We start from the raw sequence: 104,706 nt of genomic DNA, 5'->3' as shown, positions 1-104,706 counted from the left end.
TCGCCGAAGGTTTTGCCCATAGGATGATCGACAGCCATCTGGGACGTGTGGCGCGGCACAAGCGGCTCGGGCTGAGCTCCGCTGCGCATAGAGGGGAGGGAACTTTGAGCACCTCCTGTAGACGAACAAGTGTCACAGCTGACTTTCGCATATGAAATGTCAAATGTCCAAGATTTATCATTCTAACGGTGTGCTTTTTGTGTATTAAAATACATGTTATGTGCCTGTCGTGGGTGCTAACTTAATGTCATTCTTTATTGATCACCCTGTAATCCCGTATTACCAATTTATGATGAATTATTCTAATTTACATAATTCCTAGGTAAAATCAGGACACTAAAGACTAACGAGAGGCTTTCAGCAGTGCCACTTTTTCTTTTAGTTAAGTACTAAGTAGGTACTGCAAAGTTGCAGTGGTGACTTTGCACATTCTGTTATCCGTGATTGATAGACATTCATTTTGGAATAATTTATATAAAAATAAAAATACAAAGTATCCGATACCCGGATCTCGCTCGTCATGCCCATCACCTTTCTGTCCTGCACCGGTCACCTTCCACCAGCCATTGGGGTCTCTATCGCACCGGGGACAGCTCGGCTAGACAGCTACGCGACCCGGCCCGGCGGCGGTGGCCGGCAGCCGCGGCGCGGTAAAGCACGCCCTCCCGGCAGTGCGCTGGCCCCGCCCCCGGCCGCCAGCAGCCAATGAGCGGGCGTTATGCCGGGCGCCGGCAGCACCACGAAGTGTGATTTGATCCCGGCTTGGGGCGCCCGGCGGGCGGATTAGCCACGGTGCCGGTGGGGGTGTGAGGTGCGACCCAGCCGCCACTGTGAGCCGTCATGGGCGACTGGAGCGGTCTGAGCCCGCGCGCCAGGGCGTTTTCCGTGGCGGGACTGCTGCAGCTCTCGGAAGCTGCAGGTCATGCGGGTCGAGCGTCTCGGCGATCGGAGACGACTGAAAACGATGGCAGTTCAGGTGAGCTAGTGATCATAGAGTTCAGTGTCCTATTTGATTAGCTGTTTTTTTTTTAAAGCTGACAAATGATGTCAACCGACTGATGGCAGCTAAAAACAAAACGTCTGGTGTTTATTTGAGGAAGATAGAAATGACAGCTGACCGTTCAAAAGTGCCAAACATGATATCTATAAAACGAATGTGACCAAGGAACATGTCTTGTTCGAACGCAAGTGAACTTGTATATTTGTATATTTTGAATGTAATTTGGAATGCAAGTACCTAAAAGGTGTAGATGCACAAACGAACGGTTAACATTCGCCGGAAATATCAATTTTGCCGGTTTTATGCATCCTGCCGTCCTCTAGAACGCTTACTTTGAGATCACTACACATGTGCCGGTTTTTGCCTTTGACCTTGACCTCTGACCTCAAAAATTGACCTGAGTTCAAACATTTTAGATGCTTTATTCCCCGCCCCGGTATGCCTCAGTGAACCGGGATGCAAAATTAAAAAAATGGATGCTTTAGAATCGTCTTGTAAAGGTCTTTCGTTTGGTACCGCTTTTGTTTTCGTAGCTCCCTTGTTTACCGAGTTAGACGGGGGGGGGGGCGAAAAACGAAAAACCACTGCAGCCCCCCGGGCTGCAGCCTGCAGTGGTTGGGATTACCCCCGGGCCCGGTCGGGTTAAGGTGTTGACTTCGGGTCAAGATCAGGTCAGAGCCACTCATGTGACGAAACTGGCTTAAGGGGGTCATAACGCATATCATCCGATTTTGCAGGATTCTCGAGTCCATTAGTGGTTTTTCCGACTTGCCAGCTGTATTTGATCGGGAGTTATTGACCAAAAACTTGGCGACTGAAAATGATGGCAGTTCAGGTGAGCTAGTGATCATAGAGTGTCCTATTTGATTAGCTGCTGTTGTTTAAAGCTGACAAATGATGTGAACCGAACTTTGTGACGTCATAAACGATGTCATGCAAGGTCAGCGATGCAAAAGTGAAGCATCGGACCTTGTAATGACTGTTCATGAAATCATGATGCCATGTGCTTTAGTTGGTTTTACATATTTCCCAATGCAAAAATACAGTTTCCATATTTTCTGCATTGACTTATATTGGTGAGGTTACGTGACCAGCCTGACCTCGTGACCAGCCTGGTGAGCTTCTGGAAAAATCCGAGATAATTAAGTTGTGAGACCTCTGAAGGATGTTAAGTCCTATAAGCTTTATCTCCCCATAAAGGATTCCCTGACATTGCAATTGACGGCGTCGCGAACTTGCGACATTTTAGGGCCTTGCAGACTGCAGAGGTTCATTTATGACGTCATAAGCCAGTGACCTGACCTGAACTGAACATGCAGTTAATGTCGTAAGTTCCAACTTGAACCAAGAGTCAGGTATGTAAATTTTCAGCTCTCTGTTCCCAGCATTTTCCAAGCAAGTGCGAAAAAAAACGTATGGGGGCAGCACCCCTTCGCTTCGACCGGCGAGGGGAGGGCCACAACTACAAACGTTAGTGGAATAGCAAATTTTGATGGGCTTTCTCATTCCTAGCTGAATTATTCACGCCTATCCCGAGTCACTGGTTGGAAGTTAGAATATGGAGTTACCAGTGCAGTAGCGAGAGCCTGGGAGTGGGTTTGAGTCGCTAATGAACCCCTACGGCTGGAACAGGCTTTCGGCTGTCATGAAATGGCTATTCCAGTTTCCAATATATTATAATTTGCTTGCATCAAACGCGTCCACCTCACTGCGTGCAACGTTTTTTTTTCGCCTTCATTCATATAAAGGGGCCGTGCCAAGGACCGTGCGCGCCATTGTAATTCACCCTCACGTATTGAAAACGGACCAAATAATTGCACCCGAACTTTATATGAATCCAGAACGCAACTAGCACATCGACAAGATGTCAATTGAGCAATTTAAGAGTAACATCAAATATCCCCATTCTGAGTCTGGTTCTCGAACACGACGAGACCGACTGCTTTCAAATGTTTCTTTTAAAGTGGCATCCCACCTTTACTTTGAGTTGAAATTGCCAGCTTGAGGTCCCTGGCTCGCAATTACCGGTTTGGGCACGGGCAATTTCGATAAGTGCCTTAATTCGGTAATATCTAATATCAGAGTCTGTAGCACTCGAATACTAAGGGGTTAGCACGTTTGAATGGCCTCTTAGACTTTAGGACGGAATCGCAGAATTAACGTTTTGCAAGCCTTTTACTAAAAAACTTTGGCCAAAAAGATGCACAATATAGCTTTACTGTATGCCTGGTCTATTCAAATACATTAGCCTGAGGGGTGTGGTAATAACTGGTGTAAGCAAAGTGACCACGGTCAAAAATGCATTACCAAGTCAACATTTTGGGATGGCCTCGTTCAAAAAACGGCTAAGAGCTTCGGTCTAGACAATTATTTTATCGTTGGCATACAGTAAAATACATACCAAACTCGGCCGGTGATAAATTTTCAAGACCTCAGTCCTTACTGATTTTTGAACTCGGCCTTCGGCCTCGTTCAAAAATTCAGTAAGGACCTCGGTCTTGAAAATTTATTTACACCGGCCTCGTTCAGTATTATATACTACATGGCTATACGATAAAAGCATTTGCAGCACACGCGCAATATCCTTCGCACTTTACGGGATTCCAAACTATTGCTTTTAAGTTCAAGTTTGCGCAATGGAAAGCATTTATGACGTCATATGAACTTTATAAATAATACAGAACAGACCGAAAATAATAAAGCCTTATGTCATCAAGGCGTCTTCGAGCTTACTTAATTATACTCGATAACAGTTTTTAAGTTTTAATGGGAAAGCTTTGCTTTTTTACGTTTCTCATGAACAGCTAAGCGTTTTATCTGCTGTTTTGTTTTTGTGAATGGAATAGCCATTTGTGATAAGCGAATAACTAAATGGCCACCGGAGTGGCTCATTTTAACAACCGCAAAAATAGCTATGGCACGCGCAGTTGAACGGGGTGCAGGGGCGAATTTCGCCAACTTCTCCTGTTTTTGGCAAATAAACCATGCCGTAATATTCTATTGACGTTAAATTTTCAGTACCTGCCTGAAATTAAACTGCATATTTTGCCGTGAAAGCGATAACAATCGGTCCACAACTTTTCTACTAACACGGGTGTACCGTGTAAAGTCAAACATCTTGCCAGAGCGGCGGCGCAGAAGCGCGGCGGCCGGCACCGGCCGCTACTCGCCGCCTGATAGACTGTACCGGTGCCGGACGGTTTCGTCCTGCCAGTACCGCTGCTAGTGATCGCTTCGCGTCAAAATATCTGTGAAGGCTTAGAAATGTGGTGTAAAGGCAATCTTATGGTCACATAAATACGAAAATCAGCCGGTAAAATTTTGGGTTACGACTTACGAGAATGATAAACATAAAAATGTGACTGAACGGCTTCCCGCGTCGGCTGATCGCCGCCTCAACCGGAAGACATCTTACTCTTAGCAGAGTGATTGGATTGACTAGAAATTCGTAATGTATTTTGAAAAATTATGTGCTGTCGTTTAGTGAAATAAATAAGAAAATCGGCCGGTAATTTTTTGAGTTATGGGAGTCTAAACATAAAATAGTTAGTCCCTCATATGGCAAACTTAACCCCATTTGTCCTCATTTGACATTGACGATTTTGATCTAATGTCATGAAATTAACGCACAGTCGAGTTCCCCACCACCCCCACCAACCCTTTAAATTTCGTCTTTTAGCTTCCAGAGGAGTTAAGATCTTAGGGGAAGGGCGACATTCGCCCCCCCCCCTTTCCGCTGGGAGAAGTTCTCGGAACCCTTCCACTGCGCGTGATAATTTACAATCATTAATCTGGGATGACAACCGTCTACAGGACTCTGGTGTGTCCCATATCGACCAAGATATTTATGTATTTTGCAATCACTCACTGTGCCGATATTCAAAAAGGAGACAAAAAGTCGGCCGAAAACTACAGAAGTGTTAGCTTGCTGCCTCTCTTCGCAAAGATTTTAGAAAAAGTGGTTTATGACCAGCTTTACCGGCACGTGGCACCGGCACTCTGCAACGAGCAGCACGGTTTTGTGCCGGGCAGATCATGCACCAGCAACTTGGCCGTCTTTCTGACCTCGGCGTGGGAGGCCATATCGGAGGGATACCAGACAAACACGATATAATTATACACCGACTTCACAGCGGCCTTTCAAAGTGTAAATCATGGTTACTTGATCCACAAACTAAAAAATTCGTTCCACGTCCACGGCTCAGCTCTCATGTGGTTTGTCTCGTACCTCTCCGATAGGCGCCAAAGAGTCACACTGAACGGCAAAACGTCGGAATGGACTAGTGTCATTTCGGGAAATCCAGAGGGGTCATTGATTGCTCCAATCCTATTTTCTATTTTTATCAATGACCTCCCTTCCGATCTAGACTCAGAATGTTTACTCTACGCAGACGATGCCAAAATCTTCAGGAAAATCACGACGCGCCAGGATGCTGCCACTCTGCAGACGGACATCGACCGGCTGAGCTCCTGGTCGGCCACATGGGGTCTGTCTCTAAACCCAGCCAAATGTAAAGCATTCAGTGTGACTCTGCGGCGCGCTCCCGTTCGGACCACCTACCGTATTGGCAGCGCTGTTCTGGAGAGCGTAGACGAGATCAAAGATCTTGGCGTCACAATTGACAGCAAGCTGTCATTTTCGGCGCACGTGTCCCGGATTGTATGCCATGCAAACAGGGCCCTAGGCCTGATGATCAGAACCTTTCAGGCCGGGACTAAGAGATCGAAATTTAACAAACATACGTTACTCGTTACTTACTATGCCAATGTTCGTTCAATTTTGGAATACGGTTGCGTGGTCTGGGCGGGAGCGGCCAAATCCCACACAGAGCGGGTTGATCGTGTGCAGCACAAATTCTTGTTGTGGTTGAATAGCCACACATCCTCGCCATGTTCCTCTCTGTCCTATCCTTCTCTTCTGCATCATTTTGGTATTACATCACTGTCTGTCCGTAGAAACCAACACGACCTGCTCTTCCTGAGGAATATCCTGGCCGGTAAAATCCGTTCTTCTAACCTCCTTGGTAGATTTCCGCTCCATGTGCCGCCGCGATCAACCCGCTCACAGCGGCTCTTCGCCGAGCTTCCCTGGCGCGTACGGACCGTCGGGGATGGTTTTCTGCGCCGACTACCGAAGGCCATGAACGTGTTTTTAACTAGAAGTCCCGCTGATGTTTTTAGCGATAGTTTCTACACTTTTAGAGGACACGTTTTAAACTATGTGAAAGGGCTGGAAGCAGCGTGATCGCATCCGCTGTGCTTTTAGTGTTTCTTGTTTACTAGGCTTTTTAGGCTATTATTTATTTATTTACATCTCCTGTGTTTATAACCCTACGTGTTTTTATCTTCAGTGTGTGTGTGTGTATGTAGGTGTGTGTGTGTTGTGTGTGTGGGTGTGTGCTGTTTTACTGTCTCTTTGACTTCGCCTTTTAAGTGGACTTATTGTCTGTTGGCGATTTTAAATATACAAATACAAATACAAATACAAATACTCCTTTATGAACAGTGCCGTTTTTTAACTGCCTTTTTATTTCTTTGGTTGTTTTCATATGTTATGCCCATATTTTGATCGACCGAGGCCATTGCAGGGCCTACAGGATATTAAGGGTTAGGGTAGGGGACTTTGGTCTGGGTGACTACCATCATGCATCACAATGGTTTAGCCCATTCCGTGAAACAGGCCACACAGCCGTATAAACGGTCGTCCCACCGCACAGGAGCCTGCTCCGATCACGATGGGGTTACCCGAGGTCCAGAGAAGGATGTACGAGATCTAGAATCGGCACCCTCCACGTGCGCATGTGCAAACTGGAACCAAAGTGACTTTTTTACGGCATCTCACCAACCGGTCCCTAAACGCTTACCAAATTTGAGCGCAATCGGCCCAGCCGTTCTCGAGATCTGGAGACGCCCCCTGCACGTGCGCACATGCAGTAGCACCCTAACCGTAAACACGGGAATGCACTGCATGGCGCAATGCAAATGCTATACCTACATGCCCAAGTTTTAGCGAAATCGCCCCAGTAATTCCCGAGTTATTATAATGGGAACAAACTTGGCATCTCTTCCTTCTGCAGTTTCCACGTGCAGTGAGGGTGACCCACATGCATTAGAGTACCTGATGTTTGACAGAAAGGATGCAACTTCCCTACAAAAATTACCGTAAGTCAATTACCCCAGCGTTTGCCGAGATATAGGCCTCTCAAAATCGCTACTTCAGCAGAACAACTTAACTTAGCTCTTCACGTGGCACGTGCCACGACGGTCACCTAGATGCATCAAAAATAGTCAATTACGGGGTAGAAGGGTTGGGGCTACCCCAACAAAAAAGACTGCAGGTCAATCGGTCCATCGGTTGCTGAGTTATAAGCATAGCTCTCAGGCGTTACCGGCCGGGTCGGGCCGGGCCGGGCCGCTCGCGTATTTACAAATTACAACCGAGCTCCGCCGTGGGGTAAGGTGGGCAGGGGTTTTTGCACTACGGCTGCAGTTGAACTACCGTCTGTGGTAGAAACTTCAGGATGATGGCGCGTTTCATACGAAATCTGGCGCAATGTTTGTTTGCTTCAACTTACTTGTATTGTTATTGTTATTGCTGTGAGCTCTCGAAGTGGGAGTGTTTCAGCAACAGTTTGTGGATTATTTGAGTTTCTTGATATAAAAATCGAATAATAGTATGAATCATTGTGTGGAAACTGCAAATACTGATATAATCATTTGCTTAGTTTGGGAATTGATACACATTTTTTAGAGGTTTGTCTGGCAAATGGTGTAACAAACTGAAACTTCAAGCCTATCATGATCTGAAGCTGTTGTAACAAATCAAAATTGCTTTGATGTTCCATAGTACCTTGTTGGAAAGACTGGAGCATGGTTCAAGATGATGTGTAAAAATTCAAGATTTGTGCAAAAGCTTATGACTGAAGAGCGAAAACAGTTCTATATGATGGCTCAATCAAACGTGGAAATGGACGATAAAAGTAGAGTTTCAACATTCGAGCATGTGAGGATAACTTCAGAACTTCATAGTTCTTGTAGTATTGCATTCTTCTTATGTACAGTTCTAGGTTTTGTTAGGATATTCAATTTCAATGTGTCAGTTGAGATATAGGTGGATTGCGGACAAAATTTAGAATCATTGCATGGTAGATAGGTACTTGTTCGGTAAAAAGGTATGTGATGAATGCCACGAGAAGGTTCTTTTATGATTTAATATATGGTCATTGTTGTACCTACAAAAATACAAGCTTACTACTTACTAGCACCTAATTAGTAATTATGGAATCAAATCGAAAGTATTTGCTATGAATGTAAATATGTACCTGCAAAATATGTCAATAAATTTGTGTGATCATGACCAGAGAGCTGTATCAGCTGGGCATTTATGTTGCTTCTTACATTAGTGTTAAGCATAGTAATTATGGATGAACTTTGTGCCAATATCTTCAATGCACAGTGTATGTAGCATGTCTACAACCCTCACTGAACCTACTGTAGCTATAGGCATTTGGCACCAGCAAGACCAAGGGCATGAACTTCACAGTTGGACAACCCTTTGTCATGTACCACCAGTCACTTTTTTCCCTTAACCCGCGCCCCACTGGGGGGGGGGCTATTTATAGCCCCCCCTCCCGTTTTTTCTGCAATAACTTCCAAACCGCTTGACGAATCGACGCCAAACTTTCAGTACCTTCGGCTGCATCAATTTGACACCTTGTGTCAAAATTTGAACTTCGTAGCTACCATAGGTCGGCCGGAAATGACGTCAGAGTGACGTCATGTTCGTCCGATTTCAACGCAAAACATTGAACCACGGCAATCGCTCCCAAGAGCTCAGTTTTTAAGCTAGATCCAATTTCTTTGCATGAAAGGACTCAGAATTGACCGCGCTATCAAACTGCTATCTCGGATTTTCAAAATTTTGAAAATTTCGAAAATTTTATATAATAATAATCAAAATTTATATTTTTATATTTTTTTCAAAAAGTTTTTGACTTTTCGAAAAAACCGGAATATATGTGACAGAACGCATGATTATGACTAACTCTAGCAAGTTTTAGCTAAATATCTTCAAAAATGGCCAAGTTATCCGCATTATTGCAAAAAATTCACAATTATTAATTTTTAAAATCAATTTTTCAGTACGTATTTGGCATCGTACACCAATATAAATGGCACCATCGTGTTCCTGAGCTCAAACTGCATCCAATAGACACCTTTTTTGTTGAAAAATTTCAACTTCAAAATTTGACCTTTTTTTACCTGAAAGTGACCTGACCTAAGCTAATTTCGACTCAAAATGACCTTGAATGACACACACGACATCAAATTCGAAATCTATGGCCTAAATGGACCATAAAACATGTGTCACGTGACCGACGCATGATATAATATTTTCGTGACCTGTGATGACCTGACCCTGACCTGAAAATCAAAGTACAAGTTTGGTACCCTCAAGGTATCTAGAGCATCTGTTCACGAGTGTGGAAACCAAAAATGAGCCTGATCTGACTTGTAAGACGGCGGCCAGAGCCCAAAATGTGAACAAGCCAAAGTGCTAATAATTTTTACTTTGACCTGACCTGTGACGTCATCGGTGACCTCGAGGTCAATGAAATTAGGTTTCGCTCGACAGTTTTTCCGGGGCTATCAGACGCCGTTTGAATTTTGACGATCGGCCCAGTAGTTTCGGAGTTAGGAGGGGGGGCTATGAATAGCCCCCCCCCCCCCCCCAGTAGGGCGTGTTATACACAGACCCCAGTGGGGCGCGGGTTAAGGTGCACATGGCAGTGTACACAATACCTAATGCGCAGAGGGCCTACACAAAAACAACATGATACGTGTGCACTATGATGCACAGCATTGTACCCTGATTATTTGAATGTTCTGATCACTCAACATTCAGGACTCAGGAGACCATTTTTGAATGTCACATTTATTATACATCACTTGTCAAACAAGAGCATGATGACACATATTTTGACAAGCAATCATGGTAATATTCCAATAAGTTGGACACCTCCCTGGGCGTCATTTTCCAGGAAGGTACCTCTGCAGGTGTTGTGGTAGCTTAGGTTGAATTGGGTTAAGCTACGTCGTCCACTCCAGAAGTTTTGAGACTGCCCTCGTAAAAGCCCTATTAACAGTGCTAGATTCTTGTCGCTTTCATATGTCCTTACCACAGTTGTCATAAACGTACTTGCATAATATTGTTTTTCTACGTTGGAAGAGACGGCTAGGGCATCACCCTGAACACGGCAAGTCACACGCGGCTTGTCACAGTGACCAATGTACAGCATGGTCAGGCTGTTAGTGTCCTCACATGTGAGGACGACTTTGAGGGTCGCAATGCAATACAATTTTGTGATTAGCTTGATAAAAATACCCCAGAAACATTTAGAATTGACTCTTCAGTGACTTGAGACGAAACCTGGGTGTATTTTTACCGATCCAGACACTAAGAGACAAAGTGTTCAATGGAAGCACACTGACTCCCACAGACCCAAGAAAGCCAGAAAGAGCAGGTCCACTGGGAAGCTCATAATAATCCCGTATTTTGACAAAAAGGCATTATATTCATTAGCTGGGTCCCGTGCTCGGCCAGATGATTAACAAGGAATGGTTCCTGAAAGTTCTGCGGGAGTTGAGCAAGGGAATTCGCCACAAAAGACCGGAACTCTTCAAATTTGGCCAGGGGCACCTGCACCAGGACAACGCACCCACCCACAAGTCCATCATGGTGACGAGCTAACTAACACAGATGGGCATCAAAACTGTCCCTCATCCTCCCCACAGTCCAGATCTGGCCATCTGTGGCTTCTGGATGTTCCCCAGACCGACAGAGAAGCCCAGGGGACGCCGGTTGGAGGATGTGGAGGAGACGAATGAGGCTGTGACAAAGGCCCTGGGCACCTTCACTTTGAAGGACTAGCAGCGGGCCTTCAGGAAGTGACCGGAGCGCTACAACAAGTGTATTAAACTCGGGAGGTCTCATTTCGAGAGTCAATGAAGTTTCAAGCTTTTCTGAAACAACTAACTGTCTCTACTGAAAAAGTCTCAAAACTTCTGGAGTGCACCTCGGGTGAAGTAAGGCGGTTAGGACCAGGTCAGACCGTAAGGCCTGGTCAGGTTGATTTTAACCTCTCATTCTAATTTGACATAGATACCTATTACCTATGTTTTTGCTCTAGACTGAACTTCATTAGGTAATGAGTTCATTTTGTTTTGTTTTTTATCTGTCTTGTTTTGTGTTTTTGTCCCTTATGTTTTGCCCCATATGCAAGGGTGGAGCTTTTCCAAGGAAGGTGGTGGGGCAAAAAGCCGTCAAACCTGCAATGCTCGGTTGTTAAGTTAGATTATGATTTATGTGCAACATTGCATCAGTTCTTTTAATTACAGAACTAACATTTTGAACTATACAGACATTTCATAGCTCCTCAACGCGAACAACATAGTGGTTTGCTAAGCAACGAAGTTCTACAAATCAGCAAAAGTTGGAGGGGCAGAACGCTATTTTTTTCTCTGACAGCTTCGTAACATGTTACGAAGGCACCAAAACTACTTCAGTACAGGGTGTAACGAAATTATCCGGGCATCTATTTTTTCGCCATATCTGTTTGCACAGTTTCCTAATCCTTTCTGATGTTAGAAGTGGGAATATTGGATGAATACGTGACTCTGCTATCGGTTTTTCAACTCAGCAGTGACCTGACCTTGTCATGTGACTGTTGCTCTGAGTAGGAGTCGATTCACAGACGGGTTCACATGGTAGTTTTCGTCCAAGGCAGTTGCGAGAAAGGGATACAATGTCTCCTTTCGTGGTAAAATTGCATGGTGGCATCCACGGCGTCATGAGCCAGAAGCTGGTCTGCCAGCAGCTGGACATCAGCAGCAGCCAATTGCACATCTGCCTGAGGCGTAATAAGCTGGGACTTCGGTGGCAGACTCAGCCCGGTCGCGACCACAAAAGCCGCCCTTTGTCAAGTGGTGAGGAGAGTCATCAAGATAGCGGCAAGAAAACGGCACCAATCAATCCGCAAATTGACTCGAATTCTTACCAACTCAGATAATAAGAGATCCCATATCATGGTTTACCGCTACCCGCCCTTTTGAACTTGGTTCTATTGCCCTTCAAACTGAAAAAGACAACGAAACTGACGGGAAAATAACCAGTTCACCACCTTTCGCCTCACGCCAGATCGCGTCCACTGGTTGAAGAAAGATAAGGGTGAGGTGGTCTGGTTGGATGGGTAGCCGTTCGAGCTGTATTATCCTTTGAACCGTCAAATCGGCCATGTATGGGCGGCCAGCCGCTCGAACTTGCTGGCCTTCGCCGCCGTCAAACATCCGGACAATATCCAGAACTGGAGCATGTTCAGCTGCTTAGCGATCCTCCAATAGGACATAGTGTCATAAAATACCGCGATCAGCGTCAAGTATTACCGGAGCAACATACTGGCCAATGAATGCAGTTGGAGGCGCTCAACCAGACGGTATAGGAGGGCTCGGTTTCTGAACGCGCACTGGTGCCTGATTCAAGCCACGCTGTCTTCATGCGGGGCGGCGCGCTACTTAAAAGTCCCTAAAAGAACGGGAAGTGATGCCGATAGAACCTTCAATCATTCTGGGCTAACGCTTATGACTTGGAAAGAAGTCGCGATCCCAATTCAATCGAAAACCTGTGGGCTCTTGTTCAGTAGGTGACTGAAGAGACGCCCGCCACAAGCACCGCCCAACCGCAGGCACAGGTTTAGAGGGCGTTGGTCCGCATCAAAGCCAGTGTGCTGGAGAATCCAGTGGCTGAAATGCTCCAGAACGTTCGCCACTGTGTTTTTATGAAAGGTGGCTTCATGCTCAGTTAAAAGAAAAAGTACCAGAATGTTTTGCTTTTTAATTACAGCGGGAAGAAAGGTGTCCGGATAATTTCATTACACCCCTGTAATGTTCAAATGGTTGCTAAATTCGAAATCAGCTCGAAAAACTAGCCTAGAAACATGTAAAACTCGAAAGAGTGAACCGAGGTCATCAAAGGTCATTGAGCTGACCTGACCTTCAGGTGACCTTGACACCCAACCTAATGCATGGGACCAGCATCATATCACATGTTTCAACGCTTGAAACCACGTAAAGACTGCAAACGCGCGGCTAATGCGAGCCGACATACGCCGAATCGCGATTCGGGCCAAACATGGTCTCGAGAAATAGGTCACAGGTCAAAGGTCATTTGGGTCAGGGTCATGAAATTTTCAGGGTAGGTGTAAAATTGATAAAACCGGGGGTATTGAAAGTTTCGTCGCGATCGGACGGTTTTACGCGAGTTACTCAGGAAAAACCGATGGGGTCCGTTCAACGCCTCCCCCTATACGAGCGAGGGAAAAGCGCCACCAAAAAGCAAAAGTATGCACATGCGATAACCTATACTGCGAAAAAAGGTGCATCATTTTTTAACGGCGCCGACAAATTGTAATTACCCCAAGCTCAGGCAGATGTATGGTAGAAAGAAGGTAGAAAATACCCCAAGTGAAATACACTACGGCGGAAATAAAATACCTACGGCGGAGCTCGGTTGCAATTTGTAAATACGCGGGCCGCTCATACTGAGATTTTCCCGTTATATTGAAAAGACTCGCTTCACGTATCGCGCTCGCTCGTAAACATCGATTCTTAATTATGTGCATTCATCCATTTCAGATGAAAACTACGTTCTTCAAAATCCCACCGATGGCCTTGCAGAAGCTGGCGGTATTTTCAACCATGCAATGTATGCCCCATTTGGAGGTCAGCCAGCATTATCAGCTAGAGCGACACGGAGTCCGGCGGACGGGAGAAGCAGTTGGTCTCCAAGTACCATCGCAACACGAGGCATCGGGTCAAATGAAGTCAACCAGCTGCCAGCACGGTTCAACAGATCACCCTCTGACTGGAGCGAATTCGGTGCGCCGTCAGACCAGCTCGGAAGAAAGGCCAGTACACAAAACATTCTACGGAAGGATGGCCGCTTCTCCAACACTACAGCAAATCAAGGATTGATATTCTGCGAAAGTCCGAACGTTTTGCAGCCAAGTGATCACAGCTCGGGTATCCCAGTCTCGAGCCACTCTACTGCCCCGGGTGATGATGGTGGCCAGAACGACCGGGTGCCTCCCAGGCACGCTGCCTCTGCCACCTTTACCACCGATTCATACCCAGCCGCGGACCCTGCCATGGACCTTGCCGTTGATTCCTCCAGGCACCTGCAATCGAATCCGGGATCATGTTCCTTCGTCCGATCACCAAGCTCTCCAGGCGCCCGCCGAAGGGTGAGTCCAAGTCCAGCACGAGGTACCGAAGAGGGTGCATCCGACTCCGGAACGGGAAGCGGTGACGATGATGAGCATGAGGATCTCAGTGCCTTCGCAGCCCCGAGATCAGGTGGAATGTCGAGGCATCCAGTGCCGTCCGGGCACCCTCCCCAGCAGAGCACGTCTAGTCAATTGTCTGAGCAGAAAAGGACGACTTCAACATCTTCAGCGGAGCAGGCACGACTCCCGCCGTCGTCGCCAGTTGCTGATATGTCGCCAAAGACAGAGCCTGAGCCGGACCGAGTGACGCCTACTGAGCCGACCCCGGTAGCGGGGCGAGACGTGGCCCCAGTAAAGCCAGAGCTATCCCCGACGACATCACGAGACCAGGTTCCCCGGTTTCCTGGCGGGTTGGGAGCGGCGCATGAGGAGCCCAAGGACCCCAGTCTGGCGGCGCTGGGTATCACAGCGGAACTATGCTCCAGAGATCTGTGGCTGGAGTTCCACGAACACGGCACTGAGATGATCATCACCAAAATGGGCAGGTGAGTTGATGAGGTCCGAGGGGGACGGCAGAGTAAGCTTCTTTGGGGCTTCAATAAATCACTTAGGCTAATAGTTAATTGAACACCCGTTGAACTTCACAACGAAAAGGCAGAAACTATTCGGCGAGGCTTAAACAAATAAAGAAGTTGTACTTAATTCGTTATCACTTATCTACCTACATTGTCTATATTTGTGTACGTTATCTTAATCCGACCTTTTTAACAAAGTTATTTGTTCAAAATTTGAAACCAACCATTGCGCTAGTACCCGGACGCCAGAGGTCGTCCGTTGAACTCAGGACAAAGCAATTGGTATTTTTGCTTTTCGTGGCGGTCAGCATGGCCTGTTTTTCGGCTAACATGTTGTTATCGGTAGGTCGTTGAAAAAAGCCTGCAACTACTTGCATATTCAATGTTTTTCTTTTAAAAGCAAGTCATGGAAGCAAACCTAACTGCTGGTGCGATTTGTAAAAAGTTAAGTTGACTGCAGTGGCGTATCTGCAGGATCTTAAAAGGGGAGGCCAAACCTGCTCAAGATGCCCCATCCTTGCCTTAGGGGTCCCAGTAGTAGCATACATAACCCACGCCCGAGTGCGGTTCTTTGCCAACTTCCCCATGGCAAGTTGGCAATATTCAAACTTCAAACTTGGCATTCTTTTTTAGAATACCGAGTTTTTAGGCACCGCCAAAGCGGCCCCTGGGGGGCCCACGCTAGCCTTTGGGGGCTCGACCTCGGCCTCTGAGGGCCCTCAAATGGCAAATTAAGATAGTTTGAACGCGGTTTGACTAATATATGCTTGGGACAGTACTTCGGATCAGGCCCTGCAAGATCGTTTCTCCTGGAGCACTCAAGTGGCCCAGAGCGCCCACTTGCTTGTCTGAAGTCAAAGGGGGAGGCCATGGTCTCCTGGCCTCCCCCTGGATACGCCACTGGTTGACTGACACATGAATCGCTTGGACAACTGAACTTTTACTGTTTGGTCATCATTTTTGGACATATTGCTTAGACAGTAGACACAGTGCCGTTTCCCTTTCGTTCAATTTTCTCTGCTAACGCCTATATTCGCAAATGCAAACGCTACTAAGTTTCAGGAAAATGTTGCGTTCAACGCTAGCAGCTCATGAATGAAATGCCAGATGTCGACTGCCCAACCTGTCAAAAGGTTCGATTAAATTGATCTCCAATGTTATTTTAACACACTGTGAGTACATGACAGACCCGGCGGTTCAAACAACTCCAGCCGTGGCCTCTGGGATGCGCTCGAAGATTGACGAGAAGTCTTCTCGGGCAGTTGGGGACTGCAATCCTACCAGCCCGAGCTGTATAGCGCCGGCACCACCGGGCGACGCTGGGCCCGCCCCGACCTGCCGCTCCCCACTCGGACCGCGCCACAGCCGCCCCGCTGCGCCGCCCATCGTCTCAGCGCGTTATTCACGCCGCGCCACGCCGGTAGATCGCGCCGCTCCTCGGCCGACCGGCGGCCATCAGCATAACTCGCCGATCGGCCACGTCGGCCGCGGGGGGCTCAATTAGGTTTTTAGTGGCGGTGCTGGGCCAGGTGTGGTGTCGGCCGGCGCGGGGGTCGGAAACAAACCGGACCGAACCACCGCATGCGGCTTCATATCAGTTTCATGAATGGAAGCGTAGGGTCTGTGGAGTGAGCGTGAGACACGGTTTGGAATGTTTTGGGCTGACGGCACGTCGTCATTGGCAAAACATCGTAGATTCATGCCGTTCAATGGCTCATATCGTTAGTTGTTAGGTGTTGTTTTTTCGTTATCGTTAGTTACTTTTTGATTTGTAGAAAAACCACTACCGCAAAGCCCATTGGCAGCATATAACGAGTGGTGCAACATTTCGAATGGGGCTCCCACGGCCGGTTGGCTGGACAAGATAGCGGACCCCAACGAGGTTAGAGTGGGAGGGGGAAACCACCACTGATACTATGGCGTCACGCCATAGTATCATTTCTTTTCGTACGCCAGGTACAGTGCTTAAAAATAGGTATCGTCTTAGGAGCTGGGACCTACTCCCCCCCCCCCCCCCCTGGGCTGCCAGTAGCAAGATCATTAGGTACTGATTCAGACGAAGCGCACCGATACTGTTGTTGCTGTTTTACATGTCAGTACAGCACAGAGCACATGCTTGGCTTGGAGAACAGTTTTTACCAAGCACTGCTTCCCGGGGTCGTTTCAGACGCATGTTCCCAACTGTGAAGGTGCGTCTGCACGGCCTGAAGCCGTCTGACTCGTACATCGTCTACATGGACATTGTGCCAGTGGACGACAAGCGCTACCGCTACATCTACCACAGGTGGGAGAGCCAGACTATGTGTTTGCACGGCCCGGAGCTCAACAGTGCATAATCCAAACACGTTGTTAGCTGCTGGTACCAACTGTTATGACTTATGCTATTGGAAAGAATTCACCACATGCCAGAAACCGTGCAAATTTCAGGTGATTTGAAACATGTTGCGATATCGATTTTCAAGAATCGAGAATACTAATAATCGAATCGTATACAGAGTAAAATGTAAATGTCGTCTCTGTTGATACTCGTAAGTAATTCAATAACGGTGGATCCTAATTAACACTTGCGAATTACTGTAAAGTTGCGCAATGTTTCAATTCCCATTTGCAGTTGATCATGGTTGTGACGATGGCGAAATGGTGACAAGCTGCTATCTATCTGCACTCTGAAGTGACAGACCCTCGGCCTGACGCTAAGGTCAGAAATGTGAGCCACTGACCTTTGAGTTCGTCCTCTGAACGGATCTGTCATATTCCGCAAGTCATCCCGACCCATGATGCAGAATGGGCGCAATAGGCGTCAAATTGCTGAGCGGTGACCTTCCTTTGACATAAACTGCTGGTGCAGTTTTGAGAATTTAACCGTTGCATGATTATTCGCATTTCATTCGTTGCTATCAATTATCATCCCCGATTATGGATACGTCGCTAAGGTTCTCCACTATTATGAAAACTGATTGCTATCTACGTAAAACAGATATTGTGCGACTTCGAGGCAATATATAAACTAAACAGCACATGGGCGCAGTGCACAATGTCACATACGAAATTATCCAATACTCTAACGATTATGCGTATCTACCTAAATGGAAAAGTTTAGCAAGGGCCCGTTACACAAAATACATCTTTGGTTAGACGAATAAAATGTTATGTAACAGAGAAGGTTTTCTTTAGGTTCTTTTTATATTTTTGCCAAGCCCGTCAACTACTAACCAGTTCTGCTACAATGTGTGACTCGCTTCCCAAATATCGCTTCGTCATCCATGCATCCGTTCCGTTCGAACAAGTATTTTCACTTCAGAAGTTGGCTTGATTTTGGTGTTTGGCTTAGTTTTAGTTGATATTTGGTTTGGTACCGGCTTTCTAATTATGTATAACTAACTGACTGGGCGGTGGCCGGTTGAGAGGACTCTCTTGCTGACCTGTATCTGTCCTATTGTATTTTACATTCATGAGCGATCCACATTATTAAATTGCGTGGCGATTGACTAATGACTACCCACTCGGATGATCCCAGCTCGGAGTGGGCAGTGGCCGGTCCTGGCGACTCAGTCATCGGCCCCAGTCGGTACGTCCATCCCGACTCTCCGGCCCTGGGTCGACTCTGGACGTCACAGGGCATCGTCGCGTTCGACAAACTGAAACTGACCAATAGGAGGGTCGCATGCAGCCCAGCACAGGTGAGAGTGTATCCAGCTCAGCGAGAGGGTGCACCGGGCACTGACTGGTGAGAATCCACCCAGTACAGTGATACTAGCCGTTTTTACGACGGGCTATCCGGCGGTGCACCTAATTTGACCAAATGTGCACCTAATCTCTCTTACAGTAAATATCTTTATTCTATGAATTCATTTAAGTATTTTAATCGATGATCCTCTCTGATAATATGACAAAGCAGGCATATAAGCAATTAGTGCAACCCTAGCTGATTGCTACTAAGAGACACACTGAACCTAATTTGACCAAATCTGCACCTAATCTGCACCAGATATGCACCAAATGTGTACCAGATGGCCGTCGTGAAAACGGCTGCTGTGCACTCGACACATTCCAAAGGGTGCACCCGGTGCAGGGGCAGACTGCACCCGACACTAGTGTAAGGCTCTTCTGCAACCACCATGATGCTTAGCGACAGTACCGACAGGCATTCATAATGATAAAAATTGTAATAAAGCTTGAAATGCCATTTACCAGAGGGAGGGCTCAGCACGTGCACGACATAGGATCATGGGGACGGTTGACCATGACTAAGCGAACTCGGATAAGCCAAAGATATGGGTTGAATTTGAACCATTGTTTGAAGATTAAATGTAAGCGAATTTATTGACTTTAGAGAATATGGCATTGGATAAGTTTTTATCCTTCTAGCGCATTACCATTCTCTTTCAGATTTCTCTGCATTCCATGCAGAAGTACCGGCCTCGTGTTCACGTGCAGTGGACAAACGACCTGGTGACCCCCGTTGAAGAGCAGATTGACCTGCGCAGGTCACTGACCTTCTCCTTCCGGGAGACAGAGTTCATCACGGTTACAGCCTATCAAAACCAAGAGGTAAATGTTTGTCGCTGATCTGATACTGTAATAGATGTCTGGTTTCCATGGATTTGTGTGTGAATCGTATGCTGTATTTGCATGAGCTAAGCTAGCGACAATCGCACAGTTTTGTGTACGCACAGCCGTGAGCCGACGAATGTATGGGAATACCAAAACTGACCAAAACATATATTGTGTATGCTACGTTGCATGTTCAACGTGTTGTGTTGCTCGTGATGGATTTTCTGTAGGTTATAGCCGAAATTTATATATCATTCGCAGATAACACGTCTGAAAATCGCCAGCAACCCGTTCGCCAAGGGTTTCCGAGACATCCCCGCCAGCAAACGGTCAGTTCTTGGGGGAAGGAGGGAGGGGGCGCTCAGCGATTGGATAATAGATATGTGAATATTGCGGGCTAGATCATGCGTTAATTCATTCGCTACTTCTCTACTTAAAACCGGCGACCCTTTGGGTTTTACCCAAGTTACTCAAACTCTGAATATTATTTTAAGCCATTGAGGTCGTCAGCTACTGTTTATTCAAACTTTTTAGTAACGCTTATCAGTTATATAAGTGCATGACTTCCAAGTGCATGATGAATTCTGCATTGCCTACACATCAAATGCATCTGTGGTGAAGATGAGGTGTCAGTTTCGCTATCGGCTTGCCGCTACTGACCAGTCGGCGATAGTTGTCCCCTCTCGACGCGTCATTCTCGTTCAACATCCTCACAGGAAAGATCTATGAGTCATCAAAGGCTCGTTGTGCTCTGTTGTAACGTGTGAAGGCCGCTGTTGGCCTTTCCACCGAGTACCGGTTGAAGAAAGCGCCCGTTGTGAGCGCCGGCTGCCGGTATCCCGATGTTTTCTGACACCTTTGACAGCTCAGTTCTCGGTAATGACACATTCATCGGGTTCGGTGCAGGGGTCGGCGGTGCCGGCGCGCCGGTGGCGTATCTGGCGCTGCCGGTGCGGCGCGATGGCCGCCTGTTGACCGAGCGCGGCGATAGCGGCGCGGCCGACTGACAGTACTGTTGGCACGGCCGGCGGCGCCGCTGACCGCCAGATAGCCGCACACTCCAGCCGGCCGGCCGACAAATGAATTAAGCTCTCGTGGCAATCAGTGTTTGAGCGCGGCGCGGCCGGCTGCCGCTGCGCCAGAGAACAAAGGCGGCGACGAGTGGCGCCCCGCGCCGCGCCGCCGCCGACAATTCTATCGCTGATAGCCGTCGGCCGGACAAAAACAGCACCTTGGCCGGCCGCGTCATGAGAGTGTGGAACGGCTGCTCGGCAGATATAGCTCCCGGCAGCTCGGCCGTCACCGCACCGGTAGTGCTGTCAAGTGCGGCACAGATTTGGGCAGCGGGACAAATATGATCATGTTGAATGATCATTGGATCCCATTGCTCTGTCGCCTACTGCTACTTACACAAATGACCGATCTGAAACGATAGTTGAAGGAAGGAGCTGAGAAAAAGCAATTATCAGTGACGTGGCACTTTTGCCACCTCATGCTGCTTCCGGCTACCGGCACTAGCAGAGGGTGGCAACTGTTGTAGATCAGCAAACAAATACCGATAAAAAGGTCCACAAGATATATTGTTTTATATGAAAAAAAAATTGTGTGTAAATAAGAAGTGGTTAGGATTAGTACGATTTCTGCATCAGTTCTCTGCCGATTATGACTGATAATTTCGCCTAGCTCTCGCCGAACTTATCTTTTTTTCATTTACATCTGTATTTCCGGTTTTCAAAATTCTGCAACTATTTATGCATAATTTTGACCAAAGATATTCTCCTTTCTGTGCAAAAATTTGGATTGCAGACACTGTAAAGCTGCCATTTGTCGCAAAATCGAGCCCTTCTATCAAAATTTCTGCAAAATCGCGTCCCTCCATCTCCGGTCCCGTTTCCGACTTCCCCGCTCCGAACTCACGACAATAATCGAATATCAGTTAATGTCACACTCACAATCATGTTCACGTTCGTTCATCCGCTATAGTTCTCCACTTAAAGCCCTTTGGATACCCGGGCTATACCCAAGCTCTGCCCGTCGTAAGACGGGGCATTTTAACTCATTTTGTCTCCAATCCAACCGGGTCACTTTTCACAATATAAATTAAATTTGATACCCTTGTGCCTTAATATCAAATTTTATTCAAGATAAAAATGAGTTACTCCATTGTCTCTGCCAACGTCACAGGTCAGGTCAAAGTATTTTTTTTATTATTGGCCATTCGTACATGATAAATGCATACATATTACATACACGTGCTGGCAGTGATTAAAATGCATATTCCCGATGGCTGTGTTCTTTCTCTGAAGCCATATGTCTTCATAACTATAAGCCTGAAATGGCATAGGTAACTCCACGCCACTCTTAACCCTCGCCGGACCTATAGGTTTTATACATACGCGCCGGCCGAGGGGGGCGGGCCCGACCCCCCTCGCCTTTTCGCTCCTGGTGGAGCTAGCGCATCGCGGAATAAACGAGCGTGTGCGCCGTTACGAGACGCAGAGATTAGTACCCGATTTTAAGGTCCTAGGTCAACCGGTGACCTCTGAGGTCAGGTCAAGTGCCCCAAGGTACGGTTCAGTTTTTGGTGAATAACCCGCACCCCACTGGGGGGGGCTATTTATAGCCCCCCCTCCCGTTTTTCTTGAATAACTTCCAAACCGCTTGACGGATCGACGCCAAACTTTCAGTACCTTTGGCTGCATCAATTTGACACCTTGTGTCAAAATTTGAACTTCGTAGCTGCCATAGGTCGGCCGGAAATGACGTCAAAGTGACGTCATGTTCGTCCGATTTCGACGCAAAACATTGAACCACGGCAATCGCTCCCAAGAGCTCAGTTTTTAAGCTAGATCCAATTTCTTTGCATGAAAGGACTCAGAATTGACCGCGCTATCAAACTGCTATCTCGGATTTTCAAAATTTTGAATATTTTGAAAATTGTTTATAATAATATTCAAAATTTATATTTTTATATTTTTTTCAAAAAGTTTTTGACTTTTCGGAAAAACCGGAATATATGTGACAAAACGCATGATTATGACTAACTCTAGCAAGTTTTAGCTAAATATCTTCAAAAATGGCCAAGTTATACGCATTATTGCAAAAAAAAATTCACAATTATTAAATTTTCAAATCAATTTTTCAGTACGTATTTGGCATCGTACACCAATATAAATGGCACCATCGTGTTCCTGAGCTCAAACTGCATCCATTAGACACCTTTTTTATTGAAAATTCTCAACTTCAAAATTTGACCTTTTTTGACCTGAAAGTGGCCTGACCTAAGCTAAATTCGACTCAAAATGACCTCGAATGACACAGACGACATCAAATTCGAAATCTATGGCCTAAATGGACCATAAAACATGTGTCACGTGACCGACGCATGATATAATATTTTCGTGACCTGTGATGACCTGACCCTGACCTGAAAATCAAAGTACAAGTTTGGTACCCTCAAGGTATCTAGAGCATCTGCTCACGAGTGTGGAAACCAAAAATGAGCCTGATCTGACTTGTAAGACGGCGGCCAGAGCCCAAAATGTGAACAAGCCAAAGTGCTAATAATTTTTACTTTGACCTGACCTGTGACGTCATCGGTGACCTCGAGGTCAATGAAATTAGGTTTCGCTCGACAGTTTTTCCGGGGCTATCAGACGCCGTTTGAATTTTGACGATCGGCCCAGTAGTTTCGGAGTTAGGAGGGGGGCTATGAATAGCCCCCCCCCCCCCCCAGTAGGGCGTGTTATACACAGACCCCAGTGGGGCGCGGGATAACTTCGCAAAAAACGGCCGCAGAGCTGCGATTTTGGCAGCATCGTGTTCGCCTCGCTCAGGCGCGTCGAATGATATACTTTTTGTCCGGGTCAGGTCAACTTGGGGTGTTGACCTCAGGTCAAGGTCAGGTCAGCACCCGCAGGTCACGAAGTTGGTCGAAAGAGGTCATGTCGCATATCATTCGATTCGGCAGATCTTCCTGAGTCCATTGAAGGCTTCCCCGACTCGCTAGCTTAATTTGATCAAGAGTTATTGACGAAAAACTAATATGACCTTGATGACGTCATAAATGACGTCACGCAAGGTCAACATTGCAAAAGTGACGCATCTTACCTTGCAAGGAGTGCATCAAATCACGATTCTGTGTGCTTGAGATAGTTGGAGATCGTTCCCGGCGCCACAATAGCAGTTTTCATTTTTCCCCATTGACTTACCTATAATGGTGAGGTCACGAAAATGACCTGACCTCATATGACCTTTAGGAAAAATCCGAGATAAACAAGTTGTGAGACTCATATAGGATACTAGATCCTGCAAGTTTCATTTCCCTGTGACATCTCCTCTGGCAGTGGGGGCGTCGCGAAGTTGCGACATCTGAAGACCGTGCAGAGGTTCACTTATGACGTCATAGGTCAGTGACCTGACCTGATCCAAAAATGCGGTTGGTGTCAAAAGATCCGGCTTGAATCAAAAGTCAGGTATGCCAAGTTTCAGCTCTCTATCGCCAGCGTGTTCGGAGCTATCGCGAAAAAACCTATGGGGGTCGGCACCCGCCCCCCCCCCCTCGGCCGGCGAGGGTTAAGTCTTATTTTTAAGTCATGTTCGGCTAGCTTTCATAACTCCTAAAATATCCTTAAAATAAGCATAAGTAAGACTGATGTTGAAAGGAGCATCTTCTTAAAGTTCGGTTACGATATTTTCACCATTGTAGTGTAGGAGATGTCGAGAGACGAGGAAAGAAATCAGCAAAGCCGGCGTTTCCCTGATCATCTTCACGGAAACTTCTGACTCCAACTCCCTAGCGCCTCCAGTAGTCAATTTTGTGGACTCGTCGTCCTGACTGCACCCCCGGAGTCATGGGCAGTCGCTCTCGACATCCGGCCACCTTTTGTCTGCACCATGCAGACACTCAAGTCCAACCGCCACTTATAGATTCTCACCTCCCAACCGCCAATCCAATGTCCGGCAATAATCCACTGTCTGTCCGACAGGCGACGCAACTCTGACCAGTCACTGAGCTTCTGTTTGCCGAGGCTTTGGGATACATTAGCGGGTACTAAGTCTAAGTGGCCTGACGCCGCTGGGCTATCGCAGGATGAGCATGTGTCTACAGACACACGACACACATGAAAGTGCGAGCGCCGACACTATCTTGGGGCGAACTCCAAACTGTGCCGGCTACATGGGTTTGATTTGTTTTCGCCACGTGCCCTGTTTGTACGCACTTGTGCGACGCCTCCGACTCACTTCACATATTTATAGATGTGTCTTTGGTTATCGGAGAGCGTCTTCAGCGTAATGCATTAGTTAGATCACGCCCTAGGCTTTCAGGGACAAGAACACTACAAAAAGGACCAAGTAGCGACAGAGATTAATTGCATTGGATTAATATAACATTGGTAGACCATGCATCACTGTGAATATTATTTTCCGTTAGTGGCTAATGTACCTTATAATGAATCTATGCAAACATGAAACAGATGCAGTGAATTGGAATTTTTGGCATCTCATCATCCGTTGGGGGAGACTGGGGTAGTTTGAGCAGTGAGGTAATATGATCCACGTCGATTTTCACACCGGTTATATGATCCACGCCGAGGTTTTCTAGCTCGTGAAAGTAAACTGTCGAGATTTTGGCAATTTGTTAATGCTTCTTATACAAAGCAAACCAGGCTCCCATTTTTCTTGTTGAGCACCGATGCATATATCCGCTAAGGCTTTGAGTCCATAACGGCTTCTAGAAACAAAATGTTTTACCTACTATTGTGCGCATAATTATGCGAATTTAGTCGTAAATGGGGCAGGATGAGCCACGCTCTAATGCACATGCAATAGGTACGATGCTACGATGGATTTTGTTTATGCCTGAAACCTCATTATTTTGCTACATGCTTGTTAAAAAGTTAGTTTTGGCCCACTTTTGACTGTGATATAATAAGTTTAATCCAACTTATTTCCTTGCATGATGCTATATCCCAAGCACTTTAATAAAACTTTAAATTTGTTGATTAAATAAATGAGCGCAAGGGACCAAGCTATTATTTGATACATGAATTAATTTAGAGTTCCGCGCGTTGTATGGCGTCAAAGACTTAAAGAAGTGAGGCTCAACGTACACCGTTTTCCCTTACATTAGTGACGCGTTTTAACAAAAAGTAAAAAAAGAGCATGTTTATACGCAAAAGAGCAAAAGAGCATGTTTATACGCAAAAGAGCAAAAGAGCCTGCGCACCTAAGCAATTCGTTTACAAACAAGCCTAAGCAAACATTGATGTTTTATGTTTTCCACAAAGTGATGAATCTCCTTTCATTGCTCTTACACAGAAACGGGATAAGTAAAATTCAAATGAGTAATAGAGCCATTCTTACAGAATCAGCAATCATTTGTAAGACTTTAAAACAAACTTCCACATAGCCACAAACTTCAGTTGCGTCTATCGCTTATTTATAAGTACAAAAGAAGGATGCATTGCTCAATGTTGTATGCGTGGTAACACACAACAGATCCTGTCGTCTTATAATTGCTCTTCCGTTTATGTTTGTGGAATGGAACTTGACTGTGTCCTTGTCAAGTCATTATCGAGATTATAACTGGTGATTGCAGGCAAGGTGACGAGGCTTACCGTACTTTTAGTGGGTACGAGTGGGTGGCGCCATTGCAGGTACTCAGAACATCTCCGGACAACAGACGCCTTGTATATAATGGCACTGCATGTCGTATCAGGAACGATCGGTGAAGATATATCCGAGTGCCTACTGTACAGATTTTCGAGGACCACTGGTCAGCAGGCCTTTATGCTCGTATGTAAGTACACACGGAAAAAGTTGAGCCCTGATAATTGGTATTTCACTCCCTACTTGAGTTGTTTGAGTACTGTCTTGTTCTTCTTTTACGTATACATACAGCCGGACGCTTCGGGATTTCGTCAAAAGATATTTAAACTTTAAAACACTTTCCACTCCAGCTTTCTTTTGAAGGACGTAAAGGGGCCACAGCGCATCGCCCACAGTCATATGTTCTGTAATGTCACAATCATTATTTCAACAACAACAAAAAATGTGTATAGGTGCATAAAAACACTAAGGTCAACAGAGTTCTTTGTCAAGACCTTCCGATCAAATTGAGCTAGCGAGTTCGAAAAGCCACCAATGGACTCGGCAAGAGCTGCAGAATCGAATGATATGCGATATGACCTCCTTTGATCAGCTTCGTGACCTGAGTGGCCTTGCCTGTCCTTGAACACAGGTCAACACCTTAAGGTGACCTCACCTAACACAAAGCATTTCATGCGACGCGCTTGAGCATGGAGAACACTCGCGGCTCTGTGACTATTTTTGGCGAAGTCATGATTTACCAAAACCGAATCCGTACTCAGGGACATTTGACCTTACCTCAGCTACAATCGGTTGACGTGATGTAAAATCGGATACCAGTCGCTGCGTGTCGTAACGGTGCATACGCTCGTTTTTTTTCGCGAGGCTCTAGCTCAATTAGGGACGATCCCTTTCTCCCAAGCTTTCGGATAAAGGGGTCGTATATCCTCCCTCGACCAATGTAGGGGAAGCCGGGGGAAGCCCGGGCGCGGGGGAAGCCCGGCCACCCCGTTTCCGGCTAAATTATTCACAATAAAATGCTCAACTGTTTGTCCTTACAGCGTGGCAGCTTACAACGCCAGCAAAAAAGTTAAGGCTAACAAAAATTGCATATTGTTAAAGTTATAGCGCAAAAATGATATTTTAAGGGTTTTTAGCTAAAAAGTGAGATATGTTGCACTGTTAATGTTATACCATACAGTACTAATATTTATACGAATGTTATGTAAGGACCGTTTAAGTGTTTGTAGTGAGGGGTGACGAGGCAGACTGGCTTAAGTATGACATTTTTTTCGAATATCGCTGTTCTAAAATGAAAATTAGCACATTGGGGTAACCCCGGGCGAGTGGCCAAGCTTACCCCCAACCGAGAGCAAGGCCACTAAACCACTGTTTTCCATGAGATAATAGGTACTGAGCAGGTTTGGTTTACACCTAGATCAAAGATAAATTTCGAAAATAAACATGTTATCATAGACAAAGCCAGTCATGTCACTTAAGGTCAACTAGGGTCAAACTACGTTTTTGCAGATAACGCGACAGACAATGAAGCTAGAGCTTCAAAAATGGTGTCGTTGTGTTCTTCTTCATCAGCCGAGTTGAATGATATGCAATATGATGCATTAAGGTAAAAAGAAAAATAAATTTTAAGGAATTTTGAAATACACATTTTTTGTCAATTTTGCATCATGATTTGCATTGACCTGTACTGTATATGTGGTAGACGCTAGCTAAAATACCAGTAGTGACATAAACGCTAAGATATCCAGAGCTTATCAGTACCTTAATATTTCACTTTCCGTTAATATTTGGAAGACACATAATGGTTTCATCAACTCGTTGTAAAGCGCTGGGGAGGTGGCCGGCGTTACCCCTATGCCGGGCTTACCCCAGAAAAATCAACACTTTTTTAAAACTCGATTTTCTCAACCTTATACTTATTCCACGAAACCGAATTTTTGGGAAAACACGGCCAATGAACTTAGCTAGCTAACAGGATACCAACATTTTATACAGCACGTATGGTATGTAATAAAAATGAAAAAGAGCTTACTATGCCGGGCTTCCCCCGGCTTCCCCTAAAACTAAAAAGCCAATGTAGGTACCTAGTATGTAGAAAACCAGTGGGTTCGGCGAGGGTTAAGAAAAAAATGCCTTTAACATTTTAAATGAGTATGAAATGATATATTTCTTATTCAGCGACACTATAAGCAAGGTATGAGTAAAAGGATGCTCTTATTTACAAATTAAGTGTGGCAAGTTTGGACATAATGGGTATAGGGTGTCATAGACCTCTGCATACAGAGGTCTATGTATGTGTCATGTGTGCATCCTTTCCCAGTTTACCTATATATTTTCAACACGTATAAATGTTATACTTTCACTCAGCAGTTGAAAATATCACTCGTTTTTTCTGTTTTCAGCCAGCGGACACCATCGAGCGACAGCTCCGGCAGCTGCAGCGGCGGCGGCAGCCAGAAGGCATCCAAGAGAGCACGTCAGGTGGCGCCGCCTAGCAGCGGGCTATGGAACTACAGCTACCCCCTGCCGGCCACCCACCCTCACCTGTTCTGCATCGGTAAGCATTATAGAACCGTCAGGCGTCAGGACGACTGAGGAGTGAGGAGCGATTACAATACAAGGATGTGGATTAGGCGGTCCTGAAGGTGAATGTGACGAGTGCTGTGACATGAACAGAACTTACTAGAATTTCTACATAAAACGCAGCAGCACCATCTATGGAAAGACACCTCCAGGGCAACAAACGAAAACAAATAAAAGTTGTATTTTCCCGCTTTTTAACGTTGCTTGTAACTTATTATCACACGATATAAATCAATGTCAATGCATGTTCCAGATCCGTTCTCTCCCGTTGCGCTGCTGCAATCGTACAGTCTGCAGATGCAAAGCCAGTACGAGAAGCGGTGACCCCGGCAACGACAAGTTCTCGCTGTCGCCGCTGGGTGGCAGCACCGCTGCACCCGCGATGGCGGAATGGTGATACCTCCTGGTGAATCGTGTACAAATCTCTGTGACATGGGAGACGAGACGATGCTGGATTACGATTTACGAATGGGAAAAGATGTGTTGTGGTCGCTGAGCAGTTGACCGAAATCTTTATAATATCTTTAGGACGTAAAAAAGGGCGATGATGTTTTAGGTGGGTATGATGTATTGTAAGAGCTTTACCTCGCTGTTGTTTATTTTGCAAACGATTACGGAACTTTTATGTAGAATGGTTACTGGTTAGCAAATACAACAGATTCTTTGAAAATATTCTTACAAAATCGTGTTTGAATTGCACTGAATGAAAAGCAAGTGTCAACGATACCTACTTTGGTCAGGCCAAGGCAAGTATGTATAGTGAGTTTTAATTGATGTATCTATGTTGAGAGCCGCTATCATAACACATTAAAGCCTCTCACGTGTAAAATAATATATTGGACAGATAGTTTCTCGCAATATAATTTTGATGTTTCACGAAGCTTGTGAGACCTATAACAATTGATTAATTGTTTAGCAGCAAATGCAACACATGAACTAAAGTAAAAGAAAAAAACGCCTGTGCAAATTATTGTTTCCTGGTTGTGCGTGCACGCGCAAGTTATTTGAGTTATTTGGGCTATTTGGGTTATTACACGGGTTATTTGAGCTACCACCCATGGGTGGTAGCTCAAAATGTGTTTGATAGGTATATATGTCCCATCACGCATGCACGTCAGCAATCGAAGAACTGTTTGTGTGTGTCCTGACTGCGAATGTCAAGTTAACTTTGATCTAAGATGATGTGGGTATATTCATGCAATTGGGGTAGGTCAGGTCAGGTCTAGAGTTGCAAAATTTCCCTACCGCACTACCGGCATGCCGGTAATTTTTCACTACCGCAGGTTTTTTCGTGGTATATGGCATGTCTTGCCGGTAGCATGCCGGTACCTATTTTTGATTTTGTGCAAAATAAAAATTATCAGCATATGATTCAAACTTTGGACACTAAGAGGCTCTCAAATTGTAATAGCAGCAATATAAGCCACTGCAAGATACATTTTGTGGTAGAAGTTCCATTGCTAAGGGTAGGGGTAATACATGGACCTCAGCATTTCACAGGCTTGGTTATAATTATAATTGTTAAAAAAGTAGATGTTGAACTCGCTTCCTCAGCTAGGAACATGGCCGAATCTGTACCTGTCACCGACGAAAGTGCTCGGACCAACCCGCGCTACCGCTGTGCCGCCGTGATAGCCGGCCGGCCGCCGTGACACCGCGGCGCCGCCGCCGCTCGCTGCAGCCGTCCCGCCGCCGCACCGCCGTCACCCCGTCCAGACTCAGGATGAGTTGTGAGGCATTGTGCAGGGCGGGGCCGCGAGCAGACGCGGCCGGCGGTCGGTACGCGTGCCGCCGACGCCGCCGAGACGCAGCAGCGCCGCGGCCGCCACCGAGACCGAGATATAAATTAAAGACACGTCGTTTTAAGGCACGTAGGCCGCCAAGCTGGCGCCTTCAGCCACCTCTCCGCTGCAGTGCAAGTTCGCACTCGTTTTGCACACGTATTAAGCATTGCGTATAAAATGTGGGTCACGTACGACCCCGGCAGAGTCTCACTTCGACCGTCGCGCTGTGCGCACGGACTGATCTGCCCCGCTCGACGCCTCGCCCGGCTGAGCGGGGACAGAGTACAGAAGCACGCGCGCAGACCGACTCTCCTGCGCGCAGCCGCGCCCGGCGGGGCAGTGTCAGTGCTTCAGATTGTACAGCGAAAGTGAATGGTGCTCCGTGTCTGCGTGTTTCATCTACCGGTTTTCTTCACAACTGCTTCCGCTTCTTGCTTCGCGTATACTTCAATAAATCCTCTACGGGAAATCTTCACGTCTATCTACTACTGAAAATCGCCGAATATCAAAAACCCAGGAGCTCACATAGCAGGCGGGCGGGCTACGAATGTCGCACAAACTCACCGAATAAAATACAGTCCACATCCAACCAGAAAAGAACTCCGAGCGACAGTTTGTCGGCGACATTTGCTGGTCCTCCGGGCCGGATCCTGAACTATGGCAAGTGGAGAAGCAAGCCCGTCTCTAGAGCGAATGGGGGAAAGTGACAAAGAAGAAACCGCTGACATGGAAGAAGTACCAGCTGAACCAGCCGCTGCAGGTCAAGGACAAGCTGCAGTGACAACAGTCCAAGAGGAACCACGAGAAGGCCAATGCTCCAACGGGGAGTGGCGGCATCTCAGACAGGTGAGAGGTCGTCATCGGGCGGCTCTCACAAGGATTTTCCGGCGCGCTGAAGCTCTCGTGACAGATAGAGCCTCACGCGTCCAGTTTGGAAATATCCGCAGAGAAATGGACAGCGCTTTCCAAGCGTTGATGGCCGTTCACGAATGTATCTCTGGATACACGCAGAGTGAGGAAGAAAAAGAAAATGAGGCTCAGTACTTAAGCGAAGTTCGTACGGAGAAAGATAGAATCGAGGAGAAAATCGAGACTTTCATGACAAGCACCACAGACGAACTACAGCTGACCTCTACGAGACAGACTGACTTCAGCGAGGATGGAGGAGGGCAACCTGAAGACGGCTTGGGACGCTCAGTGTCACGCATGACCCGTAGCGTCGCTCGCCGAGCAAGGTCACAGGTCAGTGGCAGCTCGGCGGCCTCTCATGCATCAGCTGAAGCCAGGATATCATCCAAACTGAAGGAGTTGCGTGTGCGCCAGCTGGAGCGAGAAAGGACACGAGAGCAAGAGCTGCGCGAACAAGAACAAAGGATAAGGCAACAAGAACAAAAGATAAGGCAACAAGAACAAGAACTGCACTACGAGAGAGACCTTCAGAAAGCCAGAGATGAAGCTGAAGCTGCCCGACTGGAGGCGGACCTGAGGGAAGAAATGGAAGACGAGCTCAATGCAGACAGGCGAGACGATTTTGTGGATGAAAATCTGGGAGAACCAATCACCGAGAAAAGCGTTTCTCAAAGGCCGAACTGCTCCAGATCACAACTTCGTTTCTCCGAGCCAGTCTCCATTACGCCCAGAGAACCTCTAGAACCTCTAACCGAAATCAGAGAAGAACCTCCGCAACTGGAACCTCCACGAATGGCGCCCAGTCCCGGTATGTCCACAAGCCAGACGTCATGGATAGATCAGCTGCGACCGACAGCTGCACCACGTCCGGCTCCTACGACATCCGCGTTCACTAAGAGCATCCCCCGTCTCCAGCTGCCGACCTTCTCAGGCAAGCCGTCTGAGTGGCCGCGCTGGGTCGGACTGTTCCGAGCGCTCGTGCACGACCAGCCATCGCTCAGCGACGCGGAAAGAATGGCTCATCTGCAAGCGTCAGTGATGGGACAAGCGCAAGAAGCCATCGCTGGCATGTTATTTGACGGCAACCTTTACCAACAAGCCCTCAAAACTCTACAAGATCGTTTCGGCCGAAGCACGGATGTGATTAAGGTACATCTCGAGAAAGTGTTCTCGGCTGAACCTCCTCAGAAGAACAGTGTTCGATCGTTGGAGTACTTCCATTCCGCCCTGCACTGCGCGGTCACGCTCATGCAGGCCCAAGGATATGAGGCGGACCTGTACAGCACAGAGAATCACCGAAGAACGGTGGTCAAACTTCCAGAATATCTACGGCGTGAATGGGGTAAACATGTGCTCGAACTCCACCCAAGACATCCATCACTCATCGACCTGGACGTTTGGCTGCTGAAGCAGGTCCAAATTGCATCGCTCTGCCAAACCGCTGAAACGCCGAGTGACAGGCGGGGGAGAACCAGAGACCAGACGACTAAGCGAGCAGCGCATGCTACCGCAACTTCGTCACCAGCCTCTCCATCAACGGCACAGAAACCAGGTGGGAATGCGTCGTGTCCGAAGTGCGGTGGTGAGCACAGACTGCACCAGTGTCGTGAGTTCAAAAATCTGGACGTCGAAAGAAGAATCGACCTAATATTCGACAAGGGACTGTGCCTCTGGTGTCTGCAAAGGGGACATCTCGCCAGAGAATGTCACAACACCAAGCTCTGTGGTGTAAATGGGTGCCAGAGACGCCATAATCAGCTGATACATGGCAGCACCAAACGAACCACGCCCCTCACCGACCGCTCGGGAGCCGTAGCCAGTCGGCCTGCCAATGAAACAACTTCAGCGGCAGAAGGAGAAGAGGTACGTGTGGTGGCTGCATCTACCTTCATCGGAAAGACGGGCGGAACTCTTCTACAAATCGTTCCAGTTCGAATCCATGGAAAGAAGGCAGGAACTCACCGTGACACCTATGCTCTTCTCGATTCAGGGTCAGAATCTTCCTTCTGCAGTGAAGCTGTGCTGAACCAACTGGGAATCACAGGACAAGACGAACAGCTGTGTCTTCAGACAGTGGAAGGAACTGGAAAACCTCAAGCATCAACTAGAGTTAAGCTAGAGCTGAGCTCTGTGGCCCCTAGGGAAACTCGAAGAATCATCGTGCCTGAGGCGTGGTCTGTTCCATCTCTCGACATCTCCATGCCGAACGTCTGCAAGAAGCAGCGGGAGAAGTGGCGTCACATCAAGGACTTGGACATTCCTCAGTGCTCCCATGGACAGGTGGAACTGTTGCTCGGAGCTAACGTCAGCGAAGCAGTCATCCAGCAAGAGGTCCGGGTGGGTCAACCAGGCCAACCGATAGCTGTACGTACTGCTTTTGGTTGGACCCTGACTGGCGCTGTGTCCGACCTGCACCCTGGAAAACATGGACGAACTAGAAGAGCGATGTTCATCCAGAAAGGCTCCGCTGCTGACGAGGAACTGGAAAACATGCTGAAGGACTGGTGGACGACTGAATCCTTCGGAGCCAAGTATGAAAGGTCAGTGTCACAGTCGAAAGAAGACCGTCGAGCGCAAGAGCTTCTAGAGTCAACAACCACCAAGTTAACCGGCAACCGCTACGAGACTGGCCTCCTCTGGAAGACTGACGACGACACGCCTTTTCCAGACAGCAAGGTGATGGCTACAAAGAGACTACACGGCACCGAGAGGCGTCTGGTAAACGATCAAGAGAAAGCAGCAGCTTACCAGGCCACGATCGATGCATATGTAAAAAAGGGCCACGCCAGAAAGCTGTCCAGGGAGGAGGCACAGCTCCGGCTACCCAGACGCTGGTTCCTACCACACCATGCCGTGACTAATCCCAATAAGCCAGGCCGCTTCAGGATAGTCTTCGATGCGGCAGCCAGATCGTACGGAACATCGCTGAATGACAAGCTCCTGACCGGACCAGACCTGCTGAAGAACCTCACCGGCGTCTTGCTCCGTTTCCGAGAAGAAAAAGTCGGCATGGTGGCAGACATCCAAGAAATGTACCACCAGGTCCGTGTCATCGAGAAGGACCGACCTGCGCTCAGCTTCCTGTGGCGCGACCTGGATCAAACTAGAGAACCAGACATCTACGAGATGCAGGTGACCATCTTCGGCGTCAAATCGTCTCCAGCGTCTGCCAACTACGTCCTCCAAAGAACAGTCGCGGACCATGGAGAAGACTGCGGGCTGCCAAAGAAGGCCGTGGAAACTGTGAAGAACAGTTTCTACATGGACGACTTCTTACGATCAGAAGAACATGAAGATGATGCGTTGAAGACGACGAAGCAGGTGACAGAGACACTCTCCCGAGGCGGCTTCCATCTATCCAAGTGGGTAAGCAACTCGCGGCGCGTCCTGGAGAGCATTCCCCGAGAGAAGCGCGCCCAGCCGGAACTAGACCTCACAGAAGCGGAGCTGCCCACACAAGGCGCCTTGGGAGTGGTCTGGGATGCTGAAAAGGACAGTCTGAGCTTCAGATTCCGAGACTCAAGCGTCCCGATGACAAAGCGGGGAATCCTCCAAAGGACTGCGTCGATCTTCGATCCTCTGGGGATCGCCGCGCCCTTCGTCATCAGAGCCAAAATGTTCATGCAGCAGCTCTGGACCAAGCAACTGGACTGGGACGACGAGCTGGATCGTGAGGAGCAGAAAGAATGGGAAGAATGGCTCCAAGAACTGCCAGCACTGAGAAACATCAGTGTCCCACGCTGCCTCCGTCCAACATCAAGTGACACAATAGCGCGTGAGCTTCATGTCTTCTGCGACGCATCAGAGGGAGCGTTCGGAGCAGTCGCTTATCTCCGTACGACCTCACCAGACAGCACGCATCACTGCTCGTTCATCATGAGCAAGACACGAGTTGCACCGCTGAAGAGACTGTCGATCGTCAGACTGGAGCTGCAGGCAGCAGTGCTCGCAGTGCGCTTGGTGGACGCGCTCCAAAAGGAGATACCAGATCAAGTCAAGAAGGTCACCTACTGGAGCGACAGCCGGGTCGTCCTGCAGTACATCAGCAACGAGAGCAGACGATTCCATACATTCGTCTCAAACAGAGTGGCAGAAATCCACGACCTGTCAGACAAAGGTCAGTGGCGTCACTGCCCAGGACGACTCAACCCAGCCGATCTGTGCTCCAGGGGTGAGACAGTGAAGGAGCTCGCCGACAACCCTCTCTGGCTATCCGGTCCAGACTTCCTCCGAGGCGACGAAGAAGGGTGGCCAGAGCAGCTTCACGTTCAGAAGCTGGCTGAAGAAGACGTAGAAGTGAAAGTTGGAGCCTTCGCCACAGTCACGGTGAGGGATGCAAAGGCAGCACTGCCGACACCGAGCAAATTCTCGTCTTGGACAAAATACAAGCGCACGGTGGCCTGGATCCTGCGCTTCCTCCGCAACTCGACGCTGAAAGGCGAGCAGAAGCGACAGCGAAACCTAGGCCCACTGACCGTGTCAGAGCTCCATGACGCGGAGAAGACCATCCTCCAGATGGTGCAGGCGGAGGCCTACAGGACCGAGCTGCACCAGTTACAGGCGGGTCAGCAGCTCAACAAGAAGAGCGGCATCGCCGACCTGTCACCAATCCTGGACGCTGATGGCATCTTACGAGTCGGGGGGCGACTAGAGAATGCCCCACTGGACGAAGACGCTCGCCATCCCATTCTACTGCCAGCAGGTTCTGATGTGGCGAGGATGGTCATCTACGAAACGCACCGTCAGCTCATGCACGCCGGCGCAGAACACACCCTGAACGAAGTTCGCCAGAAATTCTGGATTCCGAGGGGTCGTTCGCAGGTAAAACGAGTCCTTATCGACTGCGCCATCTGTCGCAAGAAAAGGGCGAGACCTCAGCCTCCAAGAATGGCCGATCTTCCCGCTGACCGGTTTAACACCTCCCATCCGTTCAGCTTCGTGGGGATCGACTATTTCGGGCCGCTCACAGTCAGGCGGTTCCGCAAGACAGAAAAGAGGTACGGCCTGCTGGTGACGTGTCTGGCCACGCGAGCCATTCATCTGGAAGTGTCCAACAGCCTGGATACTGACAGCTTCCTGATGGCCTTCCGACGGTTCGTGGCACGCCGAGGTCGTCCAAAGAAGGTTTTCTCCGACAACGGAACAAACCTGAAAAGCGGTGAACGTGAACTCCGAGAGGCACTGACACAGTGGAACCAGCAGAAGATCTCTGACGAGCTGAGCCAGCAGCAGATCGAATGGTGTTTCAACCCACCAGCCGCAAGCCACATGGGCGGCATATGGGAAAGAATGATCGGCGCAGTCAAGAGAGCGCTATCAGTCGTGCTCGGCGGCGAGGTAACAACAGACGAGGTGCTGTCAACTGTCTTCTGCGAAATAGAGAGCATGATCAACAGTAGACCGCTGACACACGTCACAGACGATGTGAGAGACCTGACAGCTCTCACACCGAACCATTATCTCCTGGGGAGGGGAAGCCGTTGTCTTCCCCCTGGAGTCTTCAGCAGCCAGGATCTGCACTCCAAAAAAAGATGGAGGTACGTTCAAGCACTGACGGACCATCTCTGGCGAAGATGGAAAAGGGAGTACCTCCATACCCTGATCCACAGAAGAAAATGGCAAGCTGACCAACGGAACCTAGCAGTCGGCGACGTGGTGCTGCTAGCAGAATCTGACACGCCCCGAGGTCACTGGCCGCTGGCACGCGTGCTGCAAGTGTTCCCGGGGCCTGACGGCCGAGTCCGCGCCGTACAGCTCAAGAAGGCAGCAGGTGGTACGTATACCCGGCCTGCCACGAAGGTGGCGCTTCTGGAACTTGCCCCGTCGCCTCCTCAGCCATCTCATTAGCCGACCGAACGCAAACAAGAAATGATGCTGGCTGGCTGTGGACTGTCGAGCCCACGCCCCCGAACGAGCTGAAGTAAGAAAGACTGTTGTGCGCGTACGTGCCTACCGACGCACTCACTCTTCATCTGTATTTTGCATTGCCTGAACCTGAACTTCATAACTCGCGCATGTGGCCGTTTGTGTTTGGTAGTTTATTCGATTCAGGCGTGTAAATCGTACTTGTTTGAACGTCTTTGTCGGTGATCGTGTCATTTTGTGTTCTCCCTGTGGTCAAACACGGGGGTGGAGTGATGTCACCGACGAAAGTGCTCGGACCAACCCGCGCTACCGCTGTGCCGCCGTGATAGCCGGCCGGCCGCCGTGACACCGCGGCGCCGCCGCCGCTCGCTGCAGCCGTCCCGCCGCCGCACCGCCGTCACCCCGTCCAGACTCAGGATGAGTTGTGAGGCATTGTGCAGGGCGGGGCCGCGAGCAGACGCGGCCGGCGGTCGGTACGCGTGCCGCCGACGCCGCCGAGACGCAGCAGCGCCGCGGCCGCCACCGAGACCGAGATATAAATTAAAGACACGTCGTTTTAAGGCACGTAGGCCGCCAAGCTGGCGCCTTCAGCCACCTCTCCGCTGCAGTGCAAGTTCGCACTCGTTTTGCACACGTATTAAGCATTGCGTATAAAATGTGGGTCACGTACGACCCCGGCAGAGTCTCACTTCGACCGTCGCGCTGTGCGCACGGACTGATCTGCCCCGCTCGACGCCTCGCCCGGCTGAGCGGGGACAGAGTACAGAAGCACGCGCGCAGACCGACTCTCCTGCGCGCAGCCGCGCCCGGCGGGGCAGTGTCAGTGCTTCAGATTGTACAGCGAAAGTGAATGGTGCTCCGTGTCTGCGTGTTTCATCTACCGGTTTTCTTCACAACTGCTTCCGCTTCTTGCTTCGCGTATACTTCAATAAATCCTCTACGGGAAATCTTCACGTCTATCTACTACTGAAAATCGCCGAATATCAAAAACCCAGGAGCTCACATAGCAGGCGGGCGGGCTACGAATGTCGCACAAACTCACCGAATAAAATACAGTCCACATCCAACCAGAAAAGAACTCCGAGCGACAGTTTGTCGGCGACAGTACCTACTTGTTTATGTTTTGACCATCTAGATTTTAAACATTTGGCTGGTGCCTGCAACATTTCAGGAGAATGTGGAAAAGTAGAACACCTATGAAATGTAAATATGATTACTGCTCACTGCCCAGTCTTCAGAAACACATTTCAGTAACTCAAGTGCTTTTTGTCCTTGTTTTTTTTATGAATGTGTTAGATTTTTTGCAATACCTCTTTGATTACAGGTGATATTTGAACAGTTATAGACTGGAATTGAGTTTCAAAATTGTGGGTATTTGTGGGGCCAACTCAGCCAAAATCAGTCTGCTGGTAGTTGTGGTTGGACAATGGATGGCTGCTGGGTGGGACGGGTACTGAAACTGCCCAAATGTGGCATATCAAGAATGCAGGTTTTTTATGGTGCCGGTAATTTGTGCGGTGTTTTTGCTTGGGGCGTGGTAGCATGCCGGTATCCCATAAAATTTTGTGTGGCGGGGCGGTGCCGGTAGCAGCCTTTGGGGAAAACTTTGCAACTCTAGTCAGGTCAGATCAGGTCAACTATAGTAGGCGTCCTGCCGGCTATCCATACGAGGTGTCATTCACCACCGACAGCTTTGTAACATGTTTAGGCACCCAAGTTACTTCTCAAATGTGCAAATGAGTGTTAAATTCGAAATTAGTTCAAATAACTACCCTAGCAGCGTTTAACTCGATAAAGTAAATCAAAATCATCGTCAATGACTTGGCCTGACCTTTACGTGTTCTTGACACCTATCGTAATGCATGAAATGGGACGTCCATCATTTCACATGTTCGAGCGTTTACAACCACAAAAGAAAACATTTAAAACGCACGGGTAATGTGCGATCGAGAAACAGATCACAGGTCAAATGCCGTTTGGGTCACGGCCATGAAATTTTCATGGTGAGTGTAAGATAGATTAACTCGATGACATGCCACTGAAAGTTTCGTTAGTGGGACCTACTCCTCTACCTGATGGTGTGCCAAAACACGAATATCCAAACCATCCGGCTGTTGCGGCCGTCTACACCGCAGTATGTGCGTAGGTGCGTATGCGCGATAGGTATCTCTAGAAACAAACCGAACTGCGCACCATCCCTGCAGCACGCTGGATGGACGACGAGGCATCGAAAGGGCTGTTACTTGTTGGGTAAGCTGTTGGTTTGAGGTGGTGGTTGGGATTCGCATACCCTCCGCCCCGCTCGCGCGCTCCCGGACTGTCCTCTGTCCCCGGCCACTGGTTATTTCCTCTCCGAGCTCCCCCGATCTTGCCTCGTCAGTTTGCCAAAACAACGCCGCTCTCCCTCACTCTCTCCCCTCCCTCCCTCCCTCTCTCCTTCCTAACATCTGAAGCGAGAGCGACCACGTGCTCGCAGGGGTGTCCGTAGTCCCTTAACCGCTAATAAGATGCCTTATCACTGATTGCTATCGGTCGCTTTTTGCGCGAGTTATTTGCGAAAAAAGCCAAGAAGGGTCGAAAGGAGCGGGTTGCAGATAAAAGCTTACGTAGGTATGTACCACTAAGCATGTAGCACAAATGTACAGCCCTCTGCAGACTGCGTGGAAGGTATTCCTTTTTCGACAAAACGGATAATAACTCAAAGGCTATGTTATCAGTCGGTCGGAACTCATTGCAAATAGATGCGCCAAGCTCCACTCCTTTGATTGGGTCTATCACTAAACAAAGAATACACCTAGTGTAGCAACAAAACGCAAAAATTGCTTTGGGGGCAAATAATTATAAACTTTTGGGTTTTGTTGCCAAACTGGATGGAAAATGTAGACATGATAAGCCCAATCTAAGGTACAGAGTCTAGCGCATCTTGCTGTTACGATTTCCTAGTGGCCAATAGCATAGCATTCGCGTTATTCCCGCCCCGGTCTTGTCGAAAAAAAAAAGAATACCTACCACGCAGTCTGCAGAGGGCTGTACGTATTGCAAATATTCGTACTGCATAATGTACGCATGGACAAAAGTACGTCAAGGAAAAACTGTACGTGAGGTGTCGCCAATGTGCGCACAGTGTTACGTATATTGACAAAAGTACGTCAAGGAAAAAAGTAGGTATTGCAAATGTGCGTACGGTTTAAAGTATGAATGGATAAAAGTAAATAGGGTCAAGAACAAAAGTGCTTTATCGCAAATGTACGTAGGTACGGTATCAATACTTTTGTATTACGTATTTTACCAGCAAAACGCCTTATAGGGCGACAATCAGAGCGAGCGAGAGGGTGAGCCTTGCACGTGCGACATTGTGAGGGGGCACCTCCAACTGACTTGTGCACGGCACCCTACTACATAACAGGTCTCTAGCAATGTGCCAAATTACAGGGTGTCCGGAAGTTATTTGCCCCTTGTTCATTCAGCTATAATCCCACCGTGCGCTTTAAGAACTGTTGAAAATTTGCTAAGACCATGCCTCAGGCTATCCACAACTGTCCGTTAGTCACTTGACCTAACCCGGTCACCTGACCTTGACACTTGTGAGGCGTCAGGGGCCAGTGTTTGGCAGGCGTGACTCGCACCTAAACGTGGTGTCTACCAGGAAGAAAGAAACTCTTTGACAAAGCGTCATCGCGCTGAAGTTATGGTAAAGACTGGAATGAAGTAGGAAGTCAAACAGAATCCTCTGTCCTAATCCCAATCGAAATCCCATGGGGAATCTTGAAGGAGGAGCTCATCAAGATTGAACCAGGTCCCACAGAAAACGGACTTTAGAGGAACCTGTGAAAGGTGTGCCTGCACAGTGCACATCAGCACAGATATTCTGGACATCTTGATCCATGGAATACCAATACGGATGAGGGAATGGGTATGACAGGGCAGGGGATAGGGCCGCTCATACTGAGATTTTTCCTTTATATGGGAAAGATTCCGCTCGCTTCGCTCGCTCCGTAATTACGAGGCGAGCGAAGAGAGCGGAGTCTCGTTACGGAACGAGCGGAGCGAGCGGAGTCTTTCGTAGATTAACGGGAACTAAGTCGGAACTAAGCGAAGTTCGCCCTTCCTGCAGCTCAGAGATCGACGAAATTGTGTATGGAAGTGTTGTTCAAAAATAAAGAAAACTAAGTAAACTTTTTCCGCAGCGCCCCATGCCTCTGCATTTGATCCGTCATTGCCACTGAACTCCTCTCCTGAGCCGTGCATAACTCGCATATCTGATACCAATGCTACATAAATCATAACGCAACGACCTCGGATTTCTTCGGCGCAGCTTAGTATCTGCATCGAACATTCCCGCGGCCGGTTCTGTTGACACCGACAAACTCAAACGTCAGGCACCTGGTTCATAAGCTCACTTTTGCACGGGTCTTTCTGGAAAATGCTTCTGCAGTTGTTTTTTGTTGGTGCTGCAAAGCACAACTGATGTGTCCCATAGACTTTTGAATGCGCCGTAAGTGCCCCATACAGTGCCGTCGCACAGCCTTCACGAGGATCAAAGGGTGAACACGAAGCGGTGAAATTCTGCTAGCGGGCGGTAGCATCGACCCATGCGGCAGGGGTCGGCCGATATTTTGGTCGACTTGTTCCGAGTTCGCCAGAGGTGGCGGTGAGTGCACAAGCGCAGCACCGATGGAGGAGCATCGTGGAGGTCTGGCTCTGCTGGGACCAGGCTGGTCCGCCGGACCGGGACCCGAATGGTCTCCGGACCGACCCCTGCGCGTTGTCGCCGTCAACTGCTTGCCCTACATCTCTGTGGAGCAGCGGCCGGACGGCTCGCTGGCCTACAGCAACGTCCTGTTCCAGTTGTGGCAGATCATGGCCGAAGAGCTGGGCCTCAGCTATGAGATGGTGGCACCACTCACGGACGGCTTCGGCACGCTGGATGGCAACGGCACCTGGGCCCAATCTTACCAAATGCCGTGAATGCGCATTCACGGCATTTGGTAACATTCAGAACTATTCCACATTCACTTATTCATTCGTTCAGGCGACATTCATAATCATTCACGCCAGCAAAATCATTGGGCAAGATTAGCGGGATGCAAATAAAGAGGGTATCTTTGATATCAGTGCCGTTAACTCCGGCCAGTGCTGCCAAATCCTATTTACGGCATTGGTAAGATTGGGCCCTGGATAGGGGTGATTGGAGACCTGGTCGGCGGGCGCGCCGACCTGGCGCTCCAGCGGCTGGGCACCACCCCCGACAGGACCGCCGCGGTCGACTTCCTAAATGGTGTGCCCTTCGACTCCTGGAGTCCCACGTTCTTTGTTCGACGTGACATAGCAGGGACGCCGCCTCTGTCTCCAGAGATGTTCGCCGGCCTGCTGCGGCCGCTGGGCGCCGACGTCTGGTGGACGCTGGCTGCCACACTGCTGGCGCTCTCGCTGGTGCTGCGCCTCTCGCTGAGGCTCAACAGTGTCAGAGCCGAAGACGGCCGGCTGGTGCGCGACATGGGATGGGGCTCGTGTTTGTTCGCCATGGCCTTGACCGTGCTGGGCCAGGGCTGGCACAAGACGCCGCAGTCGCTATCCGGCCGCAATGCGACGATCATCGGTTGGTTCCTGGGTATCCTCATCTTCATTAACTACACAGCCAACTTGATGTCATTTCTGGCGGTGCCCAGAGTCGTGCGACCCATCAGCAGTGTTCGCGAGTTTGTCGAACAGCCCGACTGGACTTTGGCCATGTACTCAGGCGCTCGGAAACTGGACGAGCTTAGATCCAGCCTCGATCCCGACGAACGGGAGCTGTATCGACGATCAATTACTGGCGACAGGTTTGTAGCTTTAGATAGTGTGGCAAAAGGCGATCTGCAAACATTTGAACCAAAACTGATGATTTTCGGTGATTTTGACGTCCTTTATCACTTCTTCGGTGAAGAGGCGTGCAACTATGTCCCGCTGCACACTACACCGATCAAACCAGTCGTACTCTTCATGGCGATTCCAAAAGGAAGGAGCGCTTTCAAGAAGGCCATCACCAAGGTGCTGCTGAAGCTGTACCAAACAGGCGTAGTGTCGCGACTCATACACTCTGTTTGGAAGCCTGATTACAGCATGTGTGCTCCACCTAAAGGCTTTGCAGAGTTATCTATCCATAACCTAATGCCCGTTTTCTGTCTGCTGCTGCTGGGAATTGTTACCAGTCTGACCATACTGGCAATGGAGCTGTTCTTGCACAAAATGTCACAGAGGATGCGCCGCCAGAGATGAAGAATATCGCACCTAAGTGTTGAGTCTGGCCGACGTCTGGTGGCCAGTAGCGCTGCCAGCGGTACTGCACGACCTACGGCAAGGCTATAGGAGCGATGAACCGGACCTGACGGACCAGCCGTTATATGGTCGGACTGGCGGACACCCATCAGTCATCACACGCCACCTGCGGCAAGATTGCACAGGAGTTCTACTGTTTTTCCAGCTCTCGAGTGCACTCTCGTGGAGCAAGATATGTGTACCTACTTACCTAGCTGTGTGTACTTGTAGAAGGATCGTCTATGCTCCGGCGTTCTTCGCATTCGGGCCTCGTCTTTTTGGACTATCTAAATCATTCACCTTAGAGGTTTGTTCATTTAGAGCTGAATAGCGTTGCGCCTGGTAAATTGAATGGAGCTTTCGGTTGCTGGTCCTTCACGAACCTTTTTTAACGCACCGAACCTAGCTAGTAGGTATTAGACGTAAGAGTAGCTAGCACCTTTGAAGGATATGCTTATGTATGGAAAAAACAGTCACAATTTGGTAACGCACAAGCCTCAGTTTTCGCGATTCTTCTCGTCGTGGTGTGGTTGTTGTGATGTGTTATGGATGTGATTTGTTATGGATCTGCTATAACTGTTATAAGAACACCATTATTGTTAGCAGGAGTTTATAAAGTTATCGTAATGTTTATAAAGCCTCGTAAGTCAGAAATACAGCCGAGATGCGTCACGTCGGATCGTTTTGTCTCACTCATGTTGGCAGCCACGATCACTCCCTCGCGAAATAACGGCCGCACTGGTGGAATGCCTTGTCAGCACTGTGTCACTGGATTAAATTTTGATAAGTCTCTGATGAACTCGACCGCCTACGACTGCCTTACAACAGATGGCGGGCTGTTGCTGTGCTGATCCAGTGCTGTTTGGGGGTAGGTGATGCCAATGCTTTTCAGGAAGTACCCACGTTTGCTTGTTCACACAAAAACGTTATTTGTTATGGGATGAGTACAAGCAGCTTCAAGCGATCAGCGATAAGTGCAGGTGTTCGAAGTCAGTTAACCCGGCAGTTGCTGGGGTATTTCGCCACCCACCGTTTGCTGGGGGGGGGGGGGGGCGTTAAACGCCCCCAGCCGATAACTCGAGAACCAATAGGCGCAGCGAAACGCACGAGGCGGCAAACGAAAGAACGCGACGAGACGCTTCAGATGAGTACTTTAAAGTTGAATTTTGAGGTCACAGGTCGGGTCAAGGTCAGGTCAAACACCTGAAATCGGGCTTTCAGTAGCATGGACTTCAGGACTTCGCAATGGGTGCCTCTCGTCATAAACTCTGTCAAAACGGTGCACAATCCATCATATAAGGCCTACAAGAGTGTCAGCTCCATGTAGGGGTCAGTAAAGCATAGGTCAGGGTCAAGGTCAGGTCAACCGGGTAGGCACATATCCCCGAAAATAAAAACTGATATTCGCAACCTGTGACACATGTTTTATGGGTAATTTGGGGCGTAGAACACGATGGTGACATTCATTTTATTATATGTGTACGTGTTTGGCTAAAAAAAGCTCAATTTAAGAAATTCATGTATCATGGTCGTGAAGTAGTTACGAGAAATTGCCAAGATTCAGTTCAAGATTTTGGAAAATGTGGAACGATAATCAATAATCGAAGATAGCCATTTGATTGTTCATGGTATTGGCAGTCTAATGGCGTTTACGGCATGCCTGTATGTCTATTCTGTGATTTTATATGATTTTTTGAACATATGGCGTTTTTGGCCGAAAACTCAGAAATCATGACGTCACTAAAACCTCGATATCTCAAAAAAATTTCCACCGATTTTTTTGAAACTTTGTCAACTCACAATACACTTCAATCAATTCCCTACAGGTACCCAAAATTTGCCAGGCGAAAAAGTGGGGGCGTTTAACGCCCCCCCCCCCCCCCTCCAGCAACTCGCGGGTTAAGAATTCGGTAGACGGTGCACGTCGCACGACTCATAGGTTGACTTAACGACTCCGTGTATTGGTGCTGAGCGTTGAAAGGGAGGGCGTTATGTTTCAATATTTGTTAGGATAGGCACACTATGTAGAACGCTGATCAGCAACTGCTCATAGAATTCGTTTCCAATTCCCCGACTGGTGCTTCCGAATTCGCGAGCGTTTCGCGATCATGCCTCGGAATCCGCACAATTAAAATCGAAAACCCTTGGATCGGCTTTACGCGCCTGCGGTGCGCCATTGGTCCGGCCAAGTACGCGAGTGACTTCATTCTCTAAGCGTCATTCATCGACAAAAGACACCAAGCAGAACCTAGAATTTCGGGTATCGTAAACTCGCGTCCGGGTCCGGTCCGTACTGACCGCTTGGATCTCTCCCGGAGTGGACGGCCCAGCTCGGCGTGGTTGCTCGCCCGTACCCAGGGCCCATTCCACGGCACGACACTACAGCGCGGTACGCTTATCGGTGTATTGGGTTTCCACGGAAACATCAACAAACCCGGACGCTCGCAACAGTGGAACGTTGAGGCGAATTCGGCTCAAACGCCGCACCAATACCGTAGCGTGGCGTATCGCGCTGTAGCGTCGTGCCGTGAAACAGGCCCAGATCATCGGTCCACCACGATAGTCTGACACCCGGTGACGTCCTTCGTTGACCGGCCGTCACCCCGCCGTCAGCGCGCCCGTCCGTCATCCACCCCCACGCGCTGCAACCGGTGCGGCAATGGATGTCAGGAGGGCCACGTGGGCGGCTGTCAAGCGGACGCGCGCCAGCGCGCGCGCGGAGCTGCGGGCAGCGAACGGTGCGGCTGAGCCGAGTGAGATCGCGGGGAGTGCAAGGAAGGCTGTGAATTAGTGTGAAGCTGTGCACAGTGTGCAGTGTTTGTGAATTAGCTTCAAAAGGTGTGATAGAGCTGTTAAGAAGTACTGCACGGAATCAAGTGTAACCGTCGTCCGGTGCTGTCTATGTCACAGCAGACACTAAGTCGGCGTCGCGTTGCTGTCATTCGTCGCTCGTGATAGTGTTGATGATTCAGATCTAGTCGCTGTGATATCAGCTGGTTTTGCTGAAGATCTGACGGTCTGAGGGTGAAAGAGCCTCAGCTATCTACTCTGGTAAATTACATCGTCTTTTTAGCTGATCCAGACCTCCGCGACTGTCCCAATGACCACCTTATCATCGTGGGGTCCGTGCGCATCGCGATGAAGCTGCCGATTCCGCTGGAATTGGTGATGGTGCCGTTGTGGCTGCTGCTCGCCAGCGTTGCTGCACTTCCTACCCCGGCGGCAGCACCTCCTGATCCTGTACCAACGCCTCCAACTGTTATGCCAACACCTCTCACCCCAATACCAGAGCCTCCCACCCCTGCACCAGCATCTCCCACTCCTGTAGCAGCACCTCCCACGACTCCAGGATCAGCAGCCGTAGCAGCTTCAGCGATGCCGTCAGCCACGTCAATCACTGAGCCTTTAGTACCCTCAGCAGTGCCAACATCAGTCACTCGAACACCAGCTACCTCGCTGCCACCTGCCTCTTCGTCACCTCCCCTGACGAAAACTCGACTTACATCAGCTCCGCTCACATCTTCTCTCGGTTTGAGAGCGTCCCCGACCCGGCGGCCGCTGCTGTCTGACCCGCGGTCGGCAGGCTTGAGCAACGCCGGCCGCTCGCTGCGGCAGACCCTTCCTCAGACACGCGCAGACGAGCAGCTGTTTCGCCGTCCCCGCGGAACGTTCAACGTCAACAGTCGACAGCTGGAGCAGGGACTGCGCAGCGCGGCGGTGGCGCCCTCCTTCGGTGACCTGCTCTTCTCTGACTCCCGTGAGCGCCGCCAGTCGGCGACATGGTTGGTCTGCGTCCGTCAAATGGCTTACCGGGAACGTAGCTCAGTCATAGCACTGCTGCTTGAGCAAAATCAGTGCTTACCCCGCGTTCGATGTCTCTCTGACGACGAAGATTCTACGTCGTCCGTCCAATCCCGTTTCATAACCGCAGCCAAGCCCCTGCCGACCTTGAACGGGATTGGCCGGACGGCGTAGAATCTTCGTCGTCCGAGAGACATCGAACGGTGACGGGGATTAGACTGTCGTTTTGAGGTCAGAGATTCCCCGTTACCAATTTGTGTCCTCGGCTTACTTTTCGAATAATCGATTGGTCCTTTGAAATAATTGTCAATCGGCAATTTTTAGAACAGCTTTTAGAGGCATGTGCTTCGTTAAAATAGACGTGGGAAACCCTTTGCAAGATCAGATATCGACCATTTGACAATGATTTCCTTTCCCTAGGCAGAGCACCGCTCAATTTGACGCTGAACAGAACTGGAAGTGCAAATGCACTCTTTAGAAGAGAGTTTGCCAATCGTAGACGAGGTAAGATGGACGCGCAAATACATACTTACAGTTACATACCTGTATAGCCTATAGGTAATGTATAGTCTCTTGAAAGTATCACTTCAGCTCCCTGTTTTGAGGACCCTGACTTTTTAGACTGGCCGTCTGGCCGTTTCCGTACCGTTTTCACGGTATTATGGGTCAGCAAGGCGGCCGACCTTCAAAAGCCAGGCGCCCTCAAACAGGGAGCGATAGCGATACTTTCGAGACGCGATACTTCAAAGAGAGACTACACCTGTTGCTTCGTTCTTTCGCATAAATCGTATTGTATGTTGTCTAAAACTTTAAGTCAAAGGTAGGTACTAAACGGCATTAGCGACGATAAATTCTTAAGATATTGTTTTGCTGTTGCGTCATAGTAACTTGCGTCCCTCGTCTCCGCACAGATCCCGTTATTGACGTCACGCTGACCAACAACGTGACGCAGGCTGAGCGACAGCGGCGCGTCACCAACGTGACGGAGCTGGAGCGTAACGTGACGCAGGTGACGGAGGACGGGCCGCCCGGCACCGCGGCCAACCTGACCAGCCGCCTGCAGCGCCGCAGTCTGGGCAGCCGCGTCCTCACCACCAACTCGGAGTCGAGGGCGCGCGGAGTCGAGATCCGACTCAGCTTCGGTGGGTACTGAGCGGCGACACGGGCTCGGACTTCGATGATAGTTACTCAAAATCAATGAGTCGGTTTTCGTCCTCATTTTGAACAACGTTTTTAGACACTTAAGAGCTTATCGGAAAAGGAGCGTGTCTGTCCACGAGAGGAACCCAATGGTACCCGATGTTGAATTGCCATGGGTAACCTCACACTTAGGGTCAGTCGCAAAAATTCGGCTTAAATTTACACCATTTGGAAACTTTATCTTTTCAAATGACTTTGTTTGGAAGACGTTTAGGTCACAGTGAACTTCTAGTGACCTCATCTGACCTCGAATAAACTTGACCATAGATAACGATCTATGACTTGGCACATGACGGGTCATGCAATGTGCCAAAACCAAGATTTTGGGGTTAAGTGGACTTCCCAGTACCTACTGATGGAGGTGAAAAGGCTGCTCAATATATTATTCAAGGGACACTATATTCATTTCCGTTATTGACACGCCGTTTATTCTTTGACTATTTTCTTTCAAGCTGCGAAATCAGACATCTTAATTTATAGTTTGAAATGCTGAAATAATCTACAAAGAAATATGATATTAATCTTACAAGTGTTCAGTGATCTGTATGATGAGCAGCCGCCCTATTTACCTACAGACGATACCGGATCCACGTTACAACTATCGGCCGACAATCGACGCACCCTCACTGACATCCAACGAGACGACAACGACCGAACGATTGTCAGAAATTCAACCGACATCTTCACCGAAACTGGTATGGAGCGAATAACATATAAATAAAAGAATGTATTTGTTATAGAAAAAAGAATAGTCAACTATCCATAGATTTATGAGAACCTGGAACTAGAAAAGGAATTTGACATTTTCGACTCAACTGTAATTTCACTCAATATGCAAGAGCATGAGTACCTACCAATATATATTGTTTTTCTCCTATGGTATTAAAACGTTTTCGTGGTAACGTGGTGTCATGACAGACGATATGTCTTTACCCATGCAGGATTTTCGAGACGAATACGCAACATGCGACGAAATAGAGACAGAGTAAACACTGCCAATGTTAATGAGACTCAAACAAACTTATCCGTGGGTCTCGGGATTCAACCTCGTAATGTAAGTATCTGGCATTCAACAATATGATTTCTTTTAACCTAGATGATGCGTACATGTTTGGCATAAGAATTATATATTTTTAGCGTAAGAACTCAGAACAATGTTGGTACTTGCTGCAATGCATATATTTTATTGACACTGACACATATATTTGATCAAGCATGTGATTCCACTCACGACACACTTTCGAGAATTGACAAAGCTCTGCTAAATCTTAGCAATAAGTAGCTGCATCTTTAGAAGACGACCTCTTCTTGTCTCATTCACCAGTGAAGCTGTCGATATGGCTATTGTCAAAACAGCTACAAACTGCAAACGTCCTACACAGTGTTGTAGATGCTAATGTCTTCTCATCCGCGTCTGCTGAAATGACGTCACTCATGAGCGTCCACGCTTTTACCTTCCTTTGGCGTGTCATCAACTGAAGCATCTCCCCCAGTAGCCTCGTCTAGGAGTGAATCATGCAGCGAAAGCTGTGGAAGACTGTCCTGCACCAGGCTGTTCATGTCCAGATCAGCGAAAGACGTGCAGCCCAATTTCTTCGCTAGATCGTTTATCTTGCCTGTGGCTTGAATTATTGTTTCATCCTTATCCTGGGGGACAGATATGACTCCCAAGTCTAGACCGAAATCCGCGATATCAACGGATATCTTGCATCCATCGAGCTCGTACACTTTCCGCATAGTTTCAATGGATGCAAAGGTCTCCAAATCTTGCGTTGCTAGCTCCTTGACCTTTGGATTTTTGTCTTTCTTCAGATCTAGAAGATGACAGAGCTGTTTGATGATCGTTTCCTCATCTTTTGTCTCTTGATATTGGCTAGCGTAGTCGCTATCTGCTCCACCCGTTGGGTACTTGAGCTCAAAGACATCTGATCTTGATCGTAACCAATAGTTTGCTAGGGTTAGCTTGAAGTCACTTGTATCGTAATACGTGTCCAGAAACTTATCTTCCTGTAAGACCTTGCCGCCCAGTTCCATTACCTTCTCGTGAAAGTTCTTGGGTAGCAAAAAGTTCCTCTCTACCTTACGTTCTTTTCCTCCTTCGCCTTTTTCCATTGTCGAATGTCTATCGTCGTGCTTACGCGTTTGAGCTACTTTATCAATTAATGTTAATACAACGAATTATATGTAGAAAATAGTTATTTCTTGCTCAGAAATTGTGGAATAATTGATGTATATCAATCAACTTGGAGCCTTTTATCCCAGAACGCCCAGAACAACTTCATACACAGCGATGCACAGCTTGCACGCAGCGCAAAAAGCGTTATAAGTAATAGCCCATTCACGTGCTATGTGAAATAAGGAATCCCACGTCTCAAAGCCCTTCGCCTAAATCACTTGCATCATTTTTTTAACACTCAAAATATGCTACAGGTCCAATTATAAGAAGATGAAGGCATCAATATCAGTTTATTTAGCATTACTTTATTTAAAACAGCCCTTTTCACTTACCTACTTTAAACCAATGTTGGGACTCATTCGGAGGCTTCGTTTTTGACAAATAGAAAATATGATTCTTTGTCATCTTTTACAGAGAACCGTTCTCCTACGGTGACCACAAGCCAGGAGACACACTTCGAACGCTACAGAGAAGAATGGGAAACCTTTATTTTCGTATACTTGGGAATGATAAAAGGCGCAGCCATACAAGCAGTCAACTGACCGTAAACCGAATCAAACAACTTGATTTACACTGACTTCTAACGGAAACAGTGGAATCACAAGTAAATTATGCAAGATCCCGTATGAATCAAATTTAGCTTTTTTTGGTAGAACTCTTGTTTTCAATAAATAATTGGGTTAAAAATGCACAGAAAGCTGGAATACACTGAGGAGCTGTGAAGCTTTGTGTTCTTTTGCAATGACAAAGCCGGGAAACTCCTGATATATCTGCAAAAACTGCAGGGTGGTATGCTGTGTGTGTGTGGGGGGGGGGGTGAAGGGGGGTGCTTAAACACCCCTACTCAGAGCGGGTTGATCTTGTAACAATACGTATGAGTTACGCTATGTTCGCTGTTCGAATAATATGAGTTAATTAAGTTCTAATATTTACACACCCTTGAAAAAGACGTTTCGTCTCTCTTTTTCTTGTCCCAGTTCGTCTCTCCTCACTCCACCCCCCTCCCCCCCGTCTCGTCGGAACTGACGAATGACGGTATACCTACCGCCTGGCGTGTCTGCCCCCCCCCCTCCCCGCCCCCCGTCTGGTGGGGGAGGGTGCCGTGACAGCCAGTGCGGGCCCTGAGGCGGCTCAGTCGGCAGTCCGGCTCAGGGGCAGACGGCGGGTCAGCGGTCGGGTCATCGGAGGCCCCCCGGAGGTCCGACAAGCGGCATGGAGCAGCCAACGCCAGCGGCGGTGCATGGTGGTAAGTGAACTATCCTCCTGATTCGGTCTAGCTTAGTTTATTACCTATAGGCACAGATAACAGTAGTACAGTGATATAGGCTATAATAACTTTTTGTTCGATCAAATTAAGGAATGTGACATAAAGGAAATTTATTTTGCTTTTTTTGATTGATTATCTTAAAATGTATCCTTGTTGAAATGGCTTTTATTTTTTATTGGCAAACCTGTGCTTTTATTTTAAACAGATGTGTTTGATAAATTTCCAGATAAATAGTTATCAATCTGAATCAGTATGTGGGGAAGAGTGATTTTGGCCTCGGCATAAAACCAGACAATTGAAAAAATGATCAGCTCTAATTGTTCATGCAATCAATTCGCAAGTAGGAGTTTGACGTTTGTAAGAGCCTTCTAAACGTACCAACCACAAATGAAAACTTAAAAGCAGGCACCTTAGTATGGAGATGCTGTGGCGAATCCTGCCAGCTGAACGCGGAGGTTAGTTAGGCTGTGCCGCAATACTGCGGTGCCGTCCGGGTAGCCTAACCGGCAAGGCAACTTCAGCTACGCGTTTTGGGGACGGAGGTTGAGCACTTATCGATCACAGTTTGCAGTTGAATTTCATGTTTTGACCACTCAACATTTGTAGGAATATCGAATGAATAATCATGATGTCATTCACCGATCACCATTCACCATGCTGATCCAGCATTTTACAGATTCAAGTTACCACTGGATACGTGCTCGGCCTTGATTATTGCGATATCACCCAACTTCTTTTTTAGTGAGCCCTCTATTGTCTTCTGTCTACCCCTGTTCATTTCAGAGCCCTCCGGCAGCGTCTTGGATGACTTCGGAAAGGCCGGACCCGGTGGGCGGCCATGGAGGGAGAACCGACTTCAGGGACAGGACTTCTTTGAGAAAATGGTGAGCGATTTGATTGACTCTTATTCGCCAGTGCTGTCCATTTTCTCTGTGATTGTGTGGCTGATTAATTACAAATTAATGAGTTCAGAGCTGCGACTGCAAAAATCGAATTGCAATCTATAAGCGACCAATTTTCCCCGAATTTCAGTCACGTTTCCGCACCGTTGCTTTGATCAACCCTCACGCTTTATCTTTGAGCCCAAGAAACCACTGGATATTTATTTGTGATATATTTTGTAGAGCATGACGACCCAACAATGTATGATACTGAATGATACTATGTACATTCATAGTTATATTGAAACAAAACGCTTAATGAAATATGATATTATAGTTAAGATATCAATTTGCTTATCACTTGCAACTGGCAGCTTTGACATATTTATTATCCTGTTCTATGTAAATCGAGATTCCATCATCAAAAGCCTACGTTTGATGTCAGCGGCCGCTGCGTCGTAACCTACACAACACGCCGTCTTCATCGTCCGTCCGGGGTCCCAGCCACGGCCGATAACCTCCGTGGCTCCAACCACGTGCAGCTGCGTGCGTGACCGTCCGTCGGTCGAGACGCTCATCGGCGCTCGATTGGAGCCGCCGGCGGGTGGCCTGAACTGACCAGGCACCGCCGGGGGACCTCAGAGGCCGGCGGCGCCAGCTCGGGAGGGTCTGAAAAACACCGACAGACGCCGACCCGACCGTCTGCTCCGGAAGCTCGCGTGTCCGAGGGCCTCAGACCGGCGCCGGAACCGGAACAAAGTCGAGAGAGGCACGCAGTGCACTCGCCCCCACTGATCGAACGAGGAACGAACACAGAGTGGGTGACGGGAGTCGATTGAATCATAAAATCAAATCATATTTTTCAATCAAGTGGTCTATGCCCTCGACAGTCGACACCTCATCAAAAATGCATAGGTAGTTTGCATGTTTATTGCAAGTCTGTCACGTTGCAGGGGTACCAGGGGCGTCGTTTTGTATGCCTAGGCCTGGTAGGGCCCGAGCCCTACCAATGTTTATTTGGGCCCTACCAATGTTCGCTGAACCCTACCAATCTTTTGTCACTTATCAGTTGGTAAAAAATCAAAATAAACCGATAAGAAAATAAGCATATATGTACAGTCGTCACAGATGTGTGTAGCCTGTGGGCCGTAGGAGCTGCTGACGAGAACCCTTCGCAAGCCGGCAGGGGGTTCTTAGGGAACGGCAAGGGGTCCTCAGAGGCCGGCAGCACCTTCAGAAGTTCAGTGGGGTCCTTAGAGAAAGGCACGGTACTCTCAGACTCCGGTGGGATCCTCAGAATTGCCGGTGTGGGCCACGCCAAAGTCACCGGAGGGTGTCCGTCAGATGCACATGCGTGGGGCTTTCAGAGGCGCCGGAGTGGGACCTGCACAGTCGCCGGTGAGGGCCCTCTTAAGCGCCGTTTCGGGGCCCTCAGATACACTGGTTTATGGCCATCACAGATATGCGTGGGACCCTTAAGCTGCTGAGTGCTGGTGTGGGCCCTTCATAGGCCGACAAGGGGACCTCGAGAGGTCGGTGGTGCCTTCAGGAGCGCCGAGGGGTCCCTTTAGACCGGAATAGTATTCTCAGAAGCCATTGGGACCCTCCGAGTCACCAGTGTGGACTCAGTGGAGCCGTCAGAGTCGCTGGTGTAGAGCCTTAGGAGCCTCTGATGAAGACCCTCAGAATTGGGGGAGAAGGGGCCTCAGAAACGCCGGCGTGAGCTATCAGAGGCGCCGGTGAGGATCCTCACAGTTATTGGGGCCCTAAGAGAATTGGTGTTGACCATCACAGGCGGGCATGCGGCTCGTAGAGCCGGCTCATAATAGGCCAGTAAGGGCCCTCAGAGGCCACCGATGGGCCCTCAGAAGGCAGAAGCCAGCAAGAGATTCTCAGAGATCGTGAAGGGCAGGCTGGTGAGGGCCTCTTGGCGGCCTCTTAAGGCCCTAACTGGTGACAAGGGCTCTAAGAAGCCGGCGTGGGGCACTTACGGAGATCTTAATACGCCACTTAGGGGTCCATGAGATACTCTGGCGAGCCCTGTGGGGTCCCTTTGAGGCGAAATATGACCAGCGTGGACCCTCAGCGGCCGATTGGCGCCGCAGGGACCCGAAGGTCCCCCTTGACCCGATAGGAGGGGCACGTGCCCCCTGTCCCCCCCCCCCTTGGCTACGCCACTGGAATCTATCATGTTATCTATGACTCAAGGAAATATGAAAATGAGCACTTTTTGTTGAAAATGACAAATGCTCTTGTCTATGTAGAAGCACGCAGTGTAGAAGCGGAGGTGTCTATCGGGTTCCTCAAAGCAATTCATCAGCGTCTTAGTATGTTTAAGATCTCTGCAAGATGTTTCCCCCGTTTGCTGACTCTGCAAAGAAAAGGCTAGCTCGAAAGGAGGCTTAGCGCGGAGTTTTTGGCCCCTTTATCGAAGATCTAGAAGATGTCATAGAACAACTTGTTACCGTAAAGGAATTGTGGGTGTCACACGTTGACACTAAAGGACACCGTGCCGAGTTGCGCAAATGGAAGCACACCGAGTAAAGGCCACCAAATGAGTGTTAGGGGAAGTTGGGGCAATGCCGGAGTTGGGGCAAAGCCGAAATTCGAGATATTTCGAAAACCGTAAGACATGGATGCCACCTGTCAGTGATGCTCTGAAGCTTAAGTGACTACAATTATCGCATGTTTGTTACGAGTCGTCATTCGGAATACTTCGACTGTGAGGGCGCCAAGAGCGTTTTCAAGGTACGTTTCCCTTGTACTACATGCGCCTTTGAAGCTGCATTTCTTACTCATTATGCTACCGTTAGTCTGGCCAATTCCGTCAAGTAATATTTAGCATGTCTTTGCATAAGTGTGCTGCCTATTTGAAATTTATACAGCACGTTGAAAAGTTATGGGCCTGCAAATGAAAGTATGGCAGGCTGGGGTAATGCCGAAAACGTGCGATTACGCACGTGTTAAAAGCACGCTACGTGGACTTTACTGCTGTAGAATAGCAACGCGTATTTTTAGTCACACAAATTACACTTTCAACCGACACAACGGCCTGTTACCTATAAGGAATGATTTACCTGGCATGTTCTTATTATATCACACAATTATAACTTCCAGTGTGCACCGCGTCCTCAAGCTCTTAAAACGCGTGTCAGCTTTGATCAATTCTGGATAAAGTTTGAGATAAAATGGCAAAACATCAATGTCGGCATTCCCCGTAGATCATTTCTCCCATTTTCGGCTTTCCCCGCAGTCCGGGGCAACGCCGAAAAAGTCACTTCTTTGATATTTTTAGTTTGTGCGCTTAAGGGTATGCGAATTCATCAAATGCGCCTGGTATGTTTGAAAGGCAAAAGACTGGCCTCTCGAATGACGCCAACAAGAATAGCTTATGTTGTATACCTTGCGTGCTACGGGCGTCAGAAAAAAAGTCTTCGGCGTTCCCCCAACTTCCCCTACGAGTTGAAGTTAGTCGGCAAGGCAATAGTGGTTGCATTTTGGGATGCCTGCGGGGCTCTGCTTGTCAACTTTCTAAAACAGGGGCGCACATTCGCACAATTGATGATGTGCGTCCATTTGATATACATCATACATCGAGGAGAGGCTATAGGAAAGCTGACATAAAGTGTGCACCTGATCCACGATCACGCCCCTGCGTCCTGCGTACATGCGCGGGGTGACGATCAGTGAAGCGATGAAACGTGGCTTTGAGTTGTTGGCGCTTCTTCTTTATTCTCCGCACCCTGCACTCTCTGGTTGCCACCTCTTCCCCAACATAAGGAAATTAGCAGTGGCAACTTCGCTGACTGCAGGGAGACGAAAGCAGCCGACTTGGACGTGGGATGGGTCCAAACCCCATTTGATTATGGAGACCTTGAGGGCTCTCCCGAAGCGCTGCGCGAAATGTGTTCGTCTTAACGGTGGTTATTTGAATAAATGAACTTTTTGTTCTAATAAGTCGATGCTGTATCTCTGCTTCTTCATGGTCGGGCATGTAACTTGCTGAACGCCGGCTCGTACTGTCATCCTTTTAATTTGGCAAGCAGGTCTTTCCAACTATCGTGGTGTCTCGAGACCTCGTTAGTTGTCGAATCCTGCAATTGGCGTGGGTCTTCAAAGCCGTTCCTGGCCCCGCAGCCGTCTTTTTCATTCGGCTTGGGGCGGGCCATCAAAGCCGTTCCTGGCCCCTTTCAGCACAGCCGGCGGCGTGGGCCTCTTTCAGAATGACGTATATCCCTCCGACACTATTGCCTGTATAACTGCACAGTGCACGTTTTGTGCATGGGGCTCGGTGAGGACTCAGACTTCGCATTTTTTTTTTTAGATTTTGGTTTGTCGTGTCAATGACCAAGGCGAAAAAATAAGTGGCCGAAATCCGATGAAAAAGACAGATTTGGGGGTACCCTACCTTGTAATCCCCGTCACATATGCCCGGCCGCCGCCTTTGGGCCCTACCAATCATTTTCGGAAAACGACACCCCTGAGGGGTACACTACATTTTTTACCTAAAAACTTTTCGGAATTCTTTTTGAGCATTTTTTTTCCGTTCAAAGAAAGCTCTCCCTAATAAGATTGGATCATTGTTCATTTTAAGCAAAGAAAACGATTAAAATTATTTATCTAATAATTTCGAATGCTGAGCGGGGTATGTACGGCTCTCGCGAGATTAAGCGGTAGGTTTTGCACTTTTACATTTCCGGTTATATCTCAGAAACTAATCGATCTACGATGAAGCCATTTTACACGATCGTGGCCGGCTTGTGAACCAACAAGTCGATCGCATCTTCAACACTTAAAAGCTGAAGACGACGATGATATAGCCTGAAGTACACTAAATTTTCTAAGTGCAAAAACTATACCGTTAAAACCCGCGAGACCCGTACCTTGAATCACCCGTTTCACCAGTGTTTTATTTGTAGGAATCGTGTTGAATATGATTACATCTGAGGCCTGTTTCACTAAAAACTTGTATTTACAAGTGTTTGTAGTTTACAATTCATAAGTATTTTTACCAACTACGTAAAAACCGATTTCACTAAGCTTCATCGCCAGTGGCACCTCCGATAAGAAAATGTTTGCAAATAAACTTGTAAACAGTAAAAATCAGTAAAAATGTTTTTAATCAAGAACTATAGCATGTTAAAGATATTGCTTCTTTGTATCAAATATTGTCTAGTATTCATGTCAAAAGCTGCCTAATTAAATTATATTTAATGATGCTGTTGGAAAAAGATATAAATGATAATTCACATTGTCCTATTATTGTAAGAAAATAACACGCAAAACATTTGACAGCAGAAGACTGTTGAATGCAATTATGGCGCGCGAATGACAAAATTTGACGATATTTTAATACCGATTATTTTGCATCTTAGGGTGCGTGCTAAGTAAAAATTGAGCATGAAACGACTCAACAAAGCATAGTTGTTCTAAATATATGACTGTTTTGCATTATTGCACAAAAAGTATCAAAATTCCGAACGTCAGGACCACTGGAATTTCAGATTTGTAATTACGATGTTTTCTTTCAAGTTTCTGGTCTTCGTGAAACAGAAAGTTTGCGATTCCCATGTTTTCTTGCAAACTTTTTCTTGTAAAAAAGTTTGCAAATTTTAAACTCAAAATTCATATTCAAAGGTTTCGTGAAATCCAAATCTCAAATGTTGGTAATTATTTCTTGTAAACTCAAGCTTTTTCTTTGTAAATACAAGTTTTATTTGTTAGTGAAACAGGCCTCAGCATGTGGTTCGACCAGCCGCCATTTTAGAGTGGTCTCGTGACGCCGATCGTCGAAACGCCGACACCGATGGCCGAGTGTTAAAGTGTTTGGACATGACCTTGAACGGACGACCAGCAACAGCACTTTAACTTTGACCCTAAATCTCGTGTAGCAGACCTGATACGCCACCCGTCTATTTCTGGGAATATATGGTTACAGAATGGCGCAGCACGGCTGAGGACTGGTGGTCAGCCTCACACAAGCAATATCGTCGTAATTTTTTAATATTAGTCCTCATCAGGATATGCAACCCCTCACCCACTCCCTTCATAAAGTTTCCACGGCTGACGTAAAAGCGATGGAGTTAGGTGTCGCCTTATCTTACTATACTTGATACTTTACGTACTACATTGCATACTTTATGGTATATTTGTGCATGTTTTTGCATACTAAACTTTGCATACTTTTTAACCATTCCCTTAGAACTGCAAGTTTCAGTGACCTCACGATGATCCTCCGTCTCCGTACAGGGCTGGGCGACCTCGGCCGACCAGCGTCGACGTAAGAAGGAGATTGAACACTACCGAGAGGCCCTGAAGCAGATCCTGGCAGAGAGGAAGCGGGCCGCGAGGGAGGAGAGACAGTTCAGACTGGACGAGGTAACGCCGCTTTGACCGGTCATTATGATTGTTTTGTTTAGGTTTATGCTGGGATATGTTTTTTTGTCTACATGGCTAAGCCGCATTTGGGTACAATTGTTGTGCATTCTTTTAAATGTTATCGGAAATGTCGCATGTGTCGCAGGTTTCCAGTTGATTTGTCGCTTTTGGAATATTTATTTCACGTTTGACAATTACGATAGAAATGCTAAAAATTTGTTCGTCGTTATAGGCCTGAAATTTGCAAAAACGGTCGTCAATAGGGAATAATCATCAATAAGATGACCATCATTCATCCACTCGATAACTTTATTTCGTCGATCTTCATTAGCCACGAAAATGTGTACATTTTATGTCGAATGTCCGGCAGCTGCCTGCAATTTAACACTTGTCGAGCACCATGCCCTACCGTCGCCTCCGCACCTCCCCACCCTGTCTGCCCCCAGTCGGGCATCTCTGTGTACCCGCTGATGAAGCAGCTGGCCACGGGTCGACCTCGTCGTCAGCCAGACACGGAGCTGCTGTACAACCCGCTGCCCCATACGGACGTGACGCGACACAGGGAGGGACGCATCACCTACCCGCCGCTGGAGCAGAGCCACTACCGCCGTCAGCTGGAGCTGCAGATCCAGGAGAAACAGCAGGAGAAACAGGTGGGTTAGAGTCACTGCCAACGCCAGATCCAGGAGAAACAGCAGGAGAAACAGGTGGGTTAGAGTCACTTCATCCACCGCCAGATCCAGGAAAAACAGCAGGAGAAACAGCTGGGTCAGAGTCACTACTACTGCCACCGCCAGTAAGAACTGCAGATCCAGGAGAAACAGCAGGAGAAACAGGTGGATCAGAGTCACTTCATCTGCCAGATCCAGGAGAAACAGCGGGAGAAACAGATGCACACTCAGAACAAACGGCAACTCAAATGGTGAAACAGGTAGTGACATTTTAGGAGAAGCATGGAGGGTAAACCAGGTCAAGCTGAAAGTGTGAGTAACCAGAGACTAGAAAAAAAAAACTTGCAAACCAAGAAAGATAGAAAGAGAAACAGCAGGCAGAAGGGAGAACGAGCCACGAGGATGGTCTGGAAACGCCCGAAGGGCTGCCTTTGGTTGTGACGATATCAATTAAACCAACATCAAAGCCCTTTTGTGGCCACCGCTGAATAGAAATCCCTTTGGCGGGTCTTCGTGGCGCGTCTGACCGGGTTGATGACGTGTTCAGCCCCCCGGCGGGTTCGGGGAAGGACAGGGGGTCACGACCGGCGCGTCCCCCGGGTGGGACGGTCCGTTCTGTTCCACGGGGCCAGCTCGGCTCGGCACCGCACGTTTGATCGATGCTCCAGTGCCACCTGACACTGGGTAACCGGGTAATCGGGACGACCAACACGACATACGCCGCTCGGCGCCGGTCGGAGCATCGCCGCGCCGCCGGGATTGACAGGGAATGGTGTCAGGACCGTGTGTGTATGTCAGGGAATTGTGTCAGGATCGTGTGGTATATACCCTTTTCTGGCAGTTCGGGGTCACACGCACATGCCAGTCCTAGATAATCCCGGGGCGAGACTGGGACATTTTGTCACGCTGATGGACACTGCATCACTGGCATACTTGACTCAATTGGCAAAAAATCCTGGCTAATTATGGTTGGCGCACATTTAATAATAGTATTTGGAATTCCAAGCATGATTTCTATCTAATGATTGAATTTAAATAGACTGCGTCTCTAGGTGTGGCTTGTTTCTGTAGGAATAACAAAGTTCCTACCGACTGCCGTACTTTTATCTACAATCTAAATAGTGTCATAGTTATGTATTTCTCTAACCTCTCTTCCCCTCTCTCTCTTCCCCCTCTCTATCTCTCTCTCTCCCTCCATCTCTCTCTCCCTCTCTCTCTCTCTCTCTCTCCCTCTCCCTCTCCCTCTCTCTCTCTCTCTCTCTCTCTCTCTCTCTCTCTCTCTCTCTCTCTCTCTCTCTCTCTCTCTCTCTCTCTCTCTCTCTCTCTCCCTCTCTTTCGCAGCGGGCCCGCGAACAGTACTGGCAGGAGACAGTGCAGCATCTGGAGAGTTTCTCGAAGTTCTGGGGCCGACCCGGAGGAGGGGCGCCCATCTCTCAGCAGCACAAGAAGGCCAACATCTCGCGCATGCTATTCCCCGATGCTATGCAGCCCCAGAATGTGGCTTGATGCGTACAGTGGACAACTAGTTACTGATGGATGTCGATGCCAGTGATTTTATTTTACTAGATGTTCCTTTGGAGTCGATCATCATAATTTGTATTTTTTAACAAAAGTGCAGCTGTTACTTGTTTCAGTCACATTATTATGTAAAGTGATCTTTAAACAACTTTGATTTATTGCACGGTGCCGGTTGCATACAGTCACGTACAGGGTGGGGCGGCATAATCGGGAATGCTTTTTGGGCTCTGATCATGAGTAGGCATGGCATTATTTTTATAAATTATATTATGGCAATGAAACGCCCAAAAGTTGTGCATCATCTGACATGACTACATCCATGAGCATGCAACTTCCTGGAAAAGAGCAGCAAAATAGTTCGACGGTGCTCCAAGTGCTTTGCGCGCGCCCATAGACACTAATGTTAAACAAGTAAAACAAGAACATTTTGTTTAAAACCCTGCAATTCCACGTAAAGGTTGCTGGGCAGGTCAACGTGTTATCACGGACGATAAGGATTGTGTGGGGATACTTAGGACAACAGGTTAACGTAATCGTCGTAAAATAACTCTTAGCAGAGGACATACAAGATGACTCACTTGAATATAAGGAAGAAGCACTTGAGCATATTAAAAAGAAACAATGTTCAAAACTTCAGCGACAAAAAATCTTATCACCGACTGGAATACGATAAAAAAGAATGGCATGCCATATAGGGGATTGTATCGAGAATATTCCAGCGGTCATGCAAAGTAAACATCCTGTTGGGGTGATGGACCTATGGGTGGTCTTCAAGGGAGGTGCACGTGGTGCACCCTACTTCATCGAGCCCGGATAAAATGAGCACCTCTGGTAAATACAACCGCACTCTGGCAGACTCACGTGGAGCCGTCGGAAGAGAGGATCACTGACGGTCCAAATCACGTCTTACGAGGACTCTGTCCGGGCTGGTACTGCAGTGAGGACGACATGTTATTGTGTAGGGCACCTCCACCTGAGATGAACCAAAAACTTCTGGTCCTTCAACTCCGCCGATTTAAATCCGACCAAATTCTTTACATGGAGCGTTTTTTGGTAGAAGTTTAATGAACAACTTATCATCAGTAAAAACAGTCTTCAGTGCAAGGTACGAAGCTGATGGGCGATCATGGACAAGCAGGAGGTTGCACGTGCATGCGCGTGCTTTTGGACCCGACTTGAGAAGGTCATCGACGCCGAGGGCGGTCAAATAGGATGAGGGATAGGTAAAAGGTGACCGATTGATAGGATGTTGCTAAAATAGTGCTTGGAGCTATATTTTTAGATTCATGACCAAATAATCCCGTTTGATATTTATTCCCGATTATGCTGCCCCACCCTGTACATTATATAAAGAGGTCTGTGATTCACGTAATACATACTTGTATGCTTATGTACTTAAGCTATTTCGCTGTGTGCATTCATAACATTTTTTTCCGTTGGAGCACTTCAGAACATATCAACCTTGATTTATTTATGAATATGAGTAACTGGGCAGCCCAGGTAACCAAGTAGTAGGCATTCAATATCTCTTCGTTGTTGTGATGTAGTGCGGCTAGCACCCTCTTTTCGATGTCTTGATGTTATATAGTTAATTCAATTCGGTGTTGTGCTAAGGAAAAAGTGCACTGAATCATGTAGTTAATCGCTCAAGGTCTTTCGCTCTGTGTCGCCTGTTACATCTTTATGATTTTTGATATATCATTGAAGCCTCAACTGAGTTTACCCTAAACTCTTTCATGTCGAGGCTAGCGCATCTGCTGCAGATCCAATATTTACAGGTCTTGGGACGTCTAATCAATCCCACATTTCATATCAATCGATAATGATGTTATCCTTCAATAAACGATTCTCTATCATTATTATGCCATGATGCGTAATGTTGGTGGAAGAACTGCAATCGGCTGCATATGAGAAATCAACATCAACTTTGCGCTGTGAAAGTCAATGCATGCTCTGGTCGTAATGTATAAATGTCATCATTTTCTAAAATACATTACACACTTTCCGAGTCAGTTCTCAGATAAGATCAGCATGGATATATTTATAAGGAATGTGGCCTGTGCCTAGGGCCGAAGTAAGTGTCCATTTCAAGTTCGATTTACTATGTATGCTATTGTTTCCACCATTCCAATGTGCCTGTAGCTGCTTATATCATTTAAAAACCAAGGTTTAAAGAGTCGCGTGCTTCTAAGGGAGAAAGCAGATGAGTTCCCCGCCATATCGGTCTTACAGAACCAAAAGTATACCTGCAGAGTGCAGATCGGTAGGCACATAAGATGAAACAGGATCAAAACTTGATCAAAATCAAAGCCAAAAATTTGATCAAACAGGATCAAAGTCAAAGTGAGTCATACAGTGAATAAGGGATACAGTCATATAATAAGTAAGTAAATAAGAATGGCGAAAGGATGTTTCGACCGTCGTCTGTTGTTGAGCTCCAATTTATAGGTCACGTACATAGTCAAACGGTAAACGGCTTCCGAAACAGCGTCAAAATCACCAAGAATGAGTGCATAAATTGTGGTTAAAACGTCAGGCAAAAGGTCAGATGACCAGAGATCGTCAGAAGTCGAGATTCCCCTTTTGCCTATCTAATAAATTCTTTCATATCTCATAGGCTGCAATACGTAGATTGTAGAGCTACAGCGTCGCGAGAAGATATTCCAGGGCTCTTTTACAAGTAGCTCCCAAGCATTTGTCAGATCTGACCTTAGATCAACGGTTTATCTTTAGAGCGCTAGAATGTTGCGATGTTGCAATGCAATATTTACGGAAACATTAGCTGTGCAATTTGCTTTAGCATAGATGACATGAATCATGTTATCTATGGCTTTGGGCGTCCTGTTTACATGCAGGTTTTAACATTTGACTGGCACCATTGCATACAGGACCGTCTTTACCTACCATGGTCAATGGTCATCGAGTCATCGGACACCGCACCGTGGTAACGGGTGGTCAGTATGAAACTGGATAAAATTAGATTATCGCCTATAATGGACACAGTTGAATGATTTTTGGCAGGTGAATACTTCCAGTTATTTCACAGTAGCTTACTAAAGGCCGGCTGTTTCGCTCTCGTAAGCAGACGGCGTTGTTACGCTGAGGGCCGGCTGGAATTGGATACCCCATAGATGTCGCTAGTAGCACACTGAGGGCCCGGGGTTTTCTGACGGTGCTCCGACGGCGCTGCTGCGCTTACGCTGAGGGCCATCTAACTACATACTGCATAGATGTCGCTGGTAGCACATGGGGGCCTCGCGTGATCAGGCTGCGCTGATGGCCACACATTTTTTTTCTCTCTGATGCCTCTGATCTACTCTCAGTACGCACAAATCCGCCTCCTCAACACTCAAAAACCCTGCTCTCTGGCCCATACGGTCACATCCGACGTGAGTAGCTCTATCCCAGGAGCAGGCGCACATGCGGTGGGGTGATCCTTTGTGAGGCTGGGCGACCTGCTGACCCTTGAGACGGGTTCAGCCCCGGCGGCGCACCAGGGTGACCGCCCAGACCAATGTCTCTCCCTAATTCCTGTCATCCTTGCGGCTCTGTATGATGGTCAAATGAGACCGAAGGTACCCAGCGTACCTAAAAAAGGAGTCTAAGAAAAGGTACGTAAAGTGATTCCTGCTGGATCGGGGCACACAGCTGCGCTGGTATCAAACAACACGCAGAGGTCTACCTGTCTGGTGGGTACGTCTTTGGCTATAGTCAAAGACTAGTTGACTATAGTTGACTATATTTGACTTTAGTTTTGACTATAGTTGTAAATAGCGCAGCCTTATAAGGCTGCGCTATTTACAACGTGAGCGAAAATAAATATGTACGGTGGTCTATTTTTCCAATATAAACGACAGAAAAACAAATAGGCAGCGTGACACGCTGCGTGAGTACCAATGCAAAGACAGAGCCTTCGTTGCTAATGTTAAGGTCTCGTGAAAAGATAATTGCAGCTTACACCTATATTCTTATGGATTCGGAAAGTTATGCCTTTACGAGAACGTTAAAATGTCTTTATTTGCTCAGATAACACCAAAACACGCGGTCACGGAAATGTAGCAAGTGACAATGATGCAATCGCTTCGAGATGTGGTAAACAAGGCATGCTAGTTTGACAAACAAGGATTTGGCGTCAACGGTCACGTCAACACACAACACGAACTTGGATAATTCAACCAGAGTGTATAATTTAATTCACTCTACTCCACATATATATGTTACGGGTCATATGCTAACTTGGGCAGTATGCAAACTGCCCGGGCAGTATGCATACTACCCAACAGCCCGGGCAGTATGCATACCGCCCGGGTAGTATGCATACTACCCGACCCCTTGGGCAGTATGCATACCGTCCGGGCAGTATGCATACCTCCCGGGTAGTATGCATACCACCCACCTTTCTTCTCACGGGCAAGATGTTTACTCGGGCAGTATGTTGACTACACTTCGTGAGGCTTGTTAATGCAATAACTTGCGTATATATGTGAATGACAAACGTTTTAACCTTCCGGGTGGTGGAGGGGGGCATTTTTTGTCCCCCCTTAGTTTTTTTCGATATATCTCCAGAACTCCGCTACGCCGATTGCCACCAAACTTTCAGTACCCTCCCGGGATCGTAGCTATTACACATTGTGACCAAATTTTTTCCAAAGGTTACGATAGGTTGGCCGCTAATGACGTCGGAGTGACGTCATTTCTGCCATTTTCGACCCAAAAAAGGTTTCGCGGGAAGAGCTGTCAGGCCTACAGCTTTATATATACAGAAAATGTAGGTATAAAAGGTGTCGAATTAGAGGGCTACAAAACTGCTATTTCGGATTTTTTAGATTTTTAGATTTGAGCCCCCCAAATCAAAAAAGTATTTTTTTAAATATAATAGGCAAAACATCCAAAAAGTTTTTTTTTGAATTTCGAAAAAACGGAAAATATGTGATAGTCCCTACCGCCTTCTATCCACATACCAAATTTGAGATTGTTTCCTCTTTTTTGGTAAAGTTATAGCGAAAAAAGAACTGTTCAAAATTGATGACGTCAAATTTTGTCGTCGTTGTTTCATTTTACTCAGTTCACGCTTCACAATGACAATGACTTGTTGGCCACTGGTTATTCAACAATGGATTTGGGAAAAAGTAATTTCAACACTTTATTCCAATCCTCATTCCATCCTACGATCGATCAATCAAGTTTGAAGACAAAAATTCTTCTCGGTCGAGCTTTTGTTATCTAGAGAGCCATTTATATTCTTAATGTGGACATGGATTACACAACTTTAAGTCGGAAAGCGGGCAGTATGCAAACTGCCCAAGCTTTTGGGCGGTATGCATACTGCCCAATGGGTCGGGTAGTATGCATACTACCCGGGCGGTATGCATACTGCCCGGGCTGTTGGGTAGTATGCATACTGCCCGGGTAGTTTGCATACTGCCCAAGTTAGCATATGACCCGTAACATATATTTAGCAGCTGTTACGGCTTGATATTGGGGCGCACAAAGTCTATGTGAAGTTACGTAATGTACTGGTTGACCACAGTCCCTCTGTGTATGGTGTATCGGACTGAACAGGGTCTCTGTGAACGTGGTCTCTCCCCGATGTCCGAACCATATCAGACCGGACTGTGGTCCACGGTCCGGGAGGGCTGGGCCCAGCTCATATAGAAAAGCCAGTCGGCAAGTGTCACTTTTCCAAAGTGCCACTTTTCAAAGGGACACTTTTGGTAACATTGGCGCCGGTGTGTAAGGGTGAACCCTTCTAACGGGTTTCCCTTTCCAATAAGTGTCTCTTAGCAGCAAAAGGGCTCTATATGAACTAGGCCCCGGTCCGCCGCTCTCGGCTTGGTCCGCAGTCAGCCGAGACCCGGCTGACCGGCTGGCCGGCTGGGGAGCGTGCCCTCAGGCATGACGTGTACGGACCCCTCCCTGTGCTGGTGGCACGCCCCACACCCGCACCGCGCCGCCGCAGTGACACGGTGGACTGAGCTGACGGTGGACCAGTGGACCAGTGTGGCGGTGGACCAGTGGACCAGTGGAGCGGGGGACCAACGGACCAGTGTGGACCAGTGGACCGGCGCACACACCGCCCGATGTGGCGCCCACCGTCACCGGATAGCGGCGCAGCAGGGCAGGTGAGCGATGGGACGTCACAGATGATGTGGGTGTTGTGAGGTCAACTGATGTGGATGATTGATGTCACAGATAACCTCTGAATTAGCCTCAGATATATAAGGTGCTCTGACACCGGCCCCGATCCCAAACAGCCCCTCTGAGTTTAGTTCATCACTATTTAGTAATCCCTACAATATCCCTCTATTTCATGTATAGGGCCATCCCTATATAGGGCCAGTAACTTTTCCGTTGCCCTTTTGTTTCGTGTGACAAAATTACGGACATATTTATTTAAAATATTTGTCTTAAAGCTCGAATATTAGTGTCATAGTCTGTCAAATGCGGCATCTGCCTCTATGTATGTAAGCGGAGGGGAGCGACACCAAGGGCCCCAGTTTCAACAGTCACTTTAAATTGCGACGGTAAATTGCATAGGCAAATGAAGCATACTCGTATAGTCTGTTTCGACACTAACCGAGAATATATTGTCCCGAGGAAACTGTCACTGTTCACTAGGCTCGCGACCCTGGAGGTTCATGTGCCTTCAGTTACAACATGAAAGGCCGAAATGTGACCGAATGGTGCTGAAAAAAAGTTATAACCATACGAATAATATCCTGGCGAGCTCATGCATCCATTGCCAGCGTTCGGCCGTTCGTAGCCAGATCAGCTCAGCCCCCCAACCACATTACCTGCATTCTGTCGTTGATGCCGAAAGCAGCCATGCAGCTCATTATCCCCAGCTCCACGGGTGATGCTGCGCTGCTCAGTGGCTGTGAGACGGCCGTACTGATCGCCTCCCTGCCCAGTGCAGTGGGGTGTGGGCGCCACTAACTGGGCTGGGTCCGGCCCCGACCCTGACCTCGCCTGACGACACGACTCCGTCACACGGAATGACTGGACGTCAGAACTCGGCTGCTGCTGCTGTCATAATTGGGGCATGAGCCCGCCTCCGCTGCTACATACATACATACATACACATACACATTTATTTTCAACATTACAAATGAGCAAAACATACACAAAAATATTATAAGATTGGTGCAAAAGAATAAAAATTCTTAAATTAAAGCACCTCTCTTAATCAATCAGTATAAAATAAACATGAGTATTACATAAAAAACACAACATAATATGAAAACAAGTCTGTTTGACCACCGCCAAGCCGCGCCACACCCACCGCTCGCTGGTTGAAATTAAAGTTGCTACCCCCAGGCGACACGACGAACCGTCCGGCCCGCCGTCCGCCGCTGGATGCTATTGGTTCTGAAATCTTTTAGTTTTGATAATATAATTTTGGAATAATTTCGCTACTTTGATCTGATCGTTTTTGTTGAGGCCTCTACCATACAGCAATAAGTTAAGTTTAGATACGCTGTTACAGTTGTTAAATATGGGTATAATTATTGAAACTTGTCCGAAAAGTTCAGAGCGTAGCACTTGGAAACGGGGACAATTTAGAACGAAATGTGCTACAGTCTCTTTTGGGCTCCCACACTCACAGCAGGGAGAAGAAGATTTTTGGATTTGGTAGAGATGAGCTTTTAGGACAGTTGCGTTCAACCTAAGTCTTGCATGCTGAATGTTTCCAAACTTTGATCCAGTATTATTATATGGTGGGACGGTCCCTGCACAAAGTCTGGTCTCTATCGCTCGTTGGAAGGATTTGAGGCTGGGATCGGTTCTGATGGATTCTGGTAAAATGTTCCAATCTCTGGTCGTCTTAGGAATAAAAGATTGTTTAAAAAGTGATGTTCTGTTGTTTGGGAGTGTGAGATTGGTGGCATTGCGAAGAGCACGACCCGTGTTGTCTTGTCTGGTTTGTGGTAGTATGTCCCTTATGTATTGCGGCAAGTCAGCGAAATGATTTATCAGCTTGTTGTAAAATATCAGTCGGTGTTTTTTTCGTCGTGTTTCTAAGGTGTCCCAGCCTAGGTCTAAAAGGAGCTTGTTATGAGATGTGTTAAATAACGCACCCGTCACTAGACGTGCTGCCCTTGCGTGTAGTCGTTCTAGTCGTAGTTTGTCTTTGGTCGTTATTAGTCCGTCGTATACAATGTCACTGTAGTCAAATATTGGAAGTATATAGGTGCTGTATATCTGGTTTAGGATGTCACGTGGTAAATATTTAGCGATTGGATATAGGGGACTTAGCGCAGTATTAACCTTTTTAATTATGATATTGATGTGGTTGTGAAATCTCAGATCCGTCGATAGTGTAAGACCGAGGTGAGTGTGACTACTTGACAGAGGTATGCAACTGTCATCGAATGACAACGATGGTGAGTGAGAAGACGTCACGTGACTAAAAATTACCTGTTTGGTTTTAGCCGCACTAAAACTGATGAGCCAATCTGTGCCAAAGTTAGAAATTATATTAAGGTCAGTTTGTAAGGATTTAAAAACTTCGTCTCGGTTTGAGTCGGCTACGGGTCGCTGCCCGGGAAGCGCAATGAGCTGTGAGGGGTTTCGTGAGTATGATGCGTATAGTGATGTGTCATCTGCGTAAAATAGAGATTCGTTATGAGTGATGTCAGCGAGGTCATTAAGGTAAATGAGGGCAAGTAATGGACCCAGGACGCTACCTTGCGGGCATCCGGTATTAATAAGACGGGGCTGAGAAAAATTGTCATTAACACACACTCGGATACTTCGGTCAGCTAAATAAGACTTAAGCCATGCATGAAGTGTACCTGTAATTCCGAATAGTGTCTTGCATTTATATAAAAGACCTGCGTGCCAAATTTTGTCAAAATATTTACTTATATCTAAAAATATTGTTGTAAAATCGTTGCCAGTATCGAGTGCGCTGTACAGTTTGTGTGTGAGGTAAACAAGTTGAAGGTGAGTACTATGATGTGGCCTGTAGCCGCTTTGTTTGTCGGTAAGAAGATTATTTTCGGTTATGTGACTGTAAATGCGGTTAAAAATGATTTTTTCAAAGATTTTAGAAATGCAGGGTAAAAGACTGATGGGTCGATAGTTTGATGGATCTGATGCTGAGCCTTTTCTCTTAAAAATAGCGTGAACCTTTGCTTCTTTCCAAATTGACGGAAAATGACCTTGATTTATCGATTGATTAAAAAGTTTAGTTAGTGGTGTCACTATTAAAAGTGCTACTAGTTTTAAAATTTTTGGTGGGAGATTATCGGGACCACATGATTTGTTTACGTCAAGTGAGTTTAAAAGATTAAGTACTTCTCTCTCCGTAATAGTTATTGTATTTAAGGTCGGAACCGGGGATTCTGGCGTTAAAACTGGTATTTGTTTGTCACTGGTCTCTAATATTGACTGATTAGCAAAGTAATTACAAAGTAAATTGGCTTTATCGTTATCATCAGTTGTTGTCTCACCGTCTGGTTTGATGAGTGGTGGTAATACGTGCGTTTTGGATCTTCCGGTCATTTGCCTTAAAATATTATGGTATTTGTGCGGATTGTTTTTCGTAGATAAAAGTTGCTGTACTTGATTTATCCTATACGCTTCTTTTAATTTTTTATTTAGTTCAGTAGCTACGTTTCTCTGCCGTCTCCATCTAGCCCAGCACTCGTCTGTCTGTAGTTTGAGCGCCTTTCTGAATAGTCTGTCTCGTTTTCGGGCTTCCCGTTTTAGTTCATTGTTGTACCATGGCTTGCTATTTGGTCTAGTGCGTATTATTCTAGTCGGTATTGCTTTGTCTGCTGCGCTCAAAATTGCATGTGTAAAATCCACGGTGGCCTGGTCAGTGTTTTGATTAATAATATTATCCCAGTCAGTTTGTAAAAGTTCGTTTGTGAGCATATCTGCGTCGAGTAGGTGGAAATCTCGTACCGTCTTTGTAGTGCTCTCTGTAATTGGTTTTGTTATTTTCACTGTTACGTATACCGGAAAATGGTCAATCTGGGAGAATGGGGAAGCCACACCATGGTCGACCACCTGGTCTCTGTCAGATATAAAAATTAAATCTCTTAAATTTGCAGTGCTAGCGTTTGGCCTAGTTGGCTGGTCTATTAATTGTAAAAGATTCAGAGAGGACGCCATGCCTTCTAGCTGTCTTTCGAATGAAGTGATTTCGCTGTGATTTTGATGGCTTTTGTGTAGATAATTGTTACCGGCGTTAAAATCTCCTGCAATTAAAATCATGGTCGGATTGAGGGATTGAGCGAGTGCCACACTTTCGCCTAATGTCTCTAGAAATTCGTGCAACTTGTCTTGAGACATTTTTGGTGGGATGTAGACACAACATACTATTACTGTTTGTTTCTTTATTTTTATGAGCGTCCAGATCCACTCTGTGCTTCCAATTTCGAGTTCTGGTAAGCGTTTTGCTGCAAGTGAAGTCTTAAAATAAACAGCTACACCACCCCCGTGTCTAGAGCGATTTTTCAGATACGGTTCGTGATAATTATCGAGTTTATAAAGGCTAGGGTGTATCGTATTGTCTAACTTTGTTTCTGTCAACATGAGAATGTCGGTCCCAGAAGAGTCAGCAAAGTCAGATAGTTCGTCTAGTCGGTGTGGTGAGGTGATGCTATTGATGTTCACGTGGGATACTTTAATGCTCATGTTATCGCTACTGAAAGGACCAGGGTTCGACTCTATTCCAGATTTTAAGAGTAATGCGGGGGTGTCGTGATATATGTTCAGGATCCACCATGGGATATGAGGAGAGAGGGAGGTAGTAGGATGTGGGTGGTTATGAGAGCGATAGTTACCAGAGTCCGTGCAGGAGCCAGCAGAGAAGTAAAGTACCAAAGAAGATGGTGCCAAACAGGTGACCGGGTTGTAGGCTGGCGGAGTGGGGAGCCCAAGTTGTTGGTTAGCGTCAGGAGAGGTTGATGGTGCCCTCCAGCTGGCGGAGACGGGACGGGCGGCCGGCGGCGCACCTGGAGGCAGCGGGTAGCATGGAGTCAGTGAAAGCGGCGTTGGGTTAGGCACTGCATGCACGGTGACCGGAGCACAAACATTATTGTTTACGTTACAATACAGGCTAGGATAACTTATCTATACATAATATGATCGGTAGAATAAATAAAGTTAATTGAACAAAAATACCGTCGACAACCAAACAAAGGAAAACAACCAAAAATTTAAACACGTTATGCACATACTCTGGTGAAAACAAATGCACACAATGAGGACTGATCCATCTAAACAACCCAGCAGAACCGGCAGCAAAGCAATCGCGTCGACGGCTCATCAGACCTAGCGGAGCGCCGCGACGCCTGCAGCTTAAACGTACGTACGTGACCGTCTGTCTCAACACTCATATTCCACTACCACGTCATACAACCCCGACACGCCTCCCTCAGCGAAAAAAAAAATATCGCTCTCACCCACGCTACCCCGCCCCCTCCCACCAGCTCCCCCGCCCCTCCCCGCTCCACCCCACCCCTCCAACCAGCTACCCCGACCCCTCCCGCTCCCCCACTCCCACCACAGAGCGAGTCAATAGTCTCGGAGTAATAAGAAGTTACAAACTGTGAGTATGAGCAGGACGTGGTCGTCGCTCTCTCGTCGCCGCGGTTGCCCGCAAACGCGGGACGCCAGGTCGTCACGAGTGCAGAAGGGCCGGCCAGCCGGCCGCCTCAGCGACGGCGGTCAGCTGATCGCTGGGCGCCGCCGCGCCCTCCTCTCGCGTCACCGCGGCGGCCGGCGCGGACCGCGCCCAGCCTGCCGAGCCGGCGGCGTCGTCGATAGGCAGGATCACTCACTGACGGGTGAGTTTTTCCAGGTCGTCCTCGGTCTGGATCTTGTGCGTTGGTCCTCCTTCCTTGATCTTGACCTTCATCTGGCACCCGTCGCTCCACGCCGCCCACAGCTCGCCGCGGCGGCGGAGCTCGCGGGCCCGGAACATCACCTTCTGGTTGGCCTTGGTCAAGTTGTCGGTGACGAAGATCTTCTTCAAGTCGACGCCTTGGATACATGACGTTCTGGGAGGCATCACATCCTTGAACTTCCGGCGCGCCGAGTACACCTCCTCGCGTTTCGTATAGCTGACGAACTTCACGAGCAGCGGACGGTGCACTGGCTGGCCGGTGGCGGTCCTCTTCCCCTTCGTCCCGATCCTGTGAGCGCGGTCTATGTCCGACTTCTGTACGACCACGCCGACAGACTTGGCTAGGTCGATACCAACCTGGACGGGGTCCTCCTTGTCGGTCTCTGACAGGCCGTTGATGTTGAGGATATTCCGACGGGAATATTGCTCAATGTCGTTTATGTCCGCTGCTTGACGAGTGACGAGCTGCTTCAGAGTACCCACCTCCTCTTTCAGCGCAGCGATCTCGGCGTCACGCTTGTCAAATTCACTTTGAAAAAGTGAGAACAGTGATAGTTTTACTTCAGCGTTCGAGAAACATGCAATCAATGCAGCTTCTAGCGTTGCAGGCGTGATAGCTGGTTCACTCCCAACCATGGTGAATGCGCACTCCGGTCACCGTGCCCACTCACTGTCCACCAGCCGTCACTGTGCGCGCTCAGCAGCCCTCACCCCACTGGCGGCTCACCGGGGCCTGTCAACTCGATCGAGCGGGCGCGGAGCGGTCACGACCCGGCGGCGGTCAAGGCCGAACTGCTATAATATATAAATAAAAGTGCTATCAACCCTGCCCCTCTACCCCGTGGACGCCGTCCATTTAACCCGTCAAGCCTGCATCTTTCTAATCCTCCAGTACCTCCTCTCTCTCTCTCTCTCTCTCTCTCTCTCTCTCTCTCTCTCTCTCTCTCTCTCTCTCTCTCTCTCTCTCTCTCTCTCTCTCTCTCTCTCTCTCTCGTACTCCTTTCCCTCTGTCCGTGCCATGCCGACCCCCTCCGTGACTCTCAGCGGGTCGGGCTGAGCAAGGCGGGGCAAGGCTGTCCCTGAGGCTGACTGAGCTAGGGTGTGTCCACAGTCCAGTGCTCTGGACCGGCGGCAAACAACTCCGCCAAACATTGCGCACGGTTTGTTACGCTCACGTCAGTTTGAGGGCCGCCGGTCTACGCTGCTGTGATGCAACGATTCTGTACATGTCCTGGCAGATTATGGTGGCGTTATCTCGTTGAGCAAGACGGGAGTCGTTCTTTCTGACCTTTCCACATTGTCAGGAGCACGGTATCAGATTAACTACTGTGAACTTTGGACTTTCAGAGGCAGCAGACAGGATTTTTCTGTTCGTGGCGTGGTGTTGGGTAAGGTGACGGACTGTTGTTAGATTAAAATTTTTACATTGAGCTGGTGAACGCGACGCGACGCGAAATTTTACTATTTATTTTTACCACGTGGATGTGGAAATTTTACCACGTGGACGCGAAATTTTACTATACTGGTGATTTTGTAAACTCTTGTCAACCCTGTCAACCCAGCTATATCGCCTGCTAGTTCTAAAGAATTATAAAAGTTCTAGGTATTGGGTATCATATGAAAACTGCATTCGAAGTTTACTCGTTGATGTTCCTTATGCACATGTTGCACTGCATACATGCACATTGCAAAATTATTGTAGATTTATTGGGTGAAGCCGTTATAAAGCGCGTTGGTTTAAAACGTCAAGGCAGCAATAAAAAGACGAGACTCTTAAATGTCAACTGATAAGGTCGCAAAGAATTTGACTGTTGCTGACGCCAAACGTTCCGGTGCAGAACTAACCAGTTAGTTGTCCTGTCAAATTGAAAAACAACAAATTTATTAACCTTCGTCCCAGTGGGGGGCATATGTTACCACCCTGTCGCGTTTTTTGCGTGTAAATAAAAAACCGCGGCGCGTAGCGCCGCGCCGCTTGGGGTAGCTTTTTGTACATCAATTTTGGACAATGTGTGAAATTTTTGACCCCAGGTCATGTCAGGTCAGGTCACCAGGTCAAGTTAACTGACCAAGCCTAAAAAAAGTTTGCAATCATGTCCAGCCTGCAGTGTTTGTCAGAAAGGTTTCAAACTTGGTGGATTGCATGATGTTATGGACACCTACAATTTGTTTATCTCGGATTTTTTATATCTGTGACCTAAGGTCAGGTCAGTGTCGTGACCTTACCATTATAAGGCAATGGAGAAAAATGAAAATGCCTCTAGATCCGTGTGTACGCATAGGAACAGTCCAAATATTTCAGAATCACAATGATTTGGACCACCCGTGATGACCAAGGTGTCATTTTTGCTGATAGCCTCTAGAAAGGTCATCCGAGGTCATTTGAGGCTACAAACAGATTTTTGCCAATAACTCTCGATTGGAAAGAGATAGAACGCTGGGTTCTTAGAAATATAATGACATTTGGCAAATTTTGACCTTTGATGACCTCCAGTGACCCCAATATTGTTCTTAGATGAAAATGACTTAAGTACTTTCAAACGTACGCATTGAGAGCTATCGACTGCTTTTTACCGCGTCTTCCTAGCCCTCTTAGTTTTTGAGCTAGAGGTGGGTGATAACATATGCCCCCCCCCCCCCCCACTAGGGCGAAGTTGGCTGAGACCGCCACTGGGGCGCGGGTTAAAATAAGAAAAGGCCTTTATTAGAAGTGCTTAAGTTCCCCAACGCTGACGGTAAGTGACGCAGGTCATCGTTTCTTCGGTTTCGCGGTAAAACATTTCAATTGTCGTTTATTAGGTGCATTGGTATATTTATGTGTAGTTTTCCCTTAATAATTAAGTACAAAATTAATGGCCTATAATGCACGTTCAAAATTATCAAAAAGTCATAGCTATAAGGTCACGCTGTCAGTCTTACTCTTATTGCACGACCCCATCATATCAGCCGGATCACTCCCTATTCTGTCGGTATGGTTTGAATGGCAAGCCGCACGTTTCTCCGGTAAATTGATCAAATGAGCATCGTGGTAACAGCTGGAACGAGCGTATCATTTGCCAGTGTCCATGTTTTCCTTTAGTTACAGTGGCTATCGCTGCTGTCGTGTGCTCGACTCCCCATTTTCCGGATTGGAGCTATACGATTGAGAACCGAAGGATCAGAGCCGCAATGCTGAGGACTGCTTTGCTGAGGATTGCTTTGCTGAGGACTGCGGCTCATTCTCACCGTAACATGGAAATGGTTGCTGGATGCAGATGTAAGCGTGATCTTTTTTTCGATGTTGTTTTCTCCTCTGTCTTGCTTTGCCCCGTTTATGAAGTTAAAGCACATTGAATCATCTTTATTTAGCCTATGGTATAACCACTAAGTTACAATTTTTCCGCTACAGGACAATTACCTTAATAAGATTAAAGCTGTCCCACAATATGTGATTAAGAAACAGGATGACTGAAATGGTAGAGGACTTATGTGCTTACCCAAAGCTTCATCAGCAAACATGCAGCTCGAGCTCCTGCTCAGAATCGCAAGCGGTATATCGTGTTTCCTTACAACTCGACACTCTCAGAGCTGTTCGTGTTTGGTGCCTGCAGCTGGCTATCGATCTTACCCTTTTGTGATCAGTGGTCAGGACTAGCTGTTACTGGTTCCAAGTAAAAGATAATTGTGATTAAGTTGGAGCTAGAACAGTCAACAGAGTTTTGTAGCGTAGCGTTGCAGCATTTTTTTTTAGGGGAGGGGGTCTGTGAGATCCTGCCTCGTATGCTGTGAGATGTTTCATGCATTCGTTGTGTTCAACACTGACTAACACGGGCACATGAAGGATTATTGATCAGTGACCATATAGATGTTTCTTTATCCGACCTTGTTCTGGTGATCAATGGTGCTCCTGAGTCCTGGCCATGGCAACACCGCCACCGCCTGCACCGATGCAAATGTCTCCGACTCTCCGGCCAACTTTGCATGATAGGATGCTCAAGAGCCTTGATGATTCAGCGAGTGACTTGGATCCTGGTTGTTGTAGGCATTTGCCACTTTTTTTTTGCTACGTGAACGCGAATATAGCTTAGTTGTGCCCGTCACACTTTCACCGTCATTGGAGACGTTCAGCATTTGCATGCAAGCTACACGATCAAAGGTGAATGATTCAACATGTATTGTAAGTATACACGATCAAAGGCGAATGATTCAACATTTATTGTAAGTATGTACTTTGCGCACGTAGCAAGATGAGGTGCTCCTGGCTTCTCAACGGGTGCTCCCAACGGGTGCTCCTGGCTTCTCAAGGAGCAAGCGGTGCCAGAGCAGCCTGGAAATTATCGCCATTAGAAGATCATTATTTGTTTTCGCACAACCAATTTAGCGAAGCAGAAGCAAGCTGTCGGCTTTACGTAATCCGTAGCGTTGTAGGCGTGCAGTTATGTACAGCGACGATGCCTCGCGTTAGTATACCGGGTGGCCCAGAAAAAAACGTTCCGAACTTTGGAGGCCTATATATCAAATTCGAGTACAAATAACGAGCCAAAATTTTCATCAAGATTGTGTCATTTCTTTGCGCATTGGCATGCCAAATTATTACACTATACCATCATTTTCAAGCTGGGAATCTTGAGTTGAATTAAGCAAGACGTTTTTGCTTTTTTTGCCGATGTCAAACAATAGTGATGATTGGGTTATGTTATAAAAAAAGAATAAAAAATAGAGCACGTGAATGAGACCAACACGTATGTTCTTATTTTAAATATTTTTGTCTCACATATGTGCCAAATATTCAAATACTGAGCCAAAATGGTGCTCATGGATGCCATTCGTTTCAACACCAAATCATGTTTCAAGCAGGAGTGGCACGGTGCATGGATTACTGCTGATTACCCTCCTTTCAGTAGATCAAACAGTAAATCGACCGGATAAGGAAAACAAACTAAAGCAGACTGGTTCCTGTGCCAGACAACCACAGAATAGCTTATGAAAAACAACATTGCCAGCAGATGACAAAAAAAAAAACTGGTTGAAAAGCTACCTTTTCCCAGGAATGTCACCCAGGAAAGCATTTGAGCCACAAGATGGTTAGAAAACTGGAAACTTCTTCCGATGCCGCTGGCACAGAGCCATCGCGGTTGTCTGAGGGAATGTGTCATCCTGAGACCCGAACCATCAATGAGACTAGCTGCCAGTAGAAGTCATGGCTCTAGGCCGCGGTGCCGCGGGGTGAAAATGACCCGTTCACTTACATTTTTTTGGTAAACATCGGAGCAAAAAGGTAATTTTTACATGGCATGCTTGAAACACGAACCGTTTAAAAAGTAATTTACCGAACACCATGAAAATCACACCATTTACTGAAAATGTGTGCCGCATTGACTATGCGAAGTTTCAATGTTGTATCTTTATCACTTTCTGAGAAATATTGATTTAAAGTTGGGAACGTTTTTTCTGGGCCACCCGGTATGTGCCGCCTTTTTAGCGTTTTTTTTTTTTTTTACTTTGTGTACTAGTGTAGGTATTCTGTACAATATCTTCCGCACCCCGGTCACATTAGTTCAGGTCGCCAGTTCAGGTTAAAGATCTCACGTGGCCCATGGTAAATGTGCCCACATAAAATAATACGCCTTACAGTTGATCTGCCAGCAGATTCATAGAACTGTTGTGGTCAGTCCCGAGCGCCGTTTCTTTCAATCCATGCACGAACTGAGGTCGGCTGAAAGTAAACTGGCCGGGTCGGGTTCCTGGAACCACAGTCGGCGTACTCTACCCGAAGTGCCCCCGCTTTGGACCTCACCGGCTGGTGGTGATCTACGATCGGCCACGGTTTGACGCCGGCTCGGCCCATGGTCTGCCCGGGCGTCACCTGTCTCAGCGAGTACCTAGGTAGGTACCGCCGCCGCGCCGCCGCCGCCGATGCGCCGCCAAGAATAGTTCCACCGAACTCGACGCGCCGGCGGCGCCGGCGGCGGCGGCGGCGCGCGGCAGACGAACGGCGCTGGTCAGTTGAGCCGCTGACGCTGCGCTGTGGGGTCGCCGCTGCGCCGACCGACCTCAGCTGTGACCTGTGACCTGTGACCAGGGATCTAGCCAGGAGCCGCACAGGTCAGTTGCAAAAACCATGTCAGGGGTACGCTGGAGCATGTGGTGGGCCATTATTTTTATTAGATAAGAAAATATTAGGGTGATTTGCAGTTTTCATTGGAACTACACGTATTATTTTGATTGCTAAAATTAACATGCATTCCATTTACATCTACCCATGTGTTACTTAGTATTTGGCGCAATCATTGAATGTTTTCATTTTTATTTTCATTGGCTACGCTTGATTATCTATGTACAATAATAATGTGAGGCAATATCTACAATTACAAATTTCCGTCTAACGGAAAAGCATTTGCTTAAAGCTGACCTTTTTGGCAAGAAATGCATACATAAAAATAACATGAAATATTGTGGGATAAAGTTTCTTTCATATTTTCTCTACTACTAAGGGCTTGCCCTTGCTGCATAAATTCATATTGCATTTAACTTTTCCATGCACTTTCAGACATTTGTAGAAATAAAACTCCTATACAAACGTTAGCGCAGCCAGCGTTCCTGCCATTTCTATTAGTTTTGTCAGCGTCTGGATTTACGAAAATATCTAGCGCCTTCTCGGTTAGTAAAAAGACCGACCATTGCATGGATATGCACCGTATTGATCTGCACTTGTCGGCACCACAAGCTGGCCTGTGGCTTGCAATTCGACCAGAAGGTTTGCGTGAAACGCCGTACAAAACCTTCGCCTTCTTCCACCGATATCGCATCAAATCATGGCAGGTGTTCGGCCCTTCACTGCTAAGGTGCGGTCTGTCCACAACAATTCAGCTTCCAAGCGCCAGCGGTGAAAATAATCGGCTTCGTACGGCTTCGACTGGCAGGCTCAAGGTGGAAATATTGTGCAACGTCTCTCACCAGTGCGGTGACGATTTCAGCCGTGCTTTCAACGATTGCTTTAAAGATTCTCTAACGCGATGCTTACATGGAGACAAATGAACGACTTGCAAAGAACGGTTAACAGCACTGTGTAGACTATCCAGAGCGGAAGGACCATGAGTAATGCTTGGAAGCGTCCTGCCAAGACAAAGTTCTGCAATCGAAAGTTTGGCTCTTAGGCTAAACGTTACTGAGCCAGGAAAGGAGTCCAACCGCCCTGCCAAGGACAGGGCTGCCCATCGCTACATTCACTGGTGGTGCCTCACTACAGTGGAACCGCGCTTAGCCGATATGGGTGCGGCTGGAAAGGGACGGTGGTGAAACAAACGGACTGTCACTTCCACAAGTTTCACTTGATGCCGATCTATCACTCACTTGCTGTTTTAATTAGCGCGATAAATTAAGGGATCGATATTGCATGAAGTGCGACGATTCTCGAAACGTATTATCAAGCCTTTATAATTGCTGTCATGGCAGCGGTGATGCAATGCTGGTCGTAAAATACTTGTGTGTGCAGTATACAGCTCAATACTTACTGCTCCAGTATTTGTGGTCGATTGCTCCCCATTCGCTTATTTTCGCTCTCAAAAACCACTAACAACGCTGATTGGGCTGCTGACATAGAAAACCCATTACCGTTTGGAGTCGGACATTGCGGATAGGGATCAGGGGGACGGGAGGACACTGGATGTGCTGAAGGTAATACTGAGGGCTAGAAACGTTAACAGGTAGCTGCCAGTTCACCTTCGAAAGTGATAGAGCCTCACGTATGCCTGCAAATGCATCGAATACATTTACTGAGGAAAGGTTGAAAAATCCGTTTCATCCTTGCAAAACCAGTATAAAGGCAATGGTAAGAAGCAAAATTACTTTAAGAAGACACTTCGCGAATCCACAACCTACCATGTAGCACCTAACCGGCGAGCCACAAGTGTCTCAAGGTCGCCCGGTCTGCCTTTACCAGAGTGCAGCGACTGGTCTATGGCTGACCCCTATGATGCCATCGATACCGCTAGCCAGGCGAGCCGACCGGCCAACTAGCGCCAACAAATACATTGCATCACCCGGACAGCGTTGGGCAATTACCTTACAAAGGGTCTTTACATGATACGTACATATTCTGCCCTGCATGAAAAGTACGTGGTTTATATTAAAGGCATTTACCTTGCTTTTTTACCATGCGTTTTGATCTAACACCGTTCTATGAAATCCTATTCGCATTTCCATTCCAACGTCTACTCTAACATTCATCATGACTAAGTCAATAGTCTTTAAAAAGGAAAACGATACCCTTACAACCTGCTAATTGATACCAGGCCGCGACTTTGACCCAAAAAATGGCGACCTCAGGCCCCTCAGTGATTGTAACCCCACGGAGCACCATTCACCAGGCTGGCTGTCACTGGCCAGGCGGAAAACGGCAACACTTGGCCGCGGCGTCGGCAGCCTTTCTATTAGGAAGACACTGGATGGCCAGTCGAAAACCTGATTTTGCACTGGCCTTGAAGGCGTCGGACCGCTCGCGCCGCGTAGAACCGCGGCCCAACGGTCATATAATCGTCCGTGTGCCCGTGTTCATGTTGCTGTCAACAGCAGCTAGCGTTGCTTATGCTGTCGACAGCAGTTGTGCTGATGGTCGAATTGTAATTTGTCCTCACATGGTGTTCACAACAAGCTGAAATTTCCCATGGTGTTGTGTCTCTCATGGTGTTAACTGTTTAGTGCCGGGCGGCCGCTAACAGCCGGCTTTCTGAACAGAGCGGCAGGTGGTCGGGATCGTAAACAATGCGCAGAGGCCTGATGAGCTCCTCATTACGCATTGAGTCATAAAGATCATGGCTGTATGTCGCGAGGGGCATGACGGACGTGCATTATCAAGCTTATGAGATCCTATAACAATTCATTCATCCGCATGAATATTTCGGACTGCTGAAAATAAGCTTGATGAACAGCTAATCCCGCGGCCTATGCTCCAATATCTGCCTTCCAATGTTCGGCACTATTTGCCGATCTTGGTGAAGTTCCAGCCGCTCCTGAGGATATAGTGGTAGGACCATCTTTAGAGTTCTTTCTGACCTTGGCTGGGACCATACCGTGCTGAAAATGCCCCCACCCGGCGGTCGAAGGGAGGGGTGACAGCCGGGACCACCCCGACCGGTCCCCTGACCAACCGTACCGCTAGACCCGTCCACCCGCTAACGACGCGCCGACCGGGAAAGGCCGACGAGCGGTCCTCCACAGGAAAACGGCCACACGACCGGCGCGGGGTGGCGACACGGCGACACGACCATCCTCGGAGCACTGAGCGGCTCTGAATGGCTCTGTCGGGTGTCCGAGCTGCTGTCCTGCTGCTGTCCACTGCTGTTCTTCTGCTGTCTACTGCTGTTCCTGCCTGGCGGGGCTATTTGATAGCCGCAATCAAATTATTGCTAACTTGGGGATGATGAACTGTTCATGTTAGCTAATTAATATTTGCTTTATATTTACTTGCCACGCTAATAAAAAGTCAAACATTTGCTTAGGCATAACGCTATCGAACACTTCGAAAGTGTCCGTGATGGACCAGGCGGTGGCTGCGAGCAGCAGCTAAGTGTCTAACCGGTCCAAATCCTCTTTCAAGTAATCCCCCACTGTCCTTGGCTCGCAGTTCCTGCTGGCGTACTTTCCGTTTCTTATTACCTCGGAGCCATATTCCACCTAGCTAACGAGCCCTCAGACAGACCGATTGGACCCGTCCGACAAAAGACCCACCCGTTCTTGGAATGTGACGTTTCCAGAGTAATTTTGCTCGCTCCATAATACGGGGGTCATAACTCTGGCCGATAGCTGTTAGGACACAATCGGCGGGCGGGTACAGGACAAAAACTGAGCCCCCGGCACAAAGACAGAGGCCGCCGACAGGGCTGGGGCTAGGGCCGGGGGGGGGAGGGAGGGCTGGCCACCGCGCTGGACGGGTTAGACTGTATGTAGGGGAGCCCTGAGTCACAGTAGGTCGATCGCTGGACGGGTTAGACTGTATGTATAGAGGAGCTCTGAATCAGAGCAGGGTGACCGCAGAACGGGGAGTACCGGGCCAGTTCACGCATTCCGTGCGGGTGTTCTCTATAATAGCCGTTTTCACGACGGCCATCTGGTACACATTTGGTGCACATCTGGTACAGATTAGGTGCAGATTTGGTCAAATCAGGTTCAATGTGTCTCTTAGCAGCTATCAGCTAGGGTTGCACTAATTGCTTATATGCCTGCTTTGTCATATTATCAGAGAGCATCATCGATTAAAACACTGAAATAAATTCATGAAATGAAGATATTTGCTATAAAAGAAATTAGGTGCAGATTTGGTCAAATCAGGTGCATTCGCCGGATGGCCCGTCGTGAAAACGGCCAATATGCACTCACAGCACATGAGAGTCATCAGGGGCCGTATTCACGTCGACCATTTTCATAAGAATTTTCTTAAGTTTGACCCACTTCTTAAGCAATTTTTTTTTATTCACGTGATCTCCGTCGATGAAAACTTAGAAAGTGTCGACGTGAATACCAAATTATACTTACGAAAGAAAATCGACTCACGAAGTCGACGTGAATACGGCCCCAGAGCGGTAATTACAATCAGTCTGCAGATAGAGAGACGGAGAGAGAAGGGGAGGGAGAGAGAGGAGAGAGTGGGGAGACAGTTCGAGGAGCAGCGGTTGTCCTCCCGACCTCGCTAACAGGGAGAGAGGGATTCTACTCGAGGTCACCGGTCCTGTTCAGACCCCGTGGACGGGACCGTGTCCTCTGGACACCGGTTCCTCGGCTGAAGTGTGCCTGTCGCTGCTAGCTGGTCGTCCTCGGCTGCACGACGAACAGATGTCTCTAACGATGTGAGATCCGATTATCGATCTGCACAGAAGTTGGTGTCATTGGGCTGACACCCCCTCCCCTCCCCAAGTGGCGAGGGACTCCAGTGAGACGTCTACCTGCTGCTGCTCTGTATTTGTATCGTGGGTGTGCCTTGTTAAGCCAAGCGAGTTTTTATTTCTGTGGGTTTGGGTCATGTGATTTCGCAATTCAAGTCGTGGCCAAAATTGATATGAAAATTCCAAATTATAAATTTATACTGACGCTTATTGCACCCTATAAACTCGGTGGATCATCGCATCCATTCCTAACAAGACAACGCACCCACTCCTCCTAAATGCGGAATCCTTGCATACTTTATTGATCTTCCACGCGACGCACGAGTGGCTCTCAAATCTCTTGAAAAATAGTCGCTATGTTGCACGACAGACTAAGTAAACTGCAGTCACTTGATGTCATGAAACACGCGTTGTTACTGCAAGCGAGGTGCGACATTTTACGTGACTCCAAGGAATGATATGTCACACCACTCCTGAAATCCAATTTACAGTCCCACATACTTTCCGCAATGCATATTCTGAGTTCACAGTCCAGCAGGCTGTGGAATTCATAAGAATGCCACTCAGCATATCCAATTTACGTCCTAAATTAGCTTCATTATAAAGTGAATCACTATAATACCTACATATGCGCAATATTCGCATCCCAACGACTGGCTAAATCCCCAAGATATAATAAGACATGCTTGGGTTCTGTCCGATAAGAATCGTGTCCTGAGGATGATGAAGGCGTTTCACAGTCAGTATGGGCTGGTTTACATACCTACCCTCCAATGGAACGCCGGCAGGAGACACTGGTCCGCGGGCGGGGCACCATTGGCGCCGGTTCACCGAACAGCGCGTGTCTCAGGCGGGCCGCGGCGGCATCTGAGGTGTTTCCGGCGCCGCGTGCCCTCTCTCCCCCCGCGCTCTGCCCTCCGCTGACCGCCCGGCCGGCGCAGAGTCGAGGTCACCGACCCGCGGCGACACCGCCCCGCCCGCCCCTCCCCTCTCCCCCGCCCCCGCCCCGCGGTATGGGGGAGCTCCCACCCACCCATCAGACCACGCACTGGCACCATCCGGCCCGGGTCCAACCAAATGCAAATGAATTACGGAGCCAGGTAAGCCATGCACAAAATATTCCCTTACTTGACTAATTTTATTCAGCAACGAGCATTGCTGATTTATCCGAAACCCAGAATGTAGGTACTGCATACTATTACGGTTTGTTTCTTTTTTTTCTCTCTCTCCTCTCTCTCTCTCCCTCTCTCTTCCCTCCCTCCCTCCCTGCCTTTTTTCCTCCCTCCTTCCCTCCCTTCGCCCTGACTATTGTAGAGTATATCTCAAGTCATGCGCCACTTGTTGGCGAGTGGACACGGCTTTTGCACCAAGCTGCAGCCATGAGCCTTGCTTGGTCTTGCCGCTCGACTCGGATGCTGCGTCGCTCTCGCTCAAGTGCTAGTGCCTTGTGCGAGAACGCAGTCACCAGTCTCCTCTCGAGAGTGCACGCCACTGATGCGTGAACCGATCTCCCGTCTCGCAGCTCAGAATACGTTTCCTTGCGGTTGGTAACCGAACCGGTCATAGACGTGTCATCCCTCCTTGCTCGTGGTGAATATGCGGCATTTGCATACCCTGCACATTCCAGGAGATGCGCATGTGTTTAAGCTGAACGTTAGACCCGATCATCTGCTGTTCATGCGCGCGCCAAGTGATGCCGAGTGCAGCGTGCGCTGTGCAATGTGTGCACTGTGCAGCTGTGCGCGCCCGGGGAATGTTGGTTGATGGATGGGTGCGTTAACCCCTCCTTTATGCACAGTGCAAACTATAGACGCATGATGGAAGTGTGTGAAAACGATTTGCAAGTGACAGGCTGTGGAATTCATAAGTGACGTGTGGGAGGACATTGTATTTTCTATGGCCAGAATTGATATACTTACATGAAGTTAAACATTACCTAGTGTAATTTTGACGTAAAGTTCGTGTCCTTCACTAAGATACCCTTTTCCTGATTATTTGTTCTATAATCCCTATCATAATAAAACTGTTTTGTTTTTTAAAGCAAGTAAGTGAGCATGATGCGCATTAACATCACGATAACAGAGCCCTAATGTACCGGCAACGAGGAAAACCGGGGTGAAAGGCATGCAGCGAAGCGGCCGCATAGATAGACCGATAATAAATACGGTCTCGATTCAACACACCAGTATCGTAGCATTCCAAAAGGAAGCTATAAGAAGGCTTAAAGTTGATTTTGTTTTAATAAAAGATCGCTATATGTATAAATGTTAACGCGTTCTTATCCAAAATTGTAAGCTTCGTCATAATCTGCATTCATTGAGATCTTATTGAAATATGCATAACGTTTGCAATAGATGATGACAAATCTCCGATGAATAACGTCGCACCTCCAGTTAGCGATCCGACTAGACATCCGGCACTTTCCGGCTAACTGTCACAATCAAAGAAACCCGTGCAGCAACTTTTATGCCCCAGTTGTATAGGTATAACCGCTCATCCTTTCCTCAAGGAGTACAGTTGGCGATGGCTAAATGCCTTGTTAACACCACTAGCGCCTCAGTTTACCTTGAACAGAATTACGCAGGGGGAAAGGCCCATTGCATGTGTCGTAGAGCTCAATGCATTGCTCGATCGCTGGCGGGATCTGAGCGCTGCAGCCGCCAGGTCTCGGCTGCAGTTAGTCCGGTTCGATCGCATCTTGTTGACGGTTCGGCACGCGCTGTAATTGCACAGTACTACCCGGAAAGTGACCCGTCCTAGCCGCATCCTGGCTAGTGGCTTGGATATGAAATATCTTAGGCTCCTCTGCATAGCTATATTTGCGGAAGTGGCTACGTTTTCTTGAGGCACGCAGCACTCACAGTAGTTTTGTTCAAACATGTCTAGTGTGCGAGCTCCGCACGCAAAACTCAGTGATATGGTTGAAGTGGCCTCACGGGCCGATTGCATGCGAGGGACACCCAAAAGTGGATGACCTTGCGGGTTTCCGTACGGCGTATTCCGTTACGGGTGAGGCCCCCGCGATGGACGGGTCTGTCACTGCTCCTTCAGCTACCTTTTTCGGTCAGATTGGCTCCCGGCGGCGCCGCCAAAAATGGCACCTCCCAATATGTGCACTGTGTTCCGGCCATGATCCACTTGGCTACGGACCAGTGCAGCGGTGATATGCAGATGAACTGTGCTGAGGGATAAACGCACTTGCCCTAAATTATATCGGGAGCAAGTCATGTGCTGAATATAGGTGTGAAAATGACGCTAAGGCGTGTCCGAAAACTACGGCTGAATCGAAACTCTTATCACAACCCCAAATATTCCCGGATAACATCTTCAATCAATGGAACAGAGCTTTGAAGCCTTTACGGTCAATGTAGGCCTAGCGAAGCGTTGCCTTGGTCTTCCATCGATCGCCGACGAAACCGAGAGTCCCAGTCCCAGCGAAGACCGTGGCCGCGCCGTGCGGTGCCGCCGCCATCGGCGCCTCCTGACCGCAGTACCGGGAGTTCCTAAATAAACAGTCGAATTATTTTCTTCTCTAGTAATGTCAACAATCAAAATTTCAAAAATAAAATAACACATGGATATTCCACATTCAATGCCATTTAGTTTTATACCAATCATAACTACCTTCTATTATGGGGTCGCAGATATGAGTCAAAAATATAAAACACTAAATTACAACTCGAGGCAAAATCAAATGATGCAGCCCGTTAGACGCCCCACGAAAGTTTATAACAGACTAATGGTCATCAAAAACATGAATAATCAGCGTAGTTGCAACGTTTTGGAAATACGCTGAAAATGTTAAAGGGACAGTATCACTATTTTGATGAAATTTGACATTGCATAGGCCCCACCTTTCTGGTCCGGAAACTGAAGACCGATCCTCGAAGCTCCACACCGTTATCCCGCAATCGCCGCTCAAAGTACGAAAGGTGTACTACACTTTGAATCGTGCTTCACTATCTTCACTGTTTAAAAGTTTGCGCCGTTTTGAATTGACCGCCAGTAATAAAACTTTTACCCTGGTCATTTCATCAAATTTTATAAAGCCAAAACGTTTTTCGCACTTATTCATCACCGTTAAATTCATTAAATAGTCGTAGGCAATTTCCGCTGTTTCCTTCGGATTCTAGCGGCTCAACAAAGGAATTCCTCCAGCTTGAATCACAATCTCCCTCCAATGTATGACGTTTATCACGTGATTGTCACGTGATATTTTCTCCCATTGTCAATTGTCACGTCCAATTGTCACTCCCTCCAATTGTCACGTGATATTTTTATAGGCAATACCTAAGGCTACCTCTCCCTAAGGACAACTCAATCAGAAGAACGACCGCGTAAGCGTAGCGTCAATAATGTATTATCTGCGCCAGTTCTGTAGTAATTTTGCATGCTTCCAAAATGGCGGCCATGCTTGTATAGTGGTGGTTCGCTCATGAAAATGAATCATGAAAATGAAATGTGGTTGCAATCTTTTTCACCGAGTTCGGTCCTCAAACTATGTTTTTCTGATTCAGGAAAATAAGAAATGCTAGTAAAAAAAAAATATCAGTTCCATACATTGATTTTTTTTTCGATGATACTGTCCCTTTAAGTAGAAAATGCGCAGATATACTCTAAAAAGAATCAAAAGCTCGCCAATTCAGGCCGAAAAGACAAAAGGGACCTCCAGCGGAGTCCACACAAGACACCCAGATGGCTGGGTCAGGAACAGAGCTGCAGCAAAACATACAACTCCCTGTCCGACCAGAAGCAACAGCCATTTATTTACCTATAAGGCGTCGGTTCATCAACAACTGTAGCAAGTCAACAAATAGACACAGTTACTTTGCAGCAGCGGATTCAGTGAGAAGTTGCGAGAACACCCTTGCCCTTTTCCATCGCATCTGGGCCAACGACAAGTATTTTTTTTTTCAGCTGGATAACAGGTAGACTCAAATGACTTTTTGTGAACACAAAACTTTCAAACAGCAGCCCCAGGACCACAGAAGAACTCAAGAGGGACGCGACGTTCGCAGTGCGCCGAATGCGGTACAAGACCTGCCGGGCCGCGCTGGTGTCCGCACGGCGGCCGGCGCCAAGCAGCCTGTGGTTGGGGCGAAAAAGGGCCTTCTGTAATTCGTCTTCTGTGGCTGCAAGTGAGCAGTCAGCACGGAACAGTCTCTACCACATAAAATGGCATTAATCGTTGTGTATGATAGGCATTGATTCGTTTTCCTCCTTTCTTCCGTATTTGAGTTATACTGTTTTTTAATTCGACTGTTTATTTAGGAACTCCCGGTACCAGTTCGGTCCAGCACGGGACGAGCCAGCACGACTCGGAGCCCACTGGACCGGCCGGCCGACCAGCCTGGTCACTCGTGGGGGCCTGCGGCGGGAGGCGAGCAGTCAGCCAGCCAGGCCGGCGGTCAGCCGGCGGCCGGCGGGGACCTTGAACCGGGCATGGAGCGACGGACGGCACCTGGCCGCGCTCCGGCCGGCGCGGCGGCGGCGCCCTGACTCACGGGTGGAGTCAGACTCAGAGTCAACCACTGGAGTAGCTCCGGGACGGGCTGAGTCACCGTCAGGCTGTGGGATAGGGAGTGATGTGTTATATAAGCGAGTCATTTTCAGGGATGGAGCATACGAGTCGTTACGGATCGTGCGCTGTTATGAACCAGGTCGGGCTGCATTGCCGCTGTAATGCTGGTCACGTTTCCAACAAATTCACTTCATGGAGGTGTCAGAATTCAGCCTTGTGAGTACCCCCGGCCAACTTATGATGGTTTTGAAGCGTGGGACCCTCGGCGAAGCTGTGGCTAGTCGTGTCCTTCATGGACCATGTCTCCAGCAACGACGGTGTGTGGTCAGTCCCATGACCACAGGCCCCCAACCACGCGCCTGCTAAATTTGCCAATATTGAGCCGCTAGGCAGGATGGTCCAATTAGGCACGCAGTTTGACCTTGGCTCCGGCACTGGTCGCTCGCGCATCCGCAAACTGCGTCACGGCTAGTTCCTGGTTCAGCGAATCGCCTATGCCGACGCACATCCGCACTCTGCCCCGCTGTGACAATGGTGTCTGTTTTTCAGCACCATCCGGTGTTTCACCGGGGCGCGCAGCGACCAATTAGTGCAGTTTGTTTGTTGTCAGTCACCGGTTGTCATGGGAACACATTGATCTCCGCGCGATACTGAACAGATTTCGAACAATTATGACTGAAGCTTTTGTGCGTGAAAATGTCCACACCGAGCACAAGGGTCAAATACATTTTGTGTTATGATTTGAGCTCTGGTATCGTACAGCACCTTTGTATGTGCAGTATGCATGTGCAGTACGTACGTGCCTCTTTAGTTTTGGAGAACAAAGACTTCTACTACGTTCAAGTGTCACGGTTCGCCGAGCCACCTCCCAAATAATTCACACTAGACCGCCAAAATAAACGAAATACGCCGCCGGTCGCCGCAAACTGTCTGAAGAATGCCCTCCTTCCGGAAGACGGCTGCGAAGCTCCTGGCAAATTCCCACGTCATTGATCGCTCCATTGCAGGGAGGGCGGGGTAGAGGGGAGGGGAGGGTGCCACCCACGCTGCTGACTGCACGCGCCCCGGGGATGGACCGTGACGCCTCCCCTACCCCTCCCCTACCCTGGTGATACGCCAATATTGATTGGGTGGGGTGCAACAGTGGAGAAGTTACTTGGATAGTGATGGAAACGACGTTTTGCCTGTGGAAACATTGGTTGAAGCGTTGTGAAGGACAATTTCTAGATACCTAAGCACAAAGAGGTTTACCTTTTTATATCACGCTGGCTGAGATTTAGGATGCTGCCCGTACCTAAGTATGTGGCTTACGTGTGTGAGGCATGTGCGTGCAAATGAGGGCTGAAAATGAACTTGATGCAGGTGGAACTTGAAACTTGTGTGGCTCCAACCAGCCGAAATACGTCACCAGACGTACGTCATTGCCTGCTCAAACCATATGACGTGCTGACGTATGTACCTATACGGTAGCAGTGACGTCTTAATGCCGGAGCAAACTGGTAGGTGGCTCCAAATAAGGAACAACGGCCTTGATCAACCAGCACTGCATGGTGAATGGTCCTGCCAACATCCCATGGTGACGCGTACAGTTTGATTGTTCTTAGGCCCTGAAGATGGAAACATGTCTATTTATTTTACCAAGTCTTATTTGGAATAATGTCAATCTTACCAACTCAGATACCTACAGTCAGGGCTGCGGAGTCGGAGTCGGAGTCGGAGTCGGAGTCGATCGGAGTCGACAGTTGTAACCGGAGTCGGAGTCGGAGTCGGAGTCGATTTTAGAAACCCGAGCCGGAGTCGGAGTCGGAGTCACCGAAAATCCGTCGACTCCGCAGCCCTGCCAGGTCTGCGGAGTCGGAGTCGGGAGTTGGAGTCGGTCGGAGTCGACAATTCTGGCCGGAGTCGGAGTCGGAGTCGGAGCTGGTTTTTGAAAGCCGGAGTCGGAGTCGGAGTCGGAGTCGCTGAAAATCCATCGACTCCGCAGCCCTGCCTACAGTGATAATTTTTCAACATAGAACACTAAATGTCTGCATTTGGTGCCGTGCAGACGGCAGTACGAACGTTTTGATAGTTATTTTCGCTAAGCCCGCTTACATTTGAAGTCATCAATCATTATCCAAGCTTGTATGCTTATTTTTTTTACATTCAACGTGCTTACACGGCGTACCTACCTATAATTGTAGAGTGTACTTATTCATAAATTTTGTGGTAGGTACTTTTCCTTGGCGTGCTCGAAATAGGGTAGCTGAAGCAGGATTGTCCCTGTTGAGGCGATGTTTCGGTGAAAAAATGGTGAGCTGTTGAGCAGGTAAAACTGTTTTCAGCTATCAGTTGATCAACGAGACCTAAAATATGGAAATGTTTCGTTATTGGCATCAGTTTTGGTCAAAAGAGAACTCCGCTTTCAGGCTGAGACTCAAAAAGACATATCGTGCGTTTGACGCTCTTTATTAATGGGCTTATAAATTCTCTCAGACTTGTCCATAACTTCTGACGCTTCGGAACATGGTTCAGGTGTCTCTACTCACGGTTACTGGATGATCACCAAAGTTTTGCGGTTACTGTTCGATGACAGTGAACGATAAATTACAATTGAACCTCAGCGGCGCCGTGCGTTTTTCTGGCGTACGAACGGGCGCGGCCCGAGCGGCGCACTGCTATCGTCCAGTCATCGGCGAATCGGTCCTGAAGAGGCTCATTCTGGAACAATGGCGCCCGTCCAGTCAGCGATCCAAGGTCACAGGTAACTGGCACCGGCGACACGCGATCACCGAACCTCCTGCAGTCTAACGGACGCGGCGGGGACGCGCCACATCGGCAGCCAGGACGGAGCGACACGAGGGCCACACGGTGCCGAGCTTAGCGATTTGGAAGCACCGGCGAGCGCCATTCATGTCGTAGGGTGGAAGACAGACGACCAGGAAACATTCCGGATCTCGTCTCCGCGACGAAAAAAAATGTCAACGGTGCACGGTGCCGGGCCTGGGAGCTGTGCAGATATTTCCGAAGACCGAATGCGTGAGGCTGCACGCAATGTATAGCGACTAGAGAGCAACACATTCCCAAAGCTGGAGATGGCTGGTCTATGAAGGCCATGAAAACCACATGTCTGGTTTCATGCATGCGTATATCTTTTCCAAAATATGAATAATTATTTTGTTGGAAATGATAGCGTCGAGCATTAAACATACACCAAGGTATAATATTTTGATTTCATATGTGTAATGTAAGTAAAATCAAAAGTAGTTGGCGAGATTATCATTCATTTTTTATAATGTCCCGCTTAAAATGCTTAAAATGACAGTCAATCTGACATAGCCTTCAGTATAGTATAGGAACAGCCTGTACTGGGGCCTGGGGGAGGCAGTGTTAATGGGTGGCGGCCGCGGGGCCGATGAAGAAGCGTAGGAACGACTCAGCAGACAGTAGGTACTGGGGGCAGTATACCGACTACGCGGGGCGGCAGCCGGGGCCGATGACGCAGCGTAGGAACGGTGGTCAACACTCATCAGACGGTAGGGTACTGGGGACAGTACCGACTACGTGGAGGCAGCCGGGACCGATGACGAGGTGGCGCGGCCACCGCTCTCTGCCCAGCCACTGTGAAATCAGTACCGAGTCAAGGCTGGGCTCTGGGGGAGTTTCACAAGCGGTCCACAGTCTCTCCCTGGGGCACAGGGTACCGTACCAGGCACCGGTCGATAACTCTGCAGGGCCCACCCTCGGCTGCAGGCCAGCCCCGATGGGCGCCAACAGGGCGACAGACCTACCCCCGGCACTCTCAACAGAAGGCACAGACCTTCCTGGCACCCTCCCAATCAGCGATAGCAGCCGCCGTCGGCAGAGCTTTCCTTGCACATGACGATAGCAAACCGGACCCGGTCGCATTAGATCGGCCGCTGCAACTGCCGGCTCCTCTTGCCGCCTGCAGTGGAACGATCAGCGGGCCACCAGCACAGGCCAATGGCCGCGCAGGGGTGAGAGGTGCCCGGGTCATAGCTGCGCACCTTGTTGGTGGAGATCTGACGGCCTTAGATAGGAAACTGCCAACGAACGCACTTACAGTGGCGCTGCGTATCTCTGAATTCCATCATCTCCTTCCTGCTGTCTTTCCCTGTCTGTTTATGTCTTTGCCCTGTGTCCCTCTATCTCATTCTCTTTCAGTTTCTATTTCTCTTTCTTTCTATCCCCTCTGTCTCTCTCTCTCCCTCTGTCTCTCTCTCTCTCTCTCTCTCTCTCTCTCTCTCTCTCTCTCTCTCTCTCTCTCTCTCTCTCTCTCTCTCCCTCTCTCTCTCTCTCTCTCTCTCTCTTTCTCTCTCTTTCTCCATCCATCTTCTCCTTCAGAGTACCGGAAACTATTGTCCGTTAACCGTTTTACTTTTCAATACCTATCCACACTCCCGCGTTATAAACGTGTGTTGATGGCATGCATCTTCTAGTTTTGACAACTTGTTTGTAGATTATCCGCCCGTGTTCTGATGCCCATCGCTATAGGATCAAACAGTATAGGTACTGGAGGAAAATAAGCCGGCTTTCGTGAGCCCATCAACGGCGAATATAGGCAAAAAGACGGTTCGATGTTTTCTGTAACTCGTTACCCGCTTCGAGCCTATGCACACGTTTCCTTTGTTTCACTGATGCATCGGGCCTCGAAGAATATTGGGTGAATGTTATATCTTCAAATCGTCTATTCAATGAATGGGTCAATCAGATGAGAACGTAAATACCATTGTCATCATGAAGCTGTTAAGGCCTAAGAAAACGAGCGGTAAGCTTGATGATGCAGGAGATGTAGTGACATGGCTGCATTGCTGCCTTGTATATAGGCATTCACCAGTAACCAGCTGGTGGCAGGCAATAGGTTGATTTTGATGTTTCCATTACCTACCAATTTCTCATAGAAACACTGCATGACTTGGAGAAGTCCAACAGCAGAATATCATCACTTTGATTGTACCGTTCCGGGTTCAAACATCGTCCTCGTGTGCTCTGAAGGGCTCACGTGATGTCTACCGTGTCCATGCAGCTGCCACTCTATTCCACCCGTCATCCATGGAAATCCCAGCCCTTGCCTGTTCCCTTCTCCGCCACTGGCTGTTTATTGCGGTCGGACAGCACAAGATACAATGCAATACCTGCTCACAATACAATGCAGTCGAACTGTGTGATGACCACTGATGGATCCTTCCGTGTCCTCTGGGCTGATCCGTCGCCGTTTGGAGATGCCAATTGGTTCCATTGTGAGCTTAAAGAAGTTTTAGATTTTTTAGAGTGAGTGTTGAGTGACTTAGACGGGCTGTCTAGAAACGGATGTATGTTGTACGCACATGTTCACCAAATATAAAGGTGAAACTTATATCAAAATATACCTCCTTCGATTGCGAGGTAAAATAGTAAGAGAATGTAGTACGCCGTACCTATATATGATAGTTCGTGACTATAATCGGCAATTTTAAACAGAACGTACATCTACTCGGCATGCCAAGCATTCCACATCATCACCCAGTTTTTCATGATCTCCGTTGGACCTCCGAACTTTGCGCATGCCATAGTCAGGAATTCTAATTATTCCACTTGCAACGCAACCACACTCCGTTCCAGAGAGTGGCGTGAGCTCCCCTTTAATCCCGTGCTGGGCCGGGGAGTACCGGGTAGTACCCGGGCACCTATGCGTTCTGTCGAATTCTGACGCCCCCCCCCCCCCCGCCCCCGTCGGGAGTGGCGTTGTTTGAGACAGCTTTGGGCTTCCTCCATGCAAGGGTGGGTAGTGTCCCGTTCGTGGTGCATTGCCGGACCCGCTGACCGTCGATCTATACCGTTCGTGGCCCCATAGTTCACCAGGTGGCGCACTGACCGTTTTAGGGTCCACTGGCCGCCAACCACCGACAAAAGTACCGATCGATCCTATAGATCCGAACAGCCTGTTGGTTGTCCCGCCGCACGTTGCCATGGAAACGCGTCAACAAGCGCGGGTCTCGCAAGGTCGCGTCGTAGGTCCACGCGTGCATGTAGGTGGGGCAGCTGGGCTGGTCTGAGGTCTCCTGGTCGACATAACAGCCGGCGGAACTAGACGAGCTACCGGCAAACAGCAGATCACCAGGAAAAACCTCGGCTGATTCTGCATGTTTCTGAGTGGATCGATTGTGCTGTTTTCAACAGCAAGAGGCCAGCCCTTGACATCCGTTCACTTATTAGTGGCCCCGTGTATTCGGCCAAGGGTGAACGAGCCATGTGTGTTCCGATGGACCTACTTTTGTAGAGCTAGCCGGTGACGTACTGTGACCGACAGGTGGTCACAGCACCCGGCAGATCGTGAGGGTGAGTGGTACGGGAGGTCTGCCCAGTGGTCACGCCCTCTAATTATTGGTACCACCTGCTCATGCAGTCATTTCGCTCTCCCCATGCGGAATGTATAAACTCTGTTCGGAGAGTCATTGCCTCAAGTTCGAAGGAGGAAGCCGACAGATTTCGATCTCCAGATGTTGCGATTGCAACATCTGGACTGTGAATGTGAATGATTTCACGCATGAGATCAGCTGGGTCATCAATGTCCGTTTCAGATGGTTGTCATTAAATATGACAATGCTCTACATAAAACAACAGACCATGACAAACAGACCTTTGCTGAAGAAATGGCCTCTCCCAGCATAGGCTCTCAGCATTTAGTGACGCCCTGGTCCAATGCTAGTCTCCTTTCAATGCCGGTACCAGCCACACAGATCCGGTGACCGATCCAATTCTCTCTGCATGTCGCTTCTTTAAACGGTCTACAAATGCTTCTGTACGGCTAACCGGCTCTCCAGCAGCTCTCTGTGCGACCCTCCAACAGCTCCATGCCCCATGAAGGTACTCGGCAGCTCTCTGACTGACTCTCCTCTCTCCCCCAGGAGCGGCGGACTCCGGAGTCGCCCGACTCCCGTCGCCCGGTCGTCGCCCGTCGGCCTCCGCTGCCGGCGCCGCGCCTCTCGCTGCAGAGCGACCTCAACCAGAACTGCGCCACCATGATGGCGGAAAGCTCCGACGACGTCACCGTCAAGGGCTTCGACAACCCCGTCTTCGAGGATGACAAGACGGAGGGCACGGCGAGGCTCAACATCACCCAGGCCACCAATGAAGAGCTGGCCAGCCAGGCAGTGAACGGCTCCCGTCAGGACCACGAGGCGGTCAACCTCGAGTTGGTCACCATGACGCCCGAGAAGAACGGCAACGGCCACAGCGCCGCCGACATCAAATCCAAGGACGCCACCATCGACGTGACGTACAACGACGACAACGAGAGCGGACAGCACAACACCCACCGGAAGATGGTCAGGTGAGTTCGAGTGAGGGATTGAGGTTTATGTGCCTGGCGGGATGTGTCGGACTGGAACTGGGTATAACATCTTCAGTAAGGTGTTTTAACTACATGAGTGATCTTAAATACCATACTGATGCCTCGTGTAAGATATTGGGGCTTTGTGGCATTTTAGAAGTCATCTTATATGGGGAACTAAAATATTCCTCGCTTTAACGTCATTCATGGACCCATAAATTCTGGACAGAATTGAGGTCCGATTAGCAAAAAGAGACCATCCATGAACACTGGCATAAGAAGCCTGATTGAGCAGCCCACCGGAAAACGGGACACGATGTGTCATTCATTTTAAGAGCCTTGTAATGTGTTTTACCACCACTTAGCCCTCTTTGAGGCCCCACACTCCGCGGAGTGCCTCAATTTGGCCGTCTGTGGTGCTGAGTGGTTACCTGTTGTCAAGTGTTGGCTCGGCGGGGCCCGACCGGGCTGAGCAGCAAAAACCGCCGACCGCCTGATATAGAGGGTCGCGCTCGCCTATTGCCGCCATTGCGGCACTATATGGGGCGCGCGCGGCGCTCTTTTTGCGCCCCGCCCTCGGCCTCCGCCGGGCTAACGTATGCGGCTGGCTGGACCGGCGCGGTCGCGGCCGGGCCGGACGGAGCCGCCCATGGCCGGACCTCTGACCGTTTTTGTGGGTCCTCGCATACCCCGCCGTCGGATGGCCTGCGAAACTCCGAGCGGTGGTCAGACAGACCGATCTCCCCGGCTGGGGTCCGACAGATTCCCGGGGAGAAGACGGTATCCGGGAGCGGTATCTGCGGAGGCCGGAACGGTAGCTGTGGGGTGCAGATGGGAACATAGCTCGAAAGGCCGTTTTACGCTTCTGTTATTGACAAAGATTTGTGCGGGCATTATCGGCAGACTTTAAAGGTAGTGTGCCAGCTTTCTTGGACCGTATGGAGTTAATGGCCCAGATAAGGAGAACCGGATTTTTAGAACTTATCCATACCTTCAAAACTCATGGAAACGTCTTAAATTCTTCAAATTTTGAGTACCCCAGTGCGAAATTCGCCCCGACGGGTTGTCGGTCGTACCCCAACCACATTTCACACCACTATGAACAATAAATGCACACACTGAAATCGCTATTACCGATATGCTCATCCAATCAAGTTTCGATAAACCCGTTCATCATCATCTCCTGCGGTTTCGAACACGCCTGTTAGGTGGCTTCTGATGCTCGTCGAGGTCGGAATTTCCAAATACGCGTGGTGCGTCGGGCCGCGCGCTCTGACTTCGGCCAAGAAAAATGCGTCAGCTGATCATTGTCATTTCTGCCACTTGCGTGTGGTGAAATGGGGTCATAACTTATAAGACGGCTTTTTCATATCAATTATTTTACATAAAATCATATTTCAAACCATAAATAATGTTCGACAGCCAAATAAAAGAAACAATACCAATACGGGCTTACAGTTTAAGGCTCGACATTGTGTTGTCTACGATTAGACAGCTGATAACTCATTCCCGTACGTCGTATGGTCAAAACACTATAATGACCTTTGCTTATTGTCACAAGTGCGCCGCATTCGCGATTGTTGCCCGACGCCTGTTTGCAGGTGAGCCCACTATACAGTTGTTATACATATCTAAAAACCGAAAAACTTTTAGGCGAAAAAGGCACTATTCCAGGCCCATTTTTGATTTTTTTTTTGCGATATTAGGTAAAAACAGAAGCTTCTTATCCTAGGAAAAATAAAATGGGAAATCTTTCAAAGGTGGCACACTACCTTTAATTGATATTTAGATTGGCACATAGCTTAATTGCCGCTATAATGCCTAGAAAACGTTATCTACTAACACAGAAACAATGTAAGATACGATGTTCTGATTCTCACGATGGTAGAGTGCTCACTAGCCAACTGGCATTGACTCAGAAGTTACAAGGGGTTTCATTTACTTTTAAGTCTATCCATCTACGTTTTCATCTACGTCTTCAAGACCGAATGCCTATATAATATCTATATTACGACATCCAGCCTCCTTCTATGCATACCTACATTTCCCTTTAATTTTCGCTGTCCTGTAAACAGCGTGACTTCACTACGACAATTTTAACGTAACGCCTCACCGAGCCAGCGCAGTCGATGCATGACCGTCGGTCGATACAGCCCTACCAGCGGATCAATATGGAACGCGGGGGGCTTTGAAGTGACGTCACCGCACGTGTTTAGTTGTCCAGCCGCGGCCCCATATGAAAGAAAACATACCAGCTCATATCGGACCATCTGCCTCACCGACCGACCAACCAACAGAACGACCGACCAATGGTCAACAGGGGTCCGTTTTGGTACATCGGCGCCCCACCAACACGCCACGAACATTCAGGGACCGGGCTGTGGTGAGGAACGAGTCAGGTGCGCTCGGCGGCCGGCCGGTTGGTTGGACTCAGTCGGCGTGCCATGTCCGACGCTGCCCACATTGCACGCCAGCGATGGCTGACCTGATGGCAGTGGTGGCGCTTACACTGGGGTATGTTATCGGACTTTGAATAAAGGGAAAGACGGCTGGTAGAAACGGCGATATACTGGTGCTGTGCATGTAGGTAGTTAAAGGCCACTGAATGACCTACGGTGTACAGGGGAATCGATGACTGGGCCTTGATCGTTCTAGCATCGATCGGCCCCGGGCCCACCATGGACCTCCGGCGATTGCCCAGCGTCTCCTCCCCTTATTGATCGTCTTCCACCACCGGAACACTCCAGAAGTTTGAGACGCGCACCACTCGACCGCCAAACCTCGGCGAGGGTTTCGGGTCAGTCGGGAAAACCTCCCGAAGGTCGACAGGAAAATGGCGGGGAAGGCGCCGATGGACCGTTTTTATGGGAGTTGACTCGGTGTGGGCGACCGCAACGGGACGTCCTCAGACTCGTGGAGTGAACAAAAGCGCATCGGTTTCCTGTCAGGCGCCCGTTTACCCTATATAGTATTGCCGGGAGCGGGCGGGGAGTCAAGGTTTATGCGTCGAAAGTGGTTGTGACACATGTTTTAGTACTTCCTGGTAAAGTGCGGGTTTTAGTGTCGCGACGTATTCACAAACAATATGCTAGACAAATTTAATGTAGGCTTTTGTTTACCTTATACCTACATTCCTGAATGTGAAATATGCCAAGCTCACGTGACATTCACGCCGCTGCGCACCCATGACCAAGGTAAGCCATCTGCCGTATCATGGCGTGCAGGTTGCATGGTGGAATGTCTGCCCTCCATCGCCACGCCGTGCCGTTAGCATGCCGGTGTGTGGAGCGGGCCGAGAACCAAGGAACGACCGAGCTCCTGTGTTCCTGAACCGGACCACGGCGGGCGGGCCGGGTCTGGCCGACCCTGACCCGATCAGGGCACCAGATCACCGCTGGCGGGGAGTGGCCACGCTAGACCCGGCTCTCTCGGCCCAGTTCTCCCGACACTGGACGGTTTGCGGTGCCACTGTGTGAGTGAATGCACCGCGAAGAGCTCCACATATAGACACGCGACGGATTGTCGGCTTAGCTTCACGGCCACCTAAGCGTGGAGGCCGGGTCGGTTTCGTTTTCGTCGGCCCGCGCACGCGGAATCCCCAGCGAAACCGAAAGTCGTTTGAGGGCGCGAGCGCGTGGCCCGGTCCGGCTCGACCCGACCCGATTTGGCCCGGTCTCCCCGCCGCGCCGGTCCGGGCGTGTCAGTCTGGCAGCTCGGCAAGACAGGCAGTCCTGCGGCGAGGACGCCGACTTTATTCACGGGCACATGTCTGTGCCGGCGGTGCGTCAGTCTTCTGCTTGCCCATGGATCTGGTCTGCCGACCAGCCGTCGGTGAATCGACCGACCGGCGCGACCGTGAGGCGACGACCGGTTTCGCCGCGGCCGATCCACCGCCACGCCACTCGAGGCGCGAGCGAGCGACTCGGCTGACCACCAGCGCTCGGCGCGGCCTCGGCCGTTCTCCATAGTCATCGGTAGTAATCGGCTGCGTGCCGGGTGGGGTACAATGCCGCCGTCATTATCACCTGGGCATGCATTGGCGGACGTGAGCGCAGGACGTCGGGCACCGAGCCCTCTGTCCACGCCGCCGTGACCTTGACGGCGCTACCAGGCGCCGGTGAGTGGCCGTTTTCAGAATCTGCCAGTGGCTCACTGCCCTATCGCCTTGGCGACACAGTTGAAGTGGAAATCTGACTTTGAAATGGTCCACCTGCCGCCTGGGGGACAGGTAATGAAATGAGTGCGGGCTGCACTGCTTGGGCGAGGAATTGAGCGCCTGTTTTGCATGGTTGCATAATTCGGGCGTCGCCGCCCTGATGGACAGACGACAGGTCCTCGGTCTCTGTCTTGTCAGCGTCCGCTCACCGTCACCACTACTGCATTGAAGTTTCAAGTGTCGGAACTCTGCGGAAACCTGCTGATGTGAGTGAGTGATAGGTCCGCGAGTTTGACTACAGCCCTTCAGCCAGTCGCGGTCGCGAGCTGACCGCTGCACAGTGGGCCAGGCGCATCAAAAAAGCGGAATTAAGTCGAAAATCAACTTCGGTGAAATTCATGTAATTATGGGATAGAGTATTGTAAAAATGTCCAAAGTTTCCGAATAAGCAAGTTTCCTTTCCCCAATGTCAAGGCAGATAATGCTATAACGTCGCAAAGTAGGACTTACCGACTGGAGATGGAAATGACTGCTGTGTACCATATTCCGTTCCCCTGATTCAAAAGCTCTCAGCGTAAAATCATTAAAGTTATTCCGTACAAAATAGTTAAAAAAAAACAGCCGGTATTTCTGCGCATGTTTCTCGTACTCAAGTTCCCGGGAACTATTTCATGCTTACTAGTAGCGGTGGGGTTTACAGTGCCTGTTCGGAACCGTGGTAGTGCAACGACGCAATGAATTTATATAAGGATATAAAGAAAACGTCACCGAACAACACGAAGATATTTGCTGCCTGACTTTCCTCAAGGTGTAGAGCTTGCTGCCCAATGCAAATATTTTGCGCATTTTTGCGCGAAATGGACAAATAAGGGTTTAACCCTCGCCGGCATAGGCCGTTTTGCATCCCTCGACGGCACAGGGGGATGCGACCCTCCTCGCGTTTGGCCCCTAATTGAGCTAGAGCCTCGCGGAAAAAACCATCGTGTAGGTCGTCACGAGACGAAGCCAACGGTACCCGGTTTTAAGGTCATAGGTCAAATGGTGACCTCTGAGGTCAGGTCAATGGCCGAAAGTCGGGACCTGTTAGAACGTCGTATAGTGTGGCTGCTAAGAGGGTTTTCGGGATGCTGATCACGAATATCATGTTAGTTTTGATCACAGATGATGTCTTCATGCATTTAGGCCAAGTCGGGTCAGCTCAGGTCAGGTCAACCAGTATGGGTCCTGCCGGGTATTCGTAGTAGGTGTCAACCCGCCCCTGACAGCTTCGTAACATGTTACGAAGGCACCAAAACTACTTCGTAAATGTTCAAATGGTTCCTAAATTCGAATTCAGCTCCAAAAACTAGCCCAGAAACATGTAAAACTCGAAAAAGTGAACCGAGGTCATCGAAGGTCAATGACCTGACCTGACCTTCAGGTGACCTTTACACCCACCCTAATGCATGGGACCAACATCATATCACATGTTTCAACGCTTGAAACCACGAAAAGACTGCAAACGCGCGGCCAATGCGGCATAGTGCCCGCCTGTCCCAGGCATATGTGCAGCGCAGAAATTAAATAATGACGTCATAGGTCAGTGACCTAGCGTAACCAATCAAAATTGAAAATGGATATCGGAATCGGCTTTAGCATGATATTTTACCCTGTAACGAATCGTTTTTGGCACCGCAGCTGTGCTCAATGATTTAATTCCGCTTTTTTGAAGCGCCTGGCCCACTGTGCGCTGGTGGGCCCTCATCGCCATCGCTGTTCAGCGGTCACGGACTGGACTTAGACCGCAGTTTTGAGTCGTCGCGAAAAAAAAAATCCTCATGACCCGGCTGTACACTCGCGTAACCGGTTTTTGGACGGCAGCGCCGACCAACACCGATAGAGGATGTGGTGGCGGCGGCCGAGCGGCTGTTGGCAGTGGCGAATGATGGGGTGGTCAATCGAACGAAGGAGCAATTACAGTCATAAAGTGTTGCACTCGTTGAAAATAAACGTAGATCCGACCGAGCTCATCTTATGATGCCTAATGTCGCACACGTTGCTGTGTGGCGTCAATGCATTTCAATGGAGGATATTTGGTTTGATGCTGTGCCGCAACACATCTGGGTAGTGCGGATCAACATACCATGGCACGAGTTCTTTCAACGGGGGGCCGTAAAACAGCTGCGTCGGGATTCGGAATCAATATAATCATTCGCAAACCTAGCGTGGTTTTGATTGAATGATTGCTTTGCCACCGAAAATGGAAGAGAAACGTAAGCTTGGCTGTGCGAGAAATTTTTCTTTTTATTCTGGACAGGATGGCCTGGATGATGAATAAACGTCCATAAAACGATTGTTAAATGTTCATCAAATTGCTTGTCAAGTCCACCGCGTCTGTTCGGAGCACGGGTCCTCATCTGCCTCGTCCCAGCCAAATGGCGCTTGTGTTGTGCTGCCTGACTTCGCAATCCTCTAGCGACGCCAACTCTGCAGCTCTGGCCATTGCGACATGAGCTGATCTCCACGAAGAGGCGGGCGCAGAGGCGGTTTGGTGAGAGGGTGAGTGGACAAAAGAGAGAGAGAGAGAGAGAGAGAGAGAGAGAGAGAGAGAGAGAGAGAGAGAGAGAGAGAGAGAGAGAAAGAGAGAGAGAGAAGAGAGAGAGAGAGAGAGAGAGAGAGAGAGAGAGAGAGAGAGAGAGAGAGAGAGAGAGAGAGAGAGAGAGAGAGAGAGAGAGAGAGAGAGAGAGAGAGAGAGAGAGAGAGAGAGAGAGAGAGAGAGAGAGAGAGAGAGAGAGAGAGAGAGAGAGAGAGAGAGAGAGAGAGAGAGAGAGAGAGAGACTAGATGATCAGTAGGAGACTGAGAGTTGTCATCGAACCGGCCTGCACCAGACCGAAGACAGTTCGGAGGTTTTTGGATGTATGTCTCCAACCGGAGCCTTCAAGTTCGTCACGCAAAACTGCCGGCCAACAAGATACCTGCAGCTCTTCAAAATGCCACTGCGGTTTGGACTTCGCTCGGCCGACGATGATGTGTTCATGGGGCCGTAGCACATCTAGCGTGCCACGTGCCTGGGCAATCCGAAATCTAATGTGACTGGGGACGCAGCAGGCGGCACCTGACCGTCCTTGGGTCGACTCTGATCATCCGCCGTCTCAGTTTCGTTTGAAGATACCCTGATAACACCAGGGCAGTCGGATTAATTTGCATGCATGTCCGCGGAGAGGACATGCAACCGGACTCGGTGGAGGGTAGACCTGCAGTGGACTGGTTACGTGGTGAGGTTCGTTCGTCGCTGGCGGCGCGGCCACTAGCCGACCGCTGCTCTAACGACATACGAGTGCACGAGGGTAGCAAGCAGCACCTGCACCCGTCTCGGGCACGTGACTGTTACACCAAGGGCGACCAAAGCTCTAGACTGGTGGTCACTTGCAGTCGAGGTCATCATTGAAAGTCCGCTGCAACCGATTGTCGTGGAGACGGTACGATGGGTCAGCTGACGGACTGGATGACGTCATTCGCAATCAGCTGATCGCTACTGGCCGAAGGATATCAGCCGTCCTTGTGTCCACAGGTGACCGTCGCCCCTCCCCGTCGTCCCCTCCCTTACCGCTGGCTACCTCCCCCCTCCCCTGCTCCTCAGACCCCTCCCCTGGTCACCGTCATCCCC

At 48.5% G+C, this 104,706-nt stretch overlaps 5 protein-coding genes across 9 annotated transcripts; all 5 read left to right on the top strand.

Annotated features, from left to right (window-relative positions):
• Window positions 1-464: 464 nt before the first annotated feature.
• Window positions 465-29,147, top strand: LOC122390253 (T-box transcription factor TBX1-like). Of its 2 annotated transcripts, none has more exons than XM_043382991.1 (8): window positions 465-976; window positions 13,691-14,825; window positions 17,023-17,139; window positions 18,373-18,535; window positions 19,245-19,406; window positions 19,671-19,738; window positions 28,424-28,578; window positions 28,858-29,147. In XM_043382991.1, exons 1-8 carry the CDS (start codon window positions 841-843, stop codon window positions 28,926-28,928), a joined length of 2,007 nt encoding a protein of 668 aa, XP_043238926.1. In that variant the 5' UTR covers window positions 465-840; the 3' UTR covers window positions 28,929-29,147. The 2 variants fall into 2 exon arrangements, with proteins under 2 accessions (XP_043238926.1, XP_043238927.1); XM_043382992.1 differs by lacking the exon at window positions 465-976 and adding an exon at window positions 7,586-7,597.
• A 4,595-nt stretch (window positions 29,148-33,742) lies between these two features.
• LOC122390256 lies at window positions 33,743-43,420 on the top strand. Its single transcript, XM_043382994.1, has 4 exons — window positions 33,743-36,721; window positions 41,969-42,092; window positions 42,516-42,984; window positions 43,354-43,420. Exons 1-4 carry the CDS (start codon window positions 33,743-33,745, stop codon window positions 43,418-43,420), a joined length of 3,639 nt encoding a protein of 1,212 aa, XP_043238929.1.
• Window positions 43,421-46,117: 2,697 nt separating this feature from the next.
• On the top strand, window positions 46,118-51,355 carry LOC122390271 (uncharacterized protein DKFZp434B061-like). 4 transcript variants are annotated; one of them, XM_043383021.1, is made up of 6 exons: window positions 46,118-47,216; window positions 47,681-47,764; window positions 48,172-48,402; window positions 49,036-49,155; window positions 49,402-49,514; window positions 51,051-51,355. In XM_043383021.1, exons 1-6 carry the CDS (start codon window positions 46,598-46,600, stop codon window positions 51,069-51,071), a joined length of 1,188 nt encoding a protein of 395 aa, XP_043238956.1. In that variant the 5' UTR covers window positions 46,118-46,597; the 3' UTR covers window positions 51,072-51,355. The 4 variants fall into 4 exon arrangements, 2 of the variants coding, with proteins under 2 accessions (XP_043238956.1, XP_043238955.1); XR_006258119.1 differs by having other exon boundaries at window positions 46,123-47,216; window positions 47,685-47,764; XR_006258118.1 differs by lacking the exon at window positions 46,118-47,216 and adding an exon at window positions 47,283-47,313.
• A 331-nt stretch (window positions 51,356-51,686) lies between these two features.
• Window positions 51,687-61,573, top strand: LOC122390270. The gene is made up of 5 exons (XM_043383019.1): window positions 51,687-51,882; window positions 52,687-52,787; window positions 59,034-59,162; window positions 59,609-59,815; window positions 61,175-61,573. The coding sequence occupies exons 1-5, from the start codon at window positions 51,849-51,851 to the stop codon at window positions 61,337-61,339; spliced, it is 636 nt and encodes a 211-aa protein (XP_043238954.1). The 5' UTR covers window positions 51,687-51,848; the 3' UTR covers window positions 61,340-61,573.
• A 17,636-nt stretch (window positions 61,574-79,209) lies between these two features.
• Window positions 79,210-96,903, top strand: LOC122390267 (the record flags this gene model as incomplete). The annotated part of the gene is made up of 2 exons (XM_043383015.1): window positions 79,210-79,295; window positions 96,479-96,903. A coding segment is annotated over exon 2 (311 nt), but the record flags the coding sequence as incomplete, so codon positions are not given.
• Between the last annotated feature and the right edge of the window lie 7,803 nt (window positions 96,904-104,706).

Source organism: Amphibalanus amphitrite, unplaced genomic scaffold, assembly GCF_019059575.1.
Source record: "Amphibalanus amphitrite isolate SeventyFive unplaced genomic scaffold, NRLGWU_Aamphi_draft 000388F_arrow, whole genome shotgun sequence".
Taxonomy (NCBI): domain Eukaryota; kingdom Metazoa; phylum Arthropoda; class Thecostraca; order Balanomorpha; family Balanidae; genus Amphibalanus; species Amphibalanus amphitrite.
The sequence above is the reverse complement of the archived record's forward strand: the minus strand, read 5'-3'. Positions and strand labels throughout refer to the sequence as shown.

Excerpts from the sequence above, each read along its gene's own strand:
- LOC122390253 (XM_043382991.1), top strand. The coding sequence starts at position 841 with ATGGGCGACTGGAGCGGTCTGAGCCCGCGCGCCAGGGCGTTTTCCGTG. Across the intron at positions 14,826-17,022 it reads ATCATCACCAAAATGGGCAG|ACGCATGTTCCCAACTGTGA; the intron begins GTGAGTTGATGA and ends GGGTCGTTTCAG. Across the intron at positions 19,739-28,423 it reads GACATCCCCGCCAGCAAACG|CCAGCGGACACCATCGAGCG; the intron begins GTCAGTTCTTGG and ends TTCTGTTTTCAG.
- LOC122390256 (XM_043382994.1), top strand. The coding sequence starts at position 33,743 with ATGTTCATCCAGAAAGGCTCCGCTGCTGACGAGGAACTGGAAAACATG. Across the intron at positions 36,722-41,968 it reads TGACACACGTCACAGACGAT|CGGCCGGACGGCTCGCTGGC; the intron begins GTGAGAGACCTG and ends TCTGTGGAGCAG. Across the intron at positions 42,985-43,353 it reads CGATCAATTACTGGCGACAG|TCTGACCATACTGGCAATGG; the intron begins GTTTGTAGCTTT and ends AATTGTTACCAG.
- LOC122390271 (XM_043383021.1), top strand. The coding sequence starts at position 46,598 with ATGAAGCTGCCGATTCCGCTGGAATTGGTGATGGTGCCGTTGTGGCTG. Across the intron at positions 47,217-47,680 it reads CCTGCTCTTCTCTGACTCCC|GCAGAGCACCGCTCAATTTG; the intron begins GTGAGCGCCGCC and ends TCCTTTCCCTAG. Across the intron at positions 48,403-49,035 it reads CGAGATCCGACTCAGCTTCG|ACGATACCGGATCCACGTTA; the intron begins GTGGGTACTGAG and ends ATTTACCTACAG.
- LOC122390270 (XM_043383019.1), top strand. The coding sequence starts at position 51,849 with ATGGAGCAGCCAACGCCAGCGGCGGTGCATGGTG. Across the intron at positions 51,883-52,686 it reads GCCAGCGGCGGTGCATGGTG|AGCCCTCCGGCAGCGTCTTG; the intron begins GTAAGTGAACTA and ends TGTTCATTTCAG. Across the intron at positions 59,816-61,174 it reads AGAAACAGCAGGAGAAACAG|CGGGCCCGCGAACAGTACTG; the intron begins GTGGGTTAGAGT and ends TCTCTTTCGCAG.